The sequence below is a fragment of the Phyllobates terribilis genome, unplaced genomic scaffold (genome assembly GCF_046119375.1).
Source record: "Phyllobates terribilis strain yellow unplaced genomic scaffold, ASM4611937v1 Scaffold_3__8_contigs__length_932513732, whole genome shotgun sequence".
NCBI classification, from domain to species: domain Eukaryota; kingdom Metazoa; phylum Chordata; class Amphibia; order Anura; family Dendrobatidae; genus Phyllobates; species Phyllobates terribilis.
This window is the reverse complement of record NW_027362763.1, coordinates 736,282,279-736,426,457: the sequence shown is the minus strand read 5'-3', so window position 1 is coordinate 736,426,457 and position 144,179 is coordinate 736,282,279.

The window sequence follows — 144,179 nt, the reverse complement described above, 5'->3', positions numbered from 1 at the left end:
AGCCAGAGAAGTGTGAAAATTTGTTGGTTGGATAGCAGATAATGCTTCCAGTCACTTAGCCACCACCACCACCACCCTGTCTTCCACACGGTCAAGTCTCAGTAGCCATGAGTCTGAACCGCATATTCCTCACCCTGATCCTCCTTCCTCCCACCATGCCGAGTTCCCGGAGACAACTGATCCCACACTTTAACACTCCGAAGACCTGTTCACTTTTCCATTTATAGGTTTGAGCCTCTAGCCTGGCCAGCTTCAAACGGAGCAAGATGAGATCACATGTAGCAATGCCCAAATATTTGAGCAGCCATGGTCACATGAAGGCGACGGTGAGAAAGTGCAATTGCTGTCACAAGAGATGGATGATGATGAGACACAATTGCCAGAAAGTCAGGAGGAGGATTAGGGTGCGGAAGTGGAAGACGAGGTGGTGGACGATGAAGTCACTGACCCAACCTGGCAAGGTGACATGTGGAGCGAGGAGAGCAGCACACAGGGGGAGGGAGGCAGAGCACCCCAACAGGCAGGAACAAGCAGTGTGGTGGCCACAGAAACAAGGAGGGCAACTGTTCCCCGGAACACCAGCACGACAGAAGTTGCCAGTACAACTTTTAGGTCTTCCCGAGTCTGGTTGTTTTTTAAAGACTGTCCAGATAAGCTCATAATGGCCATTTTAAACATCTGCCAGGCCAGCATCAGCAGGGGCTGCCTGACCACCACCAGCATGCTCAAAAACATGACAGCAAAACACCCGACTAAGTGGGCCGAATGGCAGGGTCCAGAAACAGTGTCTGCGGGTGACACCACTGCTTCTTCCTCTGTTGTGCGTGCATGCAAATCCCCAGTCCATGGCACATGTGAAGATGCCTCCCACCCTGCACCTGTTATTGCACACTCGCAACTACCACCATCAGCAACCATGTCAACGTCCTTGTCCCAGTGCAGTGTTTAGTTGTCCCTACCACAGTCCTTGGAATGCAAGCGCAAATATTCAGCCAACACCCCACAGGCCACACTACTAAACTCACACATTTCTCGAATGCTTGCACTTGAAATGTTGCCTATTAGGCTCATAAAGATGGAATCTTTCTGCAACCTGATGGCGGTGACCATCCCTCGGTACTCGGACCCCAGCCACCACTATTTCTCCTGGTGAACTGTCCCCGCGGTACACAAGCACGTGTCCCAGAACATTAGCTGTGCTCTCAACAACGCAGTTACTGGGATGGTCTACCTAACCATAGACACATGGACAGGTGCTTGTGGGCAGGGATGGTACATCTCAGTGACGGCACACTGGGTTAATATAGTGAAAGCTGGGACCCAGTCGGACCTTGGGATGGAACACGTCCTCCCGATGCCAAGGATTGCGGGCCCTGGGTCAATCAGGGTTGCCCCACATTCTATAGCTCCTGAACCTCCTCATCCTCTTCAGCCTCCATCTCTGAAATAACCACATCAGTGGGAAGCTGGACACACGGAAGCACTGCCTCCGCCAAGAGGCAGCAGGCACTGCTGAAGCTAATATGTTTAGGAGACAAACCGCACACCTCTGAAGAGTTGTTGACAGCAGTAACAGAGCAGACAGATATGTGGCTGTCACCGCTGAACCCACAGCTAGGCACGGTGATGTGTGACATGGCCAGAAGCTGGTGGCAGCTCTGAAGCTAGGCAACCTCACACAAGTACCATGCCAGGCCCATGTGCTCAACCTAGTGGTTCAGCGGTGTCTCAAAACCTACCCGGATCTGCCTGATCTGCTTGTTAAAGTATGCTGCATGTCTGCCCATTTCAGAAAGTCACCTACAGCTTCCACCGCCCTCGCCGTGCTTCAGCAGCATTTGCAGCTTCCAGATCACTGACTGGTGTGCAATGCCACCACGTGTTGGAACTCAACATTGCAGATGTTGGGAAGGACTTGTGAGCAGCAGAGGGCAGTTCTTGACTACCAGCTTCAACACGCCCATCGGTATTCAAATCAGCCTCCCCACATAAGAACTGAGGTGTGGGCATGGATGTCAGACATCTATGTCGTCCTCCAAAACTTTGAGTACTCCACCAAGATGGTGAGCGGCGATGACGCCATAATTAGCGTTACTATCCCGCTTCTCTGTCTTCTGAAATGCTTGCTGCTCACAATTAAAGATGAGACATTGCATGCGTAGCACAATGAGATGGAGCAAGGAACCAAACAGGGTGATGCCACACAGTCCAGCCTCATCTCATCCCAATGCGGATTGCGTGCTAATGGGGAGGAGGAGGAAGAGGATGAAGAGGAACAGGAGTTGGTTTCCTGCGCTACAGACGGTACTCCCCACACCACATTCATAACGTCTGTTCAACGTGGATGGCCTGAGGAAACGGAGAATGAGGAGGAGAAGGAGGATGAGGAGGACAGCATTGACAGTCTTCTTCTTGTTCAGGACAGGGAAGACTTGGCTGTTGGCAGTCTGGCACACATGGCTGACTTTATCTTCTTCTGCCGTTCCTGTGACCCTCACATTGTATGCATTTTGGCCAACAGTAATTACTGGTTGGTCACACTTCTAGACCCACATTACAAGGAGAACTTTCTATTTCTCATTCCAGTGGTGGAGAGGTCTAGTAAAATGTTGCAGTTCCAGAAGGCCCTTGTTGGGGAATTTTAAAAAAATTCCCATCTGAAAACGCTGGAGGCAGAGGTAACAGTTCCTTGGACAACCAAGGAGTACAGGCGAGGGAGACACAAATACGATGCAGCAGAGGCAGGGGAACACTGTCAAAGGTGTGAGACAGTTTTCTCACACGCTCCTAACGCCCAGGCCCTGATTCGCGGTGTATTCTGACAAGGAGGGAAAAGTTTGTGAAGTACCTTGCCGACCATACCAACATTATCTGTGATTCCTCTGTGCCTTATAATTATTGGGTATCCAAGCAGGACACGTGGCATGAACTGGCTCTCTACGCCTTGGAGGTTCTGGCCAGCCTTGCCACTAGCATTTTGTCAGAGCGGGTTTTTAGCGCTGCCGGGGGGCATTATAACTGATAGGCGCACCCGCCTGTCAACTGAAAATGCTGACAGGCTGACTCTTTTAAAAATGAACAAGGGCTGTATTGGGCCTGACTTCTCAAAACCACCGGATGATAGCAGGGGAACATAAAGTTAAATCCAGTGGCTTTTTTTGGGACATCTACTCCCATGCACCTCTTCACATCCAGACATGAATATGCACTTTCTGATTTTGGCCATTTTCTGTTTTTCTCCTCCTCCTTCTCCTCATCCTCCATCACCAGAGGCCTGCCTCTTAGTACATGGGCATTACAAGTATAGGAGACCCATTCCTTAAAAATGGTAACAATTTTTTTAATGAGGACCTCCTCTAAGTCTCTTCAAAGAGGTTTTTGAGTGCGTCCAATTTTTTGCCAGCCCTTGCAGTCACTGCGTGGGCATTACCAGTATAGGAGACCCATTCCTTAACAATGGTAGCAATTTTTTTAATTAGGACCTCCTTTACGTCTCTTCAAAGGGATATTGGAGTGCGTCCAATTTTTTGCCAGCCCTTGCAGTCACTGCATACATAACAACAGTATAGGAGACCCGCTCCAATATAATAGGAACATTTTTTTTACTGAGTCCCTCCTCTATATCTCTTCAAAGGGGTATTGGAGTGCGTCCTAATTTTTGGTAGCCCTTGCTGTCACTTCATACGCAATAACAGTATAAGAGACCCGCTCCTTTATTATGGGAATATTTTTTAACTGAGGCCCTCCTCTATGTGTCTTTAAATTGGTATTGGGGATTTTCCAAAATTTAGGCAGCCATTGTAGTCACTGCATGGGCATTACCAGTATAGGAGACCCACTCCTTTATAATGGGAACATTTTTTTACTGAGGCTATCCTCTATGTATCTTAAAATAGCCATTGGAGTGCATCCTAATTTTGGGCAGCCCTTGTAGTCACTGCATACACAACAACAGTATAGGAGACCCGCTCCTTTATAATGGGAACATTTTTTTTTACTGAGGCCCTCCTCTATATCTCTTAAAAGGGGTATTGGAGTGCGTCCTAATTTTTGGTAGCCCTTGCTGTCACTACATATGCAATAACACTATAGGAGACCAGCTCCTTTATTATGGGAATATTTGTTTTTACTGAGACCCTCCTCTATGTCTCTTCAAAGGGGTATTGGGGTTTTTCCAAAATTTAGTCAGCTATTGTAGTCACTGCATACGCTATAACTGTATAGTATAAACGCTCCTTTATAATGGGTACATTTTTTTTACGGAGTCCCTCATCTATGTGTCTTTAAATTGGTATTGGGGATTTTCCTAAATTTAGGCAGCCGTTGTAGTCACTGCATACGCAATAACTGTATAGCAGATCCGCTCCCTTATAATGTGAACATTTTTTTACTGAAGCCCTCCTGTATGTGTCTTAAAATTGGTATTGGGGTTTTCCAATATTTGGGCAGCCCTTTTAGTCACTGCATACACAATAACAGTATAGGGGACCCGCTCCTTAATAATGGATTTTTTTTTTTAAATCATCCCCTCTATGTCTTTTCAAAGGGGTATTGGGGTTTTTCCAAATTTTGGGCAGGCCTTGAAGTCACTGCATACGCTCTAATAGTATAGGAGACCTGCTCCTTAATAATGTGAACAACAAAGCATAGGCATATGATAGCCCTCTAATAATAGTAAGGGCCGCTTGATGGCCCTATAACAATAGGCTTTGTGGCTTTCAGAGTCCCTCCTTCATAAATGAAACAGGATGTGTCTGATCATGTCTCACACACCACATGGGCAGATAAGGTAGTAATATGTTAAAATGACATTCACTGGTAAATGTATTTTTGACCGTTGAAAGCAATGCAAAAGTGCAAAAATGCATCAAAAACGTTACATGTGAACATAGCCCAAGGTATGGAGGAGCATTTTTGTTTTTGGTTATTTATTTTGCCTTATATACAAGTTATTACCCTGGAAAGGATGTTTCTTGACATTTTTTTCCAGGAAAATCCATTTTGGTTTCGTTTTTATTGTGAGCCTGTAAAAGTGACGTAATACTCTGACAACATTGTTCACAGCAGTGACCTGAGAGTCAGAAATGCTTCCAGGGGTCTTCCCCATGCTGTTCCCATGTAATTTGAGCACTGTTTCCATCTATTTTGGCAATTTTTAAGCCCTCATGGGGGGGGGCCGGAAAAATGCTCGAGTTTCCCATAGACTTACATTGGGCTCTTTGCTAGGTTCAAACACCCGAGTATTCCAATTTGCTCGACTCGTGCAGCGAGCACCCGAGCATTTTAGTGCTTTCTCATCACTAGCCCTGAACCATCTAATGCTAGTGTCATCCTTAGGTTTGAGGTTTGCTAAGTCCTGGCATTTTTCTTGATTTAGTCTCTGGTTTCCCCAAATGTTTATAGCAGCCTAATTTGGAAAATGTTGTGTTTGTAAAATATAACAGAGAAATCCGGTATAGAATGTTTTCTTCTGTAAAAAAAAAATCCTATGTCTCCCTTTTTTTTCATTTTCTAAAACTTTTCACCATTTCTGTTGCCAATGCTTCTAATTTCTATATCCCATTTCAGAAATCTAGATGTACTATATATTACTGTAGCTTATAGAAAAAATGTTGATTTTGATACATGGTTTCAATGAATGTTTAGGTTTTCTAAACCTTTAGTTTCACCCATCACTCACCCATCATACAACATATCATTATCCTTAAAGAAACACTCCCATCAAAACTGTTATCCTCTTAATATATTGACGTGTTATATTATTTAGTACTGTGTACTTAAAGTTTCTCATTTTTCCTTTGTACATGGTAAATTCTTCTCTTTTCCATTAGGTCTATGACCTGTGATTAAAAACTGACTAGCTGAAAGCTTGAATATAGAAAAAGGAAGTCTCTTTTCCCTGCATGAATCATCACTGCAAAAGTCCCTGGCAGAGGGGAGGAGCAGATCAGCTGGGTCAGGAATTGAAGAAAGGGATGACTCATGTAGGAAAAAGAGACTTCCTGTTTCTACATAGAGCAAAGAGAAATGAGAAGAATTAATTGGGTTAGAAGGGCAAATGAGCAATTGTAAGTACACAGCGCTATATAATATGATGATTGCAATATATTAAGAGGATAAAAACTTTGATGGGAGGAGTGCTTCTTTAACAATATCATCTCAGTATTGAAAAAAAGAATAGTGGTATGGCATTTTGTTGTAATTGTACCAATATTTTTAATAAATGTAGAGAGTATAATTTTGAACAGTTTTAGCAAGATCTCTTTTGAAAATTGATAATGAAAGCACATACAAAAAGTTTAAATAGATCATTAACCGGAGCTGTGTGTGTACACTGACTGCAAGAGGAAAAGTCTATAAATTTCACCATGATCTGTCAAATATATTGACATCTTGACAAAATCATACTCTAAAAAGTAGACGAAAAGAAATTGCCTTATAAACTCATCAATAATATAGCAAACATAACTGAAAAGAAAAATGAGAGCTGTAAATATCTCCACAGCCAAGGAATGAAGGGATAAATCCAAACAGGAAAATGATACCAGAACTCCTACAGGCTCAATTGTTGTTTAAGGTGTAATTTATCTCCAATGTTCTAAAGAAATGTTTAAAATCAATGACTCCTTAAAACATATAAGCCTTCAGGAGCTTTACTGAAGTTTTTTGTCTCCTTTATGATACAAAACTTTTCTATTGACTTTCTAGATTTTAGTTTTATGTTGTGGGACTGATAGGCATTGGTCGTAACAAAAAGACACAAAACTTAAAAAAAAACCGCAATGCTCTCATTTGTTACTTCACAAAAACATTATATTAGGCAGGTACATACAGGGGGTGAAAGAAGTATTGAACATGTCACCAATGTATTAAGTAAATATATTTCTAAAGGTGCTATTGATATAAATTTCTCACCAGATGTCAGTAACAACCCATCCAAACAACACAGGAAAAGAAATTAAACCATAGATGTCCATAAATCAAATTATTAGTGATGAGCGAGCATGCTCGCTACTGCTCGGTGCTCGCCCAAGCATCTCACTGCTCGAGATGCTCGGCGCTCGCCGAGTATTTCCGGGGTTGCTCGGCGGAAGCTTGGGTCCCCTCCCTGCAAATTCAACATGCAGGGATTGCCTGCCACTCACTGTAATGCCGCAGCCATGTTGGTTGTGGCATTACAGTGATTGGCTGGCCGCACAGCGTCATCAGGTCTATATCAGGCCTGGCGCCGCCATACTCGTCACAGTCACTCCGGAATCAGGCAGAGTAGGGAGAGGTGCTGCTGCGTCAGGGAGAGATTTGCTTGTATATTAGGTAGTGAAGGGAGAAAAACCGTACATTACACATATCCATCTTAACGAACAGTCCTTTTGAGGACTAACTAATCCATCGGCAGAGATATCAGGCAGGCAGTGTATATAGGCAGGCAGGCAGTGTATATAGGCAGGCAGGCAGGGTACATAGAAGACTGCAGTGCATATATCACAAGAGGCTCCATTCCAATTCTGCCTTCTGCTGCTGTTAGGTATTTCTATACAAAGGCCCAGGTCTCAGGGGCCAGGAATACTTTTTGCTTAAAAAGCAATCCAGAGAACACCACTTTTCTGCGCCATTTGCTTGTTGGCACTGCAGAATACAGCCAGGTCCTTTCCATATTAGAGCGCTAGAAATCCAGCGGATTTCTGACAACATATACGTTGTCAGAAAATACTGCCATTCCTGACCTCCATTAAATATTTCCTTTAGTGTGTCAGTGAAGAAACTCACACCAGTTTGCTGTTCAAACTACTTACCTACAGGCCAGGTATTTAAAACTCTGTTTTCTCCATCACACGGATCACATATAAGTTCGCTCCAAACTCTGTAATTTGTAGTGAGAGTAGAAGATACTGTCCTCCATTTAAAATGGGCAAGGCACGTGGCAAGGGACGGGGAACTGGACGTGATGGTGATGGTGCATACAGAGGCCGAGGACAAGGCCGTGGGCAAGCTGAAATTGTGCCACAACAAACACCCACATCTTCTCGCCTGACCTTCCTGTCCCAATTCTTAGGGTACCACAGCACACCACTATTGAAGCCAGAGAGGTGTCAAAAGGTTGTTGGTTGGATAGCAGATAATGCTTCCAGTCACTTAGCCAACACAATGGAAGTTGCCAGTACAACTGTTAGGTCTTCCCGAGTCTGGTTATTTTATAAAGACTCTGCCGATAGCCCCAAAAAGGCCATTTGCACCACCTGTCATGCCAGCATCAGCAGGGGTGGCAGAACGACCAGCCTGACCACCACCAGCATGATCAGGCACATGGCAGCAAAGCACCCGACTTTGTGGGCCAAACCCCAGGGTCCAGGAACAGTGTCTGCGGGTGGCACCATTGCTTCTTCCGCTTTTGTGCATGCAAGCCAATCCCCTGTCCATGGTGCATGCGAAGATGCCTCCTGCCCTGCACCTGTCGTTGCGCACTCTCCAGTAGCAGCATCAGGAAGCAGGTCCATGTCCTTGTCCCAGCGCAGCGTTCAGTTGTCCATACCCCAGATCTTGGAATGCAAGCGCAAATATGCAGCCAACGCCCCACAGGCCACACTACTAAATTCTCACATTTCATGACTGCTTGCGCTCGAAATGTTGCATTTTAGGCTCGTGGAGACTGAAGCATTCCGCAACCTCATGGCGGCAGCCGTCCCTCGGTACTCGGTCCCCAGCCGCCACTATTTCTCCCGGTGTGCCATCCCCGCATTACACAAGCACGTGTCCCAAAACATTAGCCGTGCCTTCAACAAAGCAGTTACCGGGAAAGTCCACCTAACCACAGACACGTGGACAAGTGCTTGTGGGTAGGGACAGTACATCTCGCTGACGGCACACTGGGTTAACATAGTGGAAGCCGGGACCCAGTCAGACCTTGGGACGGGACACGTCCTCCCGACGCCAAGGATTGCGGGCCCTAGGTCAATCTGGGTTGCTCCCACAGTCTACATCTTCTGCACCTCATCCTCCTCAGCCTCCTCCTCTTCTTCAGCCTTTATCTCCAAAATGACAATATCAGTCACAAGCTGGAAGCACTGCAGCACTGCCTCGGCCAAGCGGCAACAGGCTGTGCTGAAGCTAATATGCTTAGGTGACAAACCGCACAATGCTGAAGAGTTGTGGACAGCTCTGAAAGAGAAGGAAGATCTGTGGCTCACATCACTGAACCTACAGCCAGGCATGGTCGTGTGTGACAATGGCCGAAACCTGGTGGCAACTCTGAGGCGAGGCTGCCGGATCTGCTTGTTAAAGTATGCCGCCTGTGTGCCCATTTTAGAAAGGCACCTACAGCTTCTGCCGCCCTTGCCGTGTTTCAGCAGCGTTTGCAGATTCCGGCTCACAGACTGGTGTGTGATGTCCCCACGCATTGGAACTGTGAGCAGAAGAGGGCAGTTGTTGAGTACCAACATCAACAAGGCCATCAGTATTTAGTTCAGACTCCACACATAAGACCTCAGGAGTGGACATGGATGTCAGACATATGTACCATCCTCCAGAACTTTGAGGACTCCACCAAGATGGTGAGCGGCAATGACGCCATATTTAGCGTCACCATCCCGCTTCTCTGTCTTCTGAAACGCTCTCTGCTCACAATCAAAGAGGATGCATTGCAGGCGGAGCACGATGAGATGGAGCAAGGAACCATACAGGGTGATTACACACAGCCAAGTTGTAGCATCGGCGTCTCTGCCCCCTGACAGGCAGAGACGCCGTCCCCCTTACCGCCGCGCTCCTGGCCCGGCATCTTCTGGCCCTCCTGCTGCTGCTGCGCGGGGCACAATGGCCTGGAGGACCTCTCATATAAAAGGCACCTCCTCCAAAATGGAGGTGCCCATGCAAGGTTGCAGCTCAGTGTTCTAACTCTGCTTCAGCCCTCAGGTCCCGCTGCTAGTCTGACTACCAGTCCAGTCTGCCAGCCTGACTATCAGTCCAGTCCGCCAGCCTGACTACCAGTCCAGTCCGCCAGCCTGACTACCTGTCTCCGCCAGCCAAGTACACTCTCCAGCCCGACGGTCTGCCCACGGTCCAAACCGACCAGTCTGTCTATGGGCCAGGCTTGCCTGCCTTCCTGGAGAACATACCAGTTACCTGCCATGCCTACCAGCCAGCATACCTGGAGGATCCTGCCAGTTACCCATGGTGTCTGCCAGTCCGTCTACCCGGATCACCCGTCAGCCTGCCTTCTGTGCTCATCTGCTGTAACGGTCAGTCCCTGCCTTCTGACCCGTGGGAGTCACCTGCTCTCATACAAGGACTGGTCCAGAGTAGCAACTGATCTCTCTGCTCGGTCCTTCCCTGGTTCACGGAGTGGATTGAGCCACCGTGCAACCTTGGTCAGTCCGAGTTGATACCTAGTTACGCCCCTCTGGTTCCTCCTTGCACCACAGCACAGACGTTCCACCACCCCGATGCTTAACACAAGCCTCATCTCATCCCAACATGGATTGGGTGACAATGAGGAAGATGAGGAGGAGGAAGGACAGGAGCTAGTTACATGCACTATAGATGGTGCTACCTGTACAGCTGTCATACCATCTGTTCAGCATGGATAGCCAGAGGACAGAGAGGAGGAGGAGGAGGAGAGCATGGTCAGTCATCCTCTTGGTGAGGACACGGAAGTCTTGCCTGTTAGTAGTCTGGCATGCATGACTGAGTTTATGTTACGCTGCCTTTCCCATGACCCTCGCGTTCTCACAGTTTTGGGTGACAGTCATTACTGGTTGGTGACACTTCTAGACACACGCTACAAGGAGAACTTTATATCTCTTATTCCTGAGGCGGACAGGTCTACAAAAATGAGGCTGTACCAGAAGGCCCTTGTTGCGGAACTATTAAAAAAATTCCCATCTGAAATGCTGGCGGCAGAGGGCACACTTCGTGGGACAACCCAGGAGTACAGGTGAGAGAGAAACAATTTCAATCCAGCAGAGGCAGGGGAACACTATCAAAGTTCTGGGAGAGTTTTCTCAGACCCTCCCATCGCACAAGCCCTGAGGCACGAGGTACTCTCACAAGGAGTTCAAAGTTTTGGAAGATGCTGAGGGAGTAACTTGCCGACCGTACCAATGTCCTCCGTGATTCCTCTGTGCATTATAATTATTGGGTATCCAAGCTGGATAAGTGGAATGAACTAGCTCTCTATGCCTTGGAGGTCCTGGCCTGCCCGGCCTCAGAGTTTTATCATAGCGGGTTTTTAGTGCCGCTGGTGGAATTATAACTGATAAGCGCATCCACTTGTCAACTGAAAATTCTGACAGGCTGACTCTTATAAAAATGAACAAGGGCTGGATTGGGCCAGACTTCTCAACACTAGTGTTGAGCCACCCCCGTAGTGTTCGAGTTCGGTTCGTCGAACACCCGTATGTTTGCCGAACTGTTCGTCGAACTGTTCGTCGAACACCTTCGAACACCGTTAAAACCAATGGCAGGCAAACAAAAACACATAGAAACACATAGAAAATACTTCAAAGGTGTCCAAAAGCTGACAAACTGCTCAGAAGACACAACTAACACATGGAAAAGTGACAAGTACATATAGTCATGCGAAAAGAAAAGAGGTGGAGGAGTAAAAGGAGGGGGAGACACAGATATAGGCATGTCATGCCCTTCTAAAACCAAAAAAGTGTGAAGCCGACACGGCCAATCCGTTCCTGCCCGTGCGACCTCCGTGTCGCCGGATTTGTGCCAGAGCCGCGGTGGACCCTGACGGCCAGCCCCCCCTCTCCCAATACTGGTGCCTGTCCGCTGGTGGGTCGAGCGAGCCCCCCTGCGGTGGAGGCAGGTCTAATCTTTTTAATTTAAATTGTCTCTCTAATTTGAATGAGTACACTTTAAATCCTTTTACAAGGATCTATTGGAGGGCAAGACTCATGCCAGCAGCTGCGGTAGCAGGAAGAGGAAGAGGCGGAGCCTGCCGTGTGCTGCTGTGTTTGGGGTGTGGAGAGAGCTCCTGGGAAGGGAGGTTTTGTTTTTCCATCTGGGACTTTTTGTCTGCCCCCTTCCCAGGAAAGCAGGCTTGTTCGTGGATTGGCCTCCGGGGCTGGGCCCCAGGCTCCTGCCCCCCGGTCCAAGCCGGCGGGGGGCGGGAGGAATACCATCCCGGCCGGGATGACCAGGACCAGGTCCGGAAAAGGCAAGGGGTCCGGCATGAAGACCAGAGGGACCCCCGAGGCCACGGCCGTGGCGGCTCCTCCCCCCGGAGGTAGGCCGAGTACGAGCAGGGGTGCTGCAGTGGTGCCCCTTGATTGGGGCACCAAGGTGGCGATGGAGTCCAGGGTCAACTATGGCTCCCGCATCCATGCGCACCTCTGCGAGTATGAGGACGCCTCTAGGAAGCTAAAATCCCTCTGGGGGGAGTTGAGGGTAGCTCAGGAGAGGTCCGAAAGGGCCTCTAGCAGCAAAAAGCCTGAGCTATCCGCCGCGGTCAGGAAGATCAAGGAAATTATTCAGGAGGTGGAGAGCCGGCGGTGTACCATCCTGGCCGGCAGCGGGCCATTCCGGGAAAAACTCGAGAATGATGACCGGTTCAGAGCCATGGCCGGTGGATCTCTGGAGGGGTCACGGAGCTCCAGCCAGGTGGCGGTGGTGGAGGAAGAGGACTGTGAGGAGGAGGTCGCACCCTACCCACCATCTGGTGGCCTGGTAAGTGATCTCCAGGCTTCGCATAGCGGGATAGCCCCTGAGCAGATGGCTCTCCCGTCTGTTTCTGGCCCTTCAGAGGGCAGCGGGAGCGAAGGGGAGGATGAGGAGGGCGGTAGTAGCAGCAGTGAGGGGGGTTGCCTCGTCATGAAGCAGATCAGGCAGATTGAGTCCCCGGTACGTTTTAACCAGCTGACGTTCGGGGACGAGATCTGTGAGGACGAGGCAACCGGGAGGGGGACGAAGAGGAAGAAAGTAAAGAAAAAGCAAAAAACATCTGTGGCACATAAGTTTGTGTATGTCCCCCTCTCTGGGGCCCCCCGGTCCCGTTGTGCGGCACCCGCTACCCACCCCGGCTCGGGCTCTGTTGTGGGTCCGCAGCAAGGGAGCGGGGAGAATGTAGGCCATGGCACGCAGAGTGCCGCCTCTGTTTGTAGTAATGAAGGTGGTGTTTCGGATGTGTCTGACATGGAGCATGGCACGGAGGGCGGCCCAGCGGCGGGCAAAACCTGTGGTGGTGCTCAGGCTGGGTCCCCTGTGAGGGAGGGGACTGGCCTGGCACCTGGTGTGCCTGCTGGCATGCGGGGGTCGGCGAGCGTAACTGCCGCTGCCACCCGCACTGCTGGCGGCACACCGGCAGCCGGGGCCGCATCTCCGGCAGCGTGTGCTGGGAAGGTGTCTGGGCCCCCCACTCACGGATCCGTTAAAAATACTGGATCACCTTTGGGAACCCAGGCACCTGGTAAGGCATCTGGCAAAGCAAAAGGTGCGTGGCCGGCGACTCCGGCAGAGCAGGCTCATAAAAAGATGGTGGGGCCTGCTCCCCTGGCGGGGTCCACGGTGAAGTTGGGGCCCCCGGCGCAGGGGCCCAGTAATGGGTCAGCGCCGGGGGCTCCGCTGCCGGTGGACGCCGAGGGGGAGTGGCCTAGCCTGGGGCCGGCCGCTGGAGTTGCTGTGGCCAAGCTCTTTGTGGCCAAGGGAGTGATGGTGGGGGGTGCTGTGCCTCCAGGAATTGGTGCCGCTGGACTGGGGACCCCTGAGAGTAGACCCGGCTCCGGGTCAGCTTTGGTGGTCCCGTCGCAGCAGTTTTGGGGGGGCGTGGCTTCCCTGGAGTCCCCCGCCCATGTGGGAGTGGCCTCAGAGGGCCGCACTGTGTGGTCAGGTGCAGGGGGCGTGGCTTTGCAAGCAGGGCCCGACCATATAGGAGTAGCTCCAGAGAGCTGTGCTGTGCTGCCAGGCGCTGGGGGCGTGGCTTACCGGGCCAGGTCTGCCCCATGTGGGCGTGGCCACACCCGGTGGGCGGGGCTTAGCGCCGGCGGCCGGCGCCGCTCCTGGAGCCGTACGGACCGCAGCTGCGGTCAGCACCAATGTGGAGGCTGCTGCGGGTGCCTGCGTGTCGGGGTCCACTGTGTCTGGGGGCTTACCTGGGGCAGGGGCTCCGGCAGTGCAGGTGTCCAGGAAAGCTGCATCAGGGCTGGAAGTTGCAGGGGGAGGAGCTACGCCTGGCTCTCTTCCTGCCAGTAAAGCAGGAAGCTCCAGGAATACTGGGAGCAGTGGTGCTGCACTGCTTAAGGCATGCAGTGTGGTCCTTAAAGGGCCGGCAGCACACTGTGTACAGAACCCCCCGGCAGGGAAGACGCCACCTGCGGGTGGCAATACCAACAGCACTGGTAACGTGGAAGGTGGAAATAAAGCAGTGCATAGTAAGTGTGCCCAAAAAACAAAGCACATCGACCCCAGTGCGCATGGGAGTGGGAGCGGGGCGAGTGGGGTAATTGTGGATGCAAATGGGGATGGTGTGGGTATGGACGTGCTGGTGCCTGAGGATGCAAATGGGGGTGTGTCTGCGGTAAGGAGTGTAAATGGTGTGTCTGTTGGTAGTGGGGAGCACGGGGAGGGGGCTGGTCCATCTGCCCCCCTGGCCGCGGGCCCGTGGAGTTTTGCGGTGGTAGTGGCCGGGGCCTCGGGGTCCTCTCGGGGGGTTTCCTCGCCTCTGGACCTCAGGGACGGTGACTTGCGACGCCGTTTTCTGGAGGCCCTCAAGAAGGGAGAACGGACGATCACGGTAGAGGGAAGAGAGGTGGACCTGGCCTTTTGGCTGGACAGGCACGGCCAGGCCGCCTTCCAAGATAAAAAGGAGGGGGAAACAGTGTGGTCCCTCCCGACAGCTGGGCAGGGGGTGGCCAGGAGGAATGTGGTCCGTCTTCAGTGGAGGGGCAGTGAAGCATGCCCGCCTAGAGCGAAGGTCGTGGAGCTCCTCCGGAAGATGGACTTCAGGGCGATTGACATCTTTGCCCTGATCCATCCTTTTGGTACCTCCATCTTTGACATCAGTTTTGTTCGGCCAGAGGGCTTAGAGCTTTTCTGGTCGAATTTTGAACTGGTGAAGGGAGAGCCCGGCTGGCGAGACTTTGCTGTACAGGCGGTGTCTCGCCAAAATGGCGTAAAGAGGGTGACCGTTCTAACAAATAACGAGTCACTCTCTGGGATTGATATTATGATGTGGCTTTCTTGCTATTGGGAAGTCACGGAGGTCCCTAAAAAGAACCGGGACGAGTTCGGCATTTGGTCAGGGGGCTGGACCTTCTTGATGAAGTTGAAGGTTTCAGGTGGTACTGTCACCCACATCCCCTCCTCGGCATTCCTGGGGAGAGACCGGATCCTGATCTTCTACCAGGGGCAACCGAAGGTCTGCCACAGGTGCGGTGACCCCCGCCACTTCAGCGCGGGCTGCAAGGTGCAGAAATGTGCCTTGTGTGGTGGGGTAGGTCATCTGGCCGTGGCCTGTGGTGACATTAGGTGTCCCCTGTGTGGTGATCTAGGTCACCCGTATAGCCGCTGCCCCCGTTCCTTTTCCAACACCATCTCTGGTCAGGCGGGGGAGAGCCGTGGGGGGGTCCCCAGTGGTTCATCCTCTGCTGGAACTGGAGGTGGGGGCGGGAGAGGAGCTGAGGGGTCAGTGAGGAAAGGCGAGGCGAATACATCTGCCCGCCAGTGGCAACAGGTGGGGCGCCGAAGGGACAGGGTCAGGATAAGCCTCAGGCGACTGGGGTGATGACTGTCCCCTCCCCGGAGGCTGCAGCCTGTGCCTCTGAGGCCCTGGGGGAGAAGGCGGTGAGCGAGGAGATCAGGAGGATGGAGAGGGAGGAGGCGGCTGCTTCTGATAACTCCTCCCAGTATGAAAGTCTGGATGAGGAGGTGGTGGAGCAGCCAAAAAAATCGGGTGACAAAAGTACCAGTAGTCGGAGGAAAAAGAACAAGAAAAGGGTAAAAAAAATCTAAAGCCCCCACGCCCCTGACCGCTACGGTGCCTGCGGAAGGGCTTACCGACTCCCCTCTGATCCCCCTCTCCAATCGGTTCCAAGCCCTCGATCACTCTGCTGTGTCGGAGGTCAGGGGTAAGGAGCCGGAGACAACATCTGAGGTGCCTTCAGAGGGCGGCGTGGTCCGTCCCCAGGGGGACTCAGTTGCCCCTGGGGGAGGGACTGCCCCGGGGTCCAGAGGCGAGGAAACCTGTGCTGGGAATGAGGTGTCCGATGCTGGAGGGGCGGGCATGGACACCTCGGTATCCCTAAAGAGGAGGGGTGACTCGGGCTCCTCCTCAGACAGCGAGAGGAAGAAGGGGGGTACGGTGAAAAAGAAGGCCATCTAACTCAATCACCCATGATGGCGGAACCTACCCCGTTGACTCTGGCGTCGATTAATGTCGCCAGTATAAAGTCAGATGCGGCCAGATTTACGGCCTTTGATTTTTTCACCCGAGTTGAGGCTGACATTTTATTTTTGCAGGAGACCAGACTAACGGACATGGGGGCCATTTATAAAGCAAAGAGGGAGTGGAGGTGTGGGCCCTCATACTGGTCTCTTGCGGCCGAGCCGTATAGCGGGGTAGCGGTCCTTTTTAAGGCCGCTTCGGTGGAATGCAGACGGGTGATTGAGGTAGAAATGGGGAGGTGCTTGGTTCTTGACATCTTCATGAGGGGACAGGAGCTCCGGCTCATTAATATCTATGGCCCGCAGTCTAAGTGGGACCGTAAATGTCTCTTCCTGAAGGTCAAGCCCTATCTTTCTACGAGCCGGCAGGTGGTCTTCGGTAGGGATTTTAACACTATAACTAGATCCCGTGATAGGGGAGGCCCTGGAGACCGGCTGGCTTATGATAGCATAGCCCTGAATAGCATAGCAAGTGAAGCTCGCCTGGTGGATGTCCACATCCGGCACACCCCAGGTCACGGGGGTTTCACCTTTCATAGGGATAGCAGTAGGTCTAGGATAGATAGGTTTTTTTTAAAGGAGGAGGCCGTCTCTTCTGCAGTGTCCGCTGTTGAGGTGGAATTCGTCTCGACTGGAGGGGACCGCGAGGAAATCTCCAGGGTGAAGACCTTGCTCAAGGGGTGCCAGTATGATAGGCACACATCCTTGGTTTTTGAGAGGGATTTCGGGAGGTACCGCTCGCCCGACCCTTACAGGAACTGCAGGATGTCAGTGAGTTGTAAGGTGGTAACAGGACTGATCGACAGTACAGGGTCCCTGAACAGATCCAAATCAGGCATCCTGGAGGTGGTCAGATCCTTCTACTCGCACCTCTTGGGGAGGAGGGAACCTGATCGGGATGAGATGTCGGCTTTCCTGGCTGAAACCATCCCTGAGCCAGGGGATGACCCCTCTCTTCATGTTTTGTCAGAAGCAATCAGGGAAGAGGAAGTTAGATGGGCGATTGATGGGCTTCGGCCCAAAAAGTCGCCTGGTCCGGATGGCTTAACATCCGAGTTTTACAAGACCTTTAGGGACTCTTTGGTCCCCCTCTTGACTGAGGTGTTTAATGAGTGTCTCTCCTCGGACACTCTGCCCAGTTCAATGAGGAAGTCAGCCTTGATTATTCTGTCAAAGGGTAAAGACTCGTCCCGTATTGAGAATTGGCGTCCCATAGCGCTTCTCAATACGGACCGAAAGGTCCTGGCAAAGGTGCTTTTTAATCGGTTGGTGAAATTTACACCCCGGCTCCTTTCGTGGGCCCAGCACTGCTCTGTTCCAGGCCACAGTACATTTAGTGCTGTGCTCGGTGTCCGGGAGGCAGTGGAGCAGAGCAGGGCAGGTCACTGGAAGGGGTACTTGCTGTCCTTAGACCAGGCGAAAGCCTTTGACCGGGTTAACCATGAGTACCTCTGGTCCGTCCTTCTGAGGTATGGTCTGCCCGGGAGGTTTGTTGATTGGTTGAGAGTGTTATACAATGGGGCAGAGACTTTTCCGCTCGTGAATGGTTGGGTTGGACACCCTTTTCAGGTGAATTCTGGTGTCCGCCAGGGCTGTCCTCTGAACCCACTGTTATACGTGTTCGCGATCGACCCCCTTCTAAGGAGGGTGGAGCGTGGACCGTTGGTGGGAGTCGGGATGGACCAGGCAGAGCCGGAATCCACCTTGAGGGTAGTGGCGTACGCCGACGATGTTTCCCTTTTTGTATCCTCGAGAGGGGAGGCAGATTGGGTCATGTCTGAGGTTGAGCGCTACTCGGTGGCATCCGGGTCCATGATCAACCGGGATAAGTGTGAGAGTCTCTGGCTGGGAGGGGGAGATCCCAGTTTTGATCTCCCAGACACCCTTCCAGGGTCTCAGGCCACAGCAAAAATTTTAGGCATCAGTTTCGGCCCGGGGGACTATCCCCAGCAAAATTGGGAGGGCAGACTTAAGATCGCCGCCCAGAAGGTGGATCAGTGGAAGGGTTGGTCCTTGACCCTGAGGGAAAGGGTTAGCCTGGCCAAAGGGTTTTTGCTCCCTTTATTAATATACCTGGGCAGCGTCTGCATCTTGCCAGAGCCTCTTTGGACACGGGTCTACAGCCTGTTCTTCCAACTATTATGGGGGAATAGGCTGAACCTAATCAAGAGAGAGGTCACGTACCGCACGAGGAGACTAGGAGGGTTGGGTATGGTCAACCCTGTGGTGTTCCTTGTAAACACCTTTATTAAGGCAAACATTAGCAACCTCTGGTTAGAGAGGGCTCCTCCGTGGGTATTCTCCTGTAGGGGGTGGTTTCGGCCTTTCTTCCAGGAATGGGAGACAGGAGGGCAGGTGAAGGACCTTCGAACGCCTCATGGGCATCTTCCGGCTTATGCTACCCTGGTTCTGAAGGTGATCCGCCGGTGGGGTCTGGGAGTGTGGGAGATCAGGACCTTGTCAAGGAGGTTACTTGACAATAGGGTCCTGTTGACCAACTTTCAGAAGCCCCTGGCGCTCAAGGATTGCCCAAGCCGGGATCTGGAGGTAGGGCTTGGGTTATTGAACTCTAAGCGGATCCCCTTGAAGTTTTGGGACTTGGCATGGCGCTGCTTCCATGGGAGACTGTATGTGAGGGACAACCTGAAGTACAGGAACTCTGATGACCGGGATTGTCCCCGCGAGGAGTGTGGCGGCATGCTTGAAAGCATGGAGCACTTCCTGCTTCGTTGTCCCTTTAATACAGAGGTCTACAGTAGGGTGGGTGCATCCATTGGCTGGCCCAGGCTGGCAGGCCTTTCCTATGCGGAGTGGGTCTATGGGGCATTCAGGTCCCTTGGTGGCTGAGATCGGGGCACTGTTTTCTTAGTTAGCTTAGTGACTAGGTTCTACACGTGGAAAGCACGGTGTTTAGTGTCCACCCAGCAGAAAGCCCTCCCCCGGGAACAGGTGATTAGGAACATCCTGGGTGACCTGGCAAAAGTGCGCTCGCTGGAGTATGAGAGGCTGGGTGCAGGGAGGGCTTCCCTTCTATGGAGGGGGTTCTCATTTACTGTGCCCTAGGGAGAGTTAGGTTACGTGTGTATGTGATAGGTGTTATGCACACGCCCGGGCTGAGCGGCGTGTGCGTGTGATTGTAGTGATTCCACTGGACCGTGCCGGAGAGTGAATGCCTGGAGGGGCTTAACTAGGTATTCACCCGATCCGACCAGGGTCACACGACGGCATACGACGCCAGTGCACCAAGGAGGAACCGAGCAAAGGGACCAGGTGCTACTCCAGGACAGACCCCGGACACGGCTGTTGACCCACACAGGGGAATACAGGAACAGACTGGTAGGCTGGCACACAGACTGGTGGGTATAGGCAGGCACGACTGGTATGCAGGCAGGCGGGTAAGCAGGCAGGGGGGTACAGGCAAGCACAGCTAGAGTGCAGACAGGGAGGCACTAGCAGGTAGGAACACAGGCGGGATAGGACCCAGTACACACTGGGACTCAGGAACAATACAGGCAGAGGGGTACAGGCAAGCACAGCTAGAGTGCAGACAGGGAGGCACTAGCAGGTAGGGACACTGGCGGGATAGGACCCAGTACACACTGGGACTCAGGAACAGAGCCACAGATGTGGCGGACAAACACAGCAGAGTGAGGCCGCCCAGAGAGGTGAGCGAGAACAGGGCAGGACAAGGCCGCCTGGAGCGGTGAGCAAGAGTAGAGCAGGACAAGGCCGCCAGGAGCGGTGAACAAAGGATCAGAGCTGAGCGAGACTGCTGGAGCAGTGAGCAAGAGTAAAGCAGGACGAGGCCGCCTGGAGCGGTGAGCAAGAGTGGAGCGAGACTGCCGGAGCAGCGAGCAAAAGGGTCAGAGCGGAGCAAGGCTGCCGGAGCAGCGAGCAAAGGAGTCAGAGCAGGCTAGAACCGCCGGAGCGGTAAGCAAAGGAGTGAGAGCAGGCTAGAACCGCCGGAGCGGTGAGCAAAGGAGTGAGAGCAGGCTAGAACCGCCGGAGCAGTGAGCAAAGGAGTCAGAGCAGGCAAGGCTGAGTAGGGGGGACAGGGCTCTGTTCACACGGAACAGACAGGAAGGGAAAGGCAGAGCCAGACACCCACAGGGTACTTGCAGTGAAGTAGCGAGTGGACCACAAACTCACAAACGGGAGTACAGAGACAACAGGCAGGAGTTAGGTACGAGTTCAGACTCTGCAGAAAAAGGAAAGGAACGGACATAGAGAAAAGACAGATGAGAGTACAGACTGGAACTGAGTGTACGGACGAGACCGACACAGGAGCGGGACACAGGAGCGGGTCTGGGAATACGGCCCCCAGAGAGGCGGGACGAACAGGCAAGGAGCGTGTTCAGACAGAACAGACAAGATACAGGAGCAGGTCTGGGTAATCGGCCCCCAGAGAGGCGGGACGAACAGGCAAGGAGCGTGTTCAGACAGGACAGACAAGATACAGGAACGGATCTAGGTAATCGGCCCCTAGAAGGCGGGAGGAACAGGCTAGGAGCGTGTTCAGACAGGACAGACAAGATACAGGAACGGCTCTAGGTAATCGGCCCCTAGAAGGCGGGAGGAACAGGCTAGGAGCGTGTTCAGACAGGCCTGGAAATACAGCCTCCAGGAAAGGCAGCAGGCAAGAGTACACAGACAGGACTCAATTCAGACACAGGAACTGATACCGCAAGGCAGGAGACAAAGACAGGACTCAGCTCAGACACGGGAACTGATACCGCAAGGCAGGAGACATAGACAGGACTCAGTTCAGACACGGGAACTGATACCGCAAGACAGGAGACAAAGAACGGGACCTGGCATCTTCAGAGTGAAAGCACACACTGAATGAAACACTATGCTCAGGCAGGGATAGATGGGAGCAGCTGAGCTATATACCAGGTGACAGACAGCAATAGGCTGAGGACGCACAAGGGGTGTGACCCACAGCAGGTACAAAAAGCAGGAAGTGATCGGGCGCCGCCCTTAAGCAGCAGAAACAGACACAAACAGACAGCATGGAGGGAAGCCAGAGAGACATTCTGGACTGGAGATCAAGTGCGCGCTCTTGCACAGTGGGAGATGGACCACCATGCAAGGACGCCGCCAGGTATGTTATAGTACCCCCCCCTTACGCCCCCTCTTCTTCAGGCCTGCCAGAATCTTCCGCAGGGAATTCGAGGACCAGTCGTTCACTTCAAGGAGATCACTTCCACTGTCCACAGGAAAAACTGATCTCATCTGGTTAGCTAGGATGCTACCTCCTATCCAGCCATCCTCAGCAACAGACGAAACGGGTGGAGTACCAGGAACAGCACACAAGGAAGTCTCTCTCCACATATTTTCAGGTGGCACCCCAGAGGGTACAGGAGACAACTGGAAGTCCTTCACCGGGTTGGAGGGGGACAGAGACTTGGGGGTAATCTCTGCTTCGAGGTACATCTTGTCAAGCTCACAGGAAGAAATAGACGGGTTATCAGGTACATAATGAGGAAAAGTCACTGTCTCTTTGTTATCTGGTGGTACCCCGGAGGATTCAGGAAACAACTGGAGGTCCTCCGCCGGGTCAGAAGAGTGCAGAGGCTCAGAGAAAACATCTGCTTCAGAGTACACTAGGTCGGACTCACTGGACGAAGCAGGCGAGGTATCGGGTACCGAGTATAGGAAAGTCTCTGTCCATTCACCACCAGGTGGCACCCCGAAGGGTTCTGGAGACAACTGGTGGTCCTCCGCCTGGTCAGAGGGGTGTAGAGACTCACGGGTAACCTCTGCTTCAGAGTACACTAGGTCGGACTCACTGGACGAAGCAAGCGAGGTATCAGATCTAGAATATAGGAAAGTCTCTGTCCATTCACCACCAGGTGGCACCCAGAAGGGTTCTGGAGACAACTGGAGGTCCTCCGCCTGGTCGGAGGGGTGTAGAGACTCGGGAGTAACCACTGCTTCGGAGTACACTAGGTTGGACTCAGTGGACGAAGCGAGCGAGGTATCAGGTACAGAGTATAGGAGAGTCTCTGTCCTTTCGCTACCAGGTAGCACCCCGAAGGGTTCTGGAGACAACTGGAGGTCCTCCGCCTGGTCGGAGGGGTGTAGAGACTCGGGAGTAACCTCTGCTTCGGAGTACACTAGGTTGGACTCACTGGACGAAGCGAGCGAGGTATCAGGTACAGAATATAGGAGAGTCTCTGTCCTTTCGCTACCAGGTAGCACCCCGAAGGGTTCAGGAGACAACTGGAGGTCCTCCGCCTGGTCGGAGGGGTGTAGAGACTCGGGGGTAACTACCACTTTGGGGTACCCATTGTCAGGCTCACAGGACGAAGCGGACAAAGTATCGAGTACCGGGTGTAGAGAAGTCTCTCTCCATTTGTCATCGAGTGGTATCCCGGAGGATTCAGGAGGCAACAGGGGGTCCTCCACCAGGTAGTAGAGGTGCACAGACTCTGAGGTAACCACAGCTTTGGAGCATCCTTGGACATGCACACCGGTTAAAGTGGGTGAAGCATCTGATGCCGGGTGCAGGAAGTTCTCCTGTGTGGAGTCTGGATGGGCAGAAGTCTCTTCGGGCAGGAGAACTGGTGCACTACCCACGCACATTACCCGTTGGGGCTTCTCCGGGATACAGGGAGATGAAGCTTCAGTAGGGACTTCAAGGTTGGGGTCAGGAGGTCTCAGGGAGGACAGACCCTGGCGTGACGGCTTGCCTCTACGTCTAGCACGTCTGGACTGCCTCTTGAGGTTGGGAGAAGTATTCCGGAAAGCGTAGTCACCCTGTGAGGATTCTGGGTGGGCAGTAGTCTCATTGGGCTGGAGGACTATTGCGCTACCCACACACATTACCCGTCGGGGCTGCTCCGGGATATTGGGAAGTGAAGCTTCAGCAGGGGCTTCAGGGTTAGGGTCCTCGAAGACCATACGAAAGGCCACCAGGAAGGCCTGCAGGTCAAGGACGACAGGATCCCATGCTTCCCATAGGGGGGTGACCCATTTCAAGGCATCACCCGCTAGGTAGTCAATCATAAAGGCCACTTTAGCCCAATCGGAAGGAAAATAGAGAGGGTAGGCCTTAAAGTGTAGCATGCATTGCTCCACAAATGCACGACACTGTCTTGGATCCCCATAGTAACGTGGCGGATCCGCAGGAACGAGAGCTGATAGATCCATCTGGACGGTGCGTAATTCGCCTGGAACTCAGCTAAGGAAAAAAAAATTTATTTATTTATTTTAATGCATGTATTCGCTGGAAAACTTCTCAGAGAGCGAAGGCCGTGGGGCTCAACGGGAACCATGGCCTGAGCATGCTGTTATGCACACGCCCGGGCTGAGCGGCATGTGCGTGTGATTGTAGTGATTCCACTGGACCGTGCCGGAGAGTGAATGCCTGGAGGGGCTTAACTAGGTATTCACCCGATCCGACCAGGGTCACACGACGGCATACGACGCCAGTGCACCAAGGAGGAACCGAGCAAAGGGACCAGGTGCTACTCCAGGACAGACCCCGGACACGGCTGTTGACCCACACAGGGGAATACAGGAACAGACTGGTAGGCTGGCACACAGACTGGTGGGTATAGGCAGGCATGACTGGTATGCAGGCAGGCGGGTAAGCAGGCAGGGGGGTACAGGCAAGCACAGCTAGAGTGCAGACAGGGAGGCACTAGCAGGTAGGAACACAGGCGGGATAGGACCCAGTACACACTGGGACTCAGGAACAATACAGGCAGAGGGGTACAGGCAAGCACAGCTAGAGTGCAGACAGGGAGGCACTAGCAGGTAGGGACACTGGCGGGATAGGACCCAGTACACACTGGGACTCAGGAACAGAGCCACAGATGTGGCGGACAAACACAGCAGAGTGAGGCCGCCCAGAGAGGTGAGCGAGAACAGGGCAGGACAAGGCCGCCTGGAGCGGTGAGCAAGAGTAGAGCAGGACAAGGCCGCCAGGAGCGGTGAACAAAGGATCAGAGCTGAGCGTGACTGCTGGAGCAGTGAGCAAGAGTAAAGCAGGACGAGGCCGCCTGGAGCGGTGAGCAAGAGTGGAGCGAGACTGCCGGAGCAGCGAGCAAAAGGGTCAGAGCGGAGCAAGGCTGCCAGAGCAGCGAGCAAAGGAGTCAGAGCAGGCTAGAACCGCCGGAGCGGTAAGCAAAGGAGTGAGAGCAGGCTAGATCCGCCGGAGCGGTGAGCAAAGGAGTGAGAGCAGGCTAGAACCGCCGGAGCAGTGAGCAAAGGAGTCAGAGCAGGCAAGGCTGAGTAGGGGGGACAGGGCTCTGTTCACACGGAACAGACAGGAAGGGAAAGGCAGCGCCAGACACCCACAGGGTACTTGCAGTGAAGTAGCGAGTGGACCACAAACTCACAAACGGGAGTACAGAGACAACAGGCAGGAGTTAGGTACGAGTTCAGACTCTGCAGAAAAAGGAAAGGAACGGACATAGAGAAAAGACAGATGAAAGATAGGAGAGAGTAGAGACTGGAACTGAGTGTACGGACGAGACCGACACAGGAGCGGGACACAGGAGCGGGTCTGGGAATACGGCCCCCAGAGAGGCGGGACGAACAGGCAAGGAGCGTGTTCAGACAGGACAGACAAGATACAGGAACGGATCTAGGTAATCGGCCCCTAGAAGGCGGGAGGAACAGGCTAGGAGCGTGTTCAGACAGGACAGACAAGATACAGGAACGGCTCTAGGTAATCGGCCCCTAGAAGGCGAGAGGAACAGGCTAGGAGCGTGTTCAGACAGGACAGACAAGATACAGGAGCAGGTCTGGGTAATCGGCCCCCAGAGAGGTGGGACGAACAGGCAAGGAGCGTGTTCAGACAGGACAGACAAGATACAGGAACGGATCTAGGTAATCGGCCCCTAGAAGGCGGGAGGAACAGGCTAGGAGCGTGTTCAGACAGGACAGACAAGATACAGGAACGGCTCTAGGTAATCGGCCCCTAGAAGGCGGGAGGAACAGGCTAGGAGCGTGTTCAGACAGGCCTGGAAATACAGCCTCCAGGAAAGGCAGCAGGCAAGAGTACACAGACAGGACTCAGTTCAGACACAGGAACTGATACCGCAAGGCAGGAGACAAAGACAGGACTCAGCTCAGACACGGGAACTGATACCGCAAGGCAGGAGACATTGACAGGACTCAGTTCAGACACGGGAACTGATACCGCAAGACAGGAGACAAAGAACGGGACCTGGCATCTTCAGAGTGAAAGCACACACTGAATGAAACACTATGCTCAGGCAGGGATAGATGGGAGCAGCTGAGCTATATACCAGGTGACAGACAGCAATAGGCTGAGGACGCACAAGGGGTGTGAGCCACAGCAGGTACAAAAAGCAGGAAGTGATCGGGCGCCGCCCTTAAGCAGCAGAAACAGACACAAACAGACAGCATGGAGGGAAGCCAGAGAGACATTCTGGACTGGAGATCAAGTGCGCGCTCTTGCACAGTGGGAGATGGACCACCATGCAAGGACGCCGCCAGGTATGTTACAATAGGGTGAGTTAGTCTCTTTCTATATTTTATATTTATTTGTAGGGTCAGATAGGTGTGTAGGGTCAGGGAGGGACAGGCAGGGACAGTCTTCAGGGATAGGTAGTTAGTATTAGGTTGCTAGTAAGGGTCAGTGAGGGACAGGTAAGGACAGGTAGGGAAAGATTGGTAGGGCGGCAGGGGCATATTTTTTTTTTTGTGTTTTTTCTTTAATAGGGAGGGACAGGGTGTCGTGTGTTAGATTAGGGTGAGAGCCTCTGTAGTCTCCAGTTTCCTGGTGGTGGGTTGCTCCCCTCACATTGTAGAGTTTTGTTTTACGGTATTGGAAACCTGAATATAGGGCTTGCAAGCACTGAACTTGGGTCTGATTTTGGTTCATGGTTGGGAAAAATGTAAATATATGGTTAGTAGTTATATTGTTATGTGGTGTATATTATTATAGTTATGTTGTGTATTGTATATATATGTATAGTAATGTGTCTTGTATGTATATGTATGTGTATTTTGCACGTGGGGGGTGTTTAGTGTAGGTTGGGTGGGGGGTTTCGGGGGGGAGGGGGGAGGGGTTTTTGAGAATATGGACGTCCTACGGGATGCGGGAAAAAGGACCCTTTGTGTGTGGAAAAAGGCCACAAACTTTCGTGGGACCTTGTAAAGCGTGTTGAGGCCACAGACTATCGTGGGACCTTGGGTGTTCAAAAAATGGTGGTGGGGGGGAAATAAAAATAAAATAAAAATAAATAATTAAATAAAAAAAAAATAATAATTTTTGTGTGCATAGTAATATAAATATTAAGTTTTTGGCCAGGTGGCCTATCTTTATTTGTTTGGGAGATGGGCAAGTCTTTTGGTTTTCTTAGGGGGTCAGGTGTGAATGTGCAGGTATGAATGTGGCGAATGGTAGGGGTTGTTGTATAGAGAGGCAAGTTAAGGTCTTCCCTAGCTGGGGGGTCTCCTGGAGAGTGAGAGACTTTTCCATGCTATATGTTTTATGCTATTTTAACTGGACTCTGGGATTTAGGATTTGGGCTATGTCTTGTTGCGGTTTTTTGTTTTTCTGTATGATGTTTGTATCGGTGGTTATATTTGTGTTTTGTATGTGTTTTGTATTTTTCTAAATAAAAAAAGAGTTCCAGCTCCAGTAGCGTCCACTAAAGCTGCTACAGTGAAAAAGCTTTTATAAGGATCGAGCTTGGCGGTGCAGCGCAAGGCGTCCTACCGCCAGTCCCAGCCCCTGTGCCTTGGGGTGCCTCCCCGATGCTCTTCACTGAGTGTCCCGGGGGCCCAAAGCATTTGCTTTGAAAAAATTAAGTGTTCAAACTACAGGTGGTGTAGCTTGCTTAACAGCTGGGATAATCCGCTGACTAGCAGACACTGCTACTAGGCACAAAGTATTTCCTGGGCTAGATGCAGTTAAAAATTTGTAATTAGATACTCTCGTTGGATGCTGAGAGAGCATTCCATAGAGTCTCCTGGCACGAAATATATTATTCTCTTAAAAAGCTTGGGGTAGGGGTCTAGGGGACCCTTTTATAGGCAAAATCACGGCCCTGTATCGTAATACGTCACCTAGGCTGAAGATAAATGGAACATTTTCATCACCTTCCATAATCACCAATGGGACAAGGCAGGGATGTCCTCTGTCCCCTCTCTTATACATCCTAGTGACGGAGCACCTACTCTCATCAATTCGCCATAACCCCAATATTAGGTGGATTGAGGTGGGAGGCACCGAGTACAAGTGCTCTGCATTTGCTGATGATGTCCTAGTATATATCACTCAATCACATATATCCATCCCTGCTGTTATGGCTGAAATAGATCACTTTGTTACATGGTCAAATTTTAAAATCAATGCAGCGAAGTCTGAGGCCCTCGATGTCTCCCTCCCCAAATCCATACAGGATTCCATCCAGTCCAACTTTCCCTTTGCCTGGCCCTCACAGGGTATCAAATACTTAGGAATTCGTATTCATAGAGACCTCTCCCATCTATGTTATCTTAATTTTGGGCCCTTTATTGAACAACTCCATACAGACCACGGTTGGCAAGTTAGAACTGTAAGATTCACTACGTGAACCACTGGTGTTTTGTGGAAAAGCACATGTACACTGTGTTCCAAATTATTATGCAAAAAGTGTTTAGGAGTGATAAGGTGAGAATTTTTTTGTTTGTCAGTTAAACTCATTGATGGTGATGTGTGTCAGGGCTCTTTATATCACTGTAAGCAATTGCAGACACCTGTGCTAATTAGTTTGGCAGATGTGTCCAATGAAAGGCAAGACTATTTAAGAAGGCTGTCCCACATTATTAAGCAGCCTACATTTTCTTCCAAAATGGGAAAGAAAAAGGATGTGTCGGCTGCTGAGAAGCAACAAATTGTGGAGTGTTTAGGTCAAGGCATGACTACAATCAACATTGCCAAGACACTTCATACTGATCATCGCACAATCAAGAAGTATGTAGCTGATTCACAGTACACACGTGTGCATGCTGATAAGGGAAAATTGAGGACTCTTTCCTACAGGCAATTACGTCAGGTTAAAAGAGCAGCGGCAAAAAACCCTTGTCATAGCAGCTGACAAGTTTTTGAAGCTGCTGGTGCCTCCAACGTCCCCCGAACAACAAAATGCAGGGTCCTTCAGAGGTTCGCAGCTGTGCGTAAGCCATCCTGTCGACCTCCTGTATCCACTGTACACAAGCAGAAACGGCTCCAGTGGGCCAAACAATACATGAAGACTGACTTCAAAACTGTTTTGTTCACTGATGAGTGCCGTGCAACGCTCGATGGTCCAGATGGATGGAGTGGAGGATGGCTGGTTGATGGACACCCCATGCAAACACGGCTACGGTGCCAACAAGGAGGAGGTGGAGTAATGTTTTGGGCTGGAATCATGGGGAGAGAGATTGTAGGCCCCTTTAGGATCCCTGAAGGGGTAAAGATGAACTCCATAATGTATGTGGAGTTTCTCAAACAGCACTTCCTGCCATGGTTCAAGAAGAAGAACCGTGTATTCCGCAGCAAGATCATTTTCAGGCATGATAATGCCCCGTCTCATGCTGCACATAACACATCTGCATCTCTGGCTGATATGGGCATAAAAGGGGACAAACTTATGGTGTGACCCCCATGCTCCCCTGACCTCAACCCCATTGATAACCTCTGGAGCATCATCAAAAGGAGTGTCTATGATGGCGGGAGGCAGTTCACATCTAAGCAACAGCTCTGGGAGGGTATTCTATCCTCATGCAAAACAATTGAAGGAGAAACCATCCAAAACCTGACAAATTCAATGGACGAGAGAGTTCAGAAGCTCCTTTCGAACAAGGGGTCCTATGTGCAAATGTAACATCACCTAGAATAAAGTTTTGAGTTGAAAACTGTTTGATTTCAGTTTCTAATAACCTGCTAATGCTTATAATTTCAAAAATGACCATTTTTTTGTTCTTTATTAAAATGAAAAGGTTGATCGAAGAGTGTGGGGGATCTAAGAGTGTGGCAACCCAGTAGTCAGGATTATTTAGAATTCTGACAATCTGAGGGTCATGTTGCAGGTAGTGCAGCAAGAAGGCACTCATGTGTCTTGCGCATCTAAGAGCCCCAAAATTATTTTCCGGGCTAGATGCAGCTAAAAATTATTATTAATTTGAAAGCTGGTGGAGCTTAGTATAGATGGCCTAATAGAATCAGTACTGCAAACTGCTACAAGGCCCAAATTATTTTCCAGCCAAGATACAGATAAACATGATTAGTAATTTTAAATCTGGTGGAGTTTAGTGTAGATGGCCTAATAGAATCAGTACTGCACACTGCTACAAGGCCCAAATTATTTTCCAGCCAAGATACAGAAAAACATGATTAGTAATTTTAAATCTGGTGGAGTTTAGTATAGATGGCCTAATAGAATCAGTACTGCAAACTGCTACAAGGCCCAAATTATTTTCCAGCTAAGATACAGATAAACATGATTAGTAATTTCAAATCTGGTGGAGTTTAGTATAGATGGTCTAATAGAATCAGGACTGCAGACTGCTACAAGGCCCAAATTATTTTCCAGCCAAGATACAGATAAACATGATTAGAAATTTGACAGCTTAAAACGGTTGGTGAGGTGATTTTAACAAATCATCAAGCTTTTACTCTCCCCAGGATGAAACAGGGGTAGAAAAGTCGTTTCTAGTGTTGAGCGAGCACTAAAATGCTCGGGTGCTCGAACCTCGGGCCGAGCTCACCGTGATACTCGGGTGCTCAACCCGAGCAACGAGCCCAATGTTAGTCTATGGGAGACTCGAGCATTTTTGCGGTGGCACCCCGGCAGTCTTTTAAAAGCCTAACAAGTGCCCAAAACGATAGTGACAGTGCTCAAATTACATGGGGACAGCATGGGGATCGCCCCAAGAAGCATTTCTGACCCCCCCGGTCACTGCTGTCAATAACATGGTCAGAGGTATTAAGCCACTTTTACGGGCTCACAATAAAACGTTCAAAAACGAAAGTGAAACTTTTTTCCTGGGAAATATGTTAAGGAACATCCTTTCCAGGGAAAAGACTTGTGTATAAGTTAAAATAAAAGACCAAAAACAAAAATACTCCTCCACACCTTCGGCTATGTTCACAAGTAGCATTTTTTATGCGTTTTTGCACTTTTGTATTGCTTTCAACTATGACAAATGCATTCACCGGGAAATGTCATTTTAACATTTTACAACCTTATCTGGCCATGTGCTGTGTGACACATGCATAAAGTGCTGAAAAGACATGGGAACAGCATGGGGAAGACCCCTGGAAGCATCTCTGACTCCCAGGTCACTGTCTAAAAGTGTGCCCATCATAAGTGATCCTTGCCGCATCAGAAGATGCAGACTTGCAACTATCCCAATGCAAGTTCTAGTCCCAGGGCAGTGTTCAATTGTACCTCCCCCATTCCTTGCAATACAAGCGCAAGTATGCAGCCTGCCACCCACCCACCCCCAGGCTGCAATACCATACTGCTTGCTTGCTTGAACTTGAAATTGGGCCTTTTAGGCATGTGGAGGCGGAATCTGGCCACCACGTCATGGCTGTGTTGGCAACCTGGAATCCATACTCAGTCCCCAGCCGCCCGGCGGCCGGGTGTCCATACTCGGTCCCCAGCCGCCCCGCGGCCGGGTGTCCACACACGGTCCCCAGCCGCCTGGGGGCAGCCGGGTGTCCATAAACGGTCCCCAGCCGCCCCTATTTCTGATTGGAACATCCCCCCACACACTTTTCTTAGCCCGGCCTGCTTTAGGCAGCATTGGACGAGCCCACCAGAGAACCAGACTCCTCCGGTGGGCCCTGACTTCTCCATCGGTGGAGTTGAGAGTGCCAAGGTGAGGAGCATGATGATGATGACAAAAGTTAGCATCTGCTATGTTTTCTTTTAATGCAAGTGTAAGTGTGCAGCCTGCCACCCACCCACCCCCAGACTGCAATTCCATACTGCTAGCTTGCAATTGAAATGGGGCCTTTTAGTTTGGAGGAGGCCGAAGCTGGGCACTACCTCATGGCTGCTTCGGCAGCGAGGTATCCATACTCAGTCCCCAGCCGCCCCTGTTGGTCCTGGTGTGCCTTATCCATAAGATTAAGCGCATATACCAAAACATTACCTGTGCCCTCCCCAGTGCATTTAGTGGGAAGGAGAGCCTATTCCGCTGTAGTGTGGGCATGCCAAACCCCTGTTCATGGTACATGCGAAGATGCCTCCCACCTTGCACCTGTTGTTGCAGACTTGCAACTATCCCCATTCAAGTCCTTGTCCCAGGGCAGTGTTCAATTGTACCTCTCCCATTCCTTGCAATGCAAGCGCAAGTATGCAGCCTGCCACCCACCCACCCCCAGGCTGCAATACCATACTGCTTGCTTGCACTTTAAATTTGGCCTTTTAGGCATGTGGAGGCGGAATCTGGCCACCACGCCATGGCTGTGTTGGCAGCCTGGTATCCATACTCAGTCCCCAGCCGACTGGTGGCCGGGTGTCCCCGCTTGCTCACCAGCCTCCAGGGGGTGGCCGGGTGTCCATACTCGGTCCCCAGCCACCCCTATTTGTCCCGGTAACCTTTCCCACACTTTTCTTAGCCTGGCCTGCTTTAGGGCAGCATTGGCCGAGCCCACCGGACTATCAGACTCCTCCGGTGGGCCCTGGCTTCTTCATCAGGGGAGTTGAGAGTGGCAAGGTGAGGAGCATGATGAGGATGATAGAAGTTAGCATCTGCTTTGTTTTGTTGTAATGCAAGCGCATGTATGTAATAGCGGCTAGGCCTGAGGTGGTCAGCCTTTTGGCGCATATCCTACCTCCTCCGAGGATTGCTGGATGTTTTCCTGCTACTATCCAAGTTCTATGACTCCCGTTAAAACAAAGCTTCAGGTGATAAATGATGGATGAGGTAGTGGCAAAGGAGAAAGAGCAGGAGGAACAGGGACCATTCACATCAATATCAGGCCAGTCAACCAGATATGTCTTGTAGGATATGTTTCTGTAACAAAAGGAGCGGTTCGGCTACACAGTTATAGGGCATACAGTGAGTGCAATGCCTACCAAAAATTTCGAGGCACTCCAATGCCCCTTGGAAATGACATGGAGGTCAGAGGGCGTTAACTAAACCTTTTTTTCCATTTATAGCAACTGGGTCTCCTGTGCACTGTTGGCCTAAGCAGTGAATGGAAGGCTTTCCAAAAATTATGAGGAACTGCAATGCCCCTTACAAGAGCCATGTGTGGCACCCCAGGGGTCTGGTCACCACAGTAATAGAGATATTACGTCGGAGAGCAAGTGGGAGGTTTCCTGGTCAGGATCCCTTAAACATGCAACATCCTCCTGCCCCAGTCCTGGGAGGGGAGAATTCTGCCCTTATAAACTGGATCTGGAGCGGGGTTGAGTGAGTCAGAGAACAGAGAACAGTCATAGTCAGAGTGAGAGCAAGGGAAAGTAACAGCAAGGAGCTCTGTAGGAGCTAGGAGCTAAAGACCAGGGGCTGGAAGCTGAGCAGAGCTCGCCCTGGCAGAAGACTATAGGAACCGGACACAGGAGTCCGAGGCTGTGAGGACTTATATATCCAGCAGCAGAAACCAGCCGGCCGGGGATTTCAGGTCCTCTGGCCATAGAAGCCCGGAGGCTCAGTCACAAGCAAGGGACCAGCAACGCCGTCGTGGAGCGGAGGCTAACAGAAGGCCCCAAGTCACCAGCCATACAGGTGAGCACTACACGGTACACTCAGGGACGTGGGCTACTTCTACTCGCTTACAGCAAGGTAGCCAGGAAGAGTGCAGACAGACGGGGAGGCCTACAACTCCACCTGGCCAGGGGAACTCCTGCTTGCTCACAGACTGACCAGGCCTCTTATGCAAGCCAGTACTCCCGGGAGGGTCTACCTTATAATCATCAGTAAAGACCCTGAACTGCACTGCAAAGACTCTGAGTCATTCCTGCTGCTCTCGTGCACCATCACCCCCATCATCCACACTCACTGCCCTGAGGCTATACTCCTCCCATGGGGAGTTATCCCATTCTCTGCTGCGCACACAACACCAGCCTCAGCGGTCTGCCTCGCAGCGGTGGTACTCCATGACCACAATCCACGGGTGGCACAGTCGGACAATTAACCTCAAAACCTAAGAAAGACTGCCACTGGTTTGACCAGCCTGAGCCACGGGACTGGGTCACCGCCACGGGATTACAGACCCCAGAGACCCGGCACCGGGTATCCCACACACGTGTACACACGGCCCAGGGGGCGCATCACATGCAGTACAGCATATTACAAACATAAGTCCCATTATTGGGGAGTGGGTCTCCCATAGTATTTGCTTATGCCTTGCAAGCAAAAGCTTCCAAAAATTAGGAAGGAGCAACTTGCAATGCCCCTTACAAGAGCCATGTAGTACAGCATATTACAAACATAAGTCCCGTTATTGGGGAGTTGGTCTCCCATAGTATTTGCTTATGCCTTGCAAGCAAAAGCTGCCAAAAATTAGGACGGAGCAATTTGCAATGCCCCTTACAAGAGCCATGCAATACAGCATATTTCAAACATAAGTCCCATTATTGGGGAGTGGGTCTCCCATAGTATTTGCTTATGCTTTCCAAGCAAAAGCTGCCAAAAATTAGGACGGAGCAACTTGCAATGCCCCTTACAAGAGCCATGCAGTACAGCATATTACAAACATAAGTCCCATTATTGGGGAGTGGGTGTCCCATAGTATTTGCTTATGCCTTGCAAGAAAAAGCTGCAAAAAATTAGGACGGAGCAACTTGCAATGCCCCTTACAAGAGCCATGCAGTACAGCATATTACAAACATAAGTCCCATTATTGGGGAGTGGGTCTCCCATAGTATTTGCTTATGCTTTCCAAGCAAAAGCTGCCAAAAATGAGGACGGAGCAACTTGCAATGCCCCTTACAAGAGCCATGCAGTACAGCATATTACAAACATAAGTCCCATTATTGGGGAGTGGGTGTCCCATAGTATTTGCTTATGCCTTGCAAGAAAAAGCTGCAAAAAATTAGGACGGAGCAACTTGCAATGCCCCTTACAAGAGCCATTCAGTACAGCATATTACAAACATAAGTCCCATTATTGGGGAGTGGGTCTCCCATAGTATTTGCTTATGCTTTCCAAGCAAAAGCTGCCAAAAATGAGGACGGAGCAACTTGCAATGCCCCTTACAAGAGCCATGCAGTACAGCATATTACAAACATAGAGGGAAGAGAGGTGGACCTGGCCTTTTGGCTGGACAGGCACGGCCAGGCCGCCTTCCAAGATAAAAAGGAGGGGAAAACAGTGTGGTCCCTCTCGACAGCTGGGCAGGGGGTGGCCAGGAGGAATGTGGTCCGTTTTCAGTGGAGGGGCAGTGAAGCATGCCCGCCTAGAGTGAAGGTCGTGGAGCTCCTCCTGAAGATGGACTTCAGGGCGATTGACATCTTTGCCCTGATCCATCCTTTTGGTACCTCCATCTTTGACATCAGTTTTGTTCGGCCAGAGGGCTTAGAGCTTTTCTGGTCGAATTTTGAACTGGTGAAGGGAGAGCCCGGCTGGCGAGACTTTGCTGTACAGGCGGTGTCTCGCCAAAATGGCGTAAAGAGGGTGACCGTTCTAACAAATAACGAGTCACTCTCTGGGATTGATATTATGACGTGGCTTTCTCGCTATGGGGAAGTCACGGAGGTCCCTAAAAAGAACCGGGACGAGTTCGGCATTTGGTCAGGGGGCTGGACCTTCATGATGAAGTTGAAGGTTTCAGGTGGTACTGTCACCCACATCCCCTCCTCGGCATTCCTGGGGAGAGACCGGATCCTGATCTTATACCAGGGGCAACCGAAGGTGTGCCACAGGTGCGGTGACCCCCGCCACTTCAGCGCGGGCTGCAAGGTGCAGAAATGTGCCTTGTGTGGCGGGGTAGGTCATCTGGCCGTGGCCTGTGGTGACATTAGGTGTCACCTGTGTGGTGATCTAGGTCACCCGTATAGGCGCTGCCCCCGTTCCTTTTCCACCACCATCTCTGGTCAGGCGGGGGAGAGCCGTGGGGGGGTCCCCAGTGGTTCATCCTCTGCTAGAACTGGAGGTGGGGGCGGGAGAGGAGCTGAGGGGTCAGTGAGGAAAGGCGAGGCGAATACATCTGCCCGCCAGTGGCAACAGGTGGGGCGCCGAAGGGACAGGGGGCAGGATAAGCCTCAGGCGACCGGGGTGATGACTGTCCCCTCCCCGGAGGCTGCAGCCTGTGCCTGTAAGGTCCTGGGGGAGAAGGCGGTGAGCGAGGAGATCAGGAGGATGGAGAGGGAGGAGGCGGCTGCTTCTGATAACTCCTCCCAGTATGAAAGTCTGGATGAGGAGGTGGTGGAGCAGCCAAAAAAATCGGGTGACAAAAGTACCAGTAGTCGGAGGAAAAAGAACAAGAAAAGGGTAAAAAAATCTAAAGCCCCCACCCCCCTGACCGCTACGGTGCCTACGGAAGGGCTTACCGACTCCCCTCTGATCCCCCTCTCCAATCGGTTCCAAGCCCTCGATGACTCTGCTGTGTCGGAGGTCAGGGGTAAGGAGCCGGAGACAACATCTGAGGTGCCTTCAGAGGGCGGCGTGGTCCGTCCCCAGGGGGACTCAGTTGCCCCTGGAGGAGGGACTGCCCCGGGGTCCAGAGGCGAGGAAACCTGTGCTGGGAATGAGGTGTCCGATGCTGGAGGGACGGGCATGGACACCTCGGTATCCCTAAAGAGGAGGGGTGACTCGGGCTCCTCCTCAGACAGCGAGAGGAAGAAGGGGGGTACGGTGAAAAAGAAGGCCATCTAACTCAATCACCCATGATGGCGGAACCTACCCCGTTGACTCTGGCGTCGATTAATGTCGCCAGTATAAAGTCAGATGCGGCCAGATTTACGGCCTTTGATTTTTTCACCCGAGTTGAGGCTGACATTTTATTTTTGCAGGAGACCAGACTAACGGACATGGGGGCCATTTATAAAGCAAAGAGGGAGTGGAGGTGTGGGCCCTCATACTGGTCTCTTGCGGCCGAGTCGTATAGCGGGGTAGCGGTCCTTTTTAAGGCCGCTTCGGTGGAATGCAGACGGGTGATTGAGGTAGAAATGGGGAGGTGCTTGGTTCTTGACATCTTCATGAGGGGACAGGAGCTCCGGCTCATTAATATCTATGGCCCGCAGTCTAAGTGGGACCGTAAATGTCTCTTCCTGAAGGTCAAGCCCTATCTTTTTACGAGCCGGCAGGTGGTCTTCGGTGGGGATTTTAACACTATAACTAGATCCCGTGATAGGGGAGGCCCTGGAGACCGGCTGGCTTATGATAGCATAGCCCTGAATAACATATCAAGTGAAGCTCGCCTGGTGGATGTCCACATCCGGCACACCCCAGGTCACGGGGGTTTCACCTTTCATAGGGGTAGCAGTAGGTCTAGGATAGATAGGTTTTTTTTAAAGGAGGAGGCCATCTCTTCTGCAGTGTCCGCTGTTGAGGTGGAATTCTCCGACCACTGTTTCATTTTCTTTTCCTTGAATGTTACAGAGACCCCCCGGATGGGGAGAGGCCTATGGAAGCTGAATTCATCCCTGTTGGAAGAAGCGGATGTAAGACAATCCTTTGAGGAATTTCTTCAGAGCCAGGTACCTCTCTTGGGTCTCTGTAGTACTAAGTCTGAGTGGTGGGAGATCTTCAAAAGAAGGGTTGCAAGGTTCTTCCGTCAGCTCTCGAGCCTCAGGGGCCTGAACAGGTACCGCTTGTATCGGGATCTGGGGAGGAAACTCGAGCAGCTCGTCTCGACTGGAGGGGACCGCGAGGAAATCTCCAGGGTGAAGACCTTGCTCAAGGGGTGCCAGTATGATAGGCACACATCCTTGGTTTTTGAGAGGGATTTCGGGAGGTACCGCTCGCCCGACCCTTACAGGAACTGCAGGATGTCAGTGAGTTGTAAGGTGGTAACAGGACTGATCGACAGTACGGGGTCCCTGAACAGATCCAAATCAGGGATCCTGGAGGTGGTCAGATCCTTCTACTCGCACCTCTTGGGGAGGAGGGAACCTGATCGGGATGAGATGTCGGCTTTCCTGGCTGAAACCATCCCTGAACTAGGGGATGACCCCTCTCTTCATGTTTTGTCAGAAGCAATCAGGGAAGAGGAAGTTAGACGGGCGATTGATGGGCTTCGGCCCAAAAAGTCGCCTGGTCCGGATGGCTTAACATCCGAGTTTTACAAGACCTTTAGGGACTCTTTGGTCCCCCTTTTGACTGAGGTGTTTAATGAGTGTCTCTCCTCGGACACTCTGCCCAGCTCAATGAGGAAGTCAGCCTTGATTATTCTGTCAAAGGGTAAAGACTCGTCCCGTATTGAGAATTGGCGTCCCATAGCGCTTCTCAATACGGACCGAAAGGTCCTGGCAAAGGTGCTTTTTAATCGGTTGGTGAAATTTGCACCCCGGCTCCTTTCGGGGGCCCAGCACTGCTCTGTTCCAGGCCGCAGTACATTTAGTGCTGTGCTCGGTGTCCGGGAGGAAGTGGAGCAGAGCAGTGCAGGTCACTGGAAGGGGTACTTGCTGTCCTTAGACCAGGCGAAAGCCTTTGACCGGGTTAACCAAGAGTACCTTTGGTCCGTCCTTCTGAGGTACGGTCTGCCCGGGAGGTTTGTTGATTGGTTGAGAGTGTTATACAATGGGGCAGAGACTTTTCCGCTCGTGAATGGTTGGGTTGGACACCCTTTTCAGGTGAATTCTGGTGTCCGCCAGGGCTGTCCTCTGAGCCCACTGTTATACGTGTTCGCGATCGACCCCCTTCTAAGGAGGGTGGAGCGTGGACCGTTGGTGGGAGTCAGGATGGACCAGGCAGAGCCGGAGGCCACCTTGAGGGTAGTGGCGTACGCCGACAATGTTTCCCTTTTTGTATCCTCGCGAGGGGAGGCAGATTGGGTCATGTCTGAGGTTGAGCGCTACTCGGTGGCATCCGGGTCCATGATCAACCGGGATAACTGTGAGAGTCTCTGGCTGGGAGGGGGAGATCCCAGTTTTGATCTCCCAGACACCCTTCCAGGGTCTCAGGCCACAGCAAAAATTTTAGGCATCAGTTTCGGCCCGGGGGACTATCCCCAGCAATATTGGGAGGGCAGACTTAAGATCGCCGCCCAGAAGGTGGATCAGTGGAAGGGTTGGTCCTTGACCCTGAGGGAAAGGGTTAGCCTGGCCAAAGGGTTTTTGCTCCCTTTATTAATATACCTGGGCAGCGTCGGCATCTTGCCAGAGCCTCTTTGGACACGGGTCTACAGCCTGTTCTTCCAACTATTATGGGGGAATAGGCTGAACCTAATCAAGAGGGAGGTCACGTACCGCACGAGGAGACTAGGAGGGTTGGGTATGGTCAACCCTGTGGTGTTCCTTGTAAACACCTTTATTAAGGCAAACATTAGCAACCTCTGGTTAGAAAGGGCTCCTCCATGGGTATTCTCCTGTAGGGGGTGGTTTCGGCCTTTCTTCCAGGAATGGGAGACAGGAGGGCAGGTGAAGGACCTTCGAACGCCTCATGGGCATCTTCCGGCTTATGCTACCCCGGTTCTGAAGGTGATCCGCCGGTGGGGTCTGGGAGTGTGGGAGATCAGGACCTTGTCAAGGAGGTTACTTGACAATAGGGTCCTGTTGACCCACTTTCAGAAGCCCCTGGCGCTCAAGGATTGCCCAAGCCGGGATCTGGAGGTAGGGCTTGGGTTATTGAACTCTAAGCGGATCCCCTTGAAGTTTTGGGACTTGGCTTGGCGCTGCTTCCATGGGAGACTGTATGTGAGGGACAACCTGAAGTACAGGAACTCTGATGACCGGGATTGTCCCCGCGAGGAGTGTGGCGGCATGCTTGAAAGCATGGAGCACTTCCTGCTTCGTTGTCCCTTTAATACAGAGGTCTACAGTAGGGTGGGTGCTTCCATTGGCTGGCCCAGGCTGGCAGGCCTTTCCTATGCGGAGTAGGTCTATGGGGCATTCAGGTCCCTTGGTGGCTGAGATCGGGGCACTGTTTCTTAGTTAGCTTAGTGACTAGGTTCTACACGTGGAAAGCACGGTGTTTAGTGTCCACCCAGCAGAAAGCCCTCCCCCGGGAACAGGTGATTAGGAACATCCTGGGTGACCTGGCAAAAGTGCGCTCGCTGGAGTATGAGAGGCTGGGTGCAGGGAGGGCTTCCCTTCTAAGGAGGGGGTTCTCATTTACTGTGCCCTAGGGAGAGTTAGGTTACGTGTGTATGTGATAGGGTGAGTTAGTCTCTTTCTATATTTTATATTTATTTGTAGGGTCAGATAGGTGTGTAGGGTCAGGGAGGGACAGGCAGGGACAGTCTTCAGGGATAGGTAGTTAGTATTAGGTTGCTAGTGAGGGTCAGTGAGGGACAGGTAAGGACAGGTAGGGAAAGATTGGTAGGGCGGCAGGGGCATATTTTTTTTTTTTGTGTTTTTTCTTTAATAGGGAGGGACAGGGTGTCGTGTGTTAGATTAGGGTGAGAGCCTCTGTAGTCTCCAGTTTCCTGGTGGTGGGTTGCTCCCCTCACATTGTAGAGTTTTGTTTTACGGTATTGGAAACCTGAATATAGGGCTTGCAAGCACTGAACTTGGGTCTGATTTTGGTTCATGGTTGGGAAAAATGTAAATATATGGTTAGTAGTTATATTGTTATGTGGTGTATATTATTATAGTTATGTTGTGTATTGTATATATATGTATAGTAATGTGTCTTGTATGTATATGTATGTGTATTTTGCACGTGGGGGGTGTTTAGTGTAGGTTGGGTGGGGGGTTTCGGGGGGGAGGGGGGAGGGGTTTTTGAGAATATGGACGTCCTACGGGATGCGGGAAAAAGAACCCTTTGTGTGTGGAAAAAGGCCACAAACTTTCGTGGGACCTTGTAAAGCGTGTTGAGGCCACAGACTATCGTGGGACCTTGGGTGTTCAAAAAATGGTGGTGGGGGGGAAATAAAATAAAAATAAATAAATAAAAAAAAATAAAAAAATTTTGTGTGCATAGTAATATAAATATTACGTTTTTGGCCAGGTGGCCTATCTTTATTTGTTTGGGCGGTGGGCCAGTCTTTTGGTTTTCTTAGGGGGTCAGGTGTGAATGTGCAGGTATGAATGTGGCGAATGGTAGGGGTTGTTGTATAGAGAGGCAAGTTAAGGTCTTCCCTAGCTGGGGGGTCTCCTGGAGAGTGAGAGACTTTTCCATGTTATATGTTTTATGTTATTTTAACTGGACTCTGGGATTTAGGATTTGGGCTATGTCTTGTTGCGTTTTTTTGTTTTTCTGTATGATGTTTGTATCGGTGGTTATATTTGTGTTTTGTATGTGTTTTGTATTTTTCTAAATAAAAAAAGAGTTCCAGCTCCAGTAGCGTCCACTAAAGCTGCTGCAGTGAAAAAGCTTTTATAAGGATCGAGCTTGGCGGTGCAGCGCAAGGCGTCCTACCGCCAGTCCCAGCCCCTGTGCCTTGGGGTGCCTCCCCGATGCTCTTCACTGAGTGTCCCGGGGGCCCGAAGCATTTCCTTTGAAAAAATTAAGTGTTCAAACTATAGGAGGTGTAGCTTGCTTAACAGCTGGGATAATCCGCTGACTAGCAGACACTGCTACTAGGCACAAAGTATTTCCTGGGCTAGATGCAGTTAAAAATTTGTAATTAGATACTCTCGTTGGATGCGGAGAGAGCATTCCATAGAGTCTCCTGGCACGCCATATATTATTCTCTTAAAAAGCTTGGGGTAGGGGTCTAGGGGACCCTTTTATAGGCAAAATCACGGCCCTGTATCGTAATACGTCACCTAGGCTGAAGATAAATGGAACTTTTTCATCACCTTCCATAATCACCAATGGGACAAGGCAGGGATGTCCTCTGTCCCCTCTCTTATACAACCTAGTGACGGAGCACCTGCTCTCATCAATTCGCCATAACCCCAATATTAGGTGGATTGAGGTGGGAGGCACCGAGTACAAGTGCTCTGCATTTGCTGATGATGTCCTAGTATATATCACTCAATCACATATATCCATCCCTGCTGTTATGGCTGAAATAGATCACTTTGTTACATGGTCAAATTTTAAAATCAATGCAGCGAAGTCTGAGGCCCTCGATGTCTCCCTCCCCAAATCCATACAGGATTCCATCCAGTCCAACTTTCCCTTTGTCTGGCCCTCACAGGGTATCAAATACTTAGGAATTCGTATTCATAGAGACCTCTCCCATCTATGTTATCTTAATTTTGGGCCCTTTATTGAACAACTCCATACAGACCACGGTTGGTAAGTTAGAACTGTAAGATTCACTACGTGAACCACTGGTGTTTTGTGGAAAAGCACATGTACACTGTGTTCCAAATTATTATGCAAAAAGTGTTTAGGAGTGATAAGGTGAGAATTTTTTTGTTTGTCAGTTAAACTCATTGATGGTGATGTGTGTCAGGGCTCTTTATATCACTGTAAGCAATTGCAGACACCTGTGCTAATTAGTTTGGCAGATGTGTCCAATGAAAGGCAAGACTATTTAAGAAGGCTGTCCCACATTATTAAGCAGCCTACATTTTCTGCCAAAATGGGAAAGAAAAAGGATGTGTCGGCTGCTGAGAAGCAACAAATTGTGGAGTGTTTAGGTCAAGGCATGACTACAATCAACATTGCCAAGACACTTCATACTGATCATCCCACAATCAGGAAGTATGTAGCTGATTCACAGTACACACGTGTGCGTGCTGATAAGGGAAAATTGAGGACTCTTTCCTACAGGCAATTACGTCAGGTTAAAAGAGCAGTGGCAAAAAAGCCTTGTCATGGCAGCTGACAAGTTTTTGAAGCTGCTGGTGCCTCCAACGTCCCCCGAACAACAAAACGCAGGGTCCTTCAGAGGTTCGCAGCTGTGCGTAAGCCATCCTGTCGACCTCCTCTATCCACTGGACACAAGCAGAAATGGCTCCAGTGGGCCAAACAATACATGAAGACTGGCTTCAAAACTGTTTTGTTCACTGATGAGTGCCGTGCAACGCTCGATGGTCCAGATGGATGGAGTGGAGGATGGCTGGTTGATGGACACCCCATGCAAACACGGCTACGGTGCCAACAAGGAGGAGGTGGAGTAATGTTTTGGGCTGGAATCATGGGGAGAGAGATTGTCGGCCCCTTTAGGATCCCTGAAGGGGTAAAGATGAACTCCATAATGTATGTGGAGTTTCTCAAACAGCACTTCCTGCCATGGTTCAAGAAGAAGAACCGTGTATTCCGCAGCAAGATCATTTTCAGGCATGATAATGCCCCGTCTCATGCTGCACATAACACATCTGCATCTCTGGCTGATATGGGCATAAAAGGGGACAAACTTATGGTGTGACCCCCATGCTCCCCTGACCTCAACCCCATTGAGAACCTCTGGAGCATCATCAAAAGGAGTGTCTATGATGGCGGGAGGCAGTTCACATCTAAGCAACAGCTCTGGGAGGGTATTCTATCCTCATGCAAAACAATTGAAGGAGAAACCATCCAAAACCTGACAAATTCAATGGACAAGAGAGTTCAGAAGCTCCTTTCGAACAAGGGGTCCTATGTGCAAATGTAACATCACCTAGAATAAAGTTTTGAGTTGAAAACTGTTTGCTTTCAGTTTCTAATAACCTGCTAATGCTTATAATTTCAAAAATGACCATTTTTTTGTTCTTTATTAAAATGAAAAGGTTGATCGAAGAGTGTGGGGGATCTAAGAGTGTGGCAACCCAGTAGTCAGGATTATTTCGAATTCTGACAATCTGAGGGTCATGTTGCAGGTAGTGCAGCAAGAAGGCACTCATGTGTCTTGCGCATCTAAGTGCCCCAAAATTATTTTCCGGGCTAGATGCAGCTAAAAATTATTATTAATTTGAAAGCTGGTGGAGCTTAGTATAGATGGCCTAATAGAATCAGTACTGCAAACTGCTACAAGGCCCAAATTATTTTCCAGCCATGATACAGATAAACATGATTAGTAATTTTAAATCTGGTGGAGTTTAGTATAGATGGCCTAATAGAATCAGTACTGCAAACTGCTACAAGGCCCAAATTATTTTCTAGCCAAGATACAGAAAAACATGATTAGTAATTTTAAATCTGGTGGAGTTTAGTATAGATGGCCTAATATAATCAGTACTGCAAACTGCTACAAGGCCCAAATTATTTTCCAGCTAAGATACAGATAAACATGATTAGTAATTTTAAATCTGGTGGAGTTTAGTATAGATAGCCTAATAGAATCAGTACTGCACACTGCTACAAGGCCCAAATTATTTTCCAGCCAAGATACAGATAAACATGATTAGAAATTTGACAGCTTAAAACGGTTGGTGAGGTGATTTTAACAAATCATCAAGCTTTTACTCTCCCCAGGATGAAACAGGGGTAGAAAAGTCGTTTCCAGTGTTGAGCGAGCACTAAAATGCACAAAAAGAAAAAGTGGGCACTGCTAGGGAATAATAATCACAAATAGAAAGGGGTGCTACAGTAACCTGATGTAAAGACACAAAATTATTCGGAAGAAAAAGACTCAGGATATATAACCATGCACACCGAATGTTGGAAAAGTGAAAAAAATCTTTATTACATGATTACATTTAGACAACAAAAGAAAAATTTTTTAAAAGCATTTAAAACAGACAAAAACATGTGCAATCTTCATATGGGGGAATTCATGATAATATGCATAAAAATAGCAATAAACCCCACTATGTTATGTGCCACAGGTATATTTTACATCACTTATATAACATTCGATTAATGTAGACCAACTAAGCAACCCTGGCTATAAATAGCACAACATAACCAGTCAAAATATGACAAAGCAAACCCCCCTAAATAATATAAGTGAATCAAGGAATGAGTAAGAGAGATGGTCTATTGGCAATGGGGGCCCATATTTTAGAGGTATTGGCCAGATTGTGTCACCAAAGTCATATATGACGTGGCACAGTTGATCCACATATAAATAACAAGCCAGGCATTCCTGAGTGGTCAAGTCAAGAAAATAAGTAAATAAAAAATGTATGGAAGAATAAATACCTGCTGGCACCAGAGACCCTACGCGTTACGCTGCTCAGACGCAGCTTCGTCAGGGGTATGTTGTCTAAGAGCACATGTGTGTGTTATATAGTTGATCCCAAATGGTGTGACTAGTTTCAGGTGAGTGTTTGTCTCCCTATGGTGTGTAGACAGGCCTGTTCTCATCAGAATGTGTTCCACCCAGTCCACGTGAAACGCAAACGGAAATGGGTTAAACGTCATATCCGGTCCAAAGCAGAGGGCGCCAAATACAGCCCTGAAGCTATTATTGTCAAAGGTGCGTCCCACCCGTACCATACGGTGGAACGGGGGTGGAAGTAAAGTAAACGTCATATCCAGTCAGAGGGGTAAACACGCAGAGCAATGAACTATGCACGTAGTCATAATAAAGAAGAGGCTTGCGTTCCACGATGGAACGCAAAAACCCCAGGAGCAGCGCGTCCGCTGCAGAGAATAATAGTGATCACACAAGAAAGTGCTAGCATTAAAAAAAAAAAAAAGAAAGAAAGAATTGCAGTCCAAACCAGGAATACTAAGAAGTCAGTATATGATCTGAGGACAATCACCAAACATGCATAGATACAAAGATAGATACAAAGATGGATCACATAACAGAATACAGACCTGGACATATAAGACTCACTAACCAGACAGACATAAAACAACAACAACAAAAAAAAAAAAATTCCCATTTAAAATAAAACTCTCTCCTTTCCCTCTTTTTCCTTTTTTTCTCTTCCTTTCTTTCTCCCTTCCCTTCCTTCTCCTTTCCCTTCCCCTTCTTTTCCTTCCCCTTTCCATCCTCCCCTCTACTTCCCTCCCCTTCCTTTATTAAGATAAAAGACAAGACATATAAATGCATATGAGACTGTGTGCAAGTATGTGAAAAGATGCACACAGCTAAACAATCACAAATACAAGAAATAAGCAATAAACTAATGGAACTGCACAAGTTGGCCCCATGGGAGGGAAAAAAAAAAAAAAAAAACGTGAATCAAAACCCCAATAGTGGGCAAGATTCCACATATAAGAACACCATGGGAGTCTGGAAAAGTCAGAACTGGAAAATACTCATTCGTGCCCCTCATAGCCACTACATCAAACATTAGGGTCCAATAAGAAACTAACCCCGGGGAACTGGGTAGAATCTAAAAAATATTGATATTAAAGCTGCTGGAATGGAATTTAAAGGAGGTGCACATGCAACCCCAAAATAAACAGAGTACTGCTTATAAGGACACCATGGAAATTTAAGCCAAGTAACCAGTAAATGAGAGATCCACATTTATGCCCTTTGGGGCCACTGTGTCAAGTGTAAAGATCCACCTGGATTCTGTCCTCCAAAGGTCCCTAGTATGATCTGAATTGCGTGGGTTAGGCTTTATTTTTTGGAGGCCTGTAACTCGCAATTTATTAGTGCTGCTGGAATGGAATTGAAGAAAGTGCAGGGCCACCGTGGAGATGGTCCTGCCCTTTCTCAAATCCTGTTCAGCAAGATGGATATTCGAAGCGTGTTGCTGTACCCGCCTCCGAAGTTCCTGCGATGTTTGACCAACATAGACCTTGGGACAGGGACAGGTCAAAGCATAAATAACATTAGTGGACCTGCAGTTAATGTAGTCCCTCAAAGGAAATTGACGATTGTCAGTCGGGTTAGTAAAGATTTTTTCAGATGAAAAAAATGGACATGCAGAACAATTGCCGCAGGGAAAAGAGCCTTTGAGCCTATTACCACCAGAGGTATTGTACAACGGACGTAAGTAATGGCTATGAACGAGTTTGTCCCTTAAATTTGGGGCTCGTCTAGCCGTCAGCAAAGGTTTGTTTAATATACTGGATAGACGGTGATCCGTCTTCAGTATATTCCAATGTTTGCGGAATAGACCACCTACTTCATTCCATTGATTGTTAAACCTAGTAATAAATCTGATCTGTGTGTCTTCCATGTCAGCTCGTGGTTGCAACAGAACCTCCCATGGTTTGGCGATGATCCTCTGATGTGTTTTAGAGACTATGGATTTCGGATAGCCCCGTTCACGAAAGCGTGTAGTTAGGTTACTGGCCTCAGTTTTGAAGTCATCCTGTGTTGTACAATTCCTCTTGGCCCTTGAAAACTGTCCCACTGGTATACTGTCTCTCAAATTTCTGGGATGAAAGCTTTGGTAATGTAGAAGACTGTTTGTAGCAGTCGATTTTCTGTATAATTTAGTAACAAGTGATCCGCCCACTATCCTGATTTCCAAATCCAGAAAATAGACTGCGGAAGAAGATATACAATGGGTAAGATGGATGTTAAAGTCATTAACATTAAGTCTATCAACAAAATCAATTGCCTCCGCCTCCGTGCCCGTCCAAATAATTAAATTATCATCAATGAAGCGGAACCACTTGAAAACCCCATAATTGTATTCCCGTAAGGGATAGATGTGTGTATCCTCCCACCAACCCAGGAATAGATTGGCGAAGGCGGGCGCACGCCGTGCGCCCATGGCGGTCCCAGAGGCCTGCCGATAAAACACATGATCGAATACAAAATAGTTGTGCGTGAGGATAAATTTCAAAAGATCCACAATAAAGGAGTCATGCAGACGATTACCTCCACTCGTGTTATTCAGAAAGTGCAGGACCACTGCTATGCCATCCTGGTGAGCTATATTGGAATACAGCGATTCAACATCAACAGTAATGAGCAGGAACTGGTCAGGTAAACTTAGGGAGTTGAGAGACTGTATTAGATGGTAAGAGTCTCTGAGATAAGAAGGAAGGCTGGTGGCAAGTGGCTGCAAGAAAAAATCTACATAAATGCATGCTTTTTCACAGATACTTCCTATGCCTGACACAATGGGTCGTCCGGGCGGACAAACCAGGTCTTTATGCACTTTAGGCAATATGTAGAAAGTAGGAATAGTTGGTTTCCTCACCATCATGAAGTCCTTCTCCTGTTTATTGATAATCCCCATGGAAAAGGCCTTAAGGATCAATCGTTCAAATTTAGCCGAGAAAATCTGAGTCGGATCCGATGGAAGCCTCAGATAAAATCTGCTATTATTCAACTGCCTATGTACTTCAGTGGTATACATGTCCCGGGGCCAAAGGACAACGTTACCCCCCTTGTCAGCTTCCTTAATAAGGAATTCCTGATTTTTTTGCAGACAAAGGAGGGCACGTCTTTCCATGTTTGTTAGATTTTGATGGGATAAATTATTAGCGGGTAATCTCCTGATCTCATCCTTCATGACTTCAAAGAAGGTAAACACTGCTGGAACCATGGACAGGGACGGTAAGATTTTAGAAGGTAATCGGTGTGGAAATTTTTGCCTACCTTGGTATGCCTGGTTGTCCCATAGGAGTTCAAGTAGATCAGAGAAGACCTGTCTATCCGTAGGAGAAGAAAGATCTGATGGCACATCAGACTTGCTGTAAATGACCCTAAAAATGATTTTCCTACAAAATAGATACAAATCTTTTATCAAGGTGAATTTGTCTGCCGGCACCATAGGAGAAAATGTTAGACCCTTTTGTAATACAGACCTTTCAGTGTCACTTAGAGTATATGTAGAGAGATTGATGATCTGCAATTGATCAGAGCTCTGGCTCAAAACCTGTTTCTCTTCCTGTACGTCCTGGTGGCCATGGTCCTTGCAGAGTTCAGACTTGTTTTTTTGCTGCCGTTGCTTGCGTTTTCCCCGTCTCGTCCGCCGTCGGTGTCGCTCGTTTCTGAGCTTAAAAAATGATCGCTACGCCCTACACTTGATGAGGATCCCCCTTCTATAAACTTTGTAGAGGAAAATCTGCGCAGGTTACCCCTGTGCTTCCATTTATAAGCTTGACCCCTGTCATAATCAGCCTTATCACGATTAAGTTTGGCTCTTTTTCTCTCCATGGTGTCCTTATCAAGACGATCAATAGTGTCCCTCAAATTAATTTGGAAAGGCATTACTAATTTATTAAGATCAAATTTAGACATCTGTGTTTCCAATGATTTTATTCGGATTTTCAGTGTCTGAAATAATTCCCTGTCATGCTGAATTAACATGTTGATGAGGATATTAGAGCACTGTGATAGACCCGACTCCCATGTGGACTTGAATTCCGGGGAAGGTTCCCAGGCCGGAAAAATCTGGACTCTCAGTCCACGAGGAAAAATGGAGAGTCTTTGGTACTTTTCAAGACTAGATATATTCCACCAGACACGTGTAACCGCCTTGTGCAGATCCGTCAAATCCCGTGCAAGACGGTTAAAATCATTATCCTCCACTAATGTGGGGGGAGGAAAAGCAGCCAAACTGTGTTTACTCCAAGCCGCTTCCCAGGCCTCAAAATCAAACGCCATTGTCCCTGAGGAGAATTCACAACCAATTAGACGACTATTCAAACAAAATACAAAAATATAAGGGTTAAATGTATACAATTATAATCACATAATAAAGACCAAAAAGAAAGCCTTCAAAAATATATTTTCTATAATATATTGCGTGCAGCCACTCTGGAATGTCAGAAACTGACAAGAAATACAAGTACACAAAAAGAAAAAGTGGGCACTGCTGGGGAATAATAATCACAAATAGAAAGGGGTGCTACAGTAACCTGATGTAAAGACACAAAATTATTCGGAAGAAAAAGACTCAGGATATATAACCATGCACACCCAATGTTGGAAAAGTGAAAAAAAAAATCTTTATTACATGATTACATTTAGACAACAAAAGAAACATTTTTTAAAAGCATTTAAAACAGACAAAAACATGTGCAATCTTCATATGGGGGAATTCATGATAATATGCATAAAAATAGCAATAAACCCCACTATGTTATGTGCCACAGGTATATTTTACATCACTTATATAACATTCGATTAATGTAGACCTACTAAGCAACCCTGGCTATAAATAGCACGGCACAACCAGTCAAAATATGTGTTTATGACAATGCAAACCCCCCTAAATAATATAAGTGAATCAAGGAATGAGTAGGAGAGATGGTCTATTGGCAATGGGGGCCCATATTTTAGAGGTATTGGCCAGATTGTGTCACCAAAGTCATATATGACGTGGCACAGTTGATCCACATATAAATAACAAGCCAGGCATTCCTGAGTGGTCAAGTCAAGAAAATAAGTAAATAAAAAATATATGGAAGAATAATTACCTGCTGGCACCAGAGACCCTACGCGTTACGCTGCTCAGACGCAGCTTCGTCAGGGGTATGTTGTCTAAGAGCACATGCAACATCCTCCTGCCCCAGTCCAGGGAGGGGAGAATTCTGCCCTTATAAACTGGATCTGGGGCATGGTTGAGTGAGTCAGAGAACAGAGAACAGTCAGAGTCAGAGTGAGAGCAAGGGAAAGTAACAGCAAGGAGCTCTGTAGGAGCTAGGAGCTAAAGACCAGGGGCTGGAAGCTGAGCAGAGCTCGCCCTGGCAGAAGACTATAGGAACCGGACACAGGAGTCCGAGGCTGTGAGGACTTATATATCCAGCAGCAGAAACCAGCCGGCCGGGGATTTCAGGTCCTCTGGCCATAGAAGCCCGGAGGCTCAGTCACAAGCAAGGGACCAGCAACGCCGTCGTGGAGCGGAGGCTAACAGAAGGCCCCAAGTCACCAGCCATACGGGTGAGCACTACACGGTACACTCAGGGACGTGGGCTACTTCTACTCGCTTACAGCAAGGTAGCCAGGAAGAGTGCAGACAGACGGGGAGGCCTACAACTCCACCTGGCCAGGGGAACTCCTGCTTGCTCACAGACTGACCAGGCCTCTTATGCTAGCCAGTACTCCCGGGAGGGTTTACCTTATAATCATCAGTAAAGACCCTGAACTGCACTGCAAAGACTCTGAGTCATTCCTGCTGCTCTCGTGCACCATCACCCCCATCATCCACACTCACTGCCCTGAGGCTACACTCCTCCCATGGGGAGTTATCCCATTCTCTGCTGCGCACACAACACCAGCCTTCCAGCGGTGGTACTCCCTGACCGCAATCCACGGGTGGCACAGTCGGACAATTAACCTCAAAACCTAAGAAAGACTGCCACTGGTTTGACCAGCCTGAGCCACGGGACCGGGTCACCGCCACGGAGATTACAGACCCCAGAGACCCGGCACTGGGTATCCCACACACATGTACACACGGCCCAGGGGGCGCATCACATGCAGTACAGCATATTACAAACATAAGTCCCATTATTGGGGAGTGGGTCTCCCATAGTATTTGCTTATGCCTTGCAAGCAAAAGCTTCCAAAAATTAGGACGGAGCAACTTGCAATGCCCCTTACAAGAGCCATGTAGTACAGCATATTACAAACATAAGTACCGTTATTGGGGAGTTGGTCTCCCATAGTATTTGCTTATGCCTTGCAAGCAAAAGCTGCCAAAAATTAGGACCGAGCAACTTGCAAAGCCCCTTACAAGAGCCATGCAGTACAGCATATTTCAAACATAAGTCCCATTATTGGGGAGTGGGGCTCCCATAGTATTTGCTTATGCTTTCCAAGCAAAAGCTGCCAAAAATTAGGACGGAGCAACTTGCAATGCCCCTTACAAGAGCCATGCAGTACAGCATATTACAAACATAAGTCCCATTATTGGGGAGTGGGTGTCCCATAGTATTTGCTTATGCCTTGCAAGAAAAAGCTGCCAAAAATTAGGACGGAGCAACTTGCAATGCCCCTTACAAGAGCCATGCAGTACAGCATATTACAAACATAAGTCCCATTATTGGGGAGTGGGTCTCCCATAGTATTTGCTTATGCTTTCCAAGCAAAAGCTGCCAAAAATGAGGACGGAGCAACTTGCAATGCCCCTTACAAGAGCCATGCAGTACAGCATATTACAAACATAAGTCCCATTATTGGGGAGTGGGTGTCCCATAGTATTTGTTTATGCCTTGCAAGCAAAAGCTGCCAAAAATAAGGATGGAGGAACTTGCAATGCTGGCACCCTGGTGGTATAGTGGTGGTGGAGGCTGAGGATAAGGAGAAGAAGATAAAACGGCCGAAACGAGGAAGCGTATACCCATGTGTGGGTGTGAAGCGGTGCATGTGAATACACCTCCCGAAATAACACAGTGGATTTGACTTTATGTTACTCTGCTGTCATTTGGTGGTGATGAGAAGTCTGGCCCAATCCAGCCCTTGTTCATTTTGATAAGGGTCAGCTTGTCAGCATTGTCAGTTGACAGGCGAGTGCGCTTATCAGTTATAATTCCCCCAGCGGCACTATAAACACGCTCCGATAACACGCTAGCGGCAGGGCAGGCCAGGACCTCCAAGGCGTACAGAGCGAGTTCATTCCAAGTGTCCAGCTTGGATACCCAATAATTAAAAGGCACAGAGGAATCACGGATGACGCTGGTACAGTCGGCAAGGTACTCCCTCTCCATCTTTTGAAACTTTCCACTCCTTGTGAGAGTACCCAGCGCCTCAGGGCCTGTAAGCTGGGCGGGTGTCAGAAAACTGTCCCAGAACGTTGACAGTGTTCCCCTGCCTCTGCTGGATTGGAGTTGCATCTCGCCTGTACGCCTTGGTTGGGCAACGAACTGTGTCCTCTGCCGCTAGCATGTTCAGATGGGAATTTTTTTAAGAGTTCTGCAGCAAGGGCCTTCTGGTACTGCCCCATTTTTGTAGACCTCTCTACCTCAGGAATAAGAGAGTGAAAGTTCTCCTTGTAGTGAAGGTCTACAAGTGTCACCAATCAGTAATGACTGTCACCCAACATTTTGACAACGCGAGGGTCACGGTTAAGGCAGCGTAACATAAAGTCAGCCATGCGTGCCAGACTGGTAACGGGCAAGATTTCCGTGTCCTCACCAAGATGACGACTGACCATGCTCTCCTCCTCCTCCTCCCCCCTGTCCTCAGGCCACCCACGCTGAACCGACGGTATGACACTTGTACAGGTACTACCGTCTACAACGCATGATAGCAGCTCTTGTTCTTCCTCCTCCTCCTCCTCCTCTCCCTCATTGTCCCCCAATGCACGTTGGGATGAGATGAGGCTGGGCTGTGTGTAATCGCCCGCTACGGCTTCTTGATCCATCTCATCATACTCTGGCTGCAATGCCTCCTCTTTAATTCTCTGCAGAGAGCGTTGCAAAAGACAGACAAGTGGGATGCTGACACTAATGATGGCGTCATCGCCACTCACCATCTTGGTGGCCTCCTCAAATTTTGTCAGGATCGCACATACGTCAGACATCCAGGTCCACTCCTGAGGTCTTATGTGTGGAGTCTGACCTGAATATCGACGGCCTTGTTGCAGCTGGTACTCCACAACTGCTCTCTTCTGCTCACAAATCCTTTGCGACATGTGGAGGGTAGAGTTCCAACATGTGGGGACATCACACACCAGTCGGTGTGCCGGAAGCTGCAAACGCTGCTGCAACACAGCAAGGGCGGCAGAAGCTGTAGCCGACTTGCGAAAATGAGCTGACAGGCAGCGTACTTTCACGAGCAGATCTGGCAACTCGGGGTACGATTTAAGAAACCGCTGAACCACGAGGTTAAGCACATGAGCCAGGCATGGTACGTGTGTGATCTCACCTCGCCTCAGAGCCGCCACCAGGTTACGGCCATTGTCACACACAACCATGCCGGGATGTAGGTTCAGCAGTCTCAGCCACAGATCTGCCTGCTCTTTCACAGCTGTCCACAACTCACAAGCAGTGTGAGGTTTATCACCTAAGCTTATGAGTTTCAGCACAGCCTGTTGCCGCTTGGCGGAGTCAGTACTGCAATGCTTCCAGCTTGTAACTGATGTGGTGATATCTGAGATGGAGGCTGAACATGAGGAGGAGGAGGAGGAGGATGCGCAGGAGCTGTACACTGTGGGGGCAACTCTGACTGACATAGGGCCCGCAATCCTCGGTGTGGGGAGGATGTGTTCCATCCCAAGGTCCGACTGGGTCCCGGCTTCCACTATGTTTACCCAGTGTGCCGTCAGAGAGATGTACTGTCCCTGGCCACAAGCACTTGTCCACGTGTCCGTTGTCAGGTGGACTCTCCCAGTAACTGCGTTGTTGAGGGCACGGCAGATGCTTTGGGACACGTGCTTGTGTAGTGCGGGGATGGCACACCGGGCAAAATAGTGTCGGCTGGGGACCGAGTACCGAGGGACGGCCACCGCCATAAGATTGCGGAAGGATTCCGTCTCCACCAGCCTAAAAGGCAGCATTTCCAACGCAAGCAGTCGTGAAATGTGCGAATTTAGGACTGTGGCCTGTGGGGCGTTAGCTGCGAATTTTCGCTTTCGTTCAAAGGTCTGGGATATGGACAATTGAACGCTGCGGTGGGACGTGGACGTGGACGTTGATGCTGTTTCTTGAGAAACTGCCATAACAAGTGAAGACTGAGAGGAGGGGGCATCTTTACATGCAGTATGGACAGGGGATTGCCTTGCACACACAACAGGGGGTTCTATTGCACGCGAAAGTCCATAAACAAACAACAATAATACTCTAAATGATAGGACATATAGAATCAGGTGATACACCAACCAGGAGGGAATACAAATTAAAACTGTCCCTGTTCTGTCCCTAATCATCTCCCTACCTGACAGCGGAGGTTGGCACCCTAATTTGTACTTTGTGGCGCCCCCGCTCAACGTCGGTATCCCTAATGTCCCTACAAGAACCCTTATCTTAAATTAAACAAAACCACAATGGTGAGAATGGGTAGAAAAAGTGAACGTACAAGTACAGAAGCCGATAATGAATCAATGATTATAGATGGCCAAATTTATTTGGTAGGGTATACATAAATGCTCTAGAGTAGAGGAGCACAGTGCTTGTTTTGCCATAGCCAGATCAAATCAGATAACAGCCAGAGCAGTCAATCAAAATATGGACACATGCTCCACTTTGATACTCCAGCTATGTACCCCAAAAGGGGCTCCAAAAACAGAATCCCACCCAGATAAATATCTCCCCATACATCCAATGGGATTTAAATACTGGTATCTGAAAAAGCATAACATCTATAACATAGTATCAGGTCCAGATCTTATCTGTCATAGATGTACCCAATAGTGGACAGAAAAAAAGACTCTTATCATTATTAGTCCCTATTCCTTTTGACTAGAAAATGGCAATCAGAATATAAATTTTCATTAGTAAGTAAACAGTAACACTTAACCTTAATGGTCCCTAGTTCCAGCAGTCAGAAAATAGATTATCATTAATAAATAAAAAAATGACACTTATCTTAGTAGTCCCAACGCGTTTTCCCCTAGTTTCCACCAGGGTTCATCAGGGGACCTGGGGAGGACTTCAATCCCTCACCCCAGATTGCCAGACAATGCTTCATGTGTCTGGCAATTTGGGGTGAGGGATTGAAGTCCTCCCCAGGTCCCCTGATGAACCCTGGTGGAAACTAGGGGGAAACGCGTTGGGACTACTAAGATAAGTGTCATTTTTTTATTTATTAATGATAATCTATTTTCTGACTGCTGGAACTAGGGACCATTAAGGTTAAGTGTTACTGTTTACTTACTAATGAAAATTTATATTCTGATTGCCATTTTCTAGTGGTGGTGCCCAGGTAACTGGAAGTATTATCTGCTATCCAATTAATAACCTGTTCACACTGATCAGTTCTCAATACTGGTGTTGTTCTGTGCTTCCCTAGTAATTCGGTCAAGAAGTGGGAGCGAGAAGATGTGGCTGTTGGTTGTGGCACATTTTCACCTTGGCCACGGCCCCGTCCTCTGCACGAACCATCACCAGAACGTCCACTTCCACGTCCCTTGCCATGCGCCTTGCCCATTGTAAATGAAGTAAAATAGCTTACACTTGCACTATCAATGGAAAAAGGGTAATAAAAAGTAATTAGAACCGTGGAAGAGGAAAACCACAGTTATTGTTTACTGGGGTATACCACACTTTTTTAAATAGAGATATTTGCGTCTGAACAGTGAGCGACACACTCAAACTGCTTCTTTTTTAGATACCAAATGCCCAAAACTGGATAGTACAGCGATTTGACTCGTGGAACTGCGAAACCACACTGGAATGTCGGGCCTACACAAGACTATTTTCAACAGATATATTTTTGTGTCACAACAGTCAGGAGACACTACTGTTTTTCTTTACGGAAAAAACTACCAAAAGCTGAATAATAGAGATTTTTTACCGTGGGATGGCAAAACCACAGTTATTGTTTACTGGGGTATACCACACTTTTTTAAATAGAGATATTTGCGGCTGAACAGTGAGCGACACACTCAAACTGCTTTTTTTTAGATACCAAAGGCCCAAAACTGGATAGTACAGCGATTTGACCCATGGAACTGCGAAACCACACTGGGATGTCGGGCCTACACCAGACTATTTTCAACAGATATATTTTTGTGTCACAACAGTCAGGAGACACTACTGTTTTTCTTTACGGAAAATATACCAAAACCTGAATAATAGAGATTTTTTACCGTGGGATGGCAAACCCACAGTTATTGTTTACTGGGGTATACCACACTTTTTTAAATGGAGATATTTGCGGCTGAACAGTGAGCGACACACTCAAACTGCTTTTTTTTTTAGATACCAAAGGCCCAAAACTGGATAGTACAGCGATTTGACCCATGGAACTGCGAAACCACACTGGGATGTCGGGCCTACACAAGACTATTTTCAACAGATATATTTTTGTGTCACAACAGTCAGGAGACACTACTGTTTTTCTTTACGGAAAAAACTACCAAAACCTGAATAATAGAGATTTTTTACAGTGGGATGGCAAAACCACAGTTATTGTTTACTGAGGTATACCACACTTTTTTAAATAGAGATATTTGCGACTGAACAGTAAGCGACACACTCAAACTGCTTTTTTTTTAGACACCAAAGGCCCAAAACTGGATAGTACAGCGATTTGACCCATGGAACTGCGAAACCACACTGGGATGTCGGACCTACACAAGACTATTTTCAAAAGATATATTTTTGTGTCACAACAGTCAGGAGACATTACTGTTTTTCTTTACGGAAAATATACCAAAACCTGAATAATAGAGATTTTTTACCGTGGGATGGCAAAACCACAGTTATTGTCTACTGGGGTATACCAGACTTTTTTAAATATATAGATTTGCGGCTGAAGAGTGAGCGACACACTCAAACTGTTTTTTTTTTTAGATACAAATGGCCCAAAATGGATAATACAGAGGTTTGAACCGTGGAAGTGCAAAACAACACTCCTGTTTCTCTAGCCTAGACCAGACTATTTTCAACAGTTATATTTGTGTCTGAAAAATCAGAGACACGCTTTTTTTTTGGGGGGGGGACACACCAAAAGGTTAATAAGACGGGTATTTGTACAGTGTGAAGGAGGAAAAAAAAGGATGAAAAAAAAAAGGATTTTTCCTGGCCCCCGACACCTGGAGCTAAGTCCAGCAGTTTCAGCAACAGGAGCACACAGGACTGTAATGCAGCGTTTGCTGGTATAACCACTGTGTCTCCTATACAGCCTGCCTGCCTGGTATCTGGGATGGATATTAGTCCTGAAAAGGACTGTTTGTTTGTTCTGACCCTACACTAACTATTTCGCAGTTTATATCTCTCCCTAAATCAGCAGCGCTGTCCGTACACTGTCTAATCCGGAGCGACTGTGTCCAAGATGGCGGCGCCCGGTTTTAAATACTCGAGGTGACGGTGTGCGGCCAGCCAATCACTGTAATGTTCACAACCAACATGGCTGCAGCATTACAGTGACTGGCTGGCAATCCCTGCATGTTCATTGGCTCTGTAAAGAGCGCCAAACATGCAGGGCGGAGACCCGAGCTCCCGCCCGAGTAACCCGGAAATGCTCGGTGCTCGCCGAACATCCCGAGTACCGTGATGCTCGGGCGAGTACCGAGCAGTGTCGAGCATGTTCGCTCAACACTAGTCGTTTCAGATCCATGATTTGTTCATCTTTATGAACGTGAGTCTGTCTACATTATCAGTGGAGAGCCGCGTGCGCTTATCTGTCAGCACACCACCAGCAGCGCTGAACACACGTTCAGACAGAACGCTGGCTGCGGGGCATGACAAGATCTCCAAGGCGTAAGTGGCTAGCTCCGGCCATTTATCCAGATTGGAAGCCCAAAAAGAGCAAGGGTCCAGTGACACAGTCATGGCTTCAATGTTTACTTGGAGATACTCCTGTACCATCGTCTCTAGGCGTTGACTATGTGTCAGACTTCTTGTCTCCTGTGGCCTTGCAAAGGATGGGCTAAAAAAGTGGTGAAATGATTCCGCAAAATTGATGTTACCAGCAGATACTGTGTTTCTGTTATGTTTTAAGTGCTGAACACTCGACGGTCTCACGGTTGGCAAGTTGGAACTGTGAGATTCACTTCGTGCACCACTAGTGTTTTGGGGAAAAGCACATGTAAGATTCTGCAACAGTCTCTGCTGATACTTCTGCATGCGTGCATCTCTTTTTATGGCAGGAATAATTTCTGCAAATTTACTTTTGTACCGGGGATCTAACAGTGTGGCAACCCAGTAGTCAGGATTATTTCTAATTCTCACAATTCGAGGGTCATGTTGCAGGTAGTGCAGCAAGAAGGCACTCATGTGTCTTGCGCATCCAGAAGCACCAAGTCCCTGTTGTGTTGGTGGCGAGGTAACAATCATGCTTCCTTCCTCTGCCCTCTCCCCCCAACCTCGCACAACAGAAATGTGATCAAGGTCTCCCTCATCTGATGAGTCTTCCATCAGTTCATCCTCCACTTCTTCCTGGGCTCCTGCACCATCCTCACTAGTTTGGCTGCTACCATGCGCCCTGGTAAAACCATCTCCCCCACCCTCATATGCCTGCCGCCTTGGTGCTGCCGACCGTCTGGACCTCGCAGATGTTAGCCCTTCCGCATACGACTCCTCCTCCTTTACTTCCTCCGCCTCCTCTTGTGCCACCACCTGACTCCGAATTCTGTTTAACATGTGCTCCAGCATGTAAATCACCGGAATAGTCATGCTGATAATGGCATCGTCAGCACTAAACATCTTCGTCGCCATTTCAAAACTGTGCAGAAGGGTGCATAGGTCCCTGATCTGAGACCACTCCTCCAGCGTGATTTGCCTCACCTCTGGATCTCGTTGGCCCAGGCTATACGTCAGAACGTACTGCACCAGGGCTTGTCGGTGCTGCCACAGTCGCTGCAACATGTGCAGAGTTGAATTCCACCGGGTAGGCACATCGCATTTTAGCTGGTGAAGTGGCAGGCCTAACGACTTCTGTAGAGATGTAAGTCGCTGAGCTGCGGGATGCGAACGGCGGAAGTGAGCACACAGTGACCGTGCCCTCTGCAGAAGGCCATCTAGTCTGGGATAGTGGGCTAAAAATTGCTGGACAACCAGGTACAACACGTGAGCAATACAAGGCACGTGTGTGACATTGCCCCGGCGAAGGGCCGCACCCAGGTTTGCAGCATTGTCGCACACGGCCTTCCCTGGTTGCAGGTCCAGTGGAGACAACCATTCATAAAACTGGTTCTCCAGAGCTGACCACAACTCCGCAGCTGTGTGACTCATATTTCCCAGACATTTCAAAGTAAAAATCGCCTGGTGACGTTGAGCCCTCCTGCAAGCATAGTAAGGAGGTGTGCAGGATCCCTTCTGCGCAGTTAGAAAGCTTGTGGAATGACCAGACAGGCTTTGGGTGCAGGTGGAGGACCGAGAGGAGGTTGAGGAGGCAGAAGCAGTGGAGGAACTTCGAGATAAAGAGGATTGTCACACAACTCGTGGGGACGGCAAGACTTGGACAGCAGCCCCTTGTCCTGTTGTCACCATAGTTACCCAGTGCCCAGTCAGCGACATGTAACGCCCCTGTCCATGCCTACTCGTCCAAGTGTCTGTGGTGAAATGCACCCTGGCACACACAGAGTTTCTCAAAGAAGCGGTGATGTTGTGTGTGACATGCTGGTGGAGCACAGGCACACCTTTCTTTGAGAAGTAGTGCCGACTTGGCATCCGGTACTGGGGCACTGCGACGGACATAAGGTCTCGAAAATCCTCTGTGTCCACCAGGCGGAAAGGCAGCATTTCTGTAGCCAAGAGCTTGCAGATGGTGAAATTCAACCTCTTAGCTTTCTCATGGCTAGGAGGAAATGGTCTTTTACTTGTCCACATCTGAGGGACCGAGGGCTGGCTGTTGTGCTTAGACGGTGTTGAGAAGGGTGTCCCCAGCAAACTGCCGGTCTGTGAGGAAGATGCTGGCGGACATGTTAGGATGCCTTGATCCAAAGGTGGTGCTATCGATGTCGGACAGTGCTGAACACCAGCTGGTGTTTCCACCTCCAAAGAAAATGATGACCTGCTAATCACGCTGGCTGGTGCGGGTAAAGAGGTGGTAGGTCTGTGTCCCAAAACAGGTGTGACTGCTGTAACCCCAGTCACAGTGGATGAAGAGGCCGTGGATGCACAAGATGTGGCAGACGGTGGTTGGCCCGGCCAGCTAGGCCGCATTGTAGCACAGTGAGCTTCCCACTGCAACTTATGCTTCATATCCATGTGCCGGTTCATGCATGAAGTAATCAAACTATGTATTTTTTGGCCTCTACTTAGCTTTTGCTGACAAATGTTACAGATAACACGAGTTGGGTCATCCTTATCGATCTGAAAAAATGCCCAGGCTATGCAAGGCAGAGCACCCATGCGACCTGAAGAGCCACCACGACTTGTGTTCAGAGGCAGAGTTGTGTTTGAGGATGCAGTTGTTGACGTGCTTGCAGTACTTCGTCTTTGTCCAGGAAGGCGCAACCTGACCTCGTCATCACTAGCATCCTCCTCCACCTCCTCTGCTGACCTCATCGACTGGCTGACTGTGGGTTGACAGTAAGTCGGATCTCCAACCTCGTCATCATCACCCTGTGTGTTATCACACCCATCGTCCTCAGAGCCAACCTCTTCTTGCCCTGACAAAAAACTAAAGTTGTCGCTCCAATCAGGTATTTGAGTCTTATCATTGTCTTCCTCATAGTCTCCACCAACAGGAGTTACAATTTTGGAACGAGGGTCTACATTATGGTCAGAACCTTCTGCGTCTGGTCCTGGATCTGACTCCTAAAGATTCTGGGCATCAGTGCAGATCATTTCCTCGTCTGGATTCACAGAAGCTCAGGAGCCAACCTCCCAGGCTATAGTATGAGTAAACAGCTCTGCAGACTCAACCATCTGTTCTACCCCATACTCAGACGGGCAGCTGGAGACTTGGGAGCTGTGAGGAAGCATGTGCGATTGGGGTGACACCTCTGAGGATTGGAGTATTTGTGATGTTAAAGTTGAGGTGGAGGACAGACCACTTAAAGGAGCACTTGATATCCGTTGAAGCACCTGCTGTTTTTGTGCCTCATCTGTAATTTGTAGCGATTGGCGTGGCCGTAAGAAAGGGATCTTATCACATTGTCCGCTAAAAGAAGTAGACATCTTAGTTTGGCTGGAAGATGGTCTTTCTTCTGCAGATGTTACTGTTGCTTTAACACCTACCCCACGGACACAACCTTTTTTTCCCTTCCCAACACGCCTATTCCCCTTTCCACCAGCAGCAGGCCTTTTTCCACTCATTTTGGTGGTTAACTAATTGACAACTCCGGAGTTGTTTGCACAAAAAACAATGGATGGGAACCGAGAAAAGCTGAGTGGCCAAACTGTAGTATTAGCCCAAAAGTATTGGCTGGGTTAGATGCAGTAAAACAATTTTATTACATACACAGGTGGTGGAGGTTAGTATAGATGGACTAATAGAACAAGTCCCACACACTGCTACAAGCCCAAGCCCAAATATTTTTTCAGAGCTAGATGCAGATAAAAATTATTTTGAATTTGCAACCTGGTGGAGGTTAGCATAGATGGATTAATAGAACAAGTCCCACACACTGCTACAAGCCCAAGCCCAAATATTTTTTCAGAGCTAGATGCAGATAAAAATTATTTTGAATTTGCAACCTGGTAAAGGTTAGCATAGATGGACTAATAGAACAAGTCCCACACACTGCTACAAGCCCAAGCCCAAATATTTTTTCAGAGCTAGATGCAGATAAAAATTATTTTGAATTTGCAACCTGGTGGAGGTTAGTATAGATGGACTAATAGAACAAGTCCCACACACTGCTACAAGCCCAAACCCAAATATTTTTTCAGAGCTAGATGCAGATAAAAATTATTTTGAATTTGCAACCTGGTGGAGTTTAGTATAGATGGACTAATAGAACAAGTCCCACACACTGTTACAAGCCCAAGCCCAAATAATTTTTCAGAGCTAGATGCAGATAAAAATTATTTTGAATTTGAAACCTGGTGGAGGTTAGTATAGAAGGACTAATAGAATGATGCTATGCCCAAAAGGTTTTACTTGGCTAAGTGCAGTAAAAAAATTGTATTCTATACACAGGTAGTGTAGCTTGCAACACAGATAGGCTACTCCACTGACTAACACACACTGCAAGAGGCCAAAAAGGATTTGCTTAGCTAGATTTAGCCAAATGCTGTGAAAAAAACTTGCACAGCACTGGCACAGACCTGCCTGGCAAAAAGTGATAGGAACTGATGTAACCTAGCCCTCAAAAGGACTGCAATTACAATTAGTCCCTACTCCCAACCTATCTATTTAAGAGCACAGACCTGCCTGATAAAAGTGATAGGAACTGATGTAACCTAGCCCTCAAAAGGACTGCAATTACAATTAGTCTTTACGCCCATCCTATCTATTTAAGAGCACAGACCTGCCTGATAAAAGTCGTAGGAAATGTTGTAACCTAGTCCTCAAAAGGACTGCAATCACAACTATTCCCTACTCCCAAGCTATCTGTAGATTTGTGCGAAAATTGTCTTGAAATTAACACTCAAAGTATAGCGCACACAGCAACAGCGGTGCCGTCTAACACGCAGCTGCAGCAGTGAGAAAATGGTGGCTACGTGGAAAATGGCTGGGTCTTATAGGGCAAGGACATGTGACATACACTGCCAATGACACATGCCCTTACTTGTGTGAAAAAAGCAGTTCGCTCCGTGTGTGCGCTGCTGATAGGCTGACAGATTGCACCTCCCCACTGTAAATGCGGGAAAGAGAAAAAAAAAAAAGAGATCTTCATTATTTATGCAGAGATCCATCCCCTGCCACTCCCCCCGCCCCGCTGTACACTCAAACTGCATATTAACATTAATTTTCAGCATTACTGAGAAAAAATCCAGTTATGATTTTGGTGCACGAACAGTTATCGAACATAACCTCGAACAGCCGAATTTTTTTCAAATCGTTCTTGTTCGCCGAACGGCTCGAACACCACCCAAAACAGCTCAAATTTGAGATTGGCGAACAGTTCGAGTCGAACACCGCTCATCTCTACTCAACACCACAGAATGATAGCAGCGTAACATAAACTCAAATCCAGTGTCTTTTCTTGGGAGGTGTATTCCCATGTACCTTTTCACACTCACACATGGGTATACGCGTCCTGATATTGGCTATTTGCTATTGTCCTCCTCCTTCTCCTCATCCTCCACCACCATATCACCAGGGTGACCGTGGTCCATGATGCAACACCCACATAATTTTTTTAAAGGGTGTTTGTGATGCCCGTAAAAAAAATTTTTTTATACAGTATGTTCATTTATACCCCCCAGGGGTAAATATTTGTCAGCTCATACACTTAGTGCATGAGCATTACAAGTATAGGAGGCCCGATCCTTTCTAATGGGAATAATTTTTATGAGGCCCTCCTCCACGTTTCTTCCAAGCGGCATTGAAGTGCCTCCAAATTTTTGGCAGCCCTTGCATTCACTGCATAGGCCAATACTATGGGAGACTCTCTCCTTTCTAATGGGAATTTGTCATTACTATGGCCCTGCTCTATGTCTCTTTAAATTGTTAGTGGGGTTTTTCCTAAATTTGGTCAGCCGTTGGACTCACTGCATACCCTATAACTGTATAGCAGACTCTCTCCTTTCTAATGGGAATTTGTCGTTACTGTGGCCCTGCTCTATGTGTCTTTAATTTCTTAGTGGGGTTTTTCCTAAATTTGGTCAGCCGTTGTACTCACTGCATACCCTATAACTGTATAGCATACTCTCTCCTTTATAATGGGAACATGTCGTACTCGTTACTGTGGCCCTGCTCTATGTGTCTTTCAGAGTCCCTCCATCATCAATGAAACAGGATGTGTCTGATGATGTGTCACACACCACATTGCCAGATAAGGTTGTAAAATGTTAAAATGACATTTCCCGGTGAATGTATTTGCCTTAAAAAATAACGTAAAATAAAAAAAACAGTAGGATCTTTCTTTAGTATAAAAACAGAGTTGCCAGTGTAACCTCAATGTAATCACATTGTTGAGCTCCTGAACCTCCTCCTCCATCTCTGCTCGGTTCCTCCCTGGTTCACGGAGTCGACTGAACCGCCGTGTGACCTTGGTCAGACCGGGTTGATACTTAGTCACGCCCCTCCAGGCACTCCTCGGTTCATGGTCTAGTGAGATCACTAACCACGCTTACATCAGTCAGTCCGGGCGTGTGCGTAACACTCCCCCGCTATAGAGCTCCATAGCAGCTGCAAAGTTAGCGCTATCATGATCTGTCCTGATGTAGAAGCCAGGGCACACCTGAGGATTCTCTGGTGGGACCATCCAACCCTGCCGAGAAGCAGTCCTGGCTAAGAAAAGTGTGTGGGAAGGTTCCCGGACACTCTATGGCTGCTTTTTTACTGAGGTGGAAACCCACGCAAACACGGGGAGAACATAAACAATCCACATAAACTCTATATAATATATGTGTTTCACTTTTTGTATTGAAGAACTGAAATAAATTAACTTTTTGATGATATTCTTATTTAGTGAGATGCACCTGCATTTATAGGAGAAATATGTAGTGAAAAATTAATAGCAAACAAATAACATAGAAAGTAAAAAAAAATATATAGAAAATCTTAATTATGACAATTTGTCCCCTGAGTTCATCATTGTATAGATCAAAACAAATATTATTTACAGTTCTTCTTTCTACAAAAAATAGTCTAAATTTGAAAAGTAGTTGCTATTGTTTTGCCATAGTCTGAAAAGCTAATAAGTATAAAATCTAAACCCACTTACTATCTGTCATGAATTACAAAGCAAATATCAGTTCAATGACATAAAATAATTAAATTGCTATATCTAACAAGCAAACAAGCAAGAATATAAAATTGTTAAAAATTTCCTGGCCAAAATATTAGCTATTAGTGGGATAATAATGAGTAGTATCATTACTTAGCTTTATAACTGCAAGACATTTTTAGTTCATTGCACTTCCTGACTCATTTGACAATGATACATGTTCTTGCAGACATTTGAGCTCCTAATTGCTTAGCTCACACATAACTAAAAAATGAACAGAAAGCCCATATTAGCCTATTATTATTTTTTTGTGTGAAGTAATGCTTCAGGTGTACCAACTGTTTTTAACAACCATAAAATAGTTGATATAAAATAAAAAAAATACTTGTCCATTACATTTATATGTATCCATGAAAAGTTTCAGGAAATATATATTAGAAACACAGTCAGAAAAAGAGTAATTCTAATTTGAGCCAGTGGATATACAGATCCATATTTTCCCCAAAAAGTCAATAGATTTGCCTTATGGATTTGTTATTTAGACTCTATTTTTTTTCTATCGAGAGGCTACAGATCCATACTATCAATCGTTATTCTTACAATGAAGTTAGTGGTGTATAAAATGTGGATTTAACATTTTCTTACAGTTCTGGTCAAAATAATAACCATGTACAACATACTGTAGGTTATTTTGTTGCTCTTGCTTCGGTGCCGCAAAACAACCAACTTTGAATATAAAGTGATTTCAAGATATTCTGCCTGGAGATGTCTATGGTGTATGTCAATATTTAGCCACCCGTGGGTTATGATGTGGTTGCAGCCTGTCTTGAGCTTTTTTAGCATTTCATGATCTTGTATTGAAATTGTTTAGTCAGAAAATTGAGTTTTTAACCAAATTTGAACAAAGATAGAGATGGGCACACCTATGTCTAGCATTACCAAGAACAACTTTGAGGGTCACTGCTTTACATGAAGTCCTGATATTGCTCTGAAGTAACATATAAATGTACAGTGGTGGCCAAAAGTATTGGCACCCCTGCAATTCTGTCAGATAATACTCAGTTTCTTCCTGAAAATGATTGCAATCACAAATTCTTTGGTATTATTATCTTCATTTAATTTGTCTTCAATGAAAAAACACAAAAAGAATTGTCCTAAAGCCAAATTGGATATAATTCCACACCAAACCTAAAAAAGGGGGTGGACAAAAGTATTGGCACTGTTTGAAAAATCATGTGATGCTTCTCTAATTCGGGTAATTAACAGCACCTGTAACTGGAGTTTGCCAAAACTTACCTGAGAAAGCCTAAAACATTTTGGAAGAATGTTCTCTGGTCAGATGAGACAAAAGTAGAGCTTTTTGGGAAAAAGCATCAACATAGAGAGTACAGGAAAAAAAAAGAGGCATTCAAAGAAAAGAACACGGTCCCTATAGTCAAACATGGCGGAGGTTCCCTGATGTTTTGGGGTTGCTTTGCTGCCTCTGGCACTGGACTGCTTGACCGTGTGCATGGAATTATGAAGTCTGAAGACTACCAACAAATTTTGCAGCATAATGTAGGGCCCAGTGTGAGAAAGCTGGGTCTCCCTCAGAGGTCATGGGTCTTCCAGCAGGACAATGACCCAAAACACACTTCCAAAAGCACTATAAAATGGTTTGAGAGAAAGCACTGGAGACTTCTAAGGTGGCCAGCAATGAGTCCAGACCTGAATCCCATAGAACACCTGTGGAGAGATCTCAAAATGGCAGTTTGGAGAAGGCACCCTTCAAATATCAGGGACCTGGAGCAGTTTGCCAAAGAAGAATGGTCTACAATTCCAGCAGAGCATTGTAAGAAACTCATTGATGGTTACCGGAAGCGGTTGTTCGCAGTTATTTTGGCTAAAGGTTGTGCAACCAAGTATTAGGCTGAGGGTGCCAATACTTTTGTCTGGCCCATTTTTGGAGTTTTGTGTGAAATGATCTATGATTTGATTTTTGCTTCATTCTCTTTTGTGTTTTTTCCTTGCAAGCAAATTAAATGAAGATAATAATACCAAAGAATTTGTGATTGCAATCATTTTCAGGATGAAACTGAGTATTATCTGACAGAATTGCAGGGGTGCCAATACTTTTGGCCACCACTGTACATCGCAACAGTCTGATGTAAATGGCAGAAAGAGGTATCTATTTTGGAAACATGCATTTACTGTTTGCTATATCCAGAGCACAATTTTAGAGCTCTATCTAAGTGTCCACCATCTTCTTGGTCACTTCTCTGATTCTCTTTGGGCCTTTTTGCCCAAATTGCTAGATTTGTCTGTTAGACCAGCTCTAAGAAGAGTCTTGGTGGTTCCAAACCTCCTCTATTTAAGTATGATGGGGCCACTTTGATCTTCAGGACTTCAATGCTCTATCCCTTTTGGACTATTAGATCCATGCCTCAAAACAATCCTTTGGGTGATTTATATGATTTTACAGATTTGTTCTTGTCCTGACATACATATGCATTCCGATCAGGTTTTAGAAAAATTAAACAGATGATCAATGGACTTAGGATGCCTCAGAGTTCAACTTTTAGTGTCACAGTAAAGTATTTCTACATAGTGTATGCAAATCTGGGATTTATTTTTTTATATAAATAAGAACATATATTTACAATCCTTATTTCATTTTGTTATTTATGAGGTATTATATGTATTGTATGAGTGATGAAAAAAAAACACCTGAGTGCAGTCCAATTTCCACAGACTGACAGAATGTAGGAAATGGAGAAATTGTTTTCTCTATCTTCTCCACATCCAAAAAAATTGGATCACACCAAAGTGATGTCATCCGAGTGCAGTCCAACATCCGCAGGCTCAAACAATGGAGAAAATGGATAAATTAACCCTGCTGTTCTGCTTGCATTTACTACACACTTGTACTGTTTCGGGTCAATATGACCCGACATATAAAAATGTTGATTTTTGCTATTGTAAGTGTTTTATTTGAATACTTATTTCACTATTAAACTGTATGTGAACATGGTTGATCATAAACAAATGAAAAATGAAATTAAAACTTAATTTTTATTTATTTTTTTAAGAAAAAGGTTACACCAGCTGTTTGAAATTATGTTCGCTATATAGCATTCTGCACACAAATAACAAACATGCTTTAGATTTCTATTACTATAACATGAAATCTAACTAAATATAACTTTGTGTTAACATATTTTATAAAACAACAAATGTAAAATAATGAAAAAAACTAACTATATAAATAAATAACAATAAAAGAAAAAAATCTATAACCAGTTTCACAACAAAAAGAGCTTATATACTACAGTAAGGTCCCCATCGCTCTCCCAGCGGTGAAGAAAGTGCAGTGTGACCGCTACGCTTGTGATGCTGGAGCTTCGCGTTTGTGACGTTGCAGCATCGGAATCGCAGGGTGCATCTGTGTGTGTGTGTGTGATGGGGCCCTAAAACAGACCCTGTTCAAATCTGTACTCAATGCTCATCCATGCAATCAATATATCACATCAGTGAGAATACACCCCCTCCTAGAAAAACATTCAGTCTACACAAGCCTAAGGGTACCTTTAGACGGGAACACATTAACTTACATCAAGACACAGTAATCAAAAAATGGCTTTACAATATGCAATCTAAAGAACAGAATTGAACAATTTGAGAAGAAAAGCATAGCTTATATGCTACATACCTGTGAAGATGTGTATTCACAGCTCAGTGTCCTCTCTCAAAGAATTGAAAGAGAAATGACTGGATGAGTACTTGCTCAATGATAAGAACAGTGAAACCTCCACCCTTTTGAATAATGAGATGAAGTACACAGGAAAACAAATAAATTTTGCAGGCAGAAATAATTAGTGACCTGTTGAACAGTATAAAATGTTATCGGGTCATATTGACCCGAACAGTACAAGTGTAACAATCAGCGTGTAGCAAAAAGTAAACAAAAAAACAACACTCATAGTAAGAACCCCTCAAATGAGGAAAAGTCAATTAATCACAAGTTTCAGATCCGCATAATAAATAATCTGCAGGGTCTCAAATTTCATTTCGGGTCATATAGACCCAAACAGAACAGCAGGGTTAAGGTCTCCATTTTCTCCACACCTCTGCTCTGATTCTCTCATGCGAGAGAATCGGTTCACACTAAGATGACACTCTGATCAGAGTTTGAGCTGAGTGTCATCAGCATAATTGGCCCGATTGTCTCGCATGAAAGAATCTTCGGCTGGCCAGCTGAAACTTTGGAGAAAAAGTGATAAGGAAAGACCTCAGGTGTAACCATCTTATGGCATAGGACAGCCAATCAGAAGAAACTATCATAGCCTGTAAAAAAGTAGAAGCATGGAACACAGCAGTCATTTTGGGGTTTATCAAGGTAGTGAAAAGACATCACAGCTCAGCCATAGAGCTAGGGAGAGAAAATAGTGAACAATTCTACAGACAGTGTGTTCTTAAATAAATGTAACTCATGTCACAAACTACTGTTTTTTTGCACACCTTATTTATTAGTCTAACTTAACGCACATACAAGCCAGCTTAACATTGTCACCACTGTTGATTTTTGGTTATGCCAACCGTTCACTGCACAAAGTGTGTATATCACAAATTACTCATATTTTACACACATACTGTGTACATAACATTTCTTGGTCAGTCCTTTTTTGGAAGGGGAGAATTGTGATAAAAAAATACAAGAAAAAAGTAAAAAAAAAGTTAATTGTGACTATTTCACAAAATGTGCATGACGCAAATTACAATTTTTTTTCCACTCATTTATAGTCTTGTTTGATGTCTGTACTTTGCCATACCATTAGTGCCATACCATTAGTTGATGATGCTGTTGTTTGACTGTATACCTAGTATTTCTTGGGTTTTCCTTTTTGAGAAGGGGGAATTGTGGTTGAAAACTGTGAGAAAAGTTAAATCTAGTGTAAAAATGCATGGTAAAAGAAAAATTACCAACGGTAATGAAAGGGGATGATGTAAAAGTAAGAACAAAACCTTACATGGCATCTGGCAATAAAAAATGTGGGAGCTAAAAGCAGCATCTTGATCATCGGTGCCAACCGTCCGGGAAATAGTACTACGAAACACAGATCACAACAGCCCTCTTTTGCCTCCAGCAAGCTTATTAGTGTGGATAAAGCAGAAAATATTTTGATATATGGCACACCACTAATCTCAGTCACAGTAGGATGATGTTACCTCCTCTGGTACCACAGCAGTTAATCTTTTCGACTGTGGACTGTCAATTCCATCAATGACATCTCTATTTTCTGTCCCCACAGCAGTCCGGGTGCTATTGAAGATATTTCACAACTATTTTTTTCAGTTAATGTACTGGATGAGATGAACAGACAGTGTTTGCACTTGGATAAGATGGTGGTAGAAGAAGTAGAGCACATAACTCAAATTCCTAGCTGTGTTGGTGATGACAGTAATAATGGTGGCGGTATCAGCTGTGGTGTTAGGGGCACTGGCTTTGGCAGCTAAAGTGGTAGTGGCAATCAGTACAAATCTATAGGTGAGAATCAGGAGGGGGGCAAGTAGCTTGGGATATTCCCCACACTTAGTTAACTGTCAGTCAGGAAAGGGATGATGATGATCATGGAACCAGTGGTATAACCATTTGTCAAAAGTGTCCCAGGAGCAATTTTTCAATGCGACAATGCCGGGCTTCATGTCACTTGTGTTACTGTGAGTAGCCTGCCTGGCCTAAACATGCTTCCATGGTCTGCAGCATCTCTGGAATTGTTTCTCATTGAGCACATCTGGGACGACATTGGTCGGCAATTGCAAAGGGAGCTGCCAGCTGCGACTCTTTCTGATTTCCGTGCCCAAAGTGCTCTCAATGTGACTGAACAATTGTCAGACATCCATTAATGACCTCAATTATAGCAGCCAATTATTCTTCACATTGTGCTCATACTTGATACTGAATAAATAAAAAAAATTGAATTGTTGAATTTTTCATCATTTGCATATCAATAACCTGTCTATTCAATCTGTGATTTCCATAACTCCATGACCTTTTCTTCTTGGTGCGGCAAGTTCTTTTGAAATTCAAATTTGACGACTTCCTTGAATTTTTCCCAAAAATGTGATTTGTGATGAATAAATTAGCTCAAATTTCAATACTGAAAAGCTTGTAATTTGTTGTAAAATACACATGGGGGAGAGAAGATAGAGATGACCCCACTGACATAACAGCTTGCCCTATACATAAGACAAAGAGAGCGAGGACCCCTCTGACTATAAGAGCTTACACTATGTCTTTACAGTACAATCTGTGTTCAACTGGTAGCCGCTGATTTCTGATGGCCCATGTGCTGACCACCACTGTACAATGTATGATAATCCATAAGATTTCATAGCTGCAAGGCATTATGGGGAAGCCCGTGTGGCAATGCAAAATAACATTTTCTCTGATGCATTGTAAAGGTGAAGAAGATGGTTGAACACCCTCTCTGAAGACCCCTGTCATTATATCTAATGTGACATGTTTTTTATTGTGTGTTTTATTCTATGTAAGCTGCAGTTTCCTGTTAGACAGGGGTGGTCAGGGTTAACTGTAAGGCCGGCCCATAGTTGCAGAGGAGTAAGTGAGCACTGGGAGATTAGTTCATGTTTTTTTAGTTAGTTGTGGTTGAGGTAGAGAGAAGAAATTAAACCCTCAGTCAGTTCTGCTCATCATTGGTTGTGTGAAAAGCAGAGCTACAAGGTAGCACATTTCCAGCAAGCAATTAACAGTGGCGGCAGTTTCTCCTCATATCAGGCAAGTTGGGAACCTATTGAAAGTGAATCTTAAGCCAGTCTCATTGTTAGCCAGACCTGGAGGTCTTTGTGAATAAATACGTGATCAGTCAGGCTCGGACATATCCATAAGGTGATAGCTGGGATAACAACCTTACATACACAGATCAAAGAGTGCAGTTTGGGTGCAGAGGTCACAGCGAAACACATTGACTTGCATGGCTCTGTACTGGGAAGATGAAGACCCTTAGTATAGCCTGTTATTTTTTTGCAACGTTCTACAAAAATAATATGCTGCCATCCGCAACATTCAAGCATGAACCTCTGTCATACTGTACAGTTGAAAGACTTAAGCATTCTTCCCGTAATCCATTGTACATATGTTCCAGACCTAGTAAATGAGACTTTATTTCCGTAAACCTGTCTGACCTCTTCATCAAGAAGATAAAGGGTCCCAGTGTCTCACAAACCCAAGCAGAACATAGTCTGAAGGTGTTAACAGCACACCTCGGCCAGGGAGAAGCCTTATAGCATCATTAGTGTGGGTAATGGTGATGGGGAAGTTTTTAGGATTTACGTGAACCGTGAATCAAATCTCAAAATGTTCAACTTCGGATGAAACCACAAGCTTCAGGAAATTCAACGGAATCCTCCATGAATCAATCAACTCATCCTATATATACATATATATATATATATATATATATATATATATATATATATATATATATATAGTTAGATATAAAAAAATTTTAATATACAGCGGGTGATATAAATATTGAACACTTCACCAATTTTCTAAGGAAATATTTCTAAACTTGCTGACGTATAGAGTGGGTGATATAAATATTGAACACCACCAATTTTCTAAGTAAATATTTCTAAAGTTGCTGACGTGAAATTCTCACCAGATGTCGGTAACAATCCATCCAATCCACAATGTCGGTAACAATCCATCCAATCCACACAAGCAAAGAAGTCCATAAATTAAGTTATGTGTAATAATGAAAACACTCTGCAAATCCTGAAGCTTCTGTGGGCTCCTTCTATGAACTCTGAGCTTTAGTTCCTTCCATAAATTTTCTATTGGATGCAGATCCGGCGATTGGCTGGGCCATTCTAACAGTTTTATTTGTTATTGACAACTGGTGAGAACTTCATGTCAATAGCACCTTTAGAAATATAGTTACTTAGAAAATTAGTTACATGTTTAAATCTTTTGTCACACACTGTATGTATGTGTGTGTATGTATATATATATATATATATATATATATACACATATATATGTATATATATATAAATATATATATATACATATATACAGCTCTGGCAAAAATTAAGAGACCACTGAACCACCTGGTGGAAAGCATGCCAAGACGAATGAAAGCTTTGATTAAAAATAATGGTTAGTCCACCAAATATTGATTTCACAGTTAAAACATGAGTAATTTGAGGTCTGAAAGCACTATTTCTTTCTTTCTTAGTATTTTGACGCTTTATCATTTGCTGCAAATAAATACAACATTTTTAGCTTTGAATTTCAGATACATGTTGTCAGTAGTTTATAGACTAAAACAACAATGTACATTTTACTCAAAAATATACCTATAAAGAGAAAAATCAGAGAAACTGAAAATTTTGCAGTGGTCTCTTAATTTTTTCCAGAGCTGTGTATATATATATATGTAGCATCGGCGTCTCTGCTTCCTGCCGGGCAGAGACGCAGATCCCCTCACTGCCGCGGTCCCGGTCAGGCGTCTTCCTGCTCCCCTCCTGCTGCTGCTGTGGCGCGCACCACGCGCAGCTTCCCGGGCACTGTGCTTAGGGCGCGCGCGAGTTCTCTCCTTAAAGGGGCCGTCCGCGCCATCCTAAAGAGTCCCCGGCCAATGGCCGGAGGATTTCCCCTTTATAAGACACCTCCTCCAAAATGGAGGTGCCTGTGCAAGGTTGTTGTTTTGTGTGCTAACACTTTCTTCAGCCCTCAGGTCCCACTGCCTGTCAGCCTTGCCCGCCAGTCTGTCTAACAGTCCTGCCCGCCAGTCTGTCTAACAGCCTGCCAGTTACCTGCCGTGCCCGCCAGTCTGCCTACCTAGAGCACCTGCCAGTTACCTGCTGTGCCCGTCAGCTTGCCACCTGGAGCACCTGTCTGGCTATCCACTGTACCAGCCTGCTTGCCTACACGGAGCACCTGTCTGACTATCAGCCGTACCTGCCTGCTTATCTACCCAAATACACACCAGCTTTCCTGCCGTGCTCATCCGCTGTACCGGTCAGCTCCTCCCATCTGACCCGAGGGAGTCACCTGCTCTCACACAAGGTTGGTCCCAGAGTGGCACCTGGTTTACCTGCCCAGTCCCTCCCTGGTTAAAGAAGTCGACTAAGTCGCCATGTGACCTGGGTCGGTCCGAGTAGGCACTTAGTTACACCCCTCTGGTCCCTCCTTGCACCGAAGCACAGAGGTTCCACCACCCGGACCCGTAACAGTTTGCACAGGCCATGGAACATGGTGGCCCCCAGGCTCCTTTGCTCTCAGACCTGTTCCAAGAGGTCTCTCGCCAGAGATCCCAACAGGATACTATCCTGTCCTATCCACAGACAGTCAACTCCCGCCTGGAAGCGCTGTCCACCCCGACTCTGTCCGTCTCTAACCGAGCAGCACCCGCTCCAGCGGCACCTCAACCCAGTGGCACTGTGGCACCTGGCTTTGGACCCCGGCTCTCTGCACATCCACGTTTTGGTGGTGACCCCGTCATATGTTGTGGCTTCATACATCAGTGCACGCTACACTTTGAACTCCTGGCACACCAGTTCACCTCCGACCGGGCCAAGGCGGCGTTCATCATGTCTCACCTCACCGGAGAGGCGTTGGCATGGCTTAACCCTCTGTGGGAAAGAGGGGATCCCCTGGTGTCCGATCTTCTGGCTTTCCTCGCTGCCTTCCGGAAGGTCTTCGATGAGCCCGGACGAAAATCCTCTACTGCCTCCTCACTTCTCCGTCTCCGCCAAGGGAGTCTCACTGTGGGCCAGTATGCTGTACGTTTCCAAACCCTCGCATCTGAACTTGCCTGGAACAATGAGGCCCTGGTGTCCACTTTTTGGGAGGGTCTTTCTGGACGGATCAAGGATGAGCTTGCCGGTCGTGACATCCCTTCCACCCTGGACGACCTGGTGTCATTAGCTACCCGGACATCCGTTTTCTGGCTCCAACATTCCAAAGGCCGGCCTCGCAACCAGCAATCCCCCGGGCATGTTCGCCAGAGCCTATGCAAATTGACCAAGCCAAGATGGTCAAGTCTCGCCTGGAGACATGCCGAGCCGAGGGGAGTTGCTTCTACTGTGGCAGTATAGAGCATTTGATCCGTTCCTGCCCGGTGAGGTCGGGAAACTCCAGTGTCTAGAACAGCTCGGAGAGGTCATCCTAGGCAAGAGTAAATCCTCTCCGTCCTTCACTCTGTCTGTTTCCATTTCCAGTGGTGAGACCCGCTTCTTCAAGACTGCCCATCTGGATTCCAGAGCCGTGGGGAACCTCATTCAACAGGCCATTGTGGAGCGTTATCAGATTCGTACCGTATGTCTGGCTGAACCATTGACTCTGTGGATGGGAAGCTTCTCCTGGAAACCATCTTGCTTGTCACTGAGCCTGTAACTCTTCAGGTGGGAATGCTGCACTCGGAGAAGATCTCCTTTCATGTGCTGTCCGGTCTCTCTCACTCCCTCTTACTTGGTCTACCCTGGTTACAAAGACATGAGCCCGTCCTGAATTGGAGATCTGGTGAAGTGTTCCGTTGGGGTCAGGAATACCATGAGTCCTGTCTGGTTTCCGTTTGTCCTGCTTGACCCCCGTCTACTCCGGCTAATCTACCTGGTCTGCCGGCACCCTACTGGTCCTATGCGGACGTCTTTGACAAAAAGAAGCGGAGACATTACCACCTCATAGTCCTTATGATTGCCCCATCGACCTGGTACCTGGTGCTTCTCCTCACTGTGGGCGAATGCACCCTTTGTCACTGGCCGAGACCTGTGCCATGTCTGAGTACATAGAGGAGAATCTTGCTAGGGGATTTATTGAGAAATCTACCTCCCTGGCGGAGCAGGATTCTTCTTCGTCAAGAAGAAAGATAGCTCTCTACATAACTGTATTGATTACAGGGGCCTAAACCAGATTACCATAAAAAATAAGTACCCCCTGCCTCTCATCTCGGAGCTGTTTGACCACCTTAAAGGCGCGAAGATCTTTACTAAGCTTGATCTTCGTGGGGCGTACAATTTGGTCCGGATTCACCAGGGAGACGAGTGTAAGACGGCATTCAACACCAGGGACAGTCACTACGAATAAGGCATGAAGCCCTTCGGTCTCTGTAATGCTCCAGCCGTCTTCCAAGAGCTGGTGAACGACATCTTCTGGGACCTCCTGTATTCCTGTGTGATGGTGTACCTGGACGATATCTTTATTCTCTCTCTTGATCTGCCCTCACATCGGAGTGATATTTGTCAGGTTCTGCTGAGGATGCAGAAGAATCGCCTGTACTCTAAATACGAGAAATGCCTCTTTGAGCAGACCTCTCTGCGGTTCCTGGGTTATATTATCTCCGAGATTGGTCTGCGGATGGATCCCCAGAAGGTGTCTGCCATCTTAAAGTGGGCCGGACCGGAGGGGTTGAAGGCGATTCAACGATTCCTGGGCTTCGTAAACTATTACCGCCTCTTCATTCCTCATTTCTCCTCCCGGACTGCTCCCATCTCTGCGCTCACCCATAAAGGAGCAAATCCCAGGGAATGGACTTCTGAAGCGGAGAAGGCCTTCGTCTGGGCGAATGGTGACCTGCGGATTCTTCTCCAAGCTCTTTTCCTCGTCCGAACGCAACTACTCTATAGGAGATCGAGAATTGCTGGCCATCAAGTTAGTGCTGGAGGAGTGGCGCTATTTTCTTGAGGGGGCTCTGCACCCGGTGGTCATCTACACTGACCATAAGAACCTCGCTTATTTGCAGAACGCCCAAGACTAAATCCACGTCAAGCCAGGTGGTCTCTATTCTTTGCCCTATTCTGCTTCATTCTGCACTACCGCCCGGCGGACAAGAACATTAAAGCTGACGCTCTATCCCGCTCATTTCTGTCTTCCAACCAAGAGGAGGAGCCTCTACATATCATTGACTCCTCCAAAGTAATGACTGTTGCTCCGTTTGACCTATCTCATCATCCACCGGGTAAGACCTTTGTAGCGGTTCCGGATTGGAAGAAGGTTCTACTCTGGGGTCATTCATCCAAACTAGCTGGTCATGCTGGCCAGAGGAAGACCTTTCTGCTCATTGCCCGACATTACTGGTGGCCTTCCCTGCGCAAGGATGTTGCGGACTTTGTCACGGCTTGTTCCTCTTGTGCCCTTAACAAGGTTCCCATGAACCTTCCAGCCGGCTGTTTCCTTCTTCTTAATGTGCCTTCCGCTCTGTGGCAACACATTGCAATGGACTTCATTACGGATCTCCCTCTTTCTGCCGGTTGTACTGTCATTTGGGTGGTCGCTGACCGCTTTTCTAAGATGGCCCACTTCATCCCTCTGCCTGGTCTTCGGTCTGCATCTGTGCTGGCTAAGGACTTCATCCATCACATCTTCCGTCTTCACGGCCTGCCCCTCTACATTGTCTCGGATCGCGGAGTTCAATTCACTTTGCGCTTCTGGAAAGCCACGTGCAAGCAGATGGATGTCTCTTTGGATTTCTCTTCTGCTTATCATCCTCAGCCCAATGGTCAAGTGGAACGTATCAATCAGATCCTTATCAGCTTTCTTCGGCACTTTGTCAACGCTCACCATAGCGATTGGGTTGAGCTCCTGTCCTGGGCCGAGTTCTCCTATAACAACCATGAGAGGGAGTGTTTTTTTTGGCTTACGGTCGACACCCCTGGATTCTGTTTCCCATCTCCTCTTCAGTGGACAATCCTTCCGTGGAGTCTCTCGTCAGAGAATTTTTGGCTATTTGGGAAGACACTAGATCTGTGCTTCTTCTGTCCTCCGAAGAAACATGCTGATAAGAGACGTATGGATCCGCCTCTATTTTGTCCGGGAGACAAGGTCTGGCTTTCCTCCAAATATGTCCATCTCAAGATACCTTCTTATAAGATGGGTCCGCGGTTCATCGGTCCGTTCGAGGTTCTGAACCAAATTAATCCCGTGGCTTACTAGCTGAAACTCCCGGTCACCTTACGGATTCCCAACTCCTTTCATGTATCTCTCCTCAAACCAGTTGTTCTTAATTAGTGATGAGGGAGCACTAAAATGCTCAGGTACTCGTTGCTCGGGTCGAGCAAATTGGAATACTCGGGTGCTCGACCAGAGCAAAGAGCCCAAAGTAAGTCTATGGGAAACTCGAGCATTTTTCAGGCGGCTCCCGCCGGCGGTCTGCAGAGGGCCTAAAAATTGCCCAAATCGATGGGAACAGTGCTCAAATGACATGGGAACAGCCTGGGGAAGACCCCTGAAAGCATTTCTGACTCCCAGGTCACTTCTGTCAACAACGTTGTCAGAGGTATTACGCCACTTTTACGGACTCACAATAAAACATACAAAAACGAAACCAAAATGGATTTTCCTGGGAAATATGTTAAGGAACATCCTTTCCATAACATGTACAATGTATATAAAGCAAAATAAATAACCAAAAACAAAAATACTCCTCCACACCTTGGGCTATGTTCACACGTAGCGTTTTTGATGCGTTTCTGCACCTTTTGCATTGCTTGCAACCAAGACAAATGCATTCACCAGGAAATTTCATTTTAACATTTTACCTTATCTGGCCATGTGGTGTGTGACACATCATCAGACACATGCATACAGTGCTGAAAAGTCATGGGAACAGCATGGGGAAGACCTCTGGAAGCATAACTGACTCCCAGGTCACTGCCTAAAAGTGTGCCCATCATAAGTGATCCTTGGTGCATGCGAAGATGCCTCCCGCCATGCACCTGTCGTTGCAGACTTGCAACAATCACCGTCCACGTCCTTGTCCCACTGCAACGTTCAGTTGTCCCTATGCCATTCCTTGGAATGCAAGCGCAAGTATGCAGGCAGCCAGCCACCCACCCACCCACAGGCTGCAATACTATACTGCCAAATTTTTGACAGCTGCTTGCACTTGAAATGTGGCCTTTTAGGCTCGTGGAGGCGGAAGCTTTTCATAACCTCATGCTGGCGGCAGTCGGGTGTCCATACTCGGTCCCCAGCCTCCACTATATTTCCCGGTATCGCCTCCGCCTTCAACAAGCACGGATCCCACAACATAACCCATGCCCTCCCTAGTGCACTTACTGGGAAGGACCGCCTAACCACAAACACGTGGACAGGTGAATGTGGCCAGAGACGGTACAGAGCCAGTCCAAAACTATTTTTGCTGACAGTTGTATTTAGCTCGCTGAAAGGACTGGCATAGAGGGAAACCCTATCTACCCTGCATGTCATTTCTCACAGGAAGTCCTGTAATGTAGCTGGTTGCAGAAGCAATGGCAGCCCGTCCAACATCAACTCGCCCTTGTCGGTGGTGCTTTGACACACACACATCTTTCTTTGCGCATTTAATTTCTTGAATACAGAGTTGGACAATGGCCTGATCTGTAATGCGGTTTGAGAAATAACATGCATAAGCATGGCCGATCCACTTTAAAAAAGCAGCCATAGAGTGTCCGGGAACCTTCCCTCACACTTTTCTTAGCCAGGGCTACTTTTCGGCAGGGTTGCATGGGCCTACCAGAGAACCGGAGACTCTTCCGGCGGGCCCTGGCTTCTCCTTCAGGAGAGTTCATAGTGCCGAGATGAGGCAATGATGATGATAGAGGCCACCATCTGCTTAGTTTTCTGTTGCTTGGAATGCAAGTGCAAGTATGCAGCCTGCCACCCACCCACAGGCCGTAACACTAAACTTCCAGATTTCTGGGCAGCTTTTTGCACTTGAAATATGGCCTTTTAAGCTCGTGGAGGCGGAAGCTTTTTATAAGCTCATGCCGGCGGCGGCCGGGTGTCCATACTCGGCCCCAGCCGCCACTATATTTCCCGGTATCGCCTCCACCTTCCACAAGCACGGGTCCCACAACATTACCCGTGCCCTCCCCAGTGCACTCACTGGGAAGGACCGCCTAACCACAAACACGTGGACAGGTGAATGTGGCCAGGGACAGTACGGAGCAAGTCCACAACTTTTTTTGCGGACAGTTGTATTTAGCTCGGTGAAAGGACTGGCATAGAGGGAAACCCTATCTACCCTGCATGTCATTTCTCACAGGAAGTCCTGTAATGCAGCTTGTTGTAGAAGCAATGGCAGCCCGTCCAACATCAACTCGCCCTTGTCGGTGGTGCTTTGACCCACACACATCTTTCTTTGCGCATTTCATTTCTTGAATACAGAGTTGGACAATGGCCTGATCTGTAATGCGGTTTGAGAAATAACATGCATAAGCATGGCCGATCCACATTAAAAAAGAAGCCATAGAATGTCCGGGAACCTTCACCCACACTTTTCTTAGCCAGGGCTGCTTTTCGGCAGGGTTGGAAGGGCCCACCAGAGAACCGGAGACTGCTCCGGCGGGCCCTGGCTTCTCCTTCGGGAGAGTTCATAGTGTCGAAGTGAGGCCATGATGATGATAGAGGCCACCATCTTCTTAGTTTTCTGTTACTTGGAATGCAAGTGCAAGTATGCAGCCAGACACCCACCCACAGACCGCAACACTAAACTCCCAGATTTCTGGGCAGCTTTTTGCACTTGAAATATGGCCTTTTAAGCTCGTGGAGGAAGAAGCTTTTTACAACCTCATGCCGGCGGCGGCCGGGTGTCCATAATCGGTCCCCAGCCGCCACTATATTTCCCGGTATTGCCTCCGCCTTCCACAAACACGGGTCCCACAACATTACCCGTGCCCTCCCCAGTTCACTTACTGGGAAGGATCACCTAACCACAAACACGTGGACAGGTGAATGTGGCCAGGGACAGTACGGAGCCAGTCCACAACTTTTTTTGCTGACAGCTGTATTTAGCTCGGTGAAAGGACTGGCATAGAGGGAAACCCTATCTACCCTGTGTGTTATTTCTCACTGGAAGTCCGGTAAAGCTGATTTCACTTGAAATGTGGCCTTTTAGGTTTGTGGAGGTGGAAGCTTTTCACAACCACATGTCTCATACCTCATGTCCATCCTCTGTCCCCAGCAGTCACTATTTCTCCCGGTGTTGTCTCCGTCTTCTACAAGCGCGGGTCCCTGAGCATTACTGCTGGTACTTTTCTGTGGGAATTTGCTTGCCTCCTACCAGCCTGGAATATTTCCAGCAAACTATGGTACGATGCCATGGTATTAGCACTGCCCCCAGTACCAGTAGCGAAGCCATCCCCAATTTTCTTCTCAGGAATTTTATTTGGTAGACTGAGTGACTGCCCAAATACATTTTCTCACAAAGGAGCTGAAGATAGAGTGGCAGTAGGTGCAAGTTTCTCCAGCCTGTTAAATATTAGAGGGTGAATGGCAGCACATTGGATCAGTGGTCAGCACTGAAGACTTGCAGCACTGGGATCCTGGGTTCAAATTCCAGCAAGGACAACATCTGCATGGACTTTCTATGTTCTCCCCATGTTTGCATGTGTTTCCTCCTCAGTAAAAAAGCAGCCATAGAGAGTCCAGGAACCTTTCCACACACTTTTCTTAGCCAGGACTGCTTCTTGGCAGGGTTGGACAGTCCCACCAGAGAATTCTCTGGTGTGCCTTGGATTCTACCTCAGGAGAGTTCATGATAGCGCTATCATTGCAGCTGCTATGTGGCTCTTGAGTGGGGGAGAAAGGTGAGCCCTCAGAATCAAATCCTCTGGTGGGCACAATGTTTTTCAATCTGAAACAGCTTCTCAGTGGGAGGTGTATTTCACCACAGCCATATTCTTTAGCTCGGTGAAAGGACTGGCATAGAGGGAAACCGTATCTAACCCGGCTGTCATTTCTCCGTCACCAGGTTCCGCTCATTGTCACACACGACCATGCCTGGCTGTATGGTCAGCGGTGAAAGCCACAGATCAGGCTGCTGTGTTACAGCTTTCAACAACTCTGCAGCGCTGGGCGGTTTGTCAATTAAGCATGTTATCTTCAGCACAGCCTGTTGCCGCTTGGCCAAGGCAGTGCTGCAGTGCTCTCAGCTTGTGACTGATGTGGTCATTTCGGAGATGGAGGAGGAGGTGCATGAGCTAAACAATGTGATTACATTGTTGTTAAATTGGTGATGCTGTTTTTTATACTAAAGAAAGATCCTATTGTTTTGTTTTTTTTACGTTTTTTTTAAGACAAATGCATTCACCGGGAAATGTCATTTTAACATTTTACAACCTTATCTGGCAATGTGTTGTGTGACACATGATCAGACATATCCTGTTTTATTTATAATGGAGGGACTCTGAAAGTCATAAAGCCTATTTTTATAGGGATATCAGACGGCCCTTACTATTCTTAAAAGGCCAGCAGTCGGACCTAGCTATTGTTAGAGAGCCATCAGTCGGCTATGCTTTGTTGTTCCCATTATAAACAAGTGGGTCTCCTATACTGTTATTGCGTATCCAGTGACTGCAAGGGCTGCCAAAAATTTGGATGCAACCCAATACCCCCTTGAAGAGACATAGAGGAGGGTCTCAGTAAAAAAATGGAAAATGGTCCCATTATAAAGGAGCGGGTCTCCAATAGTGGTAATGCCCATGCTGTGACTGCAAGGGCTGCCAAAATTTGGGAAAAACCCCACTAAGAATTTAAAGACAGATAGAGCAGGGCCACAGTAACAAGGTATGACATGTTCCCATTAGAAAGGAGAGGGTCTGCTATACACTTATAGGGTATGCAGTGAGTCCAACAGCTGACCAATTTTAGGAAAAACCCCACTAAGAATTTAAAGACATACAGAGCAGGGCCACAGTAACGACAAATTCCCATTAGAAAGGAGAGAGTCTCTCATAGTGTTGGCCTATGCAGTGAATGCAAGGGCTGCCAAAAAATTGGAGGCACTTCAATGCCCCTTGGAAGAGACGTGGAGCAGGGCCTCATAAAAAATGTTCCTATTAGAAAGGAGTGGACCTCCTTTACTTGTAATGCCCATGCACTAAGTGTATGGGCTGACAAACATTTACCCCTGGCGGGTATACATGAACATACTGTATAAAAAATTTTTTTTACGGGCATCATAGACACCCTTTAAAAAAATTATGTGGGTGTTGCATCACGGACCATGGTCACCCTGGTTATATGGTGGTGGAGGATGAGGAGAGGGAGGAGGACAAGAGCAAATAGCCAAAATCAGGAAGCGTATACCCATGTGTGGGTGTGAAAAGGTGTATGTGTTAGGCACCGGGCGGTTGCTGGATCTGAAATGGGTTCAGAATCTTCAGTGGATTCTGTGGTTTCCCATTCTGGTCCAGCCAAGGCTGATGCTGCACAGCATCGCCGTCAGTCCCAACACCTAGCTGATGCACGAGATGTGCAAGTGGTATCTCATGTATTTGTGCCTAGCAACATGAAGCACAGGTTGCAGAGGGAGAAAGGGCTACTGCAGCCTAAGTCCAGGATGCGCCGCACTGAGCATGCCCGTGACATGGCGGACCGTGATTGGTGGTTTGGGAGTCAGCTGATCCGGTGACCTAGCACCGCCTGATTGGTCGCGGGTGACGTCACCAATGGGGCGACGGTGGGCAGGGCTTAGTCTTTAAAAAGCCCGCCCACAAACATGGCGGCGCTCTCTGATCTTTGAGCAGTGATGGTGTGGTGTGGACGCTCGGGTGTTTGAGCTCCACGTGTGCTGTAGTTGAAATAGGCAGGTTTAGTGGAAATAGGCAGGTTAGTGAAAATTGGCAAGTAGCTTGGTCTGGCAGTCAGGCTCTTACAAGGGGGTCGCCATACACCCCGAGCAGTCTGCAGACGCCGTATTCCCGGTACCGCCTGTGAGCCACGTGGAGCGGTTCTCCTCAGTCCGGTAGCACCCCGGCTGAGAGCACGTATACCGGCATGTATCACACACGCATCCTAGCGCCTACAGCGTAGTCCCTGTGTAGTTAACAGGGCTACAGCTACTTTCCCGGTCGCACATCTCCCGTGCAGTTAACGGAGATTGAGCGAACCGCTATACCCGTTCCTGTGTACAGTAACACGGAAGGGTTTATCATTTAAGTTGGTTGTTTTCCTTCTCACCCGGAAGGTGTTCAGCAGCAGTCCACCAGGCTGCATTGCGGACCGCGGGGTCAGTTGCGTTCCATTATAATAAAGTTGCTTGCAACCGTCCCCTTAACAGTATGGGAATACACCTACCAAGAAAAGACACTAGATAGGAGTTTATGTTACGCTGCTATCATTCGGTGATGTTGAGAAGTCGGGCCCAATCCAGCCCTTGTTCATTTTTATAAGAGTCAGCCTGTCAGCATTTTCAGTTGACAGGCGGATGCGCTTATTAGTTATAATTCCACCAGCGGCACTAAAAACCCGCTCTGATAAAACGCTGGCGGCAGGGCAGGCCAGGACTTCCAAGGCATAGAGAGCCAGTTCATTCCAAGTATCCAGCTTGGATACCCAATAATTATAATGCACAGCGAAATTACGGAGGACGTTGGTACGGTCGGCAAGGTACTCCCTCAGCATCTTCCCAAACTTTGCACTCCTTGTGAGAGTACCCCGCACCTCAGGGCCCGTCCGATGGGAGGGTCTGAGAAAACTCTCCCAGAACTTTGACAGTGTTCCCCTGCCTCTGCTGGATTGAAGATGTGTCTCTTTCGCCTGTACTCCTTGGTTGTCCAACGAAGTGTGCCCTCTGCCGCCAGTGTTTTCAGATGGGAATTTTTTTAATAGTTCCGCAACAAGGGCCTTCTGGTACAGCCCCATTTTTGTAGACCTGTCCGCCTCAGGAATAAGAGATATAAAGTTCTCCTTGTAGCGTGGGTCTAGAAGTGTCACCAACCAGTAATGACTGTCACCCAAAATTTTGAGAACGCGAGGGTCATGGGAAAGGCAGCATAACATATACTCGGCCATTCATGCCAGACTACGAACAGGCAAGACTTCCGTGTCCTCACCAAGAGGATGACTGACCATGTTCTCCTCCTCCTCCTCCTCTCTGTCCTCTGGCCATCCATGCTGAACAGACGGTATGACAGCTGTGCAGGTAGTACCGTCTATAGTGCATGAAAATAGCTCCTGTCCTTCCTCCTCCTCCTCCTCTTCCACTTTGTCACCCAATCCACGTTGGGATGAGATGAGGCTTGGCTGTGTGTAATCACCCTGTATGGTTCCTTGCTTTATCTCTTCGTGCTCTGCCTGCAATGCATACTCTTTGATTGTGAGCAGAGACCGTTTCAGAAGACAGAGAAGCGGGATGGTGACGTTAATTATGGCATCATCGCCGCTCACCATCTTGGTGGAGTCCTCAAAGTTTTGGAGGATGGTACATATGTCTGACATCCATGTCCACTCCAGAGGTCTTATGTGTGGAGTCTGAACTGAATACCGACGGCCTTGTTGATGCTGGTACTCAACAACTGCCCTCTTCTGCTCACAAATCCTTCCCAACATCTGCAGTGTAGAGTTCCAATGCGTGGGGACATCACACACCAGTCTGTGAGCCGGAAGCTGCAAACGCTGCTGTAACACTGCAAGGGCGGCGGAAGCTGTAGCTGACTTTCTAAAATGGGCACACAGGCGGCGTACTTTAACAAGCAGATCCAGCAGCTCTGGGTAGGATTTGACAAACCGCTGAACCACGAGGTTAAGCACCTGGGCCAGGCATTGTACGTGTGTGAGCTCGCCTCGCCTCAGAGCCGCCACCAGGTTCCGTCCATTGTCACACATGACCATGCCTGGCTGTAGGTTCAGCGGTGTGAGCCACAGATCTGCCTGCTCTTTCAGAGCTGTCCACAACTCTTCAGCATTGTGCGATTTTTCACCTAAGCATATTACCTTCAGCACAGCCTGTTGCCGCTTGGCCGAGGCAGTGCTGCAGTGCTTCCAGCTTGTGACTGATGTGGTCATTTCAGAGATGGAGGCTGAAGAGGAGGAGGAGGCTGAGGAGGATGAGGTGCAGGAGCTGTAGTCCGTGAGGGCAACCCTGATTGACCTAGGACCCGCAATCCTTGGCGTCGGGAGGATGTGTTCCGTCCCAAGGTCCGACTGGGTCCCGGCTTCCACTATGTTAACCCAGTGTGCCGTCAGCGAGATGTACCGTCCCTGCCCACAAGCACTTGTCCACGTGTCCGTGGTTAGGTGGACTTTACCGGTAGCTGCGTTGTTGAGAGCACGGCTAATGTTTTGAGACACGTGCTTGTGTAATGCGGGGACGGCACACCGGGAGAATTAGTGGCGGCTGGGGACCGAGTGCCGAGGGACGGCCGCCGCCATGAGGTTGCGGAATGCTTCGGTCTCCATGAGCCTAAAAGGCAACATTTCGAGAGCAAGCAATCATGAAATGTGAGAATATAGTAGGGTGGCCTCTGGGGCGTTGGCTGCATATTTGCGCTTGCGTTCCAAGGACTGGGGTATGGACAACTGAACGCTGCGCTGGGACAAGGACATGGACGTGCTTCCTGATGCTGGTACTTGAGAGTGTGCAATGACAGGTGCAGGGCAGGAGGCATTTTCGCATGCACCATGGACAGGGGATTGGCTTGCATGCACAACAGCGGAAGAATCAATGGTGCCACCCGCAGACACTGTCCCTGGACCCTGGGGTTCGGCCCACAAAGTCGGTTGCTTTGCTGACATGTGCCTGATCATGCTGGTGGTGGGTCAGGCTGGTCGTTTTGCCACCGCTGCTGATGCTTGCCTGGAAGGTGGTGCAAATGGCCTTTTTGGGGTTATCGGCAGAGTCTTTAAAAAACAACCAGACTCGGGAAGACCTAACAGTTGTACTGGCAGCTTCCTTCGTGTTGGTGTTACGGGGAACGGTTGCCTGCCTTCTGTAAGCGGCCACCACACTGCTTCTTCCTGCCTGTTGGGGTGCTCTGCCTCCCTCCCCCTGTGTGCTGCTGTCCTCGCTCTGCATGTCCTCCTGCCACATTGGGTCAGTTACTATATCATCCACCACCTCCTCTTCCACTTCCGCACCCTGTTCCTCCTCCTGACTTTCTGGCAATTGCGTCTCATCATCATCCACCTCTTGTGACACTTTCCCACAGTCACCTTTGTGTGACCGTGGCTGCTCAAATATTTGGGCATCGCTACACGTGAACTCCTCTTGCCCCGCTTCAAGTGGACCGGGCGAGAGGCCCGAATCTATAAATGGAAAAGTGAACAGCTTTTCAGAGTGTCCAAGTGGGGGATCAGTTGTGTCTGGGTACTTGGTATGGTGGGAGAAAGGAGGATCAGGGTGAGGAATATGCGGTCCAGACTCACGGCTACTGAGACTTGACCGTGTGGAAGACAGGGTGTTGGTAGTGGCGGCTAAGTGACTGGAAGCATTAACCACTATCCAACCAAGAACCTTATGACACTGCTCTGGGTTCAATAGTGGTGTGCTGCGGTCCCCTTGTCCTCGGCCTTGTCCTCGGCCTCTGCATGCACCAATACCATCACGTCCAGTTCCCAGTCCCTTGCCACGTGCCTTGCCCATTTTAAATGGAGGATAGTATCTTCCACGCTCACTACAAATGACTGAGTTTGGAGCGAATTTATATATGATTAGTGTGATGGAGAAAACAGAGTTTTAAATACATGGCCAGTAGGTAAGTAGTTTGACAAGCAAACTGCTGTGAATTGCTTCACTGACACACAAGAAAGAAATTTTTAATAGAGGCTAGAAATGGCAGTATTTCCTGACAACGTATATGTGATCCGTGTGATGGAGAAAACACAGTTTTAAATACCTAGCCTGTAGGTAACTGTTTTGAACAGCAAACCAGTGTCAAAAACTTTGCTGACACACTGAAAAAAAAATTTAATGGAGGCCAGAAATGGCAGTATTTTCTGACAACGTATATGTGAGCCGTGTGACGGAGAAAACACAGTTTTAGATACCTGGCCTGTAGGTAACTATTTTTAACAGCAATCTGGTGTCAATTGCTTCACTGACACACTGAAATTGTTTTTTTAATGGAGGCCAGAAAGGGCAGTATTTTCCGAAAACGTATATGTGATCCGTGTGATGGAGAAAACAAAGTTTTAAATACCTGACCTGTAGGTAACTGTTTTGAACAGCAAACCAGTGTCAAAATTTTTGCTGACACACTGAAAATTTTTTTTGAATGGAGGCCAGAAATGGCAGTATTTTCTGAAAACATATATGTAATCTATGTGACGGAGAAAACACAGTTTTGAATACCTGGCCTGTAGGTAACTGTTTTTAACAGCAAACCAGTGTCAAAAACTTTGCTGACACATTGAAAAAAAAATTAATGGAGGCTAGAAATGGCAGTATTTTCTGACAACGTATATGTGAGCCGTGTGATGGAGAAAACAGTTTTAAATACCTGGCCTGTAGGTAACTGTTTTGAACAGTAAACCAGTGTCAAAAACTTTGCTGACACACTGAAATTTTTTTTTAAAGGAGGCCAGAAATGGCAGTATTTTCTGAAAACGTATATGTAATCCGTGTGACGGAGAAAACACAGTTTTAAATACCTGGCCTGTAGGTAACTGTTTTGAACAGCAAACCAGTGTCAAAAACTTTGCTGACACACTGAAAAAAAAATGTAATGGAGGCCAGAAATGGCAGTATTTTCTGAAAACGTATATGTGATCCGTGTGACGGAGAAAACACAGTTTTAAGTAGATGGATTTTTAGCGCTGTAATATGGAAAGGACCTGGCTGTATTCTGCCGTGCCAACAAGCAAATGGTGCAGAAAAAACGGTGTTCTCTGGATTTCTTTTAAGCAAATAATGAGGATTAAGACGCAAATAAAATTATTCCTGGCCCCTGAGACCTGGGCCTATTTCCAGAAATATCTAACAGCAGCAGCCGACAGAACTGAAATGGAGCCTCTTGTGCTATATACACTGCAGTCTGCTATATACCCTGCATGCCTATATACACTGCCTGCCTGATATCTCTGCAGATGGATTAGTTATTCCTCAAAAGAACTGTTTGTTAAGATGGATATGTGTAATGTACGTTTTTTCTCCCTACACTACCAAATACACAAGCAAATCTCTTCCTAGCTCAGCAGCAGCTCTCCCTACACTATCTGATCCGGAGTGACTGTGACGAGCATGGCGGCGCCAGGTCTGATATACACCTGATGACGCTGTGCGGCCAGCCAATCACTGTAATGCCCACAACCAACATGGCTACGGAATTACAGTGCATGGCAGGCAATCCCTGCATGTTCATTGGCTCTCTAAAGAGCGCCAAGCATGCAGGGAGGGGACCCGAGTTCCCGCCCGAGCAACCCGGAAATACTCACCGAGCGCCGAGCTTGTCGAGCACCTTGATGTTCGGGCGAGTACCGAGTAGTGGCAAGCACATTCGCTCATCACTATTCTTAATTCTTTCTCTGACGATCCAAGTACAACCCCAGCTAAAGTCTCCGCTGAGGACATCATTGAGGTAGAGAACATTTTGGCCACCAAGAGAGTAAGGGGAAAGACTTTCTTGTGGAGTGGAAGGGGTTTAGCCCGGAGGACAGGTCTTGGGAACGCAGGGAGAACATTCATGCCCCTCATCTTCTTAAAAAATTTCTCGCGGGCCTAAAAAAGAAGGGGCGTAAAGGGGGGGTACTGTAGCATCGGAGTCTCTGCCTCCTGCCGGGTAGAGATGTCGTTCCCCTCACCGCCGCGGTCCCGGTCCGGCGTCTTCCTGCTCCCCTCCTGCCGCTGCGGTGGCAGCTTCCCGAGCACTGTGCTTAGGGCGCGTGCGCCCTCCCTCTAAAAGGGGCCGCGCGCCATCCTAAAGAGTCCCCGGCCAATGGCCAGAGGACTTCCCATTTATAAGGTGTAAGAGGGTGACGGGACGGTCATGTGCCTCTTCTGTCTTAATGCACATAATGTTGTGTTCAATGTTTATATATGAGCATTCATATGATCTAATGTCTGATGGGTTACTTATAGGTTCAATATAGGTTGGTGCGGGTAGACTATTAGATTGATAGAAGAAATAGTGCAGAGGTGGGCACTATAGCACACAGAGTATGCAGTTATAAGTTAGGAAAGAGTTAAGGGGTTTAGGAGCTGCTTCAGTGTGGGAGGAGCAGGTTCAGTGAAGAACTGAGACACTTCCTGATTGCATACAGTTCTAATTGAGTGAGGGACAGTGACTAGTGAGGACCTGTCAGGAGGACACAGGACAAAGTGCAGGAGACGGGTGTGTGTGTGTCACAGTCTGGGAGTTTTTGGACAACCTTATCTGGAAGGTGAATCCGAACAGTCTAGACAGCAGGGACAACAGGAACAGATGTACATGGAGAGGTCAATGAAGGAACTTCACCTTACGTGCCAAGACAGGACAGTCTCATCATGGAGGTAGATCCAAGCATGTCAGGCAGTGGGACAGAGAATGGAGTTACCCAGAGAGCTGTCACGCTCGGCGTTGGTCTTCATGTCCAAATCGGTGTCTGTGTCTTTCATCGCTGGTAAAGTGCCGCTGTATGTAAAGAGATCACAAAGAGACTGTATCACTTGTTACTCCCTGTATGTGACTGTGGCTGCAAGTAAAGAAGTTTTTACGTGTTGAACCTGGTCTGGTTTTCTCCTTCTGAAGGCTAAAAGACTCAACATCCGGGACAGAAAGACAGAAGTGAGTATGGAGGTATCCTCCACGGAGGCACCACGACACACACACACACCCAGGGATTCTCCGAGTCCCCTTTTTCTGTAGCGGGCCAGGGTGAGGATTTGATCACTGAAACTGACATGCCACTCGACACTGACTGCCACCCTGACCCCCGTTAAAAAAGACACCTCCTCCAAAATTGAGGTGCCTGTGCAAGGTTGTTGTTTTGTTTTTTTGTTTTGAACACTTTCTTCAGCCCTAAGGTCCCACTGCCTGTCAGCCTTGCCCGCCAGTCTAACAGTCCTGTCCGCCAGTCTGTCTAACAGTCCTGAACGCCAGTCTGTCTAACAGCCTGCCAGCTACCTGCCGTGCCCGCCAGTCTGCCTACCTGGAGCACCTGCCAGTTACCTGCTGTGCCCGCCAGCCTGCCTACCCAAAGCACCTGCCAGTTACCTGTCGTGCCCGCCAGTCTGCCTTCCTGGAGCACCTGCCAGTTACCTGCCGTGCCCGCCAGCTTGCCTACCCGGTGCACCAGTCTGGCTATCCGCTGTACCCGCCTGCTTGCCTACCCAGAGAACATGTCTGGCTATCAGCCGCATCTGCCTGCTTATCTACCCGGATCACCCGCCAGCCTTCCTGCCGTGCTCATCCCCTGTACCGGTCAGCTCCTGCCATCTGACCCGTGGGAGTCACCTGCTCTAACACAAGGTCGGTCCCAGAGTGGCACCTGGTTCACCTGCCCGGTCCCTCCCTGGTTCACGGAGTCAACTAAGCTGCCGGGTGACCTGGGTCGGTCCGAGTAGGCACTTAGTTATGCCCCTCTGGTCCCTCCTTGCACCGAAGCACAAAGGTTCCACCACCCGGACCCGTAACAATATATATATAATGTATGTATGTATGTACAGTATGTATGTATATATACATACAGTACACAATTTCTAAGACGATGGAACTGTAGGTACAATGAGCAAATCATTTCCAAACTCTTTCAATGTAATTAAAAATAAACATGACCAGAAGTGTCTTATAAACTAATGAAGAGAGAGACTTGGAGCTGTAACCTGTGAATGATGAATTCATCTTTATTAGCTCAATTTATTCTGCTTTGTGAATCATGCGCGATTATTGAATATTATATCTTCATAACTAATAAAATATGACATCTATCCCCACCTAAAGTTCCAGTTCACATTTTATTAGCATTATTATTCAGCAAATACAATTATCTGTGCAATGATCATGATAGTAAAAAGCTAAAAGAACATATATGCATTACTTCATGATGGCATGATTACAAAATGCTAAATTACTTTACATAATCACATAAATATAATTAATGCTTTTGCTTCAAATTTTACTGAGCAGTTATTAGTTTTAAAATGGTTGGTACTATAGAGTCAATTTCATTGGGACTGGCTAACTAATGTGTTGGGGAACCTTCTGAGTCTTTTTCATCATCATATATGGGACAAAAGGATCTGATAAAGAGAAAACCTGTCACTCGATGTCTCAGGCCGTAGTTTAATCATCTATTCCTATAATGAACCACGCACACTTGGTCAAATGAAATATGCATGCATATGGAGGAGGTTCGGCAGGTCACGATAGATATTGTGGTTGTTGGCAGAACAAATGTTTGGCCAACAGCTATCTGACATGTATGAGCACCTTAAGGCTGTGTGCCCACTATGCGTTTTTTAAATGTTTCAGCAGTGGCAATTCTGCTGTGGAAATGCTTAAAAAATGCTTGGTAGAAGGTTTGCAATGGTCCCCAAGGATAATCCGCATGTGCTGTGCACATGCTGAGGAAATTTCTGCTGTGGATTATCATTGCGGAAAAATCCACAGCGCTACCATTTATTTTGCGTCATTGTGGCGTAATCACCACCATAGACTCGCATTGAATCGCATAATATCCGCATGACTTCATGTAGTCATGTGGATATTATGCGATTCAATGCGCGGATGGTACCCGGGTCTGGAGAAGAGGAGACTCTCCTTCAGACCTGGGTACCATAGAACCTGTAGTTAAAAAAGAATTAAAATAAAAAAAAACATATGCTTACCTTCTGAAGACCCCCTGTCTGCTCCCGGCGGTGCTGCTGGCTCTTCGGCTGCTTGCGGTGGTAAAAGGAGCTTCCATGACGTCATTTAGTCATGTGACAGGTCACGTGACCGCTGGCGTCGGCGGTTGCGTGACCTGTCACATGACTAAATGACGTCATGGAAGGTCCTTTTACACCACCCCGAGCCACCGAGGATACCGGATACCGGAGAAAGAGACCAGGGGCCATCAGAAGGTGAGTATAATGTTTTTTTTTATTTTTCACCATTGTATTCTTTTTTTTACTATTGATGCTGCATTTGCAGCATCGTAACTTGGTCACACTATATAAATCCATGCCGGTTGCATGGATTTTTTATGTCTGATAAGTTGTCAAGCACTTTCCAAGTTATGCTAAAATCATTTGGAAAAGCACTTGATAACCGGCATGCGAAATCGCATGTAAAAACGCTTTACAAACTCTTCTACCTGGCAGAAAAAATGCATGTACAATCCGCATGCGTTTTTTCTGCCAAGGAGATGCAGAAACAATCAGGAAAAATCCGGAGAATTTCTGCATCGTGGGCACATAGCCTTAATATAATCAATGTTCAATAGCAGTGATTTGCAATTGCTGATATTTCAGTTTTACCAGTATTTGCTTGATGTAAAGATCAGACAGATTTTACCTTAACCGGTTCCCGACCGCCCACTGTACATAAACGTCGGCGCTGCCTGGGCTCTGTGCAGCGCCGACGTTTAAAAACGGTGGGTGGTCCCGCAGCGCTCAGGACCCCCAGGGTCCTGCTAGCGCTGCGGTACCGGTTCAGAGCGATAGCTCTGACATGTGGCATCATGGGGACCTGATTGGATCAGGTCCCCATGATGTTAACCTGTTCCTATCTTCTAGATGCCGCGATCCATAGCGATCGCGGCATTTAAAAGATAGGGACAGCCGGTGGTCGGCGATCGGGACCCCCCACATACCTGTCAGCGGCGGGGATCCCGGTGCTGTGACCTCTGACATCATCGAGACCTGATTGGCTCAGGTCTCGATGATGTCAGCGTCACACCAGCCAATCAGAGAGATCACCAGGGAAGTTTGTTTTAGCAACAAACTTTCCCGGGCGATCTGCCTGATAAATGCTGTTTCTCCTCCGATCTCAGTGAGAGAGCAGAGGAGAAACAGTGTGACAAGAGCTGTCAGCCTTGCCACTGTGAAAGTAAAAAAAAAAAAAAAAAAAAAAAGAAAGTAAGAGTTAGGGTTAGTGAGTCTGTCAGATCAGTCAGTCCTGTCAGATCAGTCCAGTCAGATCTGTCAGTCCTGTCAGATCTGTCAGTCAGATCTGTCAGTCCTGTCAGATCTGTCAGTCAGTCAGTCAGTCCTGTCAGATCTGTCAGTCAGTCCTGTCAGATCTGTCAGTCAGTCAGATCTGTCAGTCAGTCAGTCCTGTCAGATCTGTCAGTCAGTCAGTCCTGTCAGATCTGTCAGTCAGTCAGTCCTGTCAGATCTGTCAGTCAGTCAGTCCTGTCAGATCTGTCAGTCAGTCAGATCTGTCAGTCAGTCAGTCCTGTCAGATCTGTCAGTCCTGTCAGATCTGTCAGTCAGTCAGTCCTGTCAGACCTGTCAGTCAGTCAGATCTGTCAGTCAGTCAGTCCTGTCAGATCTGTCAGTAAGTCAGTCCTGTCAGATCAGTCAGTAAGTCAGTCCTGTCAGATCAGTCAGTCAGTCCTGTCACATCAGTCAGTCAGTCCTGTCAGATCAGTCCGGTCAGTCCAGTCCGGTCCCGTCCTTTCAGTCCGGTCCGTTCAGTCCAGTCAAAAAATATAAAAATAAAATGGCCCGTCAGACTTATACCGCAGAGGAGGTGTATGCCCTGCTGTGTTCTGACACTGATGACAGCGCAATCTCAGATGGAGATATGGATTTTGAGGGCTTTAGTAGCGGCGACACTGAGAGCCCAGAAATGAGCAGTGATTCTGTTCCATCCTCAAGCCCAAGGACCAGTACAGCAATAGGGGCAAATAGCGCTACTGGAGAAACGTCTCCAAATCAGGGAACACTGCCCAGTACAAGCGCTGTCCCTGCTACTAGTGAATTGGCGCACGCCAGTGTACAAGGGGCGTTGCCACATGATCTAGCATTTCCCAGATGGGAGGCTTCAGATTCGGCTGCTCCATTCAGCCCTGATTTCAACGCCATTCCTGGTATAAATGTGGAGGTGGAAGATTTTGGACCAATTCATTTTTTTAATTTGTTTTTTACAGACAGCTTGCTAGAGCATATTGTCGTGCAAACAAATTTATACGCGTCCCAATTCATAAGCCAGAATCCCCGATCTTACTATGCTAGGGCAAATTTATGGACACCAACTAATGTCCCGGAAATAAAAAATTTTTTAGGACTTACATTTGCCATGGGGCTTGTTAAAAAACCGAGCATTCGATCCTACTGGTCCAACCACCCTGTTCAAGCCACCCCTATGTTTTCAGTCATTCTGCCTAGGACCCGTTATGAAATGCTCATGCGGTTTTGGCATTTTAACGACAATAGTCAATGCCTGCCCAGAAATGCCCCAGAACATGACAGGTTATATAAAATTAGACCCATCATTGAAAATTTGTCAGAAAAATTCTTAAGCCTCTACACCCCAACACAAAATATTTCTATAGACGAGTCCCTTGTAAAATTCAAAGGAAGACTGCACCTCAAGCAATTTATCCCATCTAAAAGGGCAAGGTTTGGAATAAAGCTCTATAAAATGTGCGAAAGTTCAACCGGATACACATCCGCTTTTCGCATATATGAGGGGAAAGATAGCCAACTAAACCCACCAGGATGCCCTACTTATCTGGGGACATCTGGAAAAATTGTTTGGGAGCTGATAAGTCCATTTTTTCAAAAAGGCTACAATCTATATGTGGACAATTATTACACCAGCATACCCCTATTTAAAAGTCTGGTTGAACACAACATCGGGGCTTGTGGGACCATCCGTAAAAACCGTCAGGGGTTTCCACAACCATTGGTCAACCAAAAGTTTCAAAAGGGGCAGTCAGGGGCTGTACGCAACGGAGAGCTGCTTGCCCTGAAATATAGGGATAAGAGGGATATTTTTGTCCTCAGCTCGATCCACACAGATGCCACAAGGGCCATTGTAGAACTAGGATCCACCACTCCGAAGCAAAAACCTGTGTCAGTCATTGACTACAACAAACACATGGGGGGTGTGGACCTTGGAGACCAGGTTCTACAGCCATACCAGGTATCAAGAAAGTCCTATACCTGGTATAAAAAGTTGGTTATTTATTTGTTTCAGGTGGCCACATACAATTCTTTTGTGTTGTACAAAAAAGCAGGAAATTCAGATCCTTTTCTTGATTATCAAGAAAAGGTAATTGAAAATCTTGTCTTTCAAAGTGTTAGCCCCGCTCATCCATTAGAATCTGAGGATGTGAAAAGACTCACTGAGCGACATTTTATTGCACTTATTCCAGCAACGGAAACAAGAAGGAACCCCCAGAAAAGATGTCGTGTATGTACTAAGAGAGGAATGAGGCGTGATACCCGCTACTATTGCCCACAATGCCCATCATTGCCAGCCTTATGCGTCACTGACTGCTTTAAAATCTTCCACACAGAACCACTTTTTTAAACTGTAAAAATGTATCCCAATTTGTCATTCAAACATTTGGTTCATTTAGTGAATGACACATTCGAGTAGAGCTCACTTAATTTCCAGGGGGGGTTCTCCAGAATCTAAACCTTCCATTGCGTGCTTGTTTCTGGAAATCATCCATTGAGTTAAAATGGTCACTAAACCCATAGATGAATTCCCAGAGGGGTTTCATTTCATCTATGGGTTTAGTGACCATTTACCTATCTACTTATTTTCCCACCACTAGATTAATTTATACAAAGGAGTAGATTGTAAAATTCGGTCACTTGTTGTGGGTTTCCTCTGTTTAGGCACCTCAGGGGCTCTCCAAATGCAACATGGCGTCCGCTATCCATTCCAGTCAAATTTCCATTCCAAAAGTCAAATGGCGCTCCTTACCTTCCAAGCCATGCCGTGCGCCCAAACAGTGGCTTTGCACCACATATGGGGTATCAGCATGCTCAGGAGAAATTGCACAACACATTTTGGGGTCCATTTTTCTGGCTGCCGTTGTGAAAATTAAAAATTTGAGGCTAAAGTAGCAGTTTTGTGTTAAAAATGTGTTTTTTTATTTTCACACTTCAACATTATAAAATTCTGTGAAGCCCCTGGGGGTTCAAGGTGCTCACCACACATTTAGATAAGTTCCTTGAGGGGTCTAGTTTCCAAAATGGGGTCACTTGTTGGGGGTTTCCTCTGTTTAGGCACCTCAGGGGCTCTCCAAATGCAACATGGCGTCCACTATCCATTCCAGTCAAATTTCCATTCCAAAAGTCAAATGGAGCTCCTTACCTTCCAAGCCATGCCGTGCGCCCAAACAGTGGCTTTGCACCACATACGGGGTATCAGCGTGCTCAGGAGAAATTGCACAACACATTTTGGGGTCCATTTTTTCTGGCTGCCCTTGTGAAAATTAAAAATTTGAGGCTAAAGTAGCAGTTTTGTGTTAAAAATGTGTTTTTTTATTTTCACACTTCAACATTATAAAATTCTGTGAAGCCCCTGGGGGTTCAAGGTGCTCACCACACATCTAGATAAGTTCCTTGAGGGGTCTAGTTTCCAAAATGGGGTCACTTGTTGGGGGTTTCCTCTGTTTAGGCACCTCAAGGGCTCTCCAAATGCAACATGGCGTCCGCTATCCATTCCAGTCAAATTTCCATTCCAAAAGTCAAATGGCGCTCCTTACCTTCCAAGCCATGCCGTGCGCCCAAACAGTGGCTTTGCACCACATACGGGGTATCAGCGTGCTCAGGAGAAATTGCACAACACATTTTGGGGTCCATTTTTTCTGGCTGCCCTTGTGAAAATTAAAAATTTGAGGCTAAAGTAGCAGTTTTGTGTTAAAAATGTGTTTTTTTATTTTCACACTTCAACATTATAAAATTCTGTGAAGCCCCTGGGGGTTCAAGGTGCTCACCACACATCTAGATAAGTTCCTTGAGGGGTCTAGTTTCCAAAATGGGGTCACTTGTTGGGGGTTTCCTCTGTTTAGGCACCTCAAGGGCTCTCCAAATGCAACATGGCGTCCGCTATCCATTCCAGTCAAATTTCCATTCCAAAAGTCAAATGGCGCTCCTTACCTTCCAAGCCATGCCGTGCGCCAAAACAGTGGCTTTGCACCACATATGGGGTATCAGCGTGCTCAGGAGAAATTGCACAACACATTTTGGGGTCCATTTTTTCTGGCTGCCCTTGTGAAAATTAAAAATTTGAGGCTAAAGTAGCAGTTTTGTGTTAAAAATGTGTTTTTTTATTTTCACACTTCAACATTATAAAATTCTGTGAAGCCCCTGGGGGTTCAAGGTGCTCACCACACATCTAGATAAGTTCCTTGAGGGGTCTAGTTTCCAAAATGGGGTCACTTGTTGGGGGTTTCCTCTGTTTAGGCACCTCAAGGGCTCTCCAAATGCAACATGGCGTCCGCTATCCATTCCAGTCAAATTTCCATTCCAAAAGTCAAATGGCGCTCCTTACCTTCCAAGCCATGCCGTGCGCCCAAACAGTGGCTTTGCACCACATATGGGGTATCAGCGTGCTCAGGAGAAATTGCACAACACATTTTGGGGTCCATTTTTTCTGGCTGCCCTTGTGAAAATTAAAAATTTGAGGCTAAAGTAGCAGTTTTGTGTTAAAAATGTGTTTTTTTATTTTCACACTTCAACATTATAAAATTCTGTGAAGCCCCTGGGGGTTCAAGGTGCTCACCACACATCTAGATAAGTTCCTTGAGGGGTCTAGTTTCCAAAATGGGGTCACTTGTTGGGGGTTTCCTCTGTTTAGGCACCTCAGGGGCTCTCCAAATGCAACATGGTGTCCGCTATCCATTCCAGTCAAATTTCCATTCCAAAAGTCAAATGGCGCTCCTTACCTTCCAAGCCATGCCGTGCGCCCAAACAGTGGCTTTGCACCACATATGGGGTATCAGCGTGCTCAGGAGAAATTGCACAACACATTTTGGGGTCCATTTTTTCTGGCTGCCCTTGTGAAAATTAAAAATTTGAGGCTAAAGTAGCAGTTTTGTGTTAAAAATGTGTTTTTTTATTTTCACACTTCAACATTATAAAATTCTGTGAAGCCCCTGGGGGTTCAAGGTGCTCACCACATATCTAGATAAGTTCCTTGAGGGGTCTAGTTTCCAAAATGGGGTCACTTGTTGTGGGTTTCCTCTGTTTAGGCACCTCAGGGGCTCTCCAAATGCAACATGGCGTCCGCTATCCATTCCAGTCAAATTTCCATTCCAAAAGTCAAATGGCGCTCCTTACCTTCCAAGCCATGCCGTGCACCTAAACAGTGGCTTTGCACCACATATGGGGTATCAGCGTGCTCAGGAGAAATTACACAACACATTTTGTGGTCCATTTTTTCTGGCTGCCCTTGTGAAAATTAAAAATTTGAGGTTAAAGTAGCAGTTTTGTGAAAAAAAGTTAAATGTTCATTGTTTTCTTCCACATTCCAAAAATTCCTGTGAAGCACCTGAAGGGTTAATAAACTTCTTGAATGTGGTTTTGAGCACCTTGAGGGGTGCAGTTTTTAGAATGGTATCACTTTTGGGTATTTTCTGTCATAAAGGCTCCTCAAAGTCACTTCAAATAAGATGTGGTCCCTAAAAAAAATGTTTTTGTAAATTTTGTTGTAAAAATGAGAAATCGCTGGTCAACTTTTAACCCTTATAGCTTTCTAACAAAAAAAAAATTTTGGTTCCAAAATTGTGCTGATGTGAAGTAGACATGTGGGCAATGTTATTTATTAACTATTTTTTGTGATATATCTCTCTGATTAAAGGGCATGAAAATTCAAAGTTTGAAAATTGCAAAATTTTCAACATTTTCGCCAAATTTCCGATTTTTTCACAATCAAACGCAAGTGATATCAAAGAAATTTTACCACTATCATGAAGTACAATATGTCACAAAAAAACAATCTCAGAATCAGGGGGATGCGTTGAAGCGTTCCAGAGTAATTACCTCATAAAGTGACAGTGGTCAGAATTGAAAAAATTGGCCCGGTCACGAAGGCAAAAACAGGCTCTGGCGCGAAGTGGTTAAACAACCATAGCACAGGCACATTCAAAGACATCCCTAGCATTCTAGTTATCTCCCACTGTACCTGCATAAAATCCACATAGGCGCCGTTAGTATATGTAGTCACTGCACACCAATCATAGTCAGCCTGCACATCCAGATGGTCTATCATTTATCTTTTATACTTGGTGGTGTAACTAGAGACTGATTGGCCCTGGTGCAACATTCGGACCTGGGCACCTACCTGCATCTTGGTCAGATGTACAGTATGAGCCATCGTAGAATTCTAAATCCGATAGAGACATACCTGTTGCCCCCCCATAATGTAATAATGTCTCCCAACCTGTACTAATATAATCCATTCTCGGCCCCTTTCTTGTATAATGTCCAATATCCTGGGCCTCTACCAGTAATGATGCCTCCATCCTTGGTCACTACCAGTAATAATGTCCCTCTTCCTGTTATAGTATCTCCCATCCTGATATAATTTCCCCATCCTGAGCGCCTTCCTGGTTATAAGGTCTCATATCCTGAGCTCCTATCAGTAATAATGTCCCCCATCCTGGTGTAATGTCTCCCATCTTGGGCCCCTTCCTAGTAATAATGTCCCCTATCCTGGTATAATGTCCCCCATTCTTATATTATGTCCCCATCCTGTGCCCCTTCCTGGTAGTAATGTCCCAAATCCCAGTACAATGTCACCATCCTGGGCTCCTTCCTGGTAATAATGCCCCCCATCCTGCTATAATGCCCCCCCTCCTGTAATAATGTTCCAGGTTCTACTCTTTTGGTAGCCTTGCTTTTGGTCTGACACTTGGTCTAGAAACTATTATACATGTAAATACAAATTTATACTGGCTTTCTTTCCCCTTCTCAAGTAACTTATCCTGTGTGAAGGCTATTCACACCAACATTTTGAACATAACTAAAAATCACCGGACAAGACTGTCTCTATTATTCTGTAGACTCATATTATTGAATGATGTAATTCTTTATTTTTGTTATTCATTATTATTATAATATTTGTATGCCATTAGTCTCTTATGTTTTGTTATGTATAAAGATATCTCTCAAAAAGGCACATATGCCGAAACGTTGGAGTTAAAATTTTGTTTTTCCTATATGTGGTATGTGAATTAAAATTTTCACTTTATTCAACTTTACATGAAGTGTCATACTTGAGTGCCGAAGATTATCATTCAGACCATGTTGTACTCTAACATATTAAAAAAACATCTGATTCTACTCACCTTACCGTGCTCCCATGTTGTGCGCATCCTCTTCTATAGTTGGTGTAGAGACCGGCAGCTGGCTTCGGCATGCCTGCTATACACCGCATATAACTGGCATGCCAACGTTAGCTGCTGGCCTCTGATTGGCTAGCGGCATGCATTGCAGTACAGGGACCCTGCTGGTCTCTGCACCACTAAAAATTTAAGCTGAATGTGCATCCTCTGACGCATATCCAGTTGCAATAAGCCTGTACAGGCCCGGTCGTGGTCGCACCCTCTGCAACCACAATCGTTACGCCCCTGTTTTCAACTCTCCTTATTATAACTATTTATAGACTTATGTAGGAAGAATTATACTTTTTAACCAGTACAATTTTGGGGTTCCTTTAACTCATTGATTAATCTTTATTCATTTTTTCGGGAGAAGGGATAAAAATACTAATTGTGCCCCTTTTTTATACCATTAAAGTTATAAATAACAGTTAATTTTATTCTATGTGTCATGCATTATGGTTACTGCAAAATCAGGTACATATTGATACACTATATGAACAAGAGTATTGTGCCACCTACGCATTACATATACAGGAGCTTTTATGGTTCTTGCTTTGTGCAATTGGGTACAGTCATGCTGGAACAGAAAATGGCCTTTCCCAAGCTGTTCCCACAGTTGAAAACGTACAATTGTTCAAAATGTCTTGGAATGCTGAAGCACTAAGAGTTCCTTTCACTGTAAGGTAGTGGTGTAGGACAATCCCTGAAAAACAACCCCATAGCGTTACCCCTCTTCCTCTAAACATCACAGCTCACACAATTTTGTCAGGTAGATAACATTCTCATGGAATTCGATAAACCCAGACTATTCGATAAGACGCCAGATGGAGAAGCATGATCCGTGACTCCACAGAACACATTTCCTCTGCTCCAGAGCTTTGGTGGCTGCGTTCCACCACTCCATCCATTGCTTGGCTTTCTGCTTGGTGATGTAAGACTGCATGTCGTTGCTCAGCTATGGAAACTCATGCCATGAAGCTCCCAGGGCAGTGTTTGTGTTGCTGCTAATTCCAGAGGTTGTTTGGATCTCTATAGTTATATTCAATCAGCTCACTGTTAATGTGCTCTGCTCCTCAGCACTCAGTGACTTCGCTCTGTAAGCCTTCATGGTTCCCACTCCAAGGCTGAATTTCTGAAGTTCCTTTTACTTTTCAATAATCCCACTCATGAGTAATCGTGGAATATTTAGGAGGGAAGAAACTTTACGAACTGACCTGCTACACCAGTGGAATTCACTGAATTCTATAGAACGATCCATTCACATGTTTGTAAATGCAAACTGCATGATCAGGGGCTTCATTTTATACACGTGATATATTATTTGCAAAACAAGCAGGTACAGTATATTAAAAATTATTAAGTACATTCTTTAAATAATTTAAAAAAAAACACTTTTGGAGGAATAAATCCAACTACATTCCTATTTAGTCTGTTTAGTTTTTCTTAAATTGATAATTGAATATTTTAGATAAAAGTAATAAAATGTACATTTTTTGACTAAACGTGATATTTCAAAACCTAAATTTCCCATGGATTCAATATTAAGATCAACCAAAGTGACTAATATCTAATATAAATAGTTAGCAATTACAAAAGTAAACAGGAATATTTATTGTAAGATATTGTCACGTTTTCTGTCCACCATCAATGCATAAGTTATGCAGTATTTTATGTGTGAAAGAACAGTCCAGATGGTGGCATGTCTTTTTAACTATTCCCAGCAGAGTCTTGTGATGTTTATGCTATTGATGTCAGAAAATTTAGTCTTACTGTGTTTGTCAGTGGCGTTTTTTTTCAACCTCTAAGCTCTACAACTATAAGGACATGTGAAATGACTTGTAGAGATAAACTTCTTTTAATTACTTAGAATTTCAGACAAAATTTATAGATTGTAGAAGAAAGACTTATTTATCGGGATTGTAGCTTGTTTATTTTGCCTTCTTCATTACAGAATAGTATCTACGTCTTGTTCTAAAATTTGCTAAAGATAAAAAGTAGTACTAATTGTCCACTGTAAACCCAAATGAGCACCTATGGGAAATTCTGAATCTTGTAATGAAAGTTATATTGTTAACCTTACTTTCACGTTATGGGTACAAAAAATATTCTGTGAAATCCACTGCTGTCAAAATTGTGGAAATTGTTCTTGTGTTCTGTGAGATATTGATTCAAATCTTACTTTCCAAAGGGAGTGTACTAATTTACCGTATATATATATATATATATATATATATACGGTATCAATATATCCATATATATTGTAAGGGTTTACTCAGGTATCTACTTGGATCACAAAGTCTGAGTTTTTTTTTATATTACATGCAAAATAGTGTTTATTTCCACTGGTTGTACAATACCAAAAAAAACATAATAATAAATCACTAGCCTTGTCCAGGCACTAATTAAACAATACAGACATTGGCTACTCAGACACGGCTGAACTAGTCTCAATTTGGTCACACAAAACAGCTATTGTCCATATCAACCACTGATACCTGCAGTTTGGGGCACATGGCCTGTGCAGTCTCTTCTCAGAGAAACTCTGGCTTCTCTCTCTCCAGTTCCAACACAACCCACTCTGCTAAGCTCCCCCAGCTGACTGACCAGTGAACACATGGCCTGGTTCTAGTCATAGCTTTCCAGGTGCACCATAACCCTGACCTACCTGGTTTTCTTATATATATATATATACACAGTACAGACCCAAAGTTTGGACACACCTTCTCATTTAAAGATTTTTCTGTATTTTCATGACTTTGAAAATTGTACATTCACACTGAAGGCATCAAAACTATGAATTAACACATGTGGAATTATATATTTAACAAAAAAGTGTGAAACAACTGAAAATATGTCTTATATTCAGACACCTATCCATACACTCAATCAATCACACTCCAACCTCTCCACCAATGCCAAGACCAAAGAGCTGTCTAAGGACACCAGGAACAAAATTGTAGATCTGCACAAAGTTGCGATGGGCTACAGGACAATAGGCAAGCAGCTTGGTGAGAAGGCAACAACTGTTGGCACAACTATTAGAAATTGGAAGAAACACAAGATGACTGTAAATCTTTCTTGGTCTGGGGCTCCATGCAAGATCTCACGTCATGGGGTAAGGATGATTCTGAGAAAGGTCCGCAATCAGCCCAGAACTATACAGGATCACCTGGTCAATGACCTGAATAGAGCTGGAACCACAGTCTCAAACATTACCGATAGTAACACACTATGCCATCAAGGATTAAAATCCTGCAGGGCACGCAAGGTCCCCATGCTCATGCCAGCACATGTCCAGGCACGTTTGAAGTTCACCAATGACCATCTGGATAATCCAAATGGGGCATGAGAGAAAGTCACGTGGTCAGATGAGACCAAGATAGAACTTTTTGGTATCAACTCCACTCTCTGTGTTTGGAGGAAGAAGAAGGATAAGCACAACCCCAAGAACACCGTCCGAAATATGAAGCATGGTGGGGGAAATGTCATACTTTGGGGGTGCTTTTCTGCAAATGTGACGCTCTCAGCCCTCCCTGGGAGATGGGGGTACTCGGAGCCGGGTCAGATGTTGGGGGGGAGCAGTCGTGGCCTGGACCCGTTCCGTGCCCAGGGCCGTCACATAAAAGATTTAATGGGCTTTCAGGGTTGGTGTTAATCGAGTGGATGTATTGACTACGCCACTTGTGGAGTCTGGTGATTTGCCACCAGCGCTGCGGCAGTCCTCTGAGGTGGGATGTAGTGGCAGCAGAAGATGGTACTACTCCCCACAGGCAGAGCAGGGCCTTAGGGCGGAGAAGACGGATCAGGGGGGTCGCAGTGGGTGGATGTGGTGCAGTGTAGTGCGGTGCCGTGTTGCAATAAGGAACCGGAGGCAATGGGTGCAGTCTTCCAAGCTTTACTCACGATGTTAGGTGTCAGCGGCAAGGCTTTTCCTTGCTCCTCACGGCGTGCTGCAGCCACCAGGAAGGGGTTCAGCACACTCCAGGTAGTTCGGGTGCAACAATCAGGACCCCCTGCACCAGAGTGTTCCTAGACTTTCTCACTAGGTCCTCTCCTGTCCTTGTATGGTACGTGTACTAAGGCCGGGTCTCCCTCTGGACTATGCACAGAACAAGGGTACGGGTGGCGACTCCGCTCCATCCGTTACCCGGTGGGATCCACTGAGCCTCTGGGCTTCTCTGACTAAGACTTGAAGTGACAGAGTCAGATATCGGGGGTCGGTACCCCTTTTGCAGCAGGAATCTCTCTGACTAGGCCAGAATAGTGAGGACAGGTGGTGTATGCCGCTCTGTCTGCATCCCCCTGGGATCCTTTTGCCTGTGGAGCTTGTCTCCTCTGCTCCCCTCGAGGCCTTCTTAGGTAGGGACCTTGACCGGGTAGAGACAGCCGTTAACTCTAGCCCGCTCCTCGCCTCAAGGCCAGAGCACGAGGACAGTGTATCTTCAATCAGCTGCAGGTTCACACAGAAAGCCATGTTCAGTGATGAAGATCACAATCAAAGACCATAAGCCCAAGATGGACGTTTATTAAATATGAATTTTGTGGTGTAACCTAAAGTGCGTCCTCCACCCTCTCCCACTACTTGGTTCACCCTATCTTTTAGTTCCCCCTATCTCCTCTTATCCCGGCTGGGGCAGCACCCTGGTGCATATAAGCCCCCCTCAGGTGGGAGAGGTGTAATGTTGGATGGATGGCTGAGCCCTGAGAGGTGCTCCCTCCTTACCTCGGAGAGGAGATACCACACCTCGGTCTGAGGTGCAGTACCCCTGTGGCGACTGAACCCTCAGGGGCGCCACACAAAGGGGACAAGATGACTGCACTGTATTGAAGGGAGGATGGATGGGGTCATGTAACGCGAGATTTTGGCCAACAACCCCCTTCCCTCAGTAAGAGCATTGAAGATGGGTCGTGGCTGGATCTTCCAGCATGTCAATAACCCAAAACACACAGCTAGGGCAACTAAAGAGTGGCTACGTAAGAAGCATTTTAAGGTCCTGGAGTGGCCTAGCCAGTCTCCAGACCTGAACCCAACAGAAAATCTTTCTAGGTAGCTGAAACTCAATGTTCCTCCAGCAACAGCCCCGAAACCTGAAAGATCTGGAGAAGATCTGTATGGAGGAGTGGGCCAAAATCCCTGCTGTAGTGTGTGCAAACTTGGTCATTAACTACAGGAAACATCTGACCTCTGTAATTGCAAATGAAGGTTTCTGTGCCAAATATTAAGTTGTGCTTTTTTATTGTATTAAATATTTATTTTGTGCAATAAAATGCAAATTAATTATGTAAAAATCATACAGTGGGATTTTCTGGAATTTTTTTACATTATGTCTCTCACAGTTGTAGCTGGGAAAAGTTGCATAATCGGCAGTGTATCAAATACCTATTTTCCCCACTGTGTTTGTGAAATATGTTTATATATATATATATATATATATATATATATATATATGTACATATATATATATATATATATATATATATTGTGAGGCAGTGACAGGGATGGTATACGAGGGACGTTATATATCCCCCAGAATGTGTACAGAGACCTATTAAATCCATTGGAGTGCATTGCAGACACAAACTCACCTGTGGCTGCAATGCAGGAATGAAGGTGAGCATTGACCTAGTCAGTCTATCTGGCTAAGGCAGATTAGGAAAACTCGGCAGGGCCTTCATTTCTTGGAGGAGGCTACAGGAAGGCAGTGGGGCGGCCTCCTCCCTCCAACCCGGGTTTTCCAGTGGCTCTTGCCACAGGTCCTTTAAAAACCCTGCACTAAGGATTAGTGTTGTTCTGTATTGGAACCTGCTAGGAGCTTAGCAGGAAAGCTCAGCAGGATTGAGTGTGGCTGAACCGACGCCTGGGAAGGCCCTGCATCTGTCAGGTTCTGAGCGGTCTGGCGCGGCCGTTGCCCACGGCAACCGTTTTGTATGGACTTCTGTTAACCCGGCTGCGAATCGGAAGGCTTTCTGTTTACCCGTGAGTTGCTGAAATAAAAGCTGTTTAAGTTGAACTTGCTTGGATCACAGCCTCAGTTACTGCACGGTGTGAACACCGCTGCCTTACAGCTTGGTGGAGAATGCAGGGATAGTAACTGAGGCATACCCCACCGGCAGCTGCATGACCACCATCCGGCCTGCCACCTTTCAGCCCCACCGCGTGGACAAAATGGAGGAGCTGTTAAAGCAGCTGGTACTCACCCAGCAGCAGCAGCTGCAGTCTCAGCGACAACAGCAGGAGCAGCACTTGAGTCTCCAATGGCAACAGCAGGAGCGGGAGCAGCAGCATAATCAGCAGCAGCAGCTACTGTACCAGCAGCAGCAAAAAACAAATGAACTGTTGCTGCAACAGATTGCTGCCCTGCGGGAGACGCTGGCGGCACCAGCCCCAGATTGTCGCAAGGCCCGGGACAAGGTTGGCTCAGCGTCGAGGAACATGAGACCGGAGGACGATGTGGAAGCCTTCCTGACCATTTATGAGGGCACAGCAGGGGCGGGAAAACCTAACAGCCGCCCAGTGAGCAGAAGTGGTGGCTCCGTTTCAGGTCGGCGATGCCCAAAAGGCCTACTTCGACCTCAGTCGGGGGGACACCCAGGACTACCAGAGGCTCAAAGGTGAGATCCTTGCCCAACTGGGGGTCAATACATACGTGAGGGCTCAGCGTGTATTTTTTCATGGACCTATGTGGAGACCCGACCCGCCCGGTCTCAGGCTAATGACCTCCAGCAGCTGGTAAAGAGGTGGCTGAGACTTTGTCTCCAGCCCAGATGGTGGAGAGGGTGGTGGTTGACCGGCCGGTGAGGTCTCTGCCTGCCGCTATCCAACCTTGGGTGGGGCAAGGGGACCCCGGCACACTCGACCAGGTGGTCAGCCTGATCGAGCGCTACTCGGCCACTCGACTTTATCCGGGACTCTTCCCCCTCGCGGCTGTCACGTCAATCCCTGCCAACCCAGGAACCGGGAAAGGGGTCGCGTCCCTCTGCTGAGGACAGTCAGCACCGTACCCGTGCTGAAGGGCTACCCCGGAATGAGAGTGGCAGGAGACCGGTTCCCTCCCAAATGGTCATAACACCTAACAGTACCTCCACCATCAGGTGCTGGCAGTTTCAGGGGCCGGGACATGTGGTTGATAAATGCCCCCTGACTACGGAGCCCATGGACTGCGGGTATAACCGCCGGGTCTCAATGTACGCCCAGACCATCTGCACTGCGATCACCAACCCCTCAGACAGTGAACCCCAACTGTACCAGGTACTGGTTAATGGGTACCCTACTGAGACCCTCCTAGATTCGGTGAGCCTAGTGACTTTGGTACATGGGTCATTGGTGGCAGGAGACAACCCCAGTGGATGGACAGTCAGGGTTGTGTGTATCCATGGGGACCTCCGAAAGTACCCAACCGCGGAGGTAGTTTTGTCCACGCCATGTGGAGACATAAAACATATGGTGGGGGTGGTAAAAACTCTTCCCTATGGGACTGTGTTGGGAAGAGACTTGCCCCTGTTCTGGACTCTGTAGAAAAACAAAATCCACACTTCCCTGGTAAAATGTGTTACAGGGCTGTACCCGACGAACCCGAGTCAGGGGTACCTGCCGTAGTGGTGTCCAACCTAGGGACAGAGTGTGACCCCGATAGGTTTCCCCTAGAGGTGCTGGCAGGAGAGGTCGAGGAGACCCCATCGATCCCCGAGCTTGAAGTGTCCCAGGGCACATTTGGGACAGCTCAGCTACAGGATCCCACTCTGACTCGGGCACGGGAAAGGGTGTTAGAGGTAAATGGCATAGCTCAACAGCCTGGTGCAGATACTGTATTTCCATGCATCGTAGTCAACAGTGAGTTGCTCTACAGGGTAGACAAAATCAGGGATGAGGTCGTGGAACAGTTAGTGGTACCTCAGTCGTACCATCGGGCGGTTCAGGAGTTGGCACACACACACCTGCTGGGTGGACACTTAGGGATTAAAAAGACACAAGAGTGTATCTTGCAGCAGTTCTTTTGGCTGGGGATTTACACGGAGGTCCAAAAGTACTGCGAATACTGCCCCGAATGTCAGTTGACCACACCCACTGCAAGTTTCCATAGCCCATTGGTACCCCTGCCAGTGATAGAGGTACCTTTTGAACGGATTGCAATGGATTTGGTAAGGCTCATTGTAAAATCCGCTCGTGGCCACCAAGATTTACTGGTGGTCGTCGACTATGCCACCCGGTACCCGTAGGCTATACTGATACGCCACACCTTGGCAAAACTGATTGCACGGGAGCTGTTTTCCATGTTCTGTCACCTTGGACTACCTAAGGAGATACTGACGGATCAGGGGACACCTTTTATGTCCAAAGTGACAAGGTAACTGTGCAAACTGCTTAAAATTAAACAATTGCGCACCTCACTGTACCACCCTCAAACCGACGGGCTACAACGGTTCAATAAAACCCTTAAGTCCATGTTAAAAAAGGTGGTTTCTAAGGATGGAAGGGATTGGGACATGTTGCTACCCTATTTGATGTTCGCCGTTCATGAGGTACCCCAGGCTTCCACAGGGTTCTCTCCCTTTGAGTTATTGTACGGCAGACACCCTAGGGATCTGTTGGGCATAGCCAAAGAGACGTGGGAACAAGAGCCGACTCCACATAGGAGTATAATTGAACACGTGGATAGTATGCAGGACCGGATTGCGGCGGTCATGCCCATCGTGAAAGAAATCTGTTAGATGCCCAGGCAGCCCAGAGGCGCACATATAATAAATGAGCCATGGTCAGGTCTTTTAACAAGGGCAATCAGGTGTTAGTACTGGCACCCAGAGCCGAGAGTAAGCTCATGGCCAAGTGGCAAGGGCCATATGAGGTTCGAGAAAAGGTGGGGGAGGTAAATTACCAGGTGTATCAGCTCGGAAGGAGGAAACCTGAGAAGCTTTATCATGTAGACCTGCTAAAACCTTGGAAAGATTGAGAGTGTTTAGTTACAGATGTCACTCCGGGCATATCACCAGAGAGTTCTCTACCTTCAGCCAGGGATGCGTCCGGGGGAGAGGTCAGGATAAGTAATGCTCTCACTAAACAGCAGCGACGGGAGGCTCGCTCACTGGTGCAGCAGAATACCGACGTGTTCTCAGAGATACCGGGTAGGACTACAGATCGCTAACATGACACTGTCACCGAACCTGGGGTAAGGGTGCGAAAGAGACTGTATCGGGTACCCGAAGCCTGGAGGCAAGCCATCACGGCTGAGGTAAAACAAATGCTCCAGTTAGGCGTCATCGAGGAATCACGGAGTGAGTGGGCTAGCCCCATCGTACTTATTCCGAAACCAGACGGATTTTTACGCTTCTATTACCATTTCCGAAAATTAAATGAAGTGTCAAAAGTTTGACCTTTATCCAATGTCCAGGGTGGATGAGCTGATTGAGAGACTGGGGCCTGCCCAGTACTTTACCACGCTAGATCTCACCAAGGGTTACTGGCAGGTACTTCTCACGAAATCTGCGAAGGAAAACACCGCCTTCATAACTCCAGAGGGTCTATATCACTATGTGGTCTTACCTTTTGGGTTACATGGGGCCCCGGCTACATTCTAGAGGTTGATGGACATAGTGCTCAAGCCTCATCAGGAGTACGCGTACGCGTATCTAGATGATATTATCATCTTTAGTACCGACTGGCATATGCATCTATCCCAGGTACAAGCAGTGCTGGATTCTCTCAGAGCCGCGGGGTTAACGGCATCCCCAGAAATGTGCGATAGGGCTAGAGGAAGCCCGATATTTGGGGTATGTGATTGGCCGAGGAGTTATCAAGCCCCAAATCAATAATGTTGAGGCCAAAGTTGTGGAACCCTCAGGCAGAAGAAGCCTTTCAGTCCAAGAAGTTGGCCCTGTGTGGACTGCCGGTCCTCATCAGCCCCAACTTCAAGGAAACCTTCATTGTACAGACAGTTGCCTCGGAGGGTAGGCCTAGGGGGGGTATTGTCACAAAAAGTGAATGGTGAAGAGCACCCTGTCACCTACTTAAGTAGAAAACTTGTCCTGGCATAGAAAAACTATAGCGTGGTAGAGAAAGAGTGTTTGGCTATTAAGTGGGCCTTGGAATCGCTATGTTATTTACTCAGGCGTCAGTTCCACTTGGTGACGGACCACTCACCCTTGGTATGGATGAGAAATGCCAAGGAGAGGAATGCGCGAGTTACCAGGTGGTTCCTGTCACTGCAAAATTTCAGTTTCTCTGTAGAACATCGCCCTGGGAAGTCGCAGGCTAATGCGGATACCCTGTCCCGGGCACCCTGTATGGTGTCAAATGTTCAACCCCACAAGTTTGAACAGAGGGGGGGGGATATGTGAGGCAGTGACCGTGATCGTATACGAGGGACGTTATATATCTCCCAGAATGTGTACAGAGACCTATTAAATCTATTGGAGTGCATTTCAGTCACAAACTCACCGGCAGTGGCAATGCAGGAATGAAAGTGAGCATTGACCTGGTCAGGCTATCTGGCTAAGGCAGATTAGGAAAACTCGGCAGGGCCTTCAATTCTTGGAGGAATCTACAGGAAGGCAGTGGCGCAGCCTCCTCCCTCCAAGCCGGGTTTTCCAGTGGCTCTTGCCACAGGTCCTTTAAAAACCCTGCACTAAGGATTAGTGTTGCTCTGTATTGGAACCTGCTAGGAGCTTAGCAGGAAAGTTCAGCAGGATTGAGTGTGGCTGAACCCATGCCTGGGAAGGCCCTGCACCTGTCAGGTTCTGAGCAGCCTGGTGCGGCCGTTGCCCACTGCACCCGTTGTGTATGGACTTCTGTTAACCCGGCTGCGAACCGGAAGGCTTTCTGTTTACCCGTGAGTTGCTAAAATAAAAACTGTTTATGCTGGACTTCCTTGGGTTTCTTTGTAGCGCTTGATGGTTTTTGCAACTGCACTTGGGGACACTTTCAAAGTTTGCCCAATTTTTATTAAAGTAATGATGGCCACTCGTTTTTCTTTACTTAACTGCTTTTTATTGCCATAATACAAATTCTAACAGTCTATTCAGTAGGACTATCAGCTGTGTATCCACCTGACTTCTGCACAACACAACTGATGGTTCCAACCCCATTTATAAGGCAAGAAATCCCCCTTATTAAACCTGACAGGGCACACCTGTGAAGTGAAAACCTTTTCCGGTGACTACCTCTTGAAGCTCATCAAGAGAATGCCAAGAGTGTGCATAGCAGTCATCAAGCAAAAGGTGGATACTTTGAAGAACCTAGAATATAAGACATATTGTCAGTTGTTTCACACTTTTTTGTTAAGTATATAATTCCACATGTGTTAATTCATAGTTTTGATGCCTTCAGTGTGAATGTACAATTTTCATAGTCATGAAAATACAGAAAAATCTTTAAATGAGAAGGTGTGTCCAAACTTTTGGTCTGTACTGTACATACACATATACAGGTGCATCTCACTAAATTAGAATATCATCAAAAAGTTAATTTATTTCAGTTCTTCAATACAAAAAGTGAAATTCATATTATATATAGTCATTACAAACAGAGTGATCTATTTCAAGTGAAATGTAAAAAACTGCAGTAGCGCTGCTGCTATAGTAAAATCAGATAGGCAAAGAGCCGCAATCTCAAAGCACCATATGCCCTGGTGCAAATAATAATGACGAAGGAGGCCGTGACCTCGGAAACGCGTCGGATAAGCGCAGAACTTTTTTTCCCTCAGTCGAATCCCCCAGCTGTTGTGACGTCACACAGATACTAAGCGCTCACATCCTTGATTATCAGCGGTTCTGCAGGTGTGACCGGCCGGCACACCTATCAGGCTGCCTGGTGTCCTTCTCACCCATGATCTTCATCCCTGTATCCACCTAGTGCAACGGCTGCATGTACCTGAAAGCCTGAATCTCTGAGAGTCTCTACAGCCCTTTATCTCCGGCGTTAATACGGTGTTTGAACCCATTTTCTGCAACACTCATGGCTTTTTCTACAGACTCCGGCACTTGTCCATTACCTCTAGTTTCAGTTGTGACTTCTTCAAAGGACCCATGGAAGCTGCATGCATATATCTTCATTTGGACTACCATTTTCTCTTAGACAGGTAGGAATCACTCTCTTGGTATTTTATGAGTGGTTTGCAGCGCATCTCTTTTCTTTTTATCTATTTCAAGTGTTTATTTCTGTTAATGTTGATGATTATGGGTTACATCCAATGAAAACACAAAAGTCATTATCTCAGTAAATTGGAATCAATAACAAAAAACACCTGCAAAGGCTTCCTAAGCATTTAGAAAGGTCCCTTAGTCTGTTTCAGTAGGCTCCACAATCATAGGGAAGATTGCTGACTTGACAGATGTGCAGAGGGCAGTCATTGACACTAAGTAAATGCAAAGTAAATTTTGCATTTCATTTGGAAATCAAGGTCCCAGAGTCTGGAGGAAGAGTGGAGAGACACACAATCCAAGCTTCTTGAGGTCTAGTGTGAAGTTTCCACAATCAGTGATGGTTTGGGGAGCCATGTCATCTGCTGGTGTAGGTCCACTGTGTTTTATCAAGACCAAAGTCAGCGCAGCCGTCTACCGAGAAATTTTAGAGCGCATCATGCTTCCCTCTGCCGAAAAGCCTTTTGCAGATGGAAATTTCATTCTCCAGCAGAACTTGGCACCTGTCCACACTGCCAAAAGAACCAATTCCTGGTTTAAAAACAACAGTATCACTGTGCTTTATTGGCCAGCAAACTCGCCTGACCTTATTGTCAAGAGGAAGATGAGAGACACCAGACCCAACAATGCAGACGAGCTGAAGGCTGCTATCAAAGCAACCTGGGTTTCCATAACACCTCAGCAGTGCCACAGGCTGATAGCCTTCATGCCACGCTGCATTGACGCAGTAATTGATGCAATAGGAGCCCCGACCAAGTATTGAGTGCATTTACAGAACATACATTTCAGTAGGCCAACATTTCGGATTTTAAAAACATTTTTCAAGCTATTGTTATAAAGTATTCTAATTTACTGAGATAATGACTTTTGTGTTTTCATTGGCTGTAAGCCATAATCATCAACATTAACAGAAATAAACACTTGAAATAGATCATTATGTTAGTAATGACTCTATATAATATATGAGTTTCACTTTTTTATTGAAGAACTGAAATAAATAAACTTTTTGATGATATTCTAATTTTGTGAGATGCACCTGTATATATACATATACAGTATAGACCAAAAGTTTGGACACTCCTTCTCATTTAAAGATTTTTCTATATTTTCATGACTATGAAAATTGTACATTCACACTGAAGGCATCAAAACTATGAATTAACACATGTGGAATTATATACTTAACAAAAAAGTGTGAAACAACTGAAAATATGTCTTATATTCTAGGTTCTTCAAAGTAGCCACCTTTTGCTTTGATGACTGCTTTGCACACTCTTGGCATTCTCTTGATGAGCTTCAAGAGGTAGTCACCGGAAATGGTTTTCACTTCATAGGTGTGCCCTGTCAGGTTTAATAAGTGGGATTTCTTGCCTTATAAATGGGGTTGGGACCATTAGTTCTGTTGTACAGAAGTCAGGTGGATACACAGCTGATAGTCCTACTGAATAGACTGTTAGAATTTCTATTATGGCAAGAAAAAAGCAGTTAAGTAAAGAAAAACGAGTGCCCCTCATTACTTTAAGAAATGAAGGTCAGTCAGTGCGAAAAATTGGGAAAACTTTGAAAGTGTCCCCAAGTGCAGTTGCAAAAACCATCGAGCGCTACAAAGAAACTGACTCACATAAGGAACGCCCCAGGAAAGGAAGACCAAGAGTCACCTCTGCTTCTGAGGATAAGTTTATCCGATTCACCAGCCTCAGAAATCGCAGGTTAACAGCAGCTCAGGTTAGAGACCAGGTCAATGCCACACAGAGTTCTAGCAGCAGACACATCTGTTCAACAACTGCTAAGAGGAGACTTTGTGCAGCAGGCCTTCATGGTAAAATAGCTGCTAGGAAACCACTGCTAAGGACAGGCAACAAGCAGAAAAGACTTGTTTGGACAAAAAGAACACAAGGAATGGACATTAGAACAGTGGAAATCTATGCTTTGGTCTGATGAGTTCAAATTTGAGATCTTTGCTTCCAACCACCGTGTCTTTGTGCGACGCAGAAAAGGTGAACGGATGGACTCTACATGCCTGGTTCCCACCGTGAAGCATGGAGGAGGAGGTGTGATGGTGTGGGGGTGCTTTGCTGGTGACACTGTTGGGGATTTATTCAAAATTGAAGGCATACTGAACCAGCATGGCAACAACAGCATCTTGCAGCCGCATGCTATTCCATCCGGTTTGAGTCTAGTTGGACCATCATTTATTTTTCAACAGGACAATGACCCCAAACACACCTCCAGGCTGTGTAATGGCTATTTGACCAAGGAGGAGAGTGATGGGGTGCTACACCAGATGACCTGGCCTCCACAGTCACCAGACCTGAACCCAATTGAGATGGTTTGGGATGAGCTGGACCGCAGAGTGAAGGCAAAGGGCCAACGAGTGCTAATAATCTCTGGGAACTCCTTCAAGATTGTTGGAAGACCATTTCCGGTGACTACCTCTTGAAGCTCATCAAGAGAATGCCAAGAGTGTGCAAAGCAGTCATCAAAGCAAAAGGTGGCTACTTTGAAGAACCTAGAATATAAGACATATTTTCAGTTGTTTCACACTTTTTTGTTAAGTATATAATTCCACATGTGTTAATTCATAGTTTTGATGCCTTCAGAGTGAATGTACAATTTTCATAGTCATGAAAATACAGAAAAATCTTTAAATGAGAAGGTGTGTCCAAACTTTTGGTCTGCACTGTATATACATATATTTTTATACCACACTGGTTCCATTTAGATAAATCATTTTCAATAAGTATCTAAGAGGTAGGAGAGGAAATGCACTTGGAGGAAAAAATAGAAAAATTCATGTATAATGAAGTGTTTACCAAAATGGTGTTTTATAAACATGCTACAAAGCGAGAAAAAAATAGATAAATCATTGAAAAAACAAGATTTTGAAGTACAAACCAGAATATTTTGCAATGAAAAGGAATTCTATTTACAATCTAGAAGACCCAATTCATTGGAGAAGACAATTATACTTAGAAGATTTGAAGAGAAAAGAAACAGAGGACAATCAAGGAGAAGGATGCACCCAATCACAGACATTTAAAAGGCATCGAGAAACAGAAAAAAAGATGTTCTGAAGAACACCCTTCATATCTTAACCAAGAGTTCATAAAATACCAATACTAACATTACTTTGTTTTTTCTTAATAATTATAAACAATTTAATAAGGAAAACATTGAATAATGTCTTTTAAATATCGATTACTGATGTTTATCACTTATACTATTAAATTTGAGATTAACTTCATTGCATTGACTTAAGACTAGGCTAACACAATAGTGGAAGGAAACGACTTCTATTTTCCAAGAGAAAAATAGGGTTGTATCCAGCTTCAGATTAGATAAAAAAATTAGACTTTTAATGAAAAAACAGTATAAACCAAGATTCCATGACACAGGATAAAGGAATAATGATCACACTTCCATAAAAAGATACAGCAGCTACGCGTTCAAGACGCTCACATGCGTCCTTTGTCTGAGTGTGATCATTATTAGTGATGAGCGAGCACTAAAATGCTCGGGTACTCGTTGCTCGGGTCGAGCAAATTGGAATGCTCGAGTGCTCGGTCCGAGTAACAAGCCCAATGTAAGGCTCACCCCGGTGGTCTGTAGCAGGCCTAAAAATTGCCCAAATCAACAGGAACAGTGCTCAAATGACATGGGAACAGCATGGGGAAGACCCCTGGAAGCATTTCTTACATCCAGGTCCCGGCTGTCAACAACGTTGTCAGAGGTATTGTGCCACTTTTACGGACTCACAATAAAACATGCAAAAACGAAACCAAAATGGATTTTCCTGGGAAATATGTTAAAGAACATCCTTTCCAGGGTAATGACTTGTATATAAGGCAAAATAAATGACCAAAATGCTCCTCCACACCTTGGGATATGTTCACACGTAGCGTTTTTCATGGGTTTTTGCATTTTTGCATTGCTTTCAACCAAGACTAATGCATTCACTGGGAAATATCATTTTAACATTTTACAACCTTATATGGCCATGTGGTGTGTGACACATCATCAGACACATTCTGTTTCATTAATGATTGAGGGACTCTGAAAGTCACAAACGAGTGGTTCTCCTATAATTTTATTGCGCATGCAGTGAAGCAACAGCTGCCAAAAATTTGGAGGCACTAAAATGCCCCTTGCAAGAGACGTAGAGGTTAGAGAGCCTCCTAAAAACAATGTTCCCATTATTAGGAAGTGGGTCTCCCATAGTGTTTGCCTATGCAGTGAAGCAAGGGCTGCCAAAAATTTGGAGGAACTCCAATGCCCCTTGCAAGAGACGTAGATATGTTGATAAGGTACATATGGTGGTGATATGGTGGTGGAGGATGAGGATACGGAGAAGGAGGAGGACAAGAGCAAATAGCCAAAATCAGGTAGTGTATACCCATGTCTGGGAGGGAAGACAGAGGTGCATGGGAATAGAGTTAGACCTCCCCCCAAAAAGACACTGTATTTGAGTTTATGTTATGCTGCCATCATTCTGTGGTGTTGAGAAGTCTGGCCCAATCCAGCCCTTGTTCATTTTTATAAGAGTCAGACTGTCAGCATTTTCAGTTGGCAGGTGAATGCGCTTATTAGTTATAATTTCACCGGCGGCACTAAAAACCCACTCTGACAAAACGCTAGCGGCAGGGCAGGCCAGGACCTCCAAGGCATAGAGAGCCAGTTCATGATACATGTCCAGCTTGGATACCCAATAATTATAAGGCACAGAGGAATCACGGAGGACGTTGGTACGGTCGGCAAGGTACTCCCTCAGCATTTTCCAAAACTTTGCACTCCTTGTGAGAGTACTGCCCACCTCAGGGCCTGTGTGATGGGAAGGTCTGAGAAAACTGTCCCAGAAATTTGACAGTGTTCCCCTACCTCTGCTGGATTGCATTTGTGGCTCTCTCGCCTGTACTCCTTGGTTGTCCAACGAACTGTGACCTTTGCCGCCAGCGTTTTCAGATGGGAATTTTTTCACTAATTCAACAAGCGCCTTCTCGTACTGCCCCATTTTATTAGGCCTGTCCTGCAAAGGAATAAGAGACATAAAGTTCTCCCTGTAGCGTGGGTCTAGAAGCGTCACCAACCAGTAATGACTGTCACCCAAAATTTAGAGAATGCGAGGGTCAGGGGGAAAGGCAGAGTAACATAAACTCAGCCATGTGTGCCAGACTGCAAAGAGGTAAGATTTCCATGTCCTCACCAAGAGAATGACTGACCATGCTCTCCTCCTCCTCCTCCTCCTCCTCCCTGTCCTCAGGCCATCCACGCTGAACAGACGGTATGGCAGTTGTGCAGGTAGTTCCGTCTATAGCGCAGGCAACTAGCTCCTGTTTTTCCTCCTCCTCCTCCTCATTGTCACCCAATCCATGTTGGGATGAGATGAGGCTGAGCTGTGTGTAATCACCCTGTATGGTTCCTTGCTCCATCTCATCGTGCTCCGCCTGCAATGCATCCTCTTTAATTGAGAGCAGAGAGCATTTCAGAAGACAGAGAAGCGGGATGGTGACCCTAATTATGGCGTCATCACCGCTCACAATCTTGGTTGAGTCCACAAAGTTTTGGAGGATGATACAGATGTCTGATATCCATGTCCACTCCTGAGGTTTTATGTGTGGAGTCTAATTTGAATACCGAAGACCTTGTTGAGGCGGAAGCTGTAGCTGACTTTCTAAAATGAGCTGTCCACAACTCTTCAGCATTGTGTGGTTTGTCAGAGAGCATATTAGCTTCAGCACTACCTGTTGCAGCTTGGCCAAGGCAGTGCTGCAGTGCTTCCAGCTTGCGGCTGATGTGGTCATTTTGGAGATGGATGCTGAAGAGGAGGAGGAGGTGCAGGAGCTGTAGAATGTGGGGGTAACCCTGATTTACCCAGGGCCCGCAATCCTCAGCGTCGGGAGGACGTGTTCTGTCCCAAGGTCTGACTGGGTCCCGGCTTCCACTATGTAAACCAAGTTTGCTGTCAGCGAGATGTATAATCCCTGCCCACAAGCACTTGTCCACGTGTCCGTGGTTAGGTGGACTTTCCCAGTAACTGCATTGTTGAGGGCATGGCTAATGTTGTGGGACACATGCTCGTGTAATGCGACAGCACACCGAGAGAAATAGTGGCGGCTGGGGACCGAGTACCGAGGGATGGCCGCCGCCATCAAGTTGTGGAAAGCTTCCATCTCCACGAGCCTAAAAGGCAACATTTCGAGCGCAAGCATTCACGAAATGTGTGAATTTAGAAGTATGGCCTGTGGGGCGTTAGCTGCGTATTTGCGCTTACGTTCCAAGGACTGGGGTAGGGACAACTGAACGCTGCGCTGGGACAAGGACGTGGACGTGCTTGCTGATGGTGCTAGTTGAGAATGTGCAATGACAGATGCAGGGCGAGAGGCATCTTGACATGCGCCATGGACAAGGAATTGGCGTGCACGCACAACAGCAGAACAAGCAGTGGTGTCACCCGTAGACACTGTTGCTGGACCCTGGAGTTCGGCCCACCTAGTCGGATGCTTTGCTGCCATGTGCCTGATCATGTTGGTGGTGGTCAGGCTGCTAGTTTTGCTACTCCTGCTGATGCTGGCCTGGCAGGTGGTGCAAATGGCCTTTTTGGGGTTATCGGCAGAGTCTTTAAAAAACAACCAGACTCGGGAAGACCTAACAGTTGTACTGGCAACTTCCGTCGTGCTGATGTTACGGGGAATGGTTGTCCGCCTTCTGTCTGCGGCCACCAGACTGCTTGTTCTTGCCTGTTGTGGTGTTATGCCTCCCTCCCTCTGTGTGCTGCTTTCCTCGCTCTGCATGTCACCTTGCCAGGTTGGCTCAGTGACTTCATCGTCCACCATCTCATCTTGCACTTCCGCACCCTGGTCCTCCTCCTGACTTTTTTGGCAATTGTGTCTCATTATCATCCACCTATTGAAACAGTTTCCCACCATCGCCTTCGTGTGACCGTGACTGCTCAATTATTTGGGCATAGCTACATGCGATCTCCTCTTACCCCGCTTCAAGTAGACCGAGCGAGAGGCCCGAATGTATAAATGGAAAAGTGAACAGCTCTTCGGAGTGTCCAAGTGTGGAATCAGTTGTCTCCGGGCACTCAGCATGGTGGGTGAAAGGAGGATCAGGGTGAGGAATATGCGGTCCAAACTCACAGCTGCTGAGATTTGACCGTGTGGAAGACAGGGTGGTGGTGGTGGTGGCCAAGTGACTGGAAGCATTATCTGATATCCAACCAATAACCTTTTCACACTGCTCTGTGTTCAATAGTGGTGTTCTGCGGTCTCCTATTAATTGGGACAGGAAGGTCGAGCGAGAAGATGTGGGTGTCTGTTGTGGCACAATTTCAGCTTGTCCAGGCCTCGGCCTCGTCCTCTGCATGCACCATCATCACCATCACGTCCACTTCCTGCTCCTTGCCACGCACCTTGCCCATTTTAAATGGAGGACAATATTTTCCACCTTCACTACAAATGGCTGGATTTGAACCGCAGTGCTATGTGATATGTGTGACAGAAAACCACAGTTTTAAATAGCTGGCCTGTAGGTTACTATTTTTCACAGTGATATGGTGTCAATAACTTCATTGACACACTGCCACAAAATTTAAATGGAGGCCAGAAATGGCTGAATTTGGAGCGAACTTATATGTGATACGTGTGATGGAAAGCCACAGTTTTAAATAGCTAGCCTGTAGGTTACTATTTTTCACAGCGACCTGGTGTCAATAACTTCAATGACACACTGCAACAAAATTTAAAGGGAGTCCAGAAATGGCTGAATTTGGAGTGAACTTAAATGTGATACGTGTGACGGAAAACCACAGTTTGATATAGCAGACCTGTAGGTTACTATTTTTCACAGCAACCCGGTGTCATTAACTTTGCTAACACACTGCAACAAAATTTAAATGGAGGCCAGAAATGACAGAATTTTGAGCGCACTTATATGTGATCTGTGTGACGGACAAATCATGGATTTTTAGCGCTGTAATATAGAAAGGATCTGGCTGTATTCTGCAGTGCCAACAAGCAAATGGAGCAGAAAAACGGTGTTCTCTTGATTGCTTTTTAAGCAAATAATCAGGATTAAGATCCAAAAAATTTTTTTCCTGGCCCCTAATACCTGGGGCTATTTCTACAAATATCTGTAAAAGCACCATCAGCAGACAGAACTGGAATGGACCCTCTTGCTATATGCACTGCAGTCTGCCACATACACTGCCTGCCTGCCTAGCACTGATATCTATGCAGCTGGATTAGTACTCAGAAGGACTGTTAGTTGACATGGATATGTGTTTAATATATTGCGGTATACCTACACTAACTAGAAACAAGCAAATCTCTCCCTAGCTCAGCAGCACCTCTCCTTACACTGCCTGATTCTGGAGTAGACTGTGACGAGCATGGCGGCGCCAGGTCTGATATAGACCTGATGACTCTGTGCGGCCAGCCAATCACTGTAATGCCACAACCAACATGGCTGCGGCATTACAGTGTGTGGCAGACAATCCCTGCATGTTCATTGGCTCTCTAAAGAGTGCTAAACATGCAGGGAGGGCACCCGAGCTCCCGCCGAGCAACCTCGGAAAAACTCGGCAAGCGCTGAGCATCTCGAGTAGTGAGATGCTCTGGCAAGTACCGAGCAGTAGCGAGCATGCTCGCTCATCACTAATCATTATGCCTTTATTCTGTGTCATGGAATTTAGGGCTTACTGTAACTATTTTTTTTATTAAAAATCTGATTTTTAATCTAATCTGTAGCTGAATACAACCCTCTTTTTCTCTTGAATACTTCACGTTTGTCAGAATGGATTTTCATGCGTCCAAAATATTTGAACCACTTTGGGTAAGCTGGCTACAAATTTTATTCTTCTCATGCATGTATCGGACTGTTTAACTTTCTAAATGCCACGATCAATATAGATTGCAACATTTAGAGGGGGCTCCCTTGCCCGCACAATCAGCACCCCCACGACGTCATCACGGCTTCCAATTATTGCCATGGCAACCCGATGATATGGCAGTCACATGATGACTTCTTGGTCAGCCAGCTACAGTGAGCCTGTTAGACCTTACTGAAAAGCATGGTCTGAGTGGGGTTCTGTCAGTGTATCACTGACAGGCATAAAGCACTGCAATGCATTTCACACCCTATTTAAATCTGGCCTGGCACCTCCTCCTTGCGAGATTTTTGAGCTCCCAGCCTTTAGTCAAGCTCTTTCTTCATCTGCTGCCTCCTACAAGATTATACTGCTTTCCTGTGTATCGACTCCTGGTTTTCCATGACTATGCAACCTGCTAAATCCTTACAAGATTATACTGCTTTTCTATGTATCGACTCCTGGCTTTCCATGACTATGCAACCTGCTAAATCGTACAAGATTATACTGCTTTCCTGTGTATCGACTCCTGGCTTTCCCTGACTATGCAACTTGCTAAATCCTACAAGATTATACAGCCTTCCTGTGTATCGACTCCTGGCTTTCCATGACTATGCAACCTTATAAATCCTACAAGATTATACTGCTTTCCTGAGTATTGACTCTTGGCTTTCCCTGACTATGCTACCTGCCAATGCTGCTCCTAGTTTTGGTTGCAATACCACTACTCTAACCAGGACAGTTCCTAACAGCATGGCTCCAGAAGCACAAACTGGTCACAATGTATTGGGCACTACAATGTACTGGGCACTACAATAGCATATTTGAAATTTTCACTCTGCAACTTTCACTGCGTGTTTGTTTTTGGAAAACGCCCATAGCATAAAAATCATTACTACACCCATAGATGAATTCCCAAAGGGGTATTAATTCCAATAAGGGGTCACTTGAGCGGTATTTCCACTGGTTAGGCACATCAGGGGCTCTGCAAATAGAGTCCACAAACTATTCTAGAAAAATATGAGCCACAAAAGTCAAAAAGCGTTCCTTCCCTCCCAAGCTCTGCCATGTGGCCAAACAGTACTGTACAGCCTTATATGAGGTATTGCCATGTTCAGGAGAAATTGTGTAACAAATTATGAGACCTTTTTTTACCCATTTCCCTTTGTGAAAATAAAAAATCTTGGGCTTAGTGTTTTAGTGATAAAAATGAAATTATTAGTTCTTCGCCACAGAATAGTATAAAATTCTGTAACACACCTGTGGTGTCAATACCTTACTGCATCACTATATGTATGCACTGAGGGGTTCAGTTTGCAAAATGGGGTCACTTCTAGAATGTTCTGCTGTTCTGGCACCTCAGGGGCTCTGCCAATGTGACATGGCGCTCTCAAATCATTCCAGCTGAATCGGCATTTTTGAGCTTTGCACTGTGCCTGAAAAGTAGTTTCCGACCACATATAGGATATTGGTGAATATAGGAGAAATTGTGCAACAAAATTATGTGGTCCATTTCCTTCAAATAGCTCTTTTGACAATTGAAAACTTGGGGCTAAAACAACATTTTAGTAGAAAAATATAATTTATTTCGCAGCCCAATTTTACACAATTCTGTGACTCATCTGTGGGTTTTAAATGCTCAATACACCCCTATAAGAATTCCTCAAGACATTTCCTTTCCAAAATGGGGTCACATGTGGGTAGTTTCTAGTGTTTTGGCACTATAGCAGCTCTCCAGATTTGACATGGCGCCTACAGTATATCACTGCTAAATGTGCGCTCGAAAAGTCCTTCCCTTCTAGCCCTGCCATGTGCTCAAACAGGTTTTTTACCCACATATGTGGCATCAACGTACTCAAGAGAAATTGCACAACTAATTTTGTGGTCCATTTTCTTATTTTACCCTTGTGAAAATTAAAAATTTGTGCTTAAACAACATTTTTGTGGGAAAAATGTGATTTTTTATTTTCACGGCTCAACTTAAGAAAATTCTGAGAAGCACCTGTGGGTTCAAGGTGCTCATCACACATCTAGATAAATTCTAGATGTAGTTTCCAAAATGGGGTCATTTGTGGGGGGTTTCTACTGTTTAGACATATCGGGAACTCTGCAAACGTGACATGGTGTCCGCTATCTATTCCAGACAATTTTGCAATCCAAAAGTCAAATGGTGCTCCTTCCTATCCAAGCCCAGAGATGCACCCAAACAGTAATTTTCCACCACATATGAGGTATCGGTGTGCTCAGGAGAAATTGCACAACAAATTGTAAGGTCCATTTTCTCTTGTTACTCTTGCTAAAATGCAAAATTTGGGGCTAAAGCTACATTTTTGTGGGAAAAAGTTACATTTTGATTTTTTTTTTCCACATTGCTTTAATTCCTGTGAAGCACCAGAAGGGTTATTAAACCTCTTGAGGTTTTGAGCACTTTGAGGGGTGCAGTTTTTAAAATGATGTCACTTCTGGGTATTTTCTGTCACATAGGCCACTCAAAGTCACTTCAAATGTGATGTGGTCCCTAAAAAATGGTTTTGTAAATTTTGTTTGAAAAATTAAAAATTACTGATAACCTTTTAAACCTTCTAACATCTTAACAAAAAAATATGTTTAAACAATGATGTTGATGTAAAACTGCCATGTGGTAAATGTTATTTATTAAATATTTGTGTGATATAACTATCTGGTTTAAATGAAAAAACAAGGGGAAAGGGAAAGGGAAAACGTATGTCAGCTCACCATGTAATAGCCAGGCTCATCCAGTCCCAACGAAGTCTTGCAGCGGAGACGTCCAGGTCAAGGGCTACCAAGGTTCAAGTAATGAGAAAGCAAGCAAAGATGTCTCCAGCAGGACCAGGGTTGTATATATCTTGTTAAAACTTCACTTTTAATTTCAAATTGTAAAAGCCAAGGATGAGTTACAGAATGAGCAATATAGCGGCTCTTAGGTACAGCACATTCCAACGCGTTTCGGCTAAACCTTATTCATGGAATAATGTGAGAACTAAGCCTACTAGCTGAAGTTAAATAAAAAACACTTCTTGGTGATTGCTTCAGGTGTTGGACCACAGCCCAGAGGAGAATTAACCCATCATTGGCAGCTAAAATTAACTACAGCAAAAAAGCACAAAACTACATAAAATTGGACATGAGATAGAATGGAATACAAAATTAGTGGAAATACAAAATGAGTGAGAGATACATGCAGAAACAAAAACAAAAAGATCTTTTATGCCGTGGAGCAGTAAAACACATAATAATGATCATAATAATCACTAAACATCCTTTATGTCTGGTGAGCATGACTGTTTAAACACCATTAGAGTATAAATATAGTTAGTATATGTAGTCCCATTAAAAAAATATATATATATATCTTTGAGAAAAAAAAAAAAAATAAAAAAAAAAATTCTCCACTCACTTCCTAAAATACATAAAGATGTCTTTCCCCCTCCGCTTAGACCCATCATCTCAGGAATTGGCTCTCTTGGTGAGAGACTTGGAGAATGGGTGGATCATTACTTACAACCTTTGGTTGTTGATATACCAGGATATATTAGAGATTCTAAAACTATCGCCAATACTTTTGATGGATTTGAGTGGAACAGGGATTTTCAATGGCTTACATGCGATGTAGAGGGGTTATACCCCTCTATACCGCACGATATTGCCATTCGCTGTTTAGATAAGTTCCTTGAAAAATATAGCTCTTATGAAACCAATATACAAAATTTTCTTATTTCAGCAGTAGGATTTTTGTTGAATAATAATTTTTTCACCTTTGATGGTCGCTATTATCTGCAAAAACGGGGAGTCAGCATGGGGGGAAAATTCTCCCCATCATTGGCTAATATTGTCATGGCCACCTGGGAGGAGACCGATGTTTTTTCAGATTCAAACCCGTTTTTGAAATATATTGCTTGGTATGGGCGATATATAGATGATTTACTTCTTATTTGGACAGGCTCTCCCCATCTTATCACAGATTTTGTCAAATATATCAATAAAAATAATTATAATCTTAAATTTACATCTCACACTGACAAAAAATCTATTAACTTTTTAGATGTAACACTTGAAGGTAATGATGATATGAAGCGAGTTTTGATCTCACCATTTAGGAAAAAAACGGCAGGTAATAGCATCCTGCAAGCAAGCTCTTGCCATCCTCCCCACAATATTAAAAATATCCCAGAGGCAGAAATGATCAGGTTAAAGAGGAACTCCTCAACAGAAAAGAGTTATCAAGAGGCAGCCTCCAGCACTAAAAACAGACTAGCTTTAAGAGGACACTCTAAAGGCATTCTAAACAGAGCAGAAAAAATAGTAGCTAATATAGACAGAAAGGATTTACTGAATAATCGATCCAAAAAAGAACCAAGCAGATATAAAAATACGAAAAATACGGTTGTGTTTACTACACAATTTAGCCCACAGTTCAACAGTATTGTCAATATCATAAAAAAATATATACCCATGCTAAATCAGGACCCTACTCTAGTGAAAATCATGGACAATTGTTCCATAAAATATATAGCTAAAAAAGCTCCCACTATAGGTTCACTGGTTTCTCCGAGTCTTTTTTGTACAAAAAATTCTCATTTTCCATCAGAAACCTGGCTCACTTTAAAAGGGTTTTATAATTGTGGCCATAGTAGGTGCATTTCTTGCAAATACGCACACAAAAGTGTTTCCTTTCAGTCTGAAATCACCAAAAAAAATATACAAAATCAGTACCTTCTTAAACTGCAATTCAGAAGGGGTTATATACCTTGCAGAATGTATTGCTTGTAAGCTACAGTATGTAGGCTGTACCACAGGACCTTTAAAAATACGCATCCGTCGTCATATGTCGGATGCATGTAATCCTAACAGCCTAAACAAATCGGCAGTTTCAAAACACTTTGCAAATGTTCACCATGGAGATCTAAATAACTTCAGATTTAAAGCAATAGAAAAGGTTTTTAAGCCGGAGAGAGGTGGTGACGACAAGAGAAAAATCCTGAACCGAGAATCATTCTGGATTTTTCTCTTGTGTACTAGATTTCCGCAAGGTTTGAATGTGAGACAGGATCTCATTTTACAATACACTTAGTCTCACGTATTCATGTTCGACAGTACTTTGATAATATATTTCCTTTGTGGTCATAATAGAATGCACTGTCAAACTGTTTAACTGCTTTATTGTTCAATGTTTATATTTATGACTTTTGCATCCTTTTTCCATAAAAGGGAAAGAGAGAAAAAAAGAAAAAATTTTTTTTTTTTTTCTCAAAGATATATATATATATTTTTTAATGGGACTACATATACTAATTATATTTATACTCTAATGGTGTTTAAACAGTCATGCTCACCAGACATAAAGGATGTTTAGTGATTAATATGATCATTATTATGTGTTTTACTGCTCCACGGCATAAAAGATCTTTTTGTTTTTGTTTCTGCATGTATCTCTCACTCATTTTGTATTTCCACTAATTTTGTATTCCATTCTATCTCATGTCCAATTTTATGTAGTTTTTGTGTTTTTTTGCTGTAGTTAATTTTAGCTGCCAATAATGGGTTAATTCTCCTTTGGGCTGTGGTCCAACACCTGAAGCAATCACCAAGAAGTGTTTTTTATTTAACTTCAGCTAGTAGGCTTAGTTCTCACATTATTCCATGAGTAAGGTTTAGCCGAAACGCGTTGGAATGTGCTGTACCTAAGAGCCGCTATATTGCTCATTCTGTAACTCATCCTTGGCTTTTACAATTTGAAATTAAAAGTGAAGTTTCTGAAAAGAAGTAAATTCGCGCTAGTGGTAGTGAACAGAAGGACAGCACGAGAGATTTACAGTGCAAGGGATAATTTTATTTAATCAAACATAAGTTAAAATTAGCTTAGTTAAAATGATTCAGACTCAGTGGGGTCACTGGGTCGGATAAGAGAATAGGTATTAAAAGTATTACGATTTTTTAAAATCAATAAAAAGATTGGTGTCCACTGATATAAGATCAACATAGGCCTTTTTCCCGTAGTCTGTGGATGTTCGGTTGCAGCAGATGTATAAGCAGGCAAAGGCTTGTAGACCTGGTGGGATAGAATAGGAATGTATAAATATGGTCCAGGAAAGAAAGTGAGTGGATTTTCAAACTTAACACCCTAAGACCAAGAGGTCTGAACAGCGAAATAGAGCTCTTTGCCTTTAATGACTAACCAATCGACCTATGACGTCACCAGCCCTGCATATATAAATGACACCACTTGACTGGGTTAATCCATCCCTGAGGAAGACAGCCGCAGCTGTTGAAACGCGTCGGACTGACCCTTAACCCAGTGAAAGAGGCGCCCACAGGCCTCCGTACTTTGTGCACGCTGCACACCATGTGACTCCACGTCACGCTGCCCCCCTCTCGCGCGCTTTCCTAGGAGACGCGCACCTTCGCACGCGCTCTCCACATACACTCCTTCTCCCTCTCCTACCCGGAAGTAGCGAGTACGCGGCAGTCACACTATAGACAGAGACACTATATGCTAATACCAGCCTCCTGCTGCATCCCACCTCTGACCTCCTCGTGCTACCTCCACTCTACAAGGGACCAGGATTACTACCTCCAGCTCATCTTAAGACGCCCCTGGAGGCCCCTTGTACCTATTTACAGGTAAACCAAAAAACCTTTTGTCTCCAAGGCTTATACCACGGCTACACAAGTTAGTTAATTTATGATCTATCCTTATTCCTCCCCCTTACAGATCTAACTCAGATCATCCACCCACAGCCGTGTGTGACATATCCTCTATCACTTTCCACAAAGGACTAGGACCGCCATCTCCTAGTCATCACAAAATACTCAGGCCACCCCCCGCCATCTTCTAGAAGGTAACTGACTTCTTCAAATCTCGTACTTTTACCCCTGAGTCTTGCACCCTATTCAATACTTGTCTCCCCTCACTCCCTTTAGTACCCCTCCGGTGAATTCCGTATTATCCACACAGCCTGCAGACTGTCAAACCAGTAGCAGAACGACTGTGGAGAAACAGCCAACCACTACCACAGCCTATTGAGTACCATATCAAGTACAGGTAACTCACGACCCAACTCAGAGTCCAGCAGAGACATCTCTATCGAGCTCCACCCCCGCTGATCCATACATCTTTTGTACCCCACTCTAGGTACCCTTCGTCCTCCCTCCTAGGCACCAACATGTACCACCAGTGACCCTCGTATCCCATACGAGGCACCAGTATCAGGTAACCACAACAAAAAGATATCTACCTGTTCCCTATCGCTCATTAGTATACTATATTTATACATTCCTATTCTATCCCACCAGGTCTACAAGCCTTTGCCTGCTTATACATCTGCTGCAACCGAACATCCACAGACTACGGGAAAAAGGCCTATGTTGATCTTATATCAGTGGACACCAATCTTTTTATTGATTTTAAAAAAAAATCTTAATACTTTTAATACCTATTCTCTTATCCGACCCAGTGACCCCACTGAGTCTGAATCATTTTAACTAAGCTAATTTTAACTTATGTTCGATTAAATAAAATTATCCCTTGCACTGTAAATCTCTCGTGCTGTCCTTCTGTTCACTACCACTAGCGCAAATTTACTTCTTTTCAGCTACATCAAAACCCATTTGGACAACTCTGGTTCCCTGTCCACTAATTTGCTGCCACTAGTAGTGACGAGCCCACAGCGCCTCCTATACCCATATACCAACTAAAAGTGAAGTTTTAACAAGATATATACAACCCTGATCCTGCTGGAGACATCTTTGCTTGCTTTCTCATTATCTGGTTTAAAGGCATAAAAATTAAAACATTGAAAATTGTGAACTTTTCTAAATTTTCACCAAAATTCCAATATTTTCACAAATAAATGCAAAAAATGTCTACCAAAATTTAGCACTAACATAAAGTACAATGTGTCATGAAAAAACAATCTCAGAATCACGGGTATTTGTTGAAGCTTTCCAGAGTTATTACCTCTAAAAGTGACATTGGTCAGAATTGTGAAAACAGGCTGGGGGGTGAAGGGGTTTAAATCCAAATGTATTCTAAAAAAGTGTTATTTCACCATGTGTTTGGATAGCATTATTTGGCACAGAGTTACATCACCTGTACAAACAAGTTAGCACATTATTTATTTGAGACAACAGTAGATGTATACAACTGTCCGACAAATCAAAAGCTTACATCCATACTTTAAAATGATCCTAATGTGAACTTAGCCAGCAGACTTGTTTTATTTTCTAGTACTAATACCATTACCAATATACTGAAATCTAATAACACATTAACACTGTTCATGTATCATCCATCACTTTGATATAATTATAAAGATACTGAGTTCCTAATAAGGAGCCTTATAATTAGAAGTAAGTGAATGTGGGAACATTAGAATTCATCACATTTGTTTAAATTCGACTGAGAAATTTGATTCACCTCAAATTTAATTGATAAAAATCTAAAGTGCCCTTACTGACATAAGCTTATTATGCTCTGAGGTCTCCTGACGCAAAGCATAATTAAGGGGATGGTTTAAAAAGGCCCAATGAAATATTATAATAATGCCATCTGTAACCAGTTATTGCCTCCACAGCTCCGGATTAGCCTTTCGCTTGCTCTGTAAGCTCTGGCTCTGACCTTTTCTTTACTCTCTGCCAATGCTTCCGGCGCCAACTAGGCTTCGACACAAGTTATGACATCATGATGTGCATTGCCCCCGGCGGTCATACCAACCCACTTGACTTGCATGTGGTGACAAAAGTTCTGACATCATGAATAGGCTTTCAGGCCTAGTCAGTGCAGGAAGCAACAGGGGAAAATGAGGACAAGACTGGTGCCTGAGACAGCGGAGAACCACCAGAGAGGTATGCCAGTAGGAATCGGATTCAGGCAAATCATTAAAAATTCAGATTTGATAGAATATGCAAATTTTGGGGAAGATTAAACAAATTTAATTAAAGCTCATCCTTAATAATAATCAATATAAATAGTTTTTGAATGAAAACGAAAGAAACATTGCTTTTTTATCTTTTTTTAATCTTATTCACATAAGGCTGACAATGCCACCATAAAACCTCATGTATTTTTTTTTCTTAATTTTGTGGAGAAACCCCCTATGAAAAGGTCAATTCAGATGAGCTTAATAGGGGTGACCGTATTATGGTCTCACAGATGTGTTCATAATATGAGCACCCAAATTCACCAGTAATACACTCAACTGAACCTGGTCTTTGGCTGTCTATACACATAAGGCAAAATTCAGTTGAACTCCGTGATTTTTGAGGCTCTAAGTTTTCAATGTGTATAAAGCCTTCACTACTCTCCCCATCAAACAATGTTACATTTTAATGCCAGATCCTTTTGTCTCCCTCGAGATAAGACTCCACCAGAGGTGTCTGCTAGTTTGGTGTGGTGCTCCTTTCTCCCCATCTAAAACACACTCGGTGGAGATGATTGTGCAATTGTATGTGGGGTAAGATCTTTTAAAATAGTGGAGGGCCCAACAATCATTTGGATGACAAATTCTATTATCTGTAAAGATAGGTTAATCAATTCGCAGTGCTCTGGTCCCTGTCCATGCCACCGACACGCACTCCACATAATAAACCTGAATGTTACAACCTTTTGTTCATACATATCACCACCTCCTGCCAAAATATTCACAGGATCATCCATAAACACTGGCCACTGCTACATTGAGGCTATCCCTCCATAGAAGCAATTCAATCACCAGCTCTGATTTACACCAGGAGACCCCAAAATATTAAGGACAACCTAATTAGAGCAGACATAGGCAGCACCATATGTGTTCCCATGCAACAATTCCTCAGTAGCGGAAAATTAGGTACATTTCGCTGCTTCAGCAAACGTCATTAAATCTAATGTAGTTCTACGTTCCAGAACATAGCACTCCATCCCAATCAAGAGTTACTTCACATGCAAATCTAATTTTGAGAGTAATATCATCAAGTGCCCATCTGGGCTACTTTTTTTTTAGGTGAGACTACACAATATTTTAGGGAAATGATAGCCAGCCACAAATCGACCATCCAGTGTGGCAAAACTTTATTACCCCTTCCTTTTCACTTCTCTAAAGCTAGACACACCGTATCACAATTCCAGATCCTGGAACAAGTCCTCAGACCACAGCGTGGGTGCAACCAAATTAGACTACTCAAACAGAGGGAGGCCTTCTGGAACAACAAACTCCAGACGCTGGCTCCTTTGGGTTTAAATCGAGAATTGGATCTGTTGACATGAATTTTTTTATTTTTTCGATGTTACGTAACCTTAGTGGTAGATCGGCTCACTTGGCTACACACGGAGGTAGACACAGAATGCTGTCTCTTTAAATTTCTTATTGGTTTATTGAAAGACGGCATAAACCAATGTAGAGTTCATAAAAATAAACACAGCCCTTCTAGCATAACGGCAAAACAAAAGAAAAAGTACAGCACAGTCCTTACATCGACCAGTGTCCGGCCACTCAGGGTTAGCATAACTCCCAATTTCAAGTTAGCACAAAAACACAAGCTGCTCTCTCTCTGGAATTAGCCTCTCTAGATACACTGAACACACATGGTTCAACAGGCTGGCTATTTATATCCCAGCACACGCCCCGGGGTGGAGATATGGTGAACGACCTCCCACCCGCACTATCGTCGTTAACAAAAACCAAGCCCTTTTAAAATGGCTAATTAATTAGAAAAGCTTCAAGGTTTTAAATCACTGAGCAAATAGACTCAGTGAAATATATCTCCGATCCAGTACTTTGCCAGTGACTTTGTCACACCTTCTACTAATCAATACCCTTCCCTTACAGATCCGCTAAATCGGCTGACACAAGAACCCTTTCCCCCCTCCCTCTCCCTAGCCTCCCCTGGTGGCCTACACATGGTAAGTTGCTTGTCCCCCTCTCCTCCTTTTAAACCCTCTCCCTCTTTTCTGGGTCATCCCCATTACTGATTTTCCTTTTATTTGGATTGGAAACATAAGTATGCAATATGAAATAAATAAACTACTTTTGGAAGAATAATGACTATTATTAAGTGAATTATGTTATGAGAAAATCAGTTTATGGGAGCGGCCATCTGGTTGCTAAGCAGCGACTCTGGTCAGCAGTTGTTTAGTAACCCTAACAGCTCATTTCCCAAATTGTACCGTTACAGAAACACTGAAAGTGTATATAAAGGGGCTTTCTATCTATGCTGTATATACTGTGTGCAGAGCCAGAGAAAAGGCTACAGAGTAAACACAGCAAGTGTGACTGTGTATATGTGCATGTCTGTATGTATGTATATATAATTATATATATCGAAGCAGCACTCCAGTGGAAATAATTTCCATTGGCGTGCTGCCTCCATTCAATTTTTCCTATACTTGGAGGCTTTTGACTTGTTGCTTGGGAAATTATTGAACCCACAACAACGGTACTGTGCTGCTATTTTTTCATAATATATATATATATATTTATATCTCGTATGTGTGTGTATATGTATGTATATACAGGTGCATCTCACTAAATTAGAATATCATCAAAAAGTTGATTTATTTCAGTTCTTCAATACAAAAAGTGAAACTCATAAATTATATAGAGTCATTACAAACAGAGCGATCTATTTCAAGTGTTTATTTCTGTTAATGTTGATGATTATGGCTTATAGCCAATGAAAACACAAGAGTCATTAACTCAGTAAATCAGAATAATTAAAAAAAAAACACCAGCAAAGGATTCCTAAGGGTTTAAAAAGGTCCCTTAGTCTGTTTCATTACTCTCCACAATTATGGGGAAGACTGCTGACTTGACAGATGTCCAGAAGGCAGTCATTGACATACTCCACAAGGTCCCAGAGTTCCCATTTTCTTTTTGAAATCAAGGTCCCAGAGTCTGGCGGAAGAGTGGAGAGGCCACAATCCAAGCTGCTTGAGGTCTAGTGTGAAGTTTCCACAATTAGTGATGGTTTGGGTAGCCATGTCATCTGCTGGTGTAGGTCCACTGTGTTTTATCAAGACCAAAGTCAGCGCAGCCGTCTACTGGGAAATTTTAGAGCACTTTATGCTTCCCTCTGCCAACAAGCTTTTAGGAGATGGAAATTTCATTCTCCAGCAGAACTTGGCACCTGTCCACACTGCCAAAAGTACCAATACCTGGTTTAAAAACATCAGTATCACTGTGCTTGATTGGCCAGCAAACTCACCTGACCTTAACCCCATAGAGAATCTATGGAGTATTGTCAAGAGAAAGATGAGAGACACCAGACCCAACAATGCAGACGAGCTGAAGGCTGCTATCAAAGCAACCTGGGCTTCCATAACGCCTCAGCAGTGCCACAGGCTGATCGCCTCCATGCCACGCCGCATTGATGCAGCAATTGATGCAAAAGGAGCCCCGACCAAGTATTGAGTGTATTTACTGAACATACAATTCAGTAGGCCAACATTTCGGATTTTAAAAAACATTTTTCAAGCTGTTGTTATAAAGTATTCTAATTTACTGAGATAATGACTTTAACATCAACATTAACAGAAATAAACACCATGTAATATATGAGTTTCACTTTTTGTATTGAAGAACTGAAATAAATAAACTTTTTGATGATATTCTAATTTAGATCCACCAGTATATAATATAACCAGAGATGTGTCCTTCTGCTCAAAGCCTCGGTGCCTGAACATTGTGAAGCTGGAGTCAGTGCATGCGCATACTGCACTACGGCGCCACTGTATTGAAGAGTGTCTTCAATAAAATGGTGCCGTAGTGCGGACGCCAACGCCACCGACACAAGCAGCTGGTCACCCGCTACTCACATGCCCCGCTCTTGGCCCATGCCTCCGCCTCAGTGATCCTGGCTCCCCGCCACCTATTCAGCCCAGGAAAGGAGCGTCCTCCTGCAGCCTGTATCACATGCAATAATAAAATGGCATTGCAATCTCTGGCGCCATTTTATTGAAGACACGCTGGGGTTAGATACAGGGATCAGTGTAGTGTATCACATATGATGGGATTAGATACAGGGCTCAGCAAAGTGTATCATACAGGATGGGGTTAGATATGTGTGAGCCCCGCTCTTTCCACTTCTATGGGAGCAGTGGTGTAATGTGTGACACCGCTCTGTCCACTTCTATGGGAGCATTGGTGTAATGTGTTTTTAATAAAATACCGCTGGAGGTCGAGAAATGCGCATTCGCTGACTCCGGTGCCATTTTATTGAAGTCTTGTGCTACAAAATTAAAGGGAATTCGTCACCAGAAATAACGCTGTTAACCTGCAGATATGCGGTTATTCTGCAAGTAAATAGCGTTATTATGCTGCCTGGCACCTGAACACAGCCGAATTCAGAGGGTAGAAAATGAACTTTATTCTGCCCGCCAGTATTTGGTTTCAGTCATGGAGGAAGGGGCGCCGAGGCCTGCACGTAACTGAATGCATTCGGTTTCAGTCATGGGGTGGGGGCGCTGCGGGTTCAGTCACTGCTCTGGGTATACAGTGTGGCCGCTGTAACCGCGCACTGACTGACAGCTGAGCCCCAATGAAGAGGGAGGGTCAGTCAGAGCCAGGGGCACGTTTACAGCAGCCATTCTGTATACCCAGAGTGATGACTGAACCCGCAAAGCCCCCGACCCCATGACTGAAACCGAATGCATTCAGTTACGTGCAGGCCTCGGGCAGCATAATAATGCTGTTAACCTGCATATTAACCGCACATATGCTGGTTAGCAGCATTATTTCTGGTGATAGATTCCCTTAAAGATAGCACAAAAATGTATCAATAAAAATGCTCGCCACCCGGGCATAGAACGGGTTCAATAGCTAGTGTGTGTATGTACATGTGTATATATATTGTAAGGTGGCTAATGGTCGCGTAGTCGATGGGAGGTATGTATAGCAGAGATGGCTGGTTTCTGCGATGTAACCCGGTGTATTTCCTCTAGTGCACGCATGCACTAAGAGGTCTAATTGTTGCACCTGGGAGCCGGATTACGGTTGCTAGGAAAGAATGGGAGGGTCCAGCAACCCACATACCTCACCTCTGGGTGTGTTAACAGCCTATATAATGGAGACTGTTGTTTGCACATGGTCTGTGTGTTTGGAGGGAGAAGGAATCCTGTGTATGTTTTGCCTCCAGACCAAGCCAGGACACTGGACGCTACACCAGCCTGTGTGACCACAGCGATGGCCATTCAGCGGCTTTGCTATAAGGACTGTTATCTTTGCTTTTGCCTGCACTAATGGCTATTTTTGTTTGCATTTTCCTTTTGAACGGTTTATGAAGCCAATAAACCACTATGGAAATTTAAAGGAACATGCCCCCTGTTTGCCTCAAACCGCACCTGAGTGAGTTCCATCCCTACAATATATATATATATATATATATATATATATATATATATATATATATACATAAATATATACACGCACATATATAAATATATATACAGAGACATACAGTACAGACCAAAAGTTTGGACACACCTTCTCATTTAAATATTTTTCTGTATTTTCATGACTTTGAAAATTGTACATTCACACTGAAGGCATCAAAACTATGAATTAACACATGTGGAATTATATACTTAACAAAAAAGTGTGAAACAACTGAAAATATGTCTTATATTCTAGGTTCTTCAAAGTAGCCACCTTTTGCTTTGATGACTGCTTTGCACACTCTTGGCATTCTATTGATGAGCGGCAAGAGGTAGTCACCGGAAATGGTCTTCACTTCACAGGTGTGCCCTGTCAGGCTTAATAAGTGGGATTTCTTGCCTTATAAATGGGGTTGGGACCATCAGTTGTGTTGTGCAGAAGTCTGGTGGATACACAGCTGATAGTCCTACTGAATAGACTGTTAGAATTTGTATTATGGCAAGAAAAAAGCAAGTCATCAAAGCAAAAGGTGGCTACTTTGAAGAACCTAGAATATAAGACATATTTTCAGTTGTTTCACACTTTTTTGTTAAGTATATAATTCCACATGTGTTAATTCATAGTTTTGATGCTTTCAGTGTGAATGTACAATTTTCATAGTGATGAAAATGCAGAAAAATCTTTAAATGAGGTGTGTCCAAACTTTTGCTCTGTACTGTATATGTATGTGTGCACACACACGTTTACATACAGTTCTTACATACACTATACACTCATGCATGCAATCTCAACATATATGCAAATATTTGACACATGTCTATACACACAATTACACATACACTGGCCATATGCAGAAACAGGAAGTAAATGAAAAAACCCTCCTTGTCTGGCACATATCTTCCTTCAGTAGCTGTAGTTTTTCTTTCCCACAACTCTCTTCTCAGCCCTGCTTGCTGTCACACAGTGGGGGAGAGGCACAATCACTACTCGGCAGGCTGCAGGAATCTCCAGAAGATCTGAATTTCAGTGCTGGACAGGACAGTGTGTGCAGAGATTAGAAAGCCCACAACAATAATATCATGCAAGGCTTTACAACAGAAGACGGAGGTGGAAGGTGGAATCCAAGGGCAGCACTCCAGCTCACTGCCTTGTGAGTTATGGAGGGAGTTAAAGGACCTGGGCAGACACAGATCTGATTGTGCTGTCCCAGCAGATGTAGAGCAGGATCCCTGGGTTACTGCTGACTCACTGGCAGGATAGTTAGCAATGTATACAGCAGCCAGCGATCCTGCTCTGCATCTTACCCCTAGCTGAGCAGCTCTAGTATTACTTACAGAGCGCAGACTGCTGATCACTTTCCCTTGGTGGAATGCATCATGGGAGAGTGACGTCAACACAGCAGAGAACCTTGGGGATTCCCCTGGAGGCGACTTCAGCCAGGCTCAGTTAAATGAGAGGCTCTGCCAAGAAAGGGAGTTTTTCTCCCACTTGGTATATACCTTGTTTATAACTTTTATTGTCAATTTATTGATATTTTTACTAGTGCTTTTAAATTAAATACTAAAAATGTAGTGATAGGTTCACTTTAAGTAATAAAATAACTTGCATTCACCCTTGGAGAGTGGGGCAAGTTTTTCTCTAGTTGATGTTCCAGGAGCTCACCACTGCCTTCTGCCTGCACCTCGCCTCATTTGCTTTGTGCACACCAAGTCTCCTCTACTAATCTAAATAAGAGCAGTAAATGCCAGGAAACAAGGAGACTTGCAGATTCCTTACCCGGCCAATGGATTGGAGTCCTGCTAATTTATTCTCACATATCTAAGGACCATTTTAATTTTTTACCTGTACTGTATATTCATTCAAATAATTGGCAGTTGATTAAAAATATAAAATGTGCGGAATGGACAGTCCTGGATCTCTATTCTTAGAAGCACAAACAGAGTTTCTATCTTTTTTTAACTTGCAGTGAGATGACGATGACGGTCAAGACATAGCTCTGGATTGTGGATCTTGTAGTTATTTATTTTTTAATACCACGGTATCAAATGTGAATTTGAGGGATCAGGAGGGGATATTTTGCTTTTCTATCAAAGTTTTCTTGAATTTCAGTCTTATTTCTATTTCAGAAATCTTAAACAATCTAAAAAAATCTAAACTTCTAGTTAACAAAAAAAAATTTTTGAGGCTCTCAAATACTAAGAAGCATAGATTTGTCACGTATTCCATTTTATAACGCTATATGTGTGTGTTCCTACAATTTTTGTTTTATCTTTTTTCCCCGATATCACACTTCACAGTAATCTTTTCTATTTATACCATTCCTAGTAAATTGAGATATAATATGTTTATAGTGCCATAACCCAGTATTTGCACTTTGAAAATATATTTTAAAATAATACAAGGTCTTTGGGTCAGAGAGTGGCAGATGTGGTCTCATTGATAAAAACTGGCAGCAGATAAATACATATCTAGGCTTTGGACCCATGACTACTTTTGTGAATATTGAAAAGTTCACAGGATTTAAAAATATAAAATAGGTTAGGAGCAACATGTTGTTTGACTTCTTTATGCCGAGACCCTTTTCCATTTTTGCACTTTCGTTTTTTGCTCTTCTTCCCAGAGCCATAACTTTTTATTTTTCTATTATTATGGCCGTGTAAAAAAAAGTTGCCATTTTCTGAGACCCGTAGCGTCTCCATTTTTCGGGATCTGGGGCTGGGTGAGGGCTTATTTTTTGCGCCCTGAGCTGATGTTTTAATTGATATAATTTTGGGGTAGATACAATGTTTTGATCGCCCATTATTGCATTTTATTGCAATGTTGTGGCAACCAAAAAAAGGTTATGGCGTTCTGATTGGATTAATTCTTTTTATTCATTAATAGATCTGGTGATTCTGAATGTGGTGATACCAAATATGTGTATATTTGATTTTTTTATTGTTTTATTTGGAATGGGGCGAAAGGGAGGTGATTTCAACTTTTATATATTTTAATTTTTTTTATATTTTAAAAAACTTTTTTTTTACTTATCACATGCTTCAATAGTCTCCATGGGAGACTAGAAGCTGCGATCATCTGATCAGCTGTGTAACAAAAGTGCTCATCTGCTATGACCTCACTCCAGCTGCTTCCTTTCAGGTCGTCTTCCTGGCTGTGTGCGGCTTTAATGGTATTAGACTTTTTTGTTTCTCTGAAGTTGTGTCTGCTACCTGTCTGTGATCTCCTGGTTGTTTACCGTCTGCCAGTGGTTTCCAGCATTCCGCCTGGTTGCCTGTGGTCTCCAGAATGTTTCCCACCTGACAGCGATTACCAGTATTGCACCTGCTTGCCTGTGCTCTCGTGAATTTCTCTCGCCTGACATCAGTTTCCAGCATCCCGACTCCTTGCCTGTGGTCTCCTGGATGTCTGCACCGGGCCAGCGGTTTCCAGCATCCTGCCTGCTTGTCTGTAGTCTCTAGGACTTTATTAAAGCTTTTAGTTTGTCTCTACGTGTCCAGCTCTGGCTTCTAGTGACTTTGCTTTCTGTGTCCACATGCTACACCCTCCTGCCGCACCAACGCCAGTGTGCGTACCCGGTCCTTGGTCTTAAAGGATCCACCTCACAGTGTGAGCCCACTATGTCTAACATAAATAACATTAATATTCATTACTACTCAAAGGTTAAAAATTATTAATGGTTAAATTGACAAATTTCAACACATCATCAATGATTAAATACAACCCATTGGGGAGCTGAATATTTTCCTTGGACTCAATATTTCTGGGTATGTTGTGTGAATGTCTTTGGTTTGTAAATGTTTCAGTCGATGAGCATTTATATAGAGTACAATCATACAAAATGTTGGGAATGAAAAGTGACTGGTGCGCTAAGATCAAGTCTCCTGGTGGAGAACAGATGTCTGGAATAGGTCTAAACACTTCTCAGTGTGCCCTTTCATATACATGTGTTCAGTTTTCTGTTCTTCTATTTCTTTATAGAAAATTTGCCCTTTCTCTCTTTACATGAAGACTGAACAAGACAGATGTAATCTCATCTAGGTTATGTTGCTGTTTGCTTGTTTTCTCAGAATCTGTCTTGGTCATTTGAGCTCATTTTATTTTACTGTGTAGTGTCACTTTTGATAAAGTAATCCAATTTTCCCACCATAGTGTGTATTAGTAGAGAAGAGATGTTTCGTGGGAGAAATAGTAACAGAGTAAAGTGAAGTTTTTAAAAAAATCAGAAGACTTACCTAACCTTTATTAACTACAGAAAGGCAAAAAAAAACATAAAAATTAGTTCACAGTTCCATAATTGGGAAAAAAAATGTATATAGTCACCTAGAGATGAACAAATTTATTGAAGTGTAATTGAATTCTACACATATGTTCAAAAAAAATCTGCATTTTGGAGAATATGTATTTTTGTAAATTCACTTTGCGGGGTTTCAGCACAATGGCAGCTGGCTGGCTGTCACTTTGCTGAACCATAGACATTTGGCAAAATTTTTAATAAAAACTTATACTCACTTCACCAATTACCTCTTCGGCCCTCCCACTGGTCACTGTCCATCGTCAAGGCCTTAAAGCCACCAATTAATGATGTCATGAACATGTGATGCTCAGTAACCTTGCGTCAGTGGAAAGAAGACAACGGATAGTCCTTAGGGCTTGTTCTTTCTGCTGGTGTAGCTCCGACCTATTTATAATGCACTGGGGTCCAAAGAGACCATGCTCGTAATAAGGAACATTCAATACGCAAAGAATAACACCTCTGCAAATCGAATTTCCCAGAAAATTCTGCTCAACTGGCAAATTTTGTCAGATCCGCTCATCTCTACAGTCAAGCAATTACCAGGGAATTTTTTTTCTTTTTAAGTAAAATTTGCCCCAATTTATAGATCATAGAATAATAGAATGTTAGAGTTGGAAGGGACCTAAAGGGTCGTCGTGTCCAACCCCCAACTCAATGCTGGATTCACTGAACCATCTCAGACAGATATCTGTCCAGCCTCTATTTGAAGACTTCCATTGAAGGAGAACTCTTGTGGCAGCCTGTTCCACTCATTGAGCACCTTCAAAACGTTTTTTCTAATATCTAATCTGTATCTTCTCCCTTTCAGTTTCATTCCATTGCTTCTTGTGTTTCCAAGTGCAAATGAAAATAAGGATGATCCTCTACACTGTGACATTCCTTCAGATATTTGTAGACAGCTATTAAGTCTCCTCTTAGCCTTCTTTTTTGCAAGCTAAACATTCCCAGATCCTTTAACTGTTCCTGTTTGGACGTACTTCGTAGTCCGCTAACCATCTTGGTAGCTCTTCTCTGAACTTACTGTATCCTCACCCATCCCTTGTAGACTGTGAGCCCTCGCGGGCAGGGTCCTCGTGCCTCCTGTACCAGTCGCTGACTTGTATTGTTCAAAATTAAAGTCATTGCTTGTGCTCTGTATACCCCTTTCACATGTAAAGCGCCATGGAATAAATGGCGCTATAATAATAAATAATAATAATAATAATAGCTTGCTACAGTTTTTCAATGTCTTTTTTTCAAAATGTGTCCAGAACTAGACACAGTATTCTAAAGGAGGTCTGACCAAAATTACTTCACGTGATCTAGACTCTACGCTTCTCTTAATAAATCCCAGTTGACTGATGTGTAATCTGTGATCTATTAGTATATCAAAGTCTATTTCACACGTGCTGTTGCTTAGCTCTATTCCTCCCATTCTGTAGATGTAATTTAAATTTTTCTTGCCCAGATGTAGAATCTTGCATTTCCCTGTTAAATGCAAATCTATTAGTCGCTGCCCATTGTTCAAGATTATCTAGATCCTTCTGAATCCTTTCTCTGTCTTCTCTTGTGTTAGCTATCTCTCCTAGCTTTGCATCTTCTGCAAATTTGATTAGTTTACCTTCAGTTCCTTTATTTAGATAATTTATAAAAAATGTTGAACAACCCTGGGGCCAGGACAGAGCCTTGTGGTACCCAACTTGAAACACTCTTCCAATTGGATGTGCAACCATTGATAACCACTCTTTTGTAGATCACTGAGCCAGTTATGAATCCACCTACCCTAGCCTTGTCAATCCAATACTTGGTAATTTTTTCAATAAGGATAGCATGAGATACTATCAGTCAGTGTCCATCTTATATTTTAATTTGTTTATCAATAGTTGCCTAATTCCATTAATCAGTGACTGTAGCAGATGGACCAACCACAATAGCAGAAATAAAATGTGGGCTTAATATAAGATTACCATGGAAAAGGATGGCTGAATATTTGTTGCATCAGGTCACTTTTACATCTAAGGCATATAAGGTGACTTTGAGCTGGATTTTTCCAAATCATGGGTTCCCTTGCAGGTGCATGTATTGCATTCAGGGTATGTACCCAATATGAATATTTTTCATTTGTTTGCAATACTGTTAGAATCTCATTAAAAGTGGGCTTCATAGAGAGTGGATATGGTTTAACAGAAAGTGGCATGAGTTAAAATGCAATGATATCGAATTGTGCCAAAATGTAAGTGCAAAAAATGTATGCAAAGTAATCCAACCAAGAAATGGTGAAAGTTAGACAAACATGTTTAACCTCTTAACGATGAGCACCAGAAATGTACAGCACTGGTCAGGAACAAGTGTATGGAGCAACCTCAGGGCCTGAGCATGCCCCATTTCCTACAAATGATGGCTGTACTATTCAACTATAATCTACCTCTCATAGCAGGGGATGGCACAGAGCTCTAACTGCTGTTGTTAACCTGTTAAATGCTGCTGTCAATCTTCAGGCACTCATTGCCCTACTCCCACATTGCGTTGTAACTGGATAGTGCCAATGGATTGCTATGGCAAGCTGGAGGTCTGATGAATTCCTGCCACGACAGTACTCCTATGAAGACTACCTTGAGGCTAGCATTCATAGGAGACAATGATTTTTACTATGTACTGCAAAATGGTGGTATTGCAGTATATAGTACAAGTGATCAGATAGTCCCTAATGGGACTATACAAAAAAGTCAGTGTGCTAGGTTAGGCTTAGAGGTAGGGCTAGCATTAAGTCTAAGGTTAGACATATCGCTATTGTTATGGGTTGGTCTAGGGTAATAAAATCGTTACATAAAAAAGCAAACAATAAATGTAATAAACAAAACAGATAACAAAAAATATACAACTAAGTTTACATTTTTATTTTTAAGATTTTAGCCCAAAAAAAATTAGGAAGTCAGAGTGCAAACTATAATTACTTGAGTATTTTCTTCAAATTACCATACATTTGCTTGAGGATACGGAGTTCAATACTGGATTGGTAGAAGGGACTTGGGAATTACTAGCAGTTTACGGGCTATGGCTAGCAAAATACTTCCTTTGCCCTGGCTGCTGGAAGCCCACGCTACGCCACTGGATATAATATATTGCACATTGAATGTCACGATAACTTGACAGTTTTGTAAAAAGTATGTATGGATAGAAAACTTGCCCGAAGGCAGACAAAAATAAGACAAGCATGAAGTTTTAGGAAAAAAAGCAAAACAAATTGCTAAATTTTCCCATCAGATCCTTACTGCTTCATCAAAGTCAATTATCCACAATAGCAAATATTGTATTACTAAACTGGCCAATTACATATTAAAACCACAAACTTAAACTTAGTTTTGAAAATCTGGAACAGTTTTGTTATTAGTATTGAACTCTAGACATTGACCTGAATAATAAGACTTGAAATACTATGACAAGTCTCACTATTTACAACTTGCTGAATCAACATTTTCCCGGATTTGCTTTGGAATAAAAAAAAAAGAAAAATAGCTGTGTCAGAATAAATTCTGAATATTACCTTTCTCATGTCTCTGAATGTTTATCTTGAGTTGTGGGTCTAATTTGTAAATTTTTTTCCTAAAAAAATGTTTTTTTCATGTAGACTTTTTTGACCTATATGTGAAAGTGTTTTGAAAACATTTTCTTTAAAAAAAATCTTATTTATTTATTATTATTCATCCCTAATAATAAGTTAAACAAATCATTTTTTGTAGCTTTTAAATGTATCTCTTTGATACAAATAAATTACACGGCCCAACTAATCAGTCATTAGTTACGTATGTGCAGGGTAATATTTGGCATTTATGCTGCCCCAGGCATTTTAAGTGGTGATGCCCCTTACTGGTAAGTCAGACTCTGGATATGTGCACACAATGACTTTTTCTTGCAGATTCCAGCTGCCACTGTTATGTTATGTATGGGATGAAAAAAAGGCTGCCAAAGACATCCTAAAAGATGACAGAAATCTCACTTCAGGGAAAACACCACTGGTTTTGAAGCTTCTTCTGTCTCAAAAATGATGGAGGTACACCGGGGTGTACCTAAGTATATGTGCACACGATGTGTTTTGCAGGTGGGTACGCTTTGT